Raw genomic sequence first — 144,179 nt, forward strand, 5'->3', positions numbered from 1 at the left:
AAGATGCATGCAAAATTTCAATTAGAAAAACTTATGTATACATGTAATACTAATATGTTGTCAAATCAACAAGGTATGGCAAAGTGCAGTAATCATACCGCATGCAATCCCATAATGCATACATTCCCCCCTCCAATTGGAAAATGGGTTCCACAACCATAAAGCATATGAAAGGGGTGGTGTTGACGGCAAGGCAATGGAATGAACAATATATCAATAAATGAAGCAGAGTACACTTATCAATGATAGGACGGTGAAAGTTATGGTTATATTGAGAGCAAAGTGGGTAAAGATAGTTATGAATAAGAGATAGGACGCTTTAGATTGATGATAGTTTATGCAAAACGAAAAAGGACAACAATATGCTAAAAAGATGCTTTGCTGACGGTATTCTAGCTGAAAATGATGTGATTGATCTGAAAACAATTTCTCATGCGTAAAGGTTCAAAACAGGGAAAAAGTTAAGGAAATAACTTCTCTGATAAAAATAAAAAATAAGAAAAGGGTATTATAGTAATAATTGACGATAAGATATAACTTCAATACCATAAGCAGAGCTGTTGCTGCCAGCAGGCGTCCATAGCCTCGGTAGGGTTGCTTTTTAACCCATATGAGCCAGGATCCTCAATTTATAAATGGAGAGTTACAGTGCTGTTCTACAGAAGAGATCAGGGTGCTGGCGTGGTAACCAGATAACCACACTGCCATTCACTGGGATGTAGCAAAAGTGATCAGGCCGGCTCGTGATGAGACCTCCTATTCCAAGGATAATTTAGCTATCCAATGGATCATAACCCTGGTGTGGTGGCCACAATGGGAATGTCACTTTGTTACAACCTTATGAACATGGTAGGCTGGCTCGTAATGAGACCCCCTATCCTCCATCTGCGAACAAAATTTTGTTATTATTACACATTTTTATGATAAAAAGAGGGAGGCTCAGTACTCCTTAAGAGTAGGGATGGTGGAAGAAGTTGAACATGTCAATAGAAAAAAAAATTATACCCATAATCTCATTTATTACAAACAGAGAAGATTATAACCAGGAAGGGTGGAACCAGCATGGTATTAAGATGATCAATCAATATCATGTTCAACAGAAAACAATGCAGTAAAGTGATATATAAATAATTATGTTCCTTTTGAAAAGAATCTATCATCAAGGAGCTGTCCTATTAAAGATCATAATGTGAATGATATTAACTCGCTTCAATAGAATCCATAATTCTTGTCCTTATAAAAGTAGTGTACTTCATGCTATGAAAGGGAGTCAGTAAAATGTGGTTGAGATGAACTAGGAATAATTCCACAAGAGGAAGGAAGGGTTGCTCTCGAAAATACTCCCAAAGTGTTGCTCTTTTGAATGAACAGCAAAAACTCTCAAAAAGTGGTGTTTCGTGTAGGGAACAGCAAAGAAAATGGACACCAAAAAAAGCAAAAAAATATACACACAAAAAAAGTGTGAAAATAGAAATGTCGTTCCTTTGGAAAAAGGAACAGCAAAAACTAAAAGTGTTGTTCTTTTGAAAAGGAACAGCAAAAACGCAAGTGTCATTCCTTTGAAAAAGGAACAGCAAAAATGAAAAGTGTCATTCCTTTGAAAAAGGAACAGCAAAAACACAAGTGTCGTTCCTTTGGAAAAGGAACAGCAAAAATGAAAAGTGTCGTTCCTTTAAAAAAGGAACAACAAAAATACAAGTGTCGTTCCTTTGGAAAAGGAACAGCAAAAATAAAAAATGTCGTTCCTTTGGAAAAGGAACAACAAAAACGCAAGTGTCGTTCCTTTGGAAAAGGAACAGCAAAAATGAACCGTGAAAAAGGAACAGCAAAATGAACCATGGAAAAGGAACGGCAAAATGAACCGTGGAAAAGGAACGGCAAAATGAACCGTGGAAAAGGAACAACAAAATGAACCGTGGAAAAGGAACAACAAAATGAACTGTGGAAAAGGAACGGCAAAATGAACCGTGGAAAAGGAACGGCAAAATGAACCGTGGAAAAGGAACAACAAAATGAACCATGGAAAAGGAACAGCAAAATGAACCGTGGAAAAGGAACGGCAAAATGAACCATGGACCCAAAAGGTGCTATTCCTTTGGAAAAGGAACAGCAAAACGAAAATGTTGTCCCTTTGGAAAAGGAACAACAGAAACAACAAAAGTGCACACAAATGTTGTCCCTTTAGAAAAGGAACAACAAAATGCACAAGCATAAAATGCAAGCATGCAAAGAAGGAATTCGCTGTTCACTATATTGATGCTGAGGATGAGTTATACTTTGAGTGAAGCAACACCTGAAACACAAAATATAAGAGAAATTAGAAAAGAAACAACAAAAAACAGTATGTAAATAAATAAATTAAGTTACAACAGCTATGATGTTATGTCAAAAAAATGATTTATTCGAAAAATGTTTTGGCAGCAAAGACATGACATGAATCTTCAAATGGAAATCAATTCTTCATTTCTTCTATTATGAATCCGTTGGGTAATGAGTTGGATGAAATTCCTTTGTTTCATTTAAAATTTCTTTCAAGAATCACTCGTCCATAAATTGACATTCTTTTTCTCCTAGGACCTGCAAAAAACGAGTGTCTACCTGCAATAAAACATTAAATCATGGAGAAAGAGAGGTGCACGGCTCCCCTAATCCAAGAATTATGCAAAAAAACTAACAATTAGTTACTCTGTAGAACAAATCCATGGAGAAAATAACAAAGTAAAATTTATTTGTCACTTGCGGGAGAGAAGTGGTCGACCATACTAACCAGCAGTGTTTTAATCACAACTTCTTTGTTTTTTGTCCAAATTGATTGATTCCAGAGCTAAATGAGAGATAATTCAAAGGTATATCTCCAATAGAAACAGGTTTTAAAAATTCAATGATATGATATGTCAATTTTAGTTAGAACAACCTGCATTACAGAGTCATTTTCGATTACCCCACTTAGACCAACGGTTGATATTTCAAGCATAATTTTTTTGTTTGACGTCGGATTCAAATGATTCAAATTGGAAATGAAAGTAGATTCATTTTTTTATCTCCAATAGAAACAGGTTTTGAAGAAAAGAAGAATTGATAGGTCAAATACTGTAAGGAACAGCCGGAAAGACATAGTTTTAAGGGTGCTGATTTACGATAGACAGTCAGTATTTTTATCATAACTTCCCCATGCGATATCAAAAATGAATGATTTCAATTGTATTATAAACTAGATTCATAGGGGAATCTACCATAGTAACAGGTTTTAAAAATTTAAACATTTAGGCCTCTGAAAACTGACTGTCCCAACTCTGTTCCTGAACTGCCCACTAAACACCCTGTCAATGTTTTATTTCTAGATTTTTCGTTTCAAATCCAAATTGAGTGATTCAAATTGAGTTAGAAAGTAGAAATCAAGGGATACCTAGGGTAGAAACAGGTTTTTAAAATATTCACTTTTGGTCCCTCAAAACATGACTGTCCCGACTATTTTTCCAGAAATTTCATCAAGCCCGAAAGCCAAAAAAATGATATTCAACCATTTTTTCATATTGATGATAAAAATGAATATAAGTGTTTGTAGAACTATTATTTCCATTATAAGTGATCTACATACACAAATGAATTTTAAAAAAATTATCACCGATGTTGATTTCCATAGCATGTTGCAACAAAAAAACAACTAGTTTTACAAACATAAAAAAATTTGTGTTTGTTTTATTTCTTTATTTATTTTATTTTCTCCACTATCCTACTCTTCTTTTGAGAATCGAATATGTTTAGGTATAAGAGTATTTCCAGTGGAACCATTTTAGAAATAAGGCTTCTAGTATGCACATACCCAAATTTGAAAAATACATGTTGATAAAAATTAAGGTATGAGAAGCCAACTTCCCTTGAAAAGATGGTATCAAAAATTGTTGAAGTATGGAGTGATGATGCAAACATGTGATGGAGTGAAACCAATCTTCAATATATCCGTTACTTTCTTGATTTCCCATCATACCATGAAGTTCTTGAGCTTTTAAAATGGTTTGTTGGTGCAACCTACAAGAAACCTCATTTTCTTCCATAGCTTCTACAATTTTTGAATTTAAAACATTCTGAATCTCATTGTAAATTTTCTTTGATGGAGCATGTGAGATAGAATGGGTGGGAAGGGTGGATAAATTTGGCAGTTCAACATTGTAAGCATGTTGTACTGGTTTATTATGGTGAGGGTGTGGAATTAGTTGAGCAGGAAATTCAAAAGTAGAAATGTTGGGCAATTTCTTACCATAACAGAAGATGTTCTTCATGTGTTCCTTCGAAGCTCCTCCTTCCAATGTTCCTGTCAATTAGTTAGTGAAATGGGTGGTGCTTACATCACCACTTGAGTGAAATCATGTGATTTATTTTTCAAAATTTCTATTTTTTCCTAGTCATTCACACGAAAATTCAAACATCTATCTCTACCCAACAAAGCAACAACAAATCTGTTAGGAAAGCGGACAGTGGAGCAGGGCTTTTACATGCTCCGCACGCAGGTTCTTACCTTCTGTTTTTAAGATCCAACTCTTCCCTAGCAGGCACTCATCAGATTCACATTACTCTTTAGAAATGGCTACACTCTCCCCGGCAACGGCGCCAAAATGTGGAGCGATAAAAAGGTGTCTTTTAAACTCCTAATTACCTTCACATTAATTATCAACCTAGGGACGACTTTTTATTTCAAGAGTGTACTCAGTCTGAGGCGGCTATTTACTCAAGAGTAATGTTTTGTAGTATAGTGCTTAAAAGCTACAAAAGTAAATGAATGCTTGAAGAAGAAATCTAACAATAACATAAACTCAAATGCTCTGAAATCCAACTATTCACTCAGCAAACATCAATTGAGGATACAGTAGCAATAACTCATTCCTCTAGAGATTGATGCAATTGAAATCAAACCGAAACAAGACAATCAATCTGGGAATGAGGAAGCAATAACCAATGTTCTCTACAGTTGACAGTCCTGCTCTAAAGCAATCAAAAGGAAATCGAACTTGAACTAAAGCTGCCATTGAAAGTAAACTAGGAAAACTCTTTAAAAGCAAACTAGTGCAATTAATCAATAGAAATGAACAACAAAGTAAATGGGTGCATGTCTACAACTTAACTACTTCAAAAGGCTAAATCACACCAAGAATTGCATCAGTCGAAGGTTCGGTAGCAATAACCCATCCTTTTCATAACTGATGAGAAAAAATCCGAGGTCTGGGAGCTAGGTAGCAGATGCTGGGGCTCAGTACAGCTTGAGATCGTCCTTGATGAATGTAAATGAAATGGCAAGTAAAGGAAATAACAATGAAATAGAACAACACATCAGCCAAGGGTTTGGTGGCAATAACCTATCCCTTTCATAACTGATGGGAGCAGATCAGAGGTCTGGGAGCCAAATAGCAGAAGCTGACACTCACTACAGCCTGAGTCTGTCCTTAAGAAATGGCAAGTAAATGAAACAACAAATCAACAATCTTGAAATAGACCAGCAATTGAAATGAAACAGCAATTCAGAAATGGAACAGCAACTAAATATGAATGTACAACAATCCAAATCAAGCACGCAACACACTTATCATTAAAAAGGGACAGTAATCTGAGCTTCGATACAATATGCATGAATCACAGTTATAAAGTAACAGCAATTGTAACGGAACAGCAATCCCGAATAAACAACAGTCACAATTTAAGAATACGTCATACAGTTGTATCGATTTAGGAACATACAGCGCGGTTAATCTGTAATCGAATGACAATCTGTAAGGAACATCAATGTTATATCAATTATCAAAAGGAACAGCAATGTGATACAAAGTTAAAATGATAACATAGCATTCCTGTTGCAGATAATGATAGTATCCAATCAAGTATATCTAATAGCACTGATATGTAAAATAGTAAAGTGCGTCAGATTACTGAACAGAGTAAAAGAAAGAAATCAAACCACACATGAAGCATAAAGATATAATACAGCAGCAGCGTACTCCACCAGAGGCTGGGCCCTTAGCCGCTAGCGGATGCTGCTGGGTTACTTCAGGATCAAAGATGAAATGGCAACTAGATTTATATTAAAATATCAAAGCAGAGTTACAGTGGATTACAACAAGAAATCTCTCAATCTCTCAGCCATTATCCATTCTCTCTGCCATCCTCAATTCTGAATCTCTAATTCATCCTCAATTCCATCATTCGAATCCCTCTGAAATCACCCCCCTCTCTGATCTCTGTTGTGATTTAAATAAAGAGAGATCAGAGAGCAGTTACAATCAAGATAAGTACAACATGATTTCTATTACAAAATTAGATTGTTTCCAACCAATTGATAAACAAGAAGATATATTTCCATCCAACTTTCAACAAGAGCAAGACGCATTTGGCTTTTGCAGCTGAGATTTGGAGGACGGCCGCAACAACAAATCTGAGAAAATCGTGCTCAAAGAACCCTATGTTTCTCTCAGTACAAGCCGAATTTGGGCAAACCGTTCTTCAACAATGTTAATTGGGTCCGTTCTGGACAAAACCCATGTTCCATATTTTCCAGATTCTGCTTCATTTGCTCAGAATCTCAACCGCAAAACCGTCACTTCTTATTCCAGCGAATTTCTGAGTTGGCACTTTTAATGATCAAGTCTTCAATCTGGAAATTATCTTGGAGGCTAAAAATGGTGAATAATGTTACAACTGATTTATTAAAACTATCATTGATAAAATCATGCATAATCATCAATTTATTATAAATAAAGGAGAAGAAATAATATTCATTCATAAGAGCATAAATCATTGTAAAATAGAATAATATGATAAATTATGACAAATGACGTGATGAAGAATGGTAGAAATGGGTGGAATAAGCATTCACAAGTGATAATAATAATGGCATATTAACGGCCCAACACTCTCCTCCTTGGGACCGACTCGTCCTAGACTGTCCATATCAAAGTTTGTTAATAAGATCGATGAAATTCCTAAAATAATCCTTCCTCCCTCCCTTCCTATCCACGCAGCTCTGTCCCTCTCTGAACGAGGTTTGGTGGGTCAGTTTACTAGCCTCTGGCCCTCCCCCCATTTAGTCCTTAAATGGGTAGAAAGAAACTGGGCCTCATCTATCATGGGGAAAATCTCCATCAGATTTTGTGGAAGAGGATATTTTACCTTCCACTTTGAATTGAAAGAGGACAAAGATTTAATCCCCATAAACAGGCCATATTTCATGGACTCAAGAGGTCTTTATCTCAACACATGGACTCCAAACTTTGATCCAAAGTTGGACGTGCCAAATGCAGTGCTAGTATGGGTGAGGCTTCCCCATATCCCTCTACATTGTTGGGGAGATGAATATGTGAAAGCATTAGGAAATGTTGTGGGGAAATATATCGATAGAAGTGAACCAAAGGAAAACATGCACGCCTGCGCGAGAATATGTGTAGAAGTAGATATTTGGAAAGGTCTTCCGGAAGCATTGAAGATCAAAGTGGATAGTTGGGTTCACATTCAATAGCTAGACTACAAACAATTTATTTTCAAATGCAAGGTATGTCATGAATATGGTCATTTTACAAATAGATGTACTAAAAATTAGGAAACAGAAGAAGTAGAAAACCAGGAACCAAAATGGGAGCATGTTAAGAAGGAAAAGACAAGAACCAAACCCAAACCCAAACCCTCTTCAGTTTATTTTCTTCCTCCCTCATCTTCCCCCCCCCCCCCCCCCATCTCCCCCTTATCATCTCCTTCCATGCATTTTTCATCTAATGACCCCCCCTCTCCCTCTGCACCCCTCCATTTTTCTTCTATAACCCCCCCCCCCGACCTTATCGGATCTTCTAGTTTCTAATCCCTTTAGTTCCCTTGCAGACCCTAATTTCCCCTCCCCTCCCCTTTCCTCCCCTCTTCTACCCTTCCCCTACATCACCCATCCCCTCCCATAACCCTCTCCCCTCCTCCTTCGACTGAATAATCTCTTGTACCCTCTCCAAAGAGCTCCTCTCCTCTCTTGGTCACCCTAAACGGGTTGGCAGAAAAACCAATAGAGAAATTAGAGATGAAACTGTGGCAAAGGAAATGGCTTTGGGCACCCAACAACCTCTGGAGACTTTCATGGAAAAAAATAAGGAGAAAATTTCCCACCCTAATAGAGGGAAATGTCCCTCTACCCATAACATCAAGTGAAAATGAATAGAGTCTCCTGGAATTGCATAGGAATGGGAAGTATGCCAAAAATTAAGGCAATGAAAGATTTAATAAATTCAGAGAAACTAGATATCTTTTTGTTACAGGAGACAAAGAAAAATGAAAAGGAAATGGAAAAAATGATACAAAAAAAAACAAAAAAGTATCAAGGAACCTCAATTCCAACGACTGGAGCCTCGTGAGGAATATGCACACTATTGAAAACCGAAAATTGGGAACTCATTCAGCAAAAACAAGAGTTGCACTGGATAAAAACAAACTTGGAAAAAACAAAAGAGAAATATGGTATTATAAATATATATGCCCCAAACCATTATAGGGATAAGGAAGTCTATTGGTCCATTTTAAAAAATTATCTTATGCAGGACCAAAATAGAGACATAGTCATAGAAGGATATCTCAATTTGGTTTTGAGCGTAGAGGATAAATTTGGGGGAATATACAATGTTGATCCATATAGGGAAATGTTAGAATCTATTATGGAAGCATGCAAATTAATGGACATGCCTCCTAGCAATGGAAAGTATACATGGAGCAACAAAAGAATTTGGAAAAATAACATAAAGGAAAGGCTGGATAGATTTCTAATTCAAGACAAAGTTTCCAATGCATTCAGCGAGATAAAATCCAAAATCATCCACAATACAACATCAGATCATAAACTAGTGGCTCTCACCCTTGGGAAGTTGGAAAATCTTGGCCCAGTTCCTTTGAGATTCAGCTCCACTTAGAACGACAGTGAAGAAGTTAAAAAAATCACTGCTGAAGTTTGGACAAAATCTATTATTGGCTCTCCTAGCTATGCTTGGGAAACCAAATTAAAATCCCTGAGGAGAGAGCTAAAACATTGGGTGAGGATTAACCAACTAGAAACACAAAAAAGAAATCTAGAAATAAAAAATAAATAAATAAATAAATTGATATAATCCAAGTTGAAAAAGAGCGCAAGAGGAATCACATGAGAGCATATGGTAGGAAAAGAAAGCATATTGGGAGATGTATAGGCAAAACAGAAAGGAAGAAGAAGAGTGGCAGCTAAAATCGCGAAGTATTTGGCTCAAAGCAGGAGACAAGAACACCGCGTTTTTCCATAATGCGGCCAAGATAAGAAGAAACCAAAACCAAATAGACAGCTTAAAAGATAATGAAGGCAAAGAAGTCAGAGGTCAAGAGAAAATAAAGAAGTTGGCTTAGAGATACTATAAAAATATATTATCATCCCCAGCTTCAAATAACAAGTATGAAGATTACATGCAACATATTCCCAGGAAAATCAGTGAAGAAGAAAACAATGAACTCACAAGAGAAGTTGAAGAAAAGGAAGTAGCAGTTGTTGTTTGGGATTTGCATCTGGATAAGGCCCTAGGCCCAGATGGGTTCCCTATCTCATTCTATAAAAACAACTAGATCATTATCAAAAAAGATTTGATCAGAATGATCAGAAATGTTTTTGGGAAATTCAAGGTTGGAGGATTCACAAACTCTTCCTTCCTTTCCCTTGTTCCAAAAGATTCAAATGCTAACTCCTTTAGTAGATTCAGGCCCATTTCTCTATGTAACTCCTCCTACAAAATCATAACAAAAATTCTGGAAAACAGAATAAAATTTTTGCTTCGAGGAATAATATCATAAAACCAAGAAAGATTTGTCCCAAAAAGACAAATCCTTGAAAACATTATAATAATGCAGGAAGCTTTGCACTCTAGCCTTATGAAAAAATAAAAAGGAGTGATTGTCAAGCTTGACATGGCTAATGCATTTGATAGGGTCAACTTGGGTTTTCTTGCTACTATTCTTTAGAGATTTGGTTTCTCAAAAAATGAAATAGATATAATAAAAGCCTGTATTGTGGGTCCCTGGATAAAACCTTTGGAAAATGGAAGACCAAGTGAATATTTTTAGAGCTCAAGGGGGCTTCGCAAAGGATGTCCTCTCTCTCCTTTCTTATATATAATAATGGCAGACTCTTTGAGCAGAAGTCTTGAGAAATGCAGACAAGATAGGACTATTACAGGACTATCAATCTCTCATGAAGTTAAAAGCATAAACCACTTCTTATTTTCAGATGACACCTTGGTCATGGGAGGGGCCTCTTGCATAATGGCAAGAAGAATAAAAAAGGTACTAAGCAGTTTTTTGGAAGCCTCTAGAGGACTACTAAATAATAAGAAATGTAGAATCTATGGATGGAACACACCCTCTCACACTCTTCAAAAAATATTAGAAATTTTGGAAATCCCATTTCAAGAAAAATGGAGCCATTTCCAATATCTTGGCCTCCCGATCTCAAAATAAAAATTGAATACCAAAATATGGAATAAGTACATTGAGAAAATGAAACAAAAAGTGCAAAATTGGGGTATGATCTAGCTCAATATGTTAGGTAGGGTGGTACTAATAAAGGCATTACTCACAGCTCTCCTAATTTACCAGTACACAGCAACTCTAGCCCCCACAAGTATACACAAACAAATTGAGCTAGTAATCAGGGGGTTCCTATGGAAAGGAGGTAACGTACAGAAAAAGAATAATAGCCTTGTAAAATGGGATGAAGTAACTCTGTCGTATGAGAAAGGTGGGTTGGCAATAAGACTTCTAGGGATAATGAACTTGGTTCTAGGAGAAAAAATAATATGGATATTTATAACGAGAGAGAGCAGCTAATGGAAGAAAATCCTGGAAGAAAAATACATGAACCACAATAGAACCCTCTTATTGAGAAAAGGTTATCCAATCAAGCCCTGCTCCCAGATCTGGAGTCTGATTAAAAAAATGGATTCGCTCATCAAAGAAAACTCTTCTAAGATCCCTAGAAATGGTAAACTCATAAAAATATGGAAGCATGGGATAATGGGAATTTAGCCTATAACCTGCCAATAAAGTCTTCAGGATCTCAGAAGATGGATGAAATCAAAGAGAATCATTACTTTGGATGACATATCCCTTTGGAGATAAGGAGAATGGGGAGATAGGCGGATTCTCAACCCCCCTCTCGGCCTTGTCTCTCAGCGGAAGTCCCTAATCACACATCTTAAGGGGGCCACTCCACTAAGTCTAGACTCAAAAGATTCTCTTCGATGGGATCCTAATGGTGGGGATTAGTTAGTAAAATTTGGATATGCTACTTTACATCAGCATGGAAATTGAGACTGGGATTACTAGAGGGAGGAATGGAAAATTGAAACATTGCCAAAAATCAAATCTTTCATGTGGACGTTGCTCAAAGGTAAAATACTGACCGCTGATAATCTTAAAAAGGAATGATATGAAGGCCCATCTCGTTGTGCAATGTGTCAAGGAAGTGAAGAAAATATTCAACATCTTTTTGTGGGATGCCCCTTTGCTAGTGCCTATTGGAAAGGGCTTGCTAGCCCCTTGGAGGTTGGTATCCTTCATTCACTGCCTTTACATGATCTTTTATCAACTTAGTGAAATAAATATCCATATTCCTTCAAAAATAAAGAAACAGTAAAAATATATTGGTTGAGTTTTCCCAAATTTATGTGTTGGCAAATCTGGTTAGCAAGAAACTAGAGGACTTTTAAAGATCGCACCCCAAATTCCAGAACAATCCTGGCAAAAATTTGGAGCATGTCATCAGAATTCATCAACTCTAAAGGATTTAAAGTAATAGATTTCAAACATATGTAGCATGAGGAAAGAGTCTGGGTTGAATTCGCGATGAGCAAGCAACAAAAAATTCACTTCAGCAAATCTCCTAATAGTATGCAGAATTGGAAATCAAAATTAAAAAAGAGGAGTTCAAAACATGGAAAAAAAATTAAATAGGCCCTGCTTACTGTTTGATGGTGCGTCTAAGTCCAACCCAAGCAACGCTGGATCGAGAGGTATACTTTTTGACCCAAGAGGGAAAAATCCTATCACTTATGAATGGGGATTGAGATAACTATCCAACAACAAGGCAGAAGCATATGACCTCCTCTTGGGAATGGAAATCATAAGGCAACGAAGTATGAAGAATCCGGTCATAATGGGGGACTCTTCAATAATAATCCAATCAATGGTGGAAAGCAGAAGCCCCAAGAACAAGGCCCTAAGACAAATAACAAAAAGGGTGGGAAAAAATTTGTAGTTTCTAGGTGAAGTCACCTTCAAGCATATTCTTAGAGAAAATAATCATACCATTGACATGCAGGTGAATTTGGTTGTCAACTGTCCTATGGGAGAATCTAGAATTGATAATGTGATTGCTCAGAAATCGATCCCCTAGGATCTCTCCCCTCAATGTGCAGAGAATTTCAACCAAAGAAAGAACTTCAAGATGGGCAACAATCACTTCAGCTTGAATGGTTAGATCTCAGAAGATCAGGAAATCCAAGGAAATCCCCAATAATAGATAGGATAGTTAGTCTATAGCTATCAAGCGAACTGCAGCTACTCAATCTTCCCATGAAAAGTTAATGTTCTCTTCCCTGATGTGGCAAGATGCACAACAATATATTCTTCCCCTCCACCCATCTTATTTTATCTATGTCATCTTTGCCCTCCCTCTCCTCCTCCTCTGTCTCAGAAGTTGTAATTCTTTTTCTTGTATTCGTCGCTGCGCCCCTTTGGGGATTGTGCCTATCTTCTCTGTTTTATCCTTTCCCTTCTCCTTCACACAGCTCTGGTGGTTGATATCCAAATCCTATTGCCTTCACGCAACTTTAGGGGCCCTTTGCCCTCGCGCATCTCTGGAGGAGGCTCCAAACCTTTTACCTTCGTGCAGCTCCTATTTCCCTCGCCACCGCATACCTCTAGTGGCCCTTGCCTCCCAAATTCTTTAGCTTTCATGCAGCTTGTGTGGTTTCTACTTTTGGAGCTTGGTTTCCCTCTCTCTAGCATTTATGGGTTTTTGCAGGTCTGTTTAAAGGTTTCTTCTATTTCTTCACTCTTTGTCTTATTTCCCCTTCTATGCTCTTCCCAATTGGTTGTCTTCTCCCTTTAGGATAAATGGATCAGAACACGTTGGCAGAAGTCCCAAAGTGCGAAAATTGCGTAGTTTGTCAAGCTAACAAATTCATAATTGAGTAGGTTAGAGAAACGATCAAAGACTACAAATTTGAAGCAAAATAGAAGAATTTCTTCCTAAAGAGAAATGGAAGAGAAGTGGAAAGAAATGTTTGCGCTAAAACAAAAGTGCAGGCATTTAGAGGAAACAATCAATTATCTAAAGAATTTACTTATTAATAAAACAAGAAAAAACTCTAACACTCAAAGCAGCAAGAATTGGACTCTGCCCCATTAGGATCCCTCAGTCAACAAACATTAATTGTAATCACCTCATTCTTCTCTTTTCTACAAAGTCTTACCACTATTAGTCTTTTATGTTATGTAGGTGTAAATTGTTGTTGAATCAGTATGTAAGTATTTTTAAGGATAGTGCAATTAGTAACCTCAGTAACAAAAGGGGAAGAGATTCGAAGATAGGGACTGTTTGCCCTCTGTTTCTCTTTCAGGATGCCTTCTCCCATTTTGTCTTGATGTAATGAGAGAATTTCTCCCTCTTTTTTCTTTTTTTGGAATAGTAATCCAGTAACCAACTTTGTTATAAAATAGAAATTAAAAATTAAAAACTGAGTCTCACGGGAAGGGGAAGATAAATAACATGAGGCAACATCCAAGCTTTTGCCTTAATGGAACTCATGAAAGAATTGGCAAGGATGAGCCTCTCTCCATCTATATATTGGAGGCTCAGTCATTGTAGAGGAGGTCGAATGGTTGTTGAAAAGTTGCAAGAGCTTTAGTATTGTTATGCTACTAAGAAGTTGAGAGAGAGAGAGAGTGGAGATGAAGGACTAGAGGAGGCTTGACCTAGCCAAGATGGTTGTAATCATTCATCTTCTATATAATAATATAGATTTGTTTTTGTGTTGTCTACTTGATCATGTCGATGTTGTGTTCCTTTACATGTTGATTTGTTTCCATGATTAATAAGTAGCTTAGATGTGTTAGGTTCCTATACCAATAGGTGTCATATTTCATGATTGACTATGGAAATGCAAAATATGATCATCCTTTCCATGCTGCAAAGGTTCCATATTTTCCAAAAAACAGAAAAATTTTAAAAATGTAAAGAGGGTATGCCCTAAAAGAAAAACCAAAGGGAAAGAAGAATGAATTGGTCAAGAAAGAAAGAAAATGAACCCCAAAGAAAAGACCAGGAAAGTGGCTAGTCAAAATGCCACTACTGTACTACTTTTTGCAAAGAAGTTTTGAATGTGCAATCACTGACTTCTGTCACACTTGATGGATGGCCCAACAGCTCAATCTTGGCTAGTCCATGTTTAAATTTCTTGTTTTAGCATTAGAGAATAAGGTGTGTTCAAACAGTTCAAGCTTGGCAAATCACTAGCTAGGTAGAGAAACAAGGGTGCTCAACAGTTGAATCTGAGCCCCTGGAAGAGATAAGGGCAGAATTAGATAGGAGGGCAGTCAAAAGAAAAAGAAATAAAGGGTTTGCTAGTTCAAATGCACCGAAACATGATGAAGAAAAAATGTTAGGTGTAGCAGAATGGGTAAGTAATTCTGGTGTTGCAGAAGCAGGTTGGTGATCAGTTTTGTCTTGTTAAATATGATCTATCTCATGAGTATCACAAACATCCTGGCATAGTGGCTACAGTTCAGTGGAGCATGACTGATTTCCCCACTCATTTCCCCAAGAACACTTACTAACATCCCCTCAAGGACATTGGGATCTGCTCAGTGGTCCTAACTCATTTCATTTTGTGAGAAATACTAAGTGAAACTTTGTTTTTACTTGGTCAAACAAGCCACATTTCTTGTGTAAAATAATCACTCCATTTCCCTTTCATTTCCCTATAAACCTAAGTTATTACTTTATAAACTTAGCGTTTTTTATCTAAAAAACCATACTAACACCCTAACTCTATTATATAGCTCCTATTAAAACTTTTCCCCTCCCATACTATGTAAAAATACACAAAATCCCTAAAAAACTAAATATCCCAACCCCCAGCTTAATATAGCCATACACCATAAAGTTTAGGGAGTTATAGGTTCATTTGGAACCTTATAACAACCCTCCCCACGAATGCATACACCATGGGATTTAATTAACTCTTGGTTAATTAAATAAGCGGCCCACAAAAACCGAAGCCGCCGCGTAAACCATATAAAACCCTGTTAACCAAGGTTTATACCCCACAAATATTTAAAAAAACATTAAAATAATGCGCAGGTTATAAATTATCAACCACCACCAACTTACCCTCCTGTCAACCATCGGATCGGGCCCTCCCCATCCAACAGCTCTCGTCCATATCGGAGCCGCTCCGATGTACGAAGATTAGCGCCCGATAAAAAGCGGTTTTCCCGTCGTACCCCGGGACGCATGTCATCACCCCATTGCATCACGTCCATTCTGCCAGAAACCACCATCGTATAAAGGGCGGTGCAATAGAAACCACAAACCGCTCCCACCTCTCGCTAACCATGTCATCCGCCCACATCAGCGCCCACGACACTATTTCGTCCGCCATGTCTGCCATGTCATCTGCCCACGTCATCCGCCACGTCACTTTTCGTACCCTGCTACAGGAAAAATTTACGTCATGATGACGTCATCACAAAAAGCAGCAAAAAGCCCGAAAAATCCCAAATTTTGTTCAAAAGTCGTGAAAGTGATGGTTTTTTGTTTATTTCTATTCGTTGGTTTGCGGAGACTATGCATGCAAATTACGACGAATTTGCCACCAAAGCTCTAGTCCGCCACCCAACGGAATTCACTCTGCAAACTCAGCCCCCTCAGCTCAGTCTTGTACCCACAGTTCATGCCAGATGCCTGTAAAACAGATATTTACCCGATATTCGCTCGTAAACCATGTTTTTCTGAAGTTTCTCTGTTAAAATCACCTGAAGAACTAAAATTCGAATTAAAATGCACTCCTACCTACAAATCTCTGCATTTTAATTCACTGTTTGACCCATTTTTCCAAAGAAAACTTGCAAAGTCTGTTCTCCTTTGCAAATTTCCCATTAAACTGCAATTCAAGCCCATTTCCGCTGGCAAAATCTCCAAAAATGCCCAAATATTGAGTTAAATTTGTCAAACTCACTTGCAAAAGAGCACCATTTCCTATGTTTTATCCAGCTTCCCAATTAAACTCTGCAGACTTTGTCTTTTCTTTGGATTTTACCCAGTGAGGCCATTTCTATATAAAACTCAGTTTGCAAAATTCCTGTGAAAAACCCCAGTGCCAGTACTATGTTTTCTGTTGTTACACAGACCCAAATTCCAACTATAAACACAGAGAGTGAAGCATGGAAGCTCCAGTGGCCTTGAATGTTTCCCCCTTGAATGCACCACATAAGGAATTGGAATGGATACCCCTTGCTGACAGGGATTTCCAGATTAAGGATATGATGGGTGAGAAACCTCACCTGCAAGCCTTTTGTGAAGTTAGAAATAGCTACAGAAGCAATACTGATGTCTTGGGAATTTGGGAACCTAACATGCCTATCTATTACCTCCCTTCAGTAAATGTGCTCCCTGATTTCATCCATTTATGTTATGCAAATTATGAACCCACACAAAGAGCAGTTATGGCTCCATATGGGACTGTACTTTTCTATATTACTCCTCAATCCATAAATGAGATGCTGAACTTTAAGCCCACTCAGCCTCTGGCTCCTCTCACCATGAAATCCTTGCTCCACCAAGCTGCCAAACTACCCAGTTCAGAGATTACCAGAACAGCTCAATTATTCATGAGACAGAAAGTCAACCCAGGCACCCACCTCCTTTTAATCAAGTCTGGTTCAATGAGGTTGGTATACTCATTACTGATATGATTTCCTACATTCTGGGTTTCAAAACCAGTGAGCATATTGACGAAACTGTTTTAGCATTGATGTCCATATTCACTCCAGGACAGCCCCCTACTGTCAAGTATAATTATGCCACCTTCATAGCAAATAAAATCCATGAGAAATTCATGAATTTGGAGAGAGAAAGAGTGTTCAAATACACATCCTACATATATCATTTGTTGTTGTACTATCAACCTGATAGTTTCCAACTTCCTCTTAAAAGATTGGACCTCAAAGGAGAAAGGAGGTCTGTGATTTTCTGGACCTCAGTATTCCATGAAGTCCACAACTCCCCATATGCATATTGCGAGTTCATTGACCTGTTCATATATCCAGCCACTTCTTTGTTGATAACAACTCCTCCTGCCAGGCTCTCTGCTGAAATGCAGAAAATTTTACATCTCTCAAAGGAATACAGTATTGGTGACTGGTATTTTTACCAAAACCACACAGTGATCAGGATTTATGGCTGTGAATTAACTCCCTACAAGCTGCCGAAATATGTCCCTATGAGACTCTTTGCCCTGGAATACTACCGGAAATTTAGTAGTTCAGACTTAACTCATTTCTATGGTGCTAGGAAAAAAGCACAGCTCAAGATAAGACATCAATTGGGCCCTTTTATCTTCAATAAAAGGGAAGAAGCCTAGGAAGAAGGAGATAAGATATTAAGAGATCAACTTATGCTGAAACAAAGTTTTCATTGGTCACCATATGACCCTGAACATTTCATAGGTTTTAGAAAAGTCAAAAACAAGCTTACAGGATATGTGCACCACAAAATCCCTGAAATTGAACAATATGCTAATCAACAGGATTGGGTAGAAGGCACACTAGTTGAAGATCTTACTGAAGAAGAGAAATTAGAAAAAGCAATGACAGAGCCTGAAAAAACACTTGACCTGGACTATTTTGGACAGGTCCCTTTCACATTGTCTCAACACATTGGAGTGGGCACATCATCTGCTACAACTTCTCAACAACCTGCCTAAGAGAGTACTCCACCTGCAAGGACATCCAAAGGCAAGGACGTACTGCATTCAGAGAAGGAAACAATGGCATATCAGCCAGATGCATCAAAGGGGCAAGGCCCTTCAACACAAACAAAGGTACCTGAAATCCCTATGTTACAAACTCCTCTCAATGAGGAAAGAGCCAAGAAAAGGGACAGGCAGGAAGACACACCTACAGGTGGATCGGCAGAATAGCTAGGGGAAAAGAGGCAAAGGTTAAATCCTTACTCTGAGGAAGAATTGGCAGAAGAGACAGCATGCAACTTAAGGAGTGAGGAAACAACTGAACAACAGGTGGTGGGCTCCAGTATTGTAGCAATAATGCTACAACTCCTGGAGCTTCCTTCTCTAATTTTATCAACCTGGTAGTTCGTAACAAACTTGGAAGTGACGGTGCTGTATGCACAAGTACTAGCTCTTGTCGCAGCTGTCACTTGGTCAGCTGGCACAAGTCCGCTAGGGCTCAAGCCAACTTCTATATGTTCTCAGAAGAAGCTTTTTAAGTGATGAACGAAAGCTATCTCAAAGGAAATTAACCTACTTTTCAAGAATGAACTGAAAGCCAACAAAACGTGGAAACCCTAGTAAACCCTAATTCTACCAGCTTAATCCTTATGATGCAATGGTGGGAATGCAACTTCTAAAAGTGATGCCATTACTTCTATTGAGATGAGATGCATGTGTCTAAACTACTTTCATCTGAAGAGAACATGTTTTTGTATTTTTTCTCAAGTTGTGGGAGTTATTATGACTGTGCAGGGGTAGATCAAGGGGAGGAAGGCTTGAAAAAGGGCAGGAGGACTCAGAGAGGGTCTAAGGGATCCCTTACATCATTCCACAGAAGTTCACAAAGTTCAGATGCCTGGCAACCGTGTTTGCAAGCTTCTACAGGATGTCTGCAGGGGATTCTACAGGAAGTTCAGGATTTCTACAGGAAGTCTGCTAACTTCTACAAGATGTTCTGCAATAGGATTTTTGGGTGATGGGTGAGTGAATGAGCTATATGGGTGGATAGAGAGGTAGGAGGGAAGCTTGTGATGGCTTATGGACAGAGAGATGAGATGGAGAGGGAGTGTGTACAGCTGGTTGGTCTAGAGGAGGGTAGAGGCAATGGAAGGCCGAAAAGATGAAACAACGTGGATGATAAAAGAGTTGGGAGGAAAATGATCTAGCTGGGAGATAAGTAGATGGCTTAGGCACGGCTCAGACAGATAAGGAAATGATAGAGTGGTGCTGCGCAGTGTAAATGAAACAAATCACCCGTGTCTTGCACAAAACCGAGAATTCATCAACCTATTCTAACTGTTTTTATAAAACCATAGAACAGCAATGTCGTTTTTAAGGGAAAATCGTGCAAGGTGCTGAAACAAAGAGTTATTCCACAAGATCTAAATGCATGGACATTTCTACAACTGAAAACATTACCTCAAGACTTGCATGAATATGTAAAACAGTGTTTTTGGTAGTTGGCACGGTCTGCACTTCCGGTCCCCAAACAGAGGTGAAAGTGAGTGTGCATTCAACCTTTTTTGGAACTCTGATTAACTCCAATCCTCTTACTCTAATCTAAACTACTGAAGCAATTCTGTTCATAACACTAACCTATGTAACCACACCAAGAAATCCGAATCAGCAAACTGTGCTTTCGAGTGCATATAAAGGACAAGAAATATAATGTTGCAAGAAAGAAAGGTAACAATACAAAGAAAGGAGGCCTATTGCTCTCAGGTTGGGCCCAACCCTGAGAGCTATAGCTCCTCTAAGAACTCAGAGCTGCCTCAAATCTGTCTGCTTATTAATTAAGAGATAATAGTCAAAAGTCAGATAACATGCCAAAAATGGCTTACAAAAAGCAAAACAGAGCTATCAGCTCGTAGTCTAGAATGAACAACAAAGTTTTCAAAAGTTCCCATCGAAGGCTACAGCCTCAATATTTATACATTATGAGGGCCAAGATGGCCTCCTAAATTAGTGGGGCTTGGCTGACCAACTAAAAGTAAACTGTTGTTCCCTTAGAATCCGTTGGCTGCCTTCTAGCTCGGTGGTGACAGCTGTTGGAGCTCGGAGTTGGGGTGGAGATCACGAGGAAGGTCATTCAAGGCTATGGACAACCTTCCTACAAAACCGCAATGCCACCTTGGCTGTCTCCTTGCCTTCATCTGCGTGGTTTTGCTCCATTTAATGTCAAAAAACCTGAAATAAACATGTATTAGCCACCTAGGCATAGTGACTGCCCTCCTTCCTACAAATAACATGAATATACTAAGAAATGATGCATAAGTGATGAAAAATGAAGGGTTGAGCAAGGTAAGTAGGCCAAATGAGCCCAAAATGTTACCAAAATTTGGGGCTCATCATCACCCCCAGCTAAAATATTTGCTCATCCTTGAGCAACTAGTCCAACTCCTCATCCTTCATTGCCTTTACTGCCACCCTTACATCCCAAGCCTCTGTAGTCGTGTCCTCCTTGCTGATATGAAACCCAGCCTTTCTGTTCACCTCTTCCCACTGTTCATTATCATCCTTCTCTGTGCTGCTTTCCATCAATCCTAGCAGCAGTGGTGGGCTTAGCTTGAGGCCAATCCAGCTGGCCTGGAGGTTTTGCATGGATTTCTTATAGAGGGCCACCCATACTAGATCTTCCCTCATCCGAGTTGGGGTATGATACTCTCTGATTTTCAGACTGTGGGCCAATGTATTCCATCGGTGGGTGCAAGCTTGGACAGCGTTGTCTCCTAACATTCTCTCCATGTCCTCAAAATGCGCTATGGCTTGGGCCTGCTGATCCATATATCTCAATGAAGCTTGAGGGTCGGTGGACAAGTGTTGGTGTGCCGAGATTAGTGCAACTGGATCCCCTGGTTCTGCTCGAATTAGCAATGGCTCATTCAGCTCCCGGTTCATGACCGCTTTGGCTTCTGCTGCTCTTTTGTCCTCATGGTTCAACCATGAGGCAAATTCCATTAATTGCATATCTCCTAAGGCCGTATTGGGATCCCATGAAATTACATTAGGCAGGGCAAAATTATGGAGGTAGAACTCCGCTAATTTGGCCTTATCCTCTGATGAACTAGTACTACATACTTCAGTGAATTGTTGTGGGTCTTGGAGCTGAGAGATACCTCTTTGCGCCAAGGTATTGATTTGAAATTGCAGCCATTGGTCTTTCAGGTACAGGCCATAGGATTTGGCCGACTATCTGCATTGTATAGCATCCATGGCCCAACTGGCCATGCAGGCCAATTGTGCCTCTTTCTGCTGCAGCTGTTGTCTGAGAGCTTGCACCTTAATTTCTGCTTGTTGTTCTGCTTCCTGTAGATGCAAGGTTGGCTCCCCAAGACCGGTGTTCAGTTCTTTTTTGCCTTCTGTTCTGCTGTGGTGTCCCCGGAGGATGTACCTGTTCCTGTCCTCAGCTCCTGTCGCTGCAATCTAAGCTTTTCGTTTTCTTCCTGTAGGAACACTCGTTGGCAATTTGCCACGTGTTTAGCCATGGCCAATTCACTTCTAGCCTCCTTGAGCTGCTCCTGCAAGGGACCTATGTCCGCCACACCCTTTGACTTGGCTATTTTCATCCACGTGTGCGTACGTACTCTCTCTTCCTCCAATGCAAAAAACAGTGGCACAGTGAATTTCTGAGGTATAATTTTGCCAGCCTCTAAGAAGTTGTAATATGAACTCAGACTTGGCTGAGGGCTAGGCTCTGGAATATGATATTTCTCCACTTCTTTTGGTGGCTCTACTTCGCCCTCCCTCGGTGGTGATGAGGGTGCTTCTCCTTCCATTCTCTCCGTTTCCTTAAGTCGGGCTAAGGTTTCCTGTAGAGCATCCTCAGCATCCTGTAGCCGAGCATTTGAAGCCAATTGGTCTAACCTTTCTTTCCAAGTAGTTTTCCTCGGGCTCCCCCTCTCATAGGTGACTGATATCTTCGAGGGGAACCTCTCCTTGGGCGAAGTAGGGGCATCTTCGATAATGATTGGGCTGTTGGACGGAGGCTGTGGCTTGCCCGTCTTTATTCTCACACTTCTTCTAGCTTTAAAATATAGAGGGGTCTCCCTCTTTCTCTTCTCCTTTGGCTTAGGAGGTGTACTGAGGGCGGCCAGCACGGCTGCTGCCTCCCTTGCAAGAATGTCAGCTTTCTTCTCCTTGGGTTTTCTTTTCTCAGGGCTTCCTGTAGAAGGCCCTTTTTCAGCTGATTTCAGGCTTCCTGTAGAAGCCGGTTTCGGTTTTCCTGTAGAAACAGGTGGCACCGCTTTAGTTTGTTTTGCTGAATGTGTTTTACTTTTTGACTTGGTTGCGGCTGCTGTCGAGGCACTTTTGCTGATGTGGACCTTCTTAGCCTTGTCCACTCTGCTTTGTAATCTTTTCTCTCTGGCCGTCAACATGGGTGTGTCATCCTTCTCTTTGGCACCCTTTTTCTCTTGTTTCTTCTTTTGCTCTTTCTTCTACTCCGTGGTCGTGGTCTTCTGGCCTTTTTCTTTCTTCCCTACGGGCACTGACTCCTTCTCCTCACTGCTAGATGAATCAAGCTCTTTGGTCAACATCTTTATATCACCATCCTTGGTCAAATTTCTGAAGGCTTCCCATGAGAGAGGAACCTTGTATGTGTGGAGTGCATCCTCCACGAGGAGTTTAATGAGTCCATGGTGGGCTACCTGGTCTGGTGTGCCTTCTTTCAACTTGGTGGCACATTCAATCATAGACTGTAGTAGAAAGTAGGGGATACTCAGTTTGTTTTCTACAGGTAGGTCCATCTGGTGCCTTAATTCCGTGAGTAACCAAAAATGGTACCCATATACAATGCTAAAACGACCTTCGCAGGTGATGTACTTCATAATCTGGAGGCTAACTTCACTCCACAGTGACAGTAAGCTGGTTCTACGAACCCCATTTTTATCTTCTGAGAATTCCTCCTCTGGTGGAAAGAATTCTTTCTTAGCCTTCTGGCCCAGTTTCCTTTCTTCTTTATCCCATGGTAATCCCATTGGGAGCTCAGTAACTCGGCTGATGAATTGTGGGGTGAGTCTGAGACTCAAACCCCTGAAGTTAACGGTGGCCAATGTTTTGGATTTCAGCTTCAGAGCTTGCAAAAACTCCTTGGCCACCTCATCGTCATAGCCCTGCAATTTGTCGCAGAATGACATCCATTGCGCTTGCGTGAACAGCTCCACCACCTCAGGATTTTCTCTTAGCTTTGTTGAGTCGGTTGGTTCCCTTCTGATGAACCCACCCGGCATGGTGAAAAACTGCTGCATTAGCTGGAGGTGGCGGGTGCGGAAGAAAATTGGCCTACTGGGACAGAGCGTAGAATTACGCCTCTGCCACGCATACAATTCCTGAAAACTTATCTCCCGACGACCTTAACATGGCTTAACTATAACTCACATCCTGTAGGATGACAATTCATGCAACGGCAGACAATACTTGCAAATTTTTTACGACCAGACTGTAGAACGTCGACTCTGCCACCCTCGAAACGAATTGCATGGAAGGTTCAGGCTTACCTTTATAATCCGCCACCTTTTGACGTGAGGAACCCAATTTCCTGTAGAAGCAGCTTTCCTGTAGAAGCAGCGCACGAATTCTGGAGGATACTACAGTGGGTCTGCGCTCTCTGTGCTGCTTAACAGGCGTTCGAATGGCCGAAGACTTGGAGTGTCGAGCTTCAGAGGAATCCGGATGCTCACTCGACTTTCAAACGACGAATGATAAATGCATGGGGTGGCAATCTAGCCGATTAGATTTGAATCCGGCGGAGTCCGTGGTGCGGGGGTGAGCTGTCCCTGCCGGACCGTTGGACGACGTCACTCCATCATTCGTCTGCAAGTTCCCTTACTGCCGCATCATTCCCCGCAGATCCGCCGCCGTCATTTCTGTTAACGCGCTTCTCCCCGACTGGATGGCTCTCACGTGTGCACAGCCCGTTCCTTTTGCCACGACCACCGCTCAAACATCCGACTAGACCACTGACTGGTCGACATGGCCAGTCGAATGGCCATACAACCGCTCAACCCATTCACTTCACACTTGCAAACATTTTCAAAGTAAAATTCGTGCAATTCGACGGAAGAAAGGGTGGAGGCACTTACATGTGCGGCCGCGACACGATTTTTCAGGCTCTTGGACGACGATGAGTAGATTTGTTTGTTGCTAGTGGATTGCACAGGCCCGAAGGTTCTTCTTCACAGGCCGCTGACGATTTTCTTATGATTCGACTGCATGTGCCTGCGTTATCCTTGCATGTTGCAGGCGATGGAATGGTGTACACTCTAGTTGGCTTAACTGCTACGGGACTCCTGCAGGATGTCATGTAGCAGTTTTTCCTCCTCGGGTGCATGCTGCACGACGAAGACAGTGGCCTCACGATCACCCTCACAGAGCTCATGGATAGCTGGGATGGGTATGGCATGGCATCTCAGCGTCTTTTTCATTTAAAAATTTCTTTCTCTTGATAAATCAATGATCTGCTCTGATGGTGCAGGTATCTTCATTGCATGTCGACAGGGGTGGTAGAAAGAGGTGACAGCAGTGTGTGAGGGAGAAAATGGTAGCTTGCATGCGTCCATACCGGACCTTGGTCGTTAGATCTCCTCATATAATCAGTTCTGGGCCGTCCCAAACTTCTACAGGAAGTTTCCTGTAGAAATACAGAACTTCCTGTAGAAAGTCTGCACCTTCCTGTAGAAAGTCTGCGCCTTCCTGTAGAAGACTTAAGCTGTGATGAAATCGTGCCCATACCTTGGAGAAGATGAGTATTCTTGGAGGAGGTGCTGGTGAGGTCTCCTGGCAGCATGATAAGGATCCTTGACTTTGAGTTGAGAGACCTCCTCTCCTTCATAGAACACCTGCAACCTGCATGCATTTCCACACTATAAACTTGTTGTCCCTGTCTTTTTGCTTATTGTTTTTTTCTCTTTTCTTCTTTTTTTTTTTTTTTTTTTGAAAGATAGCAGGGGCGCCTCAATGAGGTTTTCACCCTTGCCATCTGCCTTAAGCGCCTCAGAGAGGTTTTCACTCAAGGATCTTTTTCAAATTTCACTTTTTTTTTTTTTTTTGAAAGACAATAGGGGTGCCTCAATGAGGTTTTCACCCCTACCACCTGCCTTGGGAGCCTCAGAGAGGTTTTCACCCAAAGATCTTTATTATTATTATTATTATTTTTATTTTATTTTTTAGATCTTTCAGGGTATGCCTAAAGCAGAGGCAGAACCCTTCTCTATGACCAACACTGATTTCTCCACAGTTTTGATGAACTCCTGTCTTGAGAGAGGTTTCCTATAGATCTTCAGTCGATGCCCATTGACAAGCATGGGGATGGACTCCTCATCAATGGTCCGAATAAGAACAGATCCATTGTCATGACATTTTTCCACTGCATATGGTCCCAGCCATCTGGTTTTCAGCTTCCCCTTGAAATCTTTGTGCCTGGAGTCATACAACAGTGCCCAATCTCCTGGCTGGAATTGCTTGTCATTGAGGTGTTGGTCATGCCACACCTTTCTCTGAAGTTGAACCACTTCTGAGTGAAGGAGGGCCTGCATTCGGTGCTCGTCCAGTCCATTCAGCTGTAATAACCTTTCTTGTTGTGCATGGCTGAGATCTAGGTCCAGCTGAGCTGCCATCCTCAAAGTGTTGTATTCAAATTCATTGGACAGCAAAGCTTTCTTCCCATAGACCAGCTCATAAGGTGTGAAGCCGGTTGTGGTCTTCCAGGTGGTGTTGTAAGCCCAGATGGCCTCAACCAGGCGATCTGCCCAATCTTTCCTACTGCTGCTCACCACCTTAGTCAAAATCCCTTCCAATGCTCTGTTGGTGACTTCCACTTGCCCATTTGCCTGTGGATGACAGGAGGTGGAAGTCCTATGCTTGATTTTGTGATGAGATAGTAGGTCTTCAATTAAGTTGGATGTGAACTGGCTTCCTTGATCGGTGACTAGCTCTCTTGGGTAGCCAAATTTGTAGAAGATGTTTTCTCTTAAGAACTCAGCCACCTTTTCTTCTGTTGCTGCTTTGATTGCCTTAGTTTCTGCCCACTTTGTCAGGTAGTCAGTGCACAAAATGATGTAAGACCTTTGCCTCGAAGGAGGGTTTATTGGACCCACAAAGTCCATACCCCACTTCTCAAATGGCTCAAGAGTCACTTGAGGTTGGAGAGGCATCTCATCCCTTTGAGTCGGTTTCCCCATTCTTTGGCATCGGTCACATTGGCTGATATACCTTCTGACATCTTGATGAAGTGTGGGCCAATAGTAGCCTGCCTGCAGGATTTTGAAGGCAGTCCTCTTTGCTGCAAAATGTCCTCCACAAGGCCCATCATGACAGGTGAGGAGGATATCAAATACTTCCTCCTCCCTTACACAACGCCTTAAGATCTGATCAGGGCCAAGCTTGAACAGGTTGCCCCCGATCCAAGTAAATGAGGCACTTTTTCTGATGATTCTGCTCTTCTCTCTTGAGGATAGGTGCGGAGGGAACTGTGCTGAAACAAGGTAGTTTGCTATATCAGCAAACCATGGAGAGAGTACTGAGATAGCAAACAGATGTTCATCGGGCATCTGGTCATCCACTGTTCCATCCTCATCTGCAGATAGATCCAATCTATATAAAAAGTCAGCAACAACATTTTCTTTACCTGGTTTGTCAACAATGGTCAAATCAAACTGCTGCAACAAAAGTAACCATCTAATAATATGAGCATTCACATCTGGTTTATTCATTAAATATCTAATTACAGCATGATCAGTATGTAAAAATGTTTGATAGCCAGTGATATAATGCCGGAACTTGTTCAGTGCATGGACCACAGCCAAGAATTCTTTCTCGGTTACAGTGTAATTCAGTTCTACTTTGGACAAGTTTTTGCTGACAAAGTAAATGGCATACGGAAGTTTTTTTTCAACTTGTCCTAAGGCTGCCCCTATGGCTTTGTTCGAGGCATCAGTGTAGCTGTGGAAAGGTAGGGCCCAGTTGGGACCTCTCAAGATTGGGGCAGACACCAACTTGTCCTTTAATTCATTCAAAGCCCTCTGACAATCGTCAGTCCATTTAAACTCCACATCTTTTGCCAACAAACCAAACAATGGTGAGGCTAGCTTGCTGAAGTCTTTAATGAATCTCCTGTAATACCCCGCTAATCCTAAGAAACTCCGAACATCCCTTACCTTTTGGGGAGGTGGAACCTTCTTGATGAGAGCTATTTTGTTAGGATCCACCTGTAACCCTTGGCAAGAAATGGTGTGGCCTAGCATGGTCCCTTCAGTCATCAGGAATTCACATTTTTCAGGACTAAGGGACAGGTTCATCTCAATGCATTTGATTAGGACTTTTCCCAGATTGGACAATGCTTCCTTGAAGTTGGACCCATAAGGAGTGAAGTCATCCATATAGATTTCCACCGCATCATGGACCAGCTCAGAAAAGATGCTCAAGACGGCTCTCTGGAAGGTAGCAGGAGCATTGTATAGCCCAAAGGGAAGAACTCGATAGGCAAAGGTACCCCAAGGACAAGTGAAGGTGGTTTTATCTTGGTCTTCCGGGCTTATTTGGATTTGGTTGTACCCGCTAAACCCATCCAGGAAAGAGAAAAACTTCTTTCCTGCCAATCCATCCAACACTTGATCTATGAAAGGGAGAGGGAAGTGGTCTTTCTTGGTAGCTTTGTTCAGCTCTCGGTAGTCCACACAGATTCTCCACTTCCCATTTTTCTTGGGAACCAACACCAGAGGGGACACCCATTCGCTATCTGAGATAGGGTAAATGAGTCTGGCATCCAACAGTTTTTGCAATTCTTCCTTGACAATGTCCTTAAGGGCTGGATTCATTCTCCTCTGGGGTTGCCTAACCGGTTTACAATCCTCTTTGATGTAGATGTGATGGGTACAGACCGAAGGATGGACTCCTTTCATATCCTTATAGCTCCAAGCAAAAGCATCTAGATGACTGGCCAACAGGCTACACAGCTCCTTTTCCTGAGAAGGAGATAGGGAGGAGCTGATCTTTAACGTCCTCTCAGGGCCGAACTCCACATTTTTTATTCTGGGAGTGACAGGGTTAGTTGCACAAAGGTCCACTAAGGTGCTGGCTTGGGCATCCTCCACCAATTTCTCTAAGGATAGTGCACTGGGAGGTGGATTCTGGATCAAGGTCTCAATCAAGTCATCCTCGGTTGGGGGGTCTCTTCTAGTGGTGTCTAGGGTGCACACAGGTGCTGAGTACACCTCATCCTCTTCTCCTTCCTCCAACCAAAGTGGTAAGGCATGCTCTAAGGAGGGTTGGGCAGGAGGGTATAGGACTAGCTGCTTGGACATAGGACCATTTTTGATGGTCATGTTTCCTACACGGCAACTTATGTAAGCATCTGCAGTGGCTAACCAAGGCCTTCCCAAAATGAGAGGGTATCCAGTAAGCTTTGCCTTTGGTTGCAGAACCAAGAAATCTGCAGGGTACTCCCAAGAGTCGACAAAGACCAAGATATCCTCCACAATCCCTTCGGGAGTCACAGTGGAGCGATCTGCTAGTTGCAGGACTGTCGAGGTCTTCCTCAAGGAACCCTGAAGGTTGAGTTTGAGCATGGTATCCCTGGTCATCACATTAATGGCAGCCCCCAGATCAATCAAGGTGTGAGGTATGATGGTGCCATTGATGTGGACATCTACTACAGGAATCCCAGGATCTAGGTACTTTGGGCAGATGACTTGTCCTAACATAAGGTCAGACAGTTGTCCTAAGACATTGATGGTTGAAGCATCCCTCTTTCGCCTGCCTGGGTGTTTGAAACACTTTTCCTTAACCAGTTTGTTGTATATTGGCACATCCTTGATGGCTTGGAGAAGTGGTATTTTCACACACAACTGCTTGAGCTCTCCCAGAAGCTCATCCTCCTCTGGGTTGGGTTGTGTGGTGGCTGTTAGTCTCTCAGGAAAGGGTGGAATAGCCTTTGGTTCACTTTCCTGTTTGTCTTCCTCGTCCTCTGGGGGAGGAGGTTGGCGATCCGGAAGAGTCTTTCCAGATCGAAGATTGATCTCCTAGATCTCCACAGCATAGGTAGGGCATGATGTTTCCCCAGTGTATACCTGTTGGGCCTGTCTGTTGTTGGGGTTCGGGTTCGGTTGAGCAGGCATTTGAGGTTGCCTTGGAGGAGCAGGAGGTAATGGTTGAGGTTGAACTGGTGGTGGAGGCAAAATGGCGGGAGGAGTGTTGTACTGGGGCCTCCACCCCGATTGAGGTGCATTCCACTGAGGCTGTGGCTGGGCATGTGAGTGATATGAATGAGTAGTGGGTTTGCGGATGGTACTGGGTGGATAAGACCATGGAGGAGGCACAGACCAGGAAGGATGAGCAGGGGGACCCCAGGAAGGCATAGGAGTAGATTGGTTGGGGCTGTAATAAGCTTGGGGTGCCCCTTGCATCCCCTGCTGGTAAGGTCTAGGTCCCTGTGGCCTCCTTTGGTTGAGGAAATAGAGAGGTTCATTGGGGGCTTCTGTCCCTTGGTACATGGCTTTAAGCCCAGGTAAGGTTGGACATTGATTTGTGGGATGGTCCTCCTCACAAACGAAACATACCTCAACCGAATGTAATGGGCATTCGTTCTTAGGGTGTCTCCTTGTACATCTAGGGCAGAAGATAGCCAAGGCCCTCTCAGCTTCTTCCTTCTTCTGCTGGATCCTGAATGTATCAAGTTGCATGGCAATGGTCTGTCTCACCTCACTTTTGAGATCCTCTAATTGATTTGCAAACTCATGTTTGGAGAAAGGAATACCAGCTGAGAGGAGGTTTCCTTTACCTCGTTTCCGGGCTGCCCTAGAGTGGTTTCTAAACACAGTCTTTATGTCCTCATAAGGCAGTTGGTAAATATCTCCTCCAGCTAACATGTGTAGGGTATCTAAGAGGTCTTCAGGGACTCCTCGGAGCAGGACCAACTTGAAGGATTCAGGGTCAAGTGTGCACCTGGCCCGTTTATAGCTAAGTTGGAACCTTTCCTCATAATCCTCTAAGGACTCATCATTTCCCATGGTCATCCGGAAGATTTCTCCCTTGGTTTCCTTGGACCTACAGTAGTCCCGGTACTTGGTATTGAAAGCTTGCTGCATCTGAGCCCAAGTGGTGATATTGTTCCCAAGTAAGCCCATGAACCAGCGTAATGCTGCATCCTTAAGAGTTGAAGGGAAGAGTTTCAGCTTCTGCTCATCTTCAGTATAGTCATAGGTTCGACAAAGGACAGCAAACTCAAACAGGAAGGTATCAGGATCTTCAGTAGTCAGTCCATGGAAGTGAGGTAAAGCGGAGGGGCTAATGTTCTTCATTTTCATGTCTCCATTGGTCTCTCGGATGGGGAAGGCACCTTCTATTCTCTCATCTTCTCCTCTATTGTCAGCCATAGCTTCAGATGGGATGGTCTCTAATTCTTCTTTTGCTATAGGATCTTCGTATATCTCAGGAGGTTCACCTATAGGTTCTTCTGGATTACTGTCACCGAAGAAGAGAGAAGGGTGACTCAGTGATGTGGTGGGGGTGTTGGGTAAGAATTTGCCTGTTTTATCTCGATTCCTACGAGGCATGAAATGGAAAGACTTTTTTGATTGCTTTTGTTTTTCTGGTACCTGCAAAAACTGAAACAGATTGATCTACAACTAACTATCTTGCTGAAGTGAAAATGCAGAATTGAAATGAAAGCAGGAAAGAACTAATCTACTTTGCTCAAATGGAATTGCAGGAATGGAAATGCTAGTCTACGCTTGCAGAATTGAAATGCTAATCTATGCTTGCAAAATTGAAATTGCAGAATTGAAGTGTTAATCTATGAAAGCAGGAAATGTCTATGCTACTTTTGCAGAATGGAAATGAAATAAACTACTTGGCAGAAGGCGAGAGTAGGAAAATAGAAGAAAAGCAACAATTACTAATACTCTGACGCTTCCCGGCAACGGCGCCAAAAAGATGGTGGGCTCCAGTATTGTAGCAATAATGCTACAACTCCTGGAGCTTCCTTCTCTAATTTTATCAACCCGGTAGTTCGTAACAAACTTGGAAGCGACGGTGCTGTATGCACAAGTACTAGCTCTTGTCGCAACTGTCACTTGGTCAGCTGGCACAAGTCCGCTAGGGCTCAAGCCAACTTCTATATGTTCTCAGAAGAAGCTTTTTAAGTGATGAATGAAAGCTATCTCAAAGGAAATTAACCTACTTTGCAAGAATGAACTGAAAGCCAACAAAACGTGGAAACCCTAGTAAACCCTAATTCTACCAGCTTAATCCTTATGATGCAATGGTGGGAATGCAACTTCTAAAAGTGATGCCATTACTTCTATTGAGATGAGATGCATGTGTCTAAACTACTTTCATCTGAAGAGAACATGTTTTTGTATTTTTTCTCAAGTTGTGGGAGTTATTATGACTGTGCTTCTTACTGGTTCTTGACTGTGCAGGGGTAGATCAAGGGCAGGAAGGCTTGAAAAAGGGCAGGAGGACTCTGAGAGGGTCTAAGGGATCCCATACATCATTCCACAGAAGTTCACAAAGTTCAGATGCCTGGCAACCTTGTTTGCAAGCTTCTACAGGATGTCTGCAGGGGATTCTACAGGAAGTTCAGGATTTCTACAGGAAGTCTGCTAACTTCTACAGGATGTTCTGCAATAGGATTTTTGGGTGATGGGTGAGTGAATGAGCTTTATGGGTGGATAGAGAGGTAGGAGGGAAGCTTGTGATGGCTTATGGATAGAGAGATGAGATGGAGAGGGAGTGTGTACAGCTGGTTGGTCTAGAGGAGGGTAGAGGCAATGGAAGGCCGAAAAGATGAAACAACGTGGATGATAAAAGAGTTGGGAGGCAAATGATCTAGCTGGGAGATAAGTAGATGGCTTAGGCACGGCTCAGACGGATAAGGAAATGATAGAGTGGTGCTGCACAGTGTAAATGAAATAAATCACCCGTGTCTTGCACAAAACCGAGAATTCATCAACCTATTCTAACTGTTTTTATAAAACCATAGAACAGCAATGTCGTTTTTAAGGGAAAATCGTGCAAGGTGCTGAAACAAAGAGTTATTCCACAAGATCTAAATGCATGGACATTTCTACAACCGAAAACATTACCTCAAGACTTGCATGAATATGTAAAACAGTGTTTTTGGTAGTTGGCACGGTCTGCACTTCCGGTCCCCAAACAGAGGTGAAAGTGAGTGTGCATTCAACCTTTTTTGGAACTCTGATTAACTCCAATCCTCTTACTCTAATCTAAACTACTGAAGCAATTCTGTTCATAACACTAACCTATGTAACCACACCAAGAAATCCGAATCAGCAAACTGTGCTTCCGAGTGCATATAAAGGACAAGAAATATAATGCTGCAAGAAAGAAAGGTAACAATACAAAGAAAGGAGGCCTATTGCTCTCAGGTTGGGCCCAACCCTGAGAGCTATAGCTCCTCTAAGAACTCAGAGCTGCCTCAAATCTGTCTGCTTATTCATTAAGAGATAATAGTCAAAAGTCTGATAACATGCCAAAAATGGCTTACAAAAAGCAAAATAGAACTATCAGCTCGTAGTCTAGAATGAACAACAAAGTTTTCAAAAGTTCCCATCGAAGGCTATAGCCTCAATATTTATACATTATGAGGGCCAAACTGGCCTCCTAAATTAGTGGGGCTTGGCTGACCAACTAAAAGTAAACTGTTGTTCCCTTAGAATCCATTGGCTGCCTTCTAGCTCGGTGGTGACAGGTGTTGGAGCTCGGAGTTGGGGTGGAGATCACGAGGAAGGTCATTCAAGGCTGTGGACAACCTTCCTACAAAACCACAATGCCACCTTGGCTGTCTCCTTGCCTTCATCTGCGTGGTTTTGCTCCATTTAATGTCAAAAAACCTGAAATAAACATGTATTAGCCACCTAGGCATAGTGACTGCCCTCCTTCCTACAAATAACATGAATATACTAAGAAATGATGCATAAGTGATGAAAAATGAAGGGTTGAGCAAGGTAAGTAGGCCAAATGAGCCCAAAATGTTACCAAAATTTGGGGCTCATGAGCAGGCTCCTCCAATTTTGGAGACATCAACTAGTTCATATCAGCAAGAGCAAGAGAGGCAGCATGGTGTGGAGGTTACATCCACCAGGCAACAGAGCAAGCAAGGCTTGGATATCAAGAAATCATTCATTGAAATAAAGGCCAGAAACGAGCCAGTAAGGTTCCAACTTTATAATCAATTGCTGAGAATGGCTCCCACCAATCAACAAAGGCTAATGGCAGCCTATGATATCCAAGAAGGGAAAATGACCCTTAGTCACCTCAGGCCTACAATGCAGCAGCCACAATCAGCTGGTGATTATATCAGGACCAATCTGGAAGTTCTCTCTAAAGACATCCACCCAATGGACCAGATTGAGTTACATAAACAAACCGGAGAAATGGTGTACTCTACCTTGGCAGACAAAGCGTTATTGGCTCACAAACTGCAAAATTCACTACATAATACTTCTACCCAATTGGAATTGGAAAAGGCCTCCTCATTAGCCAAGGATAACAGAATTAAATCCTTGGAGGAAATTATCATTGAGCTAGGACATGATCCCAAGGATCCCAAGGGCATTCAGGCCTTAATAAAAAAGAAAGAAGAAGATATCGCAGCTCTCAGGAAGCAGCTCAAGCTGCCAATTACAATGCACCCTCAGACCACAGAAGTTGCACAGCAGAAAGAAGAGGAGGACGTGGTGAGTTTGCTAATGAGGATGAATGAAAGGCTAGCAGAAACAGAGAAGGCATTGGAGATAGCATTACAACGAAAACAAGGAGAATTGGCCTCCCAGCCACCAGAAACAGCTCCAATAAGCACAACAGCTCCTCCTACAACTACAGCAGCAGTCCCTCCCATTGTCCCAGAATCAACAGCAGGTACCTCAACTTCAGCAACAACTATAATAGCAACAATAGCAGAACCAGATGCCAGCCTGAGCATGGAAGAGATGATGAAGGAAATAAAGGCTTTAGAACTCCAAATGGCAGAGTTAAAGGAAGCCAAAGAAAAACTGGCCAAGATAGAGGTGAATTATGATAAATCAAAAATAACTGTGGCTGAGAAAACAAGAGAAGTAAAGTCCCTGGAAACTAAGGTAAAAACCTTGGAGAAGGACCTTACTCTTCACAAGACTCTGGCAGAAATCAAAACAATATTGTGGACTAAAATTGGCCAGTCCATCACTGATCAATGGACATCAATACAGACTATTCATGACCAGATTTAATTGATAGAGATAGCTCAATTTGAGACTCAAAAAGCGGGAGCATTATTGGCAAACAAGCCCGAACAGGCCAATAAGCTAATTCATTTTTTGAATACTCATACCAGAGAGCAGCTAGCAGCTCTAGATGTTCAGGACAGAAAAGGTACAATTTTGACAGTGAAAAAGGTGCTGACCATGAGGAATTTTGTACAAAATTTAGAAAGAAAGTGCCAAGAAATGCAGACAGAAATAAATGCCTTCAGAGAAAAGTTTGCAGTGTTGTAGAGCAAAGGGTTACCCAGCTTATTGACCATCGATCGGAGACTATTGACACATGAACAGTATGCTCACAGGGTAAATACCTATGTTACCAATCAAATTACAACATCATCAAGCATTTCAGAAGACAAAGTACCTCCCTCTGGACAGAGTTTACATGACAAATTAGAAAATTTGTTCTACATTGAACATGAGATGATAAATCTTTTTGAAGTCCAGCCCAATTACTACAGGTATACTGAAGTTGATGAAACATTAATAAAACTACAAAGACACCAGTTGCCAACAGACCAATGGTGGCAGGGCATGTTGGAGATTTTACCAAGGTAGTGTTGGCACTAATTCTTTTTTGTTTGTCTGCATTTAATCAAATTTAATGCGCGTGCCACATATCATAAATATGAAGACAGCAAGGAGATCGTTCACGCCAAAACGCATTAAAGAGAAATCAGGCACAAATGGAAGGGCTAGGACAGCAACGCAACAACGTGGGATAAAGAAACAGCTGCCTGCCGACTTGATAAGTCAAAAAGTCAAAGATATCAGACCACCTAAGGCAGCCAGCACAACGCAAGTTACTCCTGCATTCATTGCGCTTTATTTCCAATGCCATTTATTGCCTTTAAAGAAGTAGATGGATGAAGTTAATGCTTGATATTTTGTCTATGAGATATTTTGTAACTCTTTTTTTATAAATACATCCTCAAGAGATGTATTGTTGTTGGTTGGTGAATATCATTCTAGACCTACGCTATATTTTGAGAAACTTTCTGAATAAATATTGCTGGAATGTGTTGCTGGTGAATTTTCTGGTTGTGGAATTAATGGCAGAAGAATATGTTGCAGAATTCTCGTGTTACTTCATGGATCAATAAGTCTTTTTACCCTTGTTTTACTGTTCCTATGTTTATTTATCATCTATATATCATGTTATAATTGCAAGAAAAAGGAATAACCCATAATTTACTTGACTGTACTCTGTGTTCAATTCCTGTTAATTTTTATGTTTTCTACAGGACCAGCATAGGCAAGAATTCTTGACTGCTCTTGTCTCCCTGGTTATTTCACTCTAAATATAATCAAGGAATTCTTAACTGCTCCTTGGTAATGTTTATTCAATTTCCCTCTGTTAGCATAATGAAAGATTCTTGATTGCCTTTCATTCCCTGACTTCATTTCATCTTATTCTAGCTTGAAAATTGTTCTGTGTTTAATTATCTTGCTCTGTAGTCCTCCTTTTGCCTAAGAAACCATACCAGAGGTTCATTTTCAACTGACTCCATTAACCCAATGGTCTGAACTTCTCTTATCTTGCAGCCCTGTTCTACTGAATGTCACCTTCCAAACACCAAACAAATACTTGTGCTTCATAACTAGCCTAACATATAACAAAACAAATCTAAATCATAAAGAGAGAGCCCTCTCTGGTTGCATATTGGCTAGAATCTCCAGCTAAAAGACTGGTTAGTGGTTACCTCGACCGTATTCCCTTTTCTCAAGATGTTTCGGAAACAACCTGAGTGATAACATCATTGGCGACTCCACTGGGGAATGAATGATTATGTTTGTTATAGCTATCTATTTTCTAAAGCTACAGATGGAACCTGAAGTTAGCTAGGTAGCCTTTGAAACTATTTTTGTTGTGCATTTACAGGAGTAAATAAAAGCTGCTTCAGTCAAACTCCAGTCTAGCATTAGGATTTATACAGCTGTCTCAAAAATTTTATCAGTTTCCTTTTGTTTTCAAAAAAGATCTTTAGGAAAATTCAAAACTTTTGCAATTCATACTTTCTTAGAAAAATATTGTAAAAAGCAGTGTCCTTTAAACATTTCCAGAAAATCCCAAAAACAGATTTAGAAGCTGGCTCCAAGGAAGAAAGTCCAGTACACAAGATCAAACCCTGATCCAAATCTGCCAGCCATTTTGAAAATCCCAACTTGATATCTAAAAATCTTAGAAGACACGAGAATCCAGAAAATTCTGTTGATTTGAACTGTGATATACTTCAGCAAAACTTTACCAAATCTGAGCTTACTCTTAGAAATCCAGCAGTCCTTTCTACGGTTGGTACACCTTCTTCTAGTTCACCATCATCACTCCAAAACATATTTTCCACTCCTCCATCAACTCTGTTTATCTCAGTTGTTATCCCGGTGCTTCCAGTTGTCCCATTTATACCTGTAAATATGGCAAACCGTTATGCTCCTCTGCAGTTACCTGCAAATCCAGGGGCTATGCCTTAGGATTATCAGAGAAAAATTACATATTTTGATGGTATTGGATCCTATACAGCCCAGCAGCACACTAAGAAAATGATGGACTACTTTCAGAACTATGAAATTGATGATAACGATGTTAGAATGAAAATTTTTGTTCAAAGTTTAACCGGTGAAGTAAGAACCTGGTTTAGGGCACTTGGTGCAAACAAAATTGCTGATCTGGATGCCCTTTACCAAACCTTTCTAAACACATGGGAAAAGAAGAAAGACCCATTGCATATCCTATTAGAGTACGACAGTTTAAAAAGAGGCCCACAAGAAACTGTCCAAGACTATTGTGCTAGATTCAACAATGTGTACAATGCTATCCCTCAAAACCTTAGACCTCCACCCGACTTAGCCTTAATCAAATTCCCTGATGGATTTGACTCTGACATGGCATATCAGCTAAGGTAAAGAGCTCCTGCCAGCTTGGAAGACATGCAGAGCATAGCTGTTAGTGTAGAGGCAAATCTGATCTCTAAAAGAGCCCAAGCTAGAGATGAAAGAAGGACCACTTTCAAAGAAGAGCCTTCAACATTTGAAAAAAACTAGATGCAATCATCAAAGGCATGGATAGACTGGGTGATAGAGTGGAAACCATTGAAAGGAAATCCTCTTGGGAAGGTCAACCAAGTAACACCACTAGGAATCCAAACTTTAGAAAAAATCAAAATCCTAACATCGGGAAGGCTAACCCTGATCAGAATATCAGACCTCCATTTCAAGAGAACTATGTCGAAGCCTCAACCTCCAGTGAGCCAACAAAGGACACCCAAATCAACCTAATGGGTTTAAACAGTGAGCAACAAATCTTTCTAACACAAGATGACCAAGAGGCTCATAATTTCAATCAATTTCAAACCAAATTCGGAGAATCATTTGATTTCAGAGAAGGGTATGATGCAGCGGTCTATGAGGTCCATAAACAATACAAATTAAGAAGCAGAATGATAGATGTGCATGAACCTAACAAGCTGAAAGATACCAAGAAGCCTAAGAGAGCTAAGGATAAAGCTGCCCTGACAGAACTCCCTGTTAAAATAGACCTCAACCCAAAAGAACCCACGGTTGAGGATATATCAGACTTACAGCCATCAAATGATCAACCATCCACACCCTTTCCTCCAAAAAATAATGCAGACAGCTCTTCTAAAAACAATTTCAAAGCAGATTTAGGTCATAATAGCACTCATGATGAAGAAAAAACCACTGAGAACACAGCAAAAAGGAAAACCTTGTTGCTTGTGATACAAAGATTCAAGTGGAAAAACCTTTCAACCTAGAAACAGAAATAGGTAAACTAAAAATAGCCATTCCACTGTCCGAATTGGCTAAACATGAAGTTTACAGAGAAAAAATCAGTAGGTCACTTCAAATATCAGAGAATAGAGATGCAGTCAATGTTTTAGATGACCAACCAGAACTGATTTTTGGTCCTGAGGTAAATGGTAAGACTGTAGATGGAGGAGTTCCTCCATTCTATGTGAGCTTAAACATTCATGACAAAGTGCTGCATAATGCAATGTTCGATTCAGGAGCTTCCCATAATCTAATGCCTAAGTCTGTGATGGAAAGACTGGACCTAGATATCACAAGGCCCTTTCTTTCATTTGATTCCAGCCAGGTGAGGTGTCTAGGCCTAATCAAAGATTTGTGTGTATCTCTAGTGCAATACCCTGCCAAGACAATCTTGATGGATGTGGTGGTAGCTAACATCCCACCTAAATATGGCATGCTTTTGTCCAGATCTTGGGGTGCAAAACTCCAAGGGTCTTTGTAGTTAGACATGTCCTATGCCACCATTTCAGTGTTTGGTCAGCCAAAGAGATTGTATCGGGAAACATTGATGAAATATGTGGTCAGCAGTCAAGAGAAACCCCAAAACTTCCCCATTTATTCCATGCATTCAGATATGGATTCATTCATCTTATACAATGCTGAAAGGTGTCCCAAAACTGATGTCAAACTCCTAGAATCAGCACAAGCAAAGAACATAAATGAACAATCTAGTGCTCAAGATCAAAAAATTGTTGAAGTGATTGATGCAACAAATGAACAAGACATACCATATGAGCTACAAAATCCAAATCTGCCCACTAAGCAAGTTTCCAAAACTCCTAAGGCTAGTGGTAATCAAGAAATCTTATGGTACTTAGAGTTTGATGGGTCAGTGAACAAATTAGGAGCAGTGGTAGGGGTTTGCATATACAACATGCAAAATGACCATGCTCAAGGACACACATATAGGCTAAATTTTAGATGTACAAACAATATGGCCGAATATGAGGCCCTTTTGCCAGGACTCAAATTGATTAGAAGTCTAGGGGAAACCAAGATTTCAATTCTAGGGGACTCAGATTTGATTATCCAACAGATAAAGGGAAACTTTGTTACAAATGATCTTAGGCTAAGAGCTTACAGAGGGGCAGCCATTGAAATACTCAACACCTTCTTGGAATTCCAGCTCACCAAAATTCCAAGAAACCATAATTTGCATGCGCATAGTTTGGCAACTTTTGCCAGCACTTGCAAGTTGCCATTTGAGCCCAATCATCACTTTACTGCTGAGATTAAACACAGACCTGTTGTCCCGGATAATGTAAAATATTGACAAGTGTTTGAAAATGATACACAAATCAATAATTTCTTGACTTTGAAAGAGGAATTCTCAAGTACAAACATAGACACAAACACCACTAATGATCAACAACAAATAGACAAAATTGAGAAAAATCTATCAGCTGAAACAACAAATTAGACTTTGCATCCAACAATTTTTCCAACAAAAATTTACAAGAGCTGAAACAAATGGACTTTGATGAAATTGTTGAAGGAGAAGCTGAAGTAATTGATTTAAAAGATAACTTCTTGCCCACAGGCCTGACTCCTTTGGAGGATATATTTGATTCAAATGATATTCCAAGAAATCCAAAAATGTAGCCTCTAAATGAAGAAATTGAGGACTGTAACATCGGGACTGCACAAAATCCTAAAATGATAAAATTGTCCAAAGCCTTGCCCCCAAATCAAAAACTGAAATACATTGAGCTCTTTAAAGAATTTCAAGATGTCTTTGCATGGAGCTATGAGGACCTCAAGTTCTATGATACTTTGGTCATCCAACACACAATACCTTTAAAATAAAATCAAAAGCCTTTTAAACAAAAGCTGAGAAGGGTTAATCTAGTCCTCCTTCCTCTCATTGAAAAGGAAGTCAAAATAATGTACCAAGATGGAATAATTGCACCTATTAGATTTTCAGAGTGGATTTCAAATCTAGTGCCCACTAGGAAGAAAATGGGAGAAATAAGACTGTGTGTTGACTTAAGAAATCTGAATAAAGTTTCTCTCAAAGACCATTACCCCTTCTCCAAGATGGATCACATTTTACAAAGGGTAGTAGGTGTTATAGACATTTTTGTGCCTTACAGCTTTGAGCATGAAATGTCCATAATCCAAGGGATCCAAAGTCCCTAAAAGTGTTGTTCCTGCCCCTAAAGGAACAAGGTCAACCAATGACAGCTTCTCCCAGAAGTTCTCCACCAAAAACCACTCAGAACTAGTCAAATCAGGATCAATTCAGAAGCTCCACTAGCTGCCTGCGTTGCAAAGCACCCAAATACACTGGCTAGGTGTGTTGCAGCGCACTTGAATGCACTACCCAGGTGCATTGAGCGGGAAATGACAAGTGGCAGAGTCATTCAACGAGGTGGAAAGACCATGGAAGCTTCCAGAATCTTCTCCAATGACACTTGCCTCACTGAATTCGACCAAGTGATGAGTAAGAGGCTCTCAGTCTCCAAGTGGAAGCAAGAACTGACAGAGAGAAGCCACAAGTCAAAATATAAGCTGACTCATCCTCTCTACTTACATCTATATATGGATCCCTCATCCCAGAGATCCAGAGGCTGGAATTTTGTACTTTGCAGAGAATTGCTGTTGGTTTGAGATTGAGATTAGTACATTGGGTGATTTATGCTTTGTTGGAGGAGAGGAAGGGATTCCTTTGCTGGGAGGTAGATGCTGGATCGGGACTCACTTGGTTGTATCTCCTCTTGGACTTTCTTATCATATCAATAAAATTATTTGAGTTTCTCCTACATGCTTGTATATCAGTGATGTTTTGTTATATTTGCATGTTTAGCTTAATCTGATCCTGAGCTTTTTATGAATGTAAATCTATATCTTCGTGTAGTTTCTCTCTTCTGTGATCTTGCAGGAATTCGGTGAAGCTGGGCCGGTAAGGGAGCAGGGAGCTGGGAGCTATTGAAGAGAGGAGCGATTGGATCAACAAACTAGCGAAAGACACAGGTTAGTTACATCCTTCCTCTTCATTTACATTTCATAAAGAAGAATACTCAAGTAGTTTTCCTTGTTTGTTGCTAAGGCACTATCACACCTTAGAGTGGGATAGGGGCGTTCTGAATAGATACTTTTCCCAACAACAAATTGGTGACTCCACTGGGGATCGTATCTAGTTAGTTTATTTGTGTTTCTATTGTTGTTCTTCTCATAAACTTAGGAGTGGCGAATCGAACTGCATTTGCCATCTACAAATGCAAAGTAGAGACCTGCTACTCTAGTCCATTCACTGGGCCTGTTTATGATCTGAACAACTGATCCACAAATTCTCTAACTTCCCTTTGTGATAGCTCTTAGTCCTCCTTTAAATCATCCTTCTAATTGTACCTTGTTGATAGCTTTTATCTGGCCAAAAACCATAGATTAAACTGCAAACCGTGACCCAGAACCCAGAGAAAATTCTCGTTTCTGCTTCAGCACAGGCTCTGTGAAGAGGTTCTGCATTTCAACGCAGGTCCCGAGAGGGCTACCTGCGCTGCAATTCAGTTTCTCTGTGCAGCAGGTGCGCTGATCAGCCTTTGCCCTGCGCAGCTATGGTTCTTTGCTTCATTTTGTTCAGTTTTATCTCTGATTTTTGCAGCCTGTTATCAGTGTGTGTACCTATCTGAAAATCCCTTTTCTTTGCCTTAATTCCACCTCAGTTGTATAAAAGAAACTGTATTTGTTTTTGTGTATTTGTTACATCATTTGCAGTTTCCCATTACAAAAGTAAACTAGTCATACTGTCGCCCTTAGATCTAGACCTGTCGTAAGTGTCGTTTTGATCTTAGGAGTAAATTTGTTTGTTGTTGACAGTTGATTGCGCTTTTACTTTTGTCTTTTGGTTTGAATTTGTGAATTTCTAGTGTCGAAACAAGTGTTTACTTCAAAATCATAAAGTGTCGTAATCGTCTTTTTGATTTAAAAAAGAAACTTGTTTGTGTTTTCACTTGAAATCGAATTCAAATTTGTACAACAACTTTCTTTTTAGGCATCATTATTAAGAAAGTGAAAACAAATACATGCACATGTGCATTTGCATATTGATAGTTTGTATGGTTTGATTTAGGAAAAGTGCATTTACAGTGTTCTATGCTCTTTGAGAAAACATTGTGTCTTTCTTTTCCCCTTGTAGCTAGGATTTTCATTTTTGAAAAGAGATAAAAGCTTGCTTATCATCTTTAGACTGCATTTAGGAATTGTATCTACATCTCGTGGTGATCCAAAAAGGCAAACTTCTAAGAAAGATCAACCTAAAATAAATTGAATGAACTTAACAACGCTTTGTAACTTAACGCACAACATAGAGGTCTAGGCTAGAGACGTGTTCCGGCGTCGTAAAACCTGGTTGTTGTCGGCCTCACTGATGGTTGGGTGATTCCTCCTGAGAGACGATAAGTGCCAGTACGGATTGTGCTCCCACGTACCGTCGAGTATATATTGGGAGACCCCTATAGGCATAAAACCTTTATCCATAGGAAGTCGTGTCGGCCGCCCTACTGATTGCAATGCACTGAACACAACATTCGGGAAGATTGACTGCCCGTACCCTAAAAAGTATTCTGCGGTTTTGCGATTGGTTTGGCACACCCTCTACCCAGAACTCCAGAGCAGTCCCTTTTGTTCCTTTTCAGACTCCTTAACGGAAAAGGTCCATCTGAGCACTTGTCACTTCAGGCTCATTAAAAATCGAAAGAGACTAGAGTCATCTTTTGCTTTTTCTCGACTCTTTAAAATTGAAAAAGCAAGTTGTGTCCAAGCGTCGTTAAAATTTATTTTAAACGGAAAATTCATACCCTTTTTCCTACGTTGATCTTTAGGTTGAGAAAATGGAGCCTACCAACCAAGGAATTCCCCTTGGTGGAAATGCTAGTCCCTTCTCCTCTTGGGGAGATGTTGGTGTGCCCCATATGGCCACATTGTCGCTTCCAGGACTGACAATTGGCTTGCCATTCTGGCTCTTCTCAACCAATGTCGTTCAGAACACCACTATTCCTGAACAGTCGAATCAGCAGTTAGACCAGTCCAGAGTTAGCCACCAGCCTTCTACCTCCTCTAATTCTTCCTCTCCTCCTTCCTCTTCGCTTGATGGGGCTGGCAAAGCCAAAAGTCAAGTTCCTAAGGAGAAGAAGGAAAAGAAGAAGAAAGAGAAGAAGAAGAAGGAGCCAAAAGCGACTGGGGGAAAATGAGTGTCGTCTAACGAAAATCCACACACCGCATTGACCAGGCCTAAATCGCCATGTGTCATTTGCAAGGGAGACCACTTTCACAGAGATTGTCCCTGCATCTCTCGGATACTAAGGGACTGGTCTCCCCGTTTGCACAATCCGGTGGCGTCAACCTCTGATAGCCATGTTGAAAGCACACCGTCAACTAGCGAAAGTGAAGTCCCAGGAAAAAAAGGGAGAACTAGATCTCCTTGTAAACTGTGCGAAGGCAATCACGCCATCCACCGTTGTCCCTTCTTAGACGAAGCTAAAAGAGTTTTGGATGATCGTCCGGTATCACCGTTACGACTTCCTCCTGGATATAAAAAGCTCTTGCCGAGTCCTTCGTTAGTTGAGAATCCAACTAGCCCGCTCAAGTGGTCAGCTGAAGCGCCGGTCATTGAAGATGAACCAGCTGAATCCATACCCGACGAAAGTCAAAAGGTCGAGGCGGCAGTTGACCCGGTCTTGCCTTCAGAGGTTTTATCTTCGAATGACACAGTCACTGAAGAGGATAAAGATGACACCATCCAAATTCTCTTCATCAACACAGACTCTGACGAATACAGGGGCAACCTACCCATTCCTTTATCGCAGGAAGGAAGTTCGTCAGAGCCGTACCCGGCCGTCTACTCGGTCCCACCTCCAAGCAACCTAGTTGTCTCCTTCGACTGGAATCAACTAGGCAGACCCCGTTTGCCAGCAAACATACCATTCTGAATTATCGTCCAAATATATAGAATGGTCATGGCTGGTACCATCATAGATGAGGGGGCTTCTGTGAGTATCCTTTCCTCTACTGCTTGGAAAGCACTTGGTTTGCCATCGCTTTTGCCTGAGATGAGAAATCTGACAGGCTTTGATAAAGGAACCAGTCGACATTTAGGGATCCTCCCCAATGTGCCCATAACATTGAAAGGGAAGACCGTTCAAATGAACGTGATGGTCGTTCAAGGACCCTTGGATTATAACCTACTCCTTGGACGAGACTATATATATTGCATGGGAGCCATTGTCTCCTCACTCTTTAGAGTAATGTGTTTTCCGCACGAAGGAAGAGTGGTCAAGCTCGTGGACCAGCCTTCATTTCCCGGATCACGCATCGCAAATAGTCATATACCATCCCTAAATGGTCTCTTCACGCAAGAAATGTCTCAACCCACGGTCCGTCCTCCCGATGAGCGCGAGTAATTCGGAGGGATATGACTGGAACCCAGGGGCATGCGTCCTGGTCTGCTTCGGCAGGTGTTATAGACATTTTTGTGCCTTACAGCATGAAGCATGAAATGTCAATAATCCAAGGGATCCAAAGTCCCTAAACATGTTGTTCCTACCCCTAGAGGAACAAGGTCAGCAAACCACAGCACTAAAAATCAGTTCTCCACCTGAAAACACTCAAAAACAAGCTATTTCTGGATCATGTCAACTGCTCCACTGAGCATCTGCGCTGAATGTCAACTGCTCCACTCTGTACCTGCGCTGAATGTCAAATCTAATGAAGGCTACCTGCGCTGGGCGAGATTGGCCAAGTGGCACAGTCATTCTGCAAGGTGTCAATTTCCCAGGAAGCTTCCAAACTGACACTTGGGTCAAGGAATTCGCCTTGTGATGAGTAAGAGGGTCTTGATCTCCAAGTGGAAGCAAGAATCTCCAAGTGGACTCAAGAACTGAAGTATAACTGAAGTGGGAGAGGACACTAGTCAGCTTCATGCCAGCCTCAAGCTGACTCATCCTTTCTCCAAATCTCCTATATATAGAGCTCTCTCATGAGGTCTAAGGAGGCTGGAATTTGGTGAATGTAAGGAAGTGTTGTTGGTTTGTGCATAGAACTATTGGGTGATTGCTTTGAAGGAGGTGAAGAGGAGATTTCTTTTGCTGGGAGGTGTTGCTGGATTGGGCCTCTTATGGTTGTAACACTCTCAGAACTTTACTTCTTCCATTAATAAAGCATTTGAGGTTCTTCTATATGCATGTGTCTTAATGGTGTATTGATGCTTGTATATTTGATTTATTCTAATCCTTGAATCAATTATGGATGTATGCTTCTTGTAGTTTCCCTTTCTTGTGCTTTTGCAGGATCTTTGTGTAGCTGGGCCAGCGAAAGAGCAAGGAGCTGGGAGCAAGCAGCAAAGAGGGAAGATTGGATCAACCATTAGCGGAAGACAACGGTTAGTGGATCCCTTTCTCCTCTCTCTTACATCTCATAAAGAAGTAATCTTGAATAGCTTTGTATTCAGTTGTTGCTGAGGTACTATCACCCTTAGAGTGGGATAGGGTCATTCCGTATTGGATACTTTTCCCTACAACAAATTGGCGACTCCACTGGGGATCGTATCTTGTTGGTTGTTTGTGTTTTTTGCTATTCATTTCATAAACAAAGGGAGTACCGAATCGAACTATGTTTCAATCTCTCAAATACAAAGAGGGCAGCTACTCTAGCTCAGTTTCTGGGCAAGTTTATGATTTGAAGAGCTGATCCACAAGGACTCTAATAAGCTCTTAGTGATGGCTTTTCATCCTCCTTGTCATCCCTTAGTGTGTCCTTGACTGATAGCTTCTGATTTGAGCAAAAACTGTGAATTTTTGAGCAATCTGTGACCCGGAAACCACCAGAAACGAAAGTTTCGTTCTTCAGTGCAGGCTGTACAAAGGCTGTTTTCATTTCAGCACAGTTCCCGAAGGGGCTACCTGGGCTGAAGGTCAAACAGGCAGTGTTCCACCTGCGCTGGACCAGTCCTGCCTTGTGCTGTTGGGGTTTCCTGCTGTTTCTTGCCCTGTTTTCACTCTTGTTTTTGTTGTTTGTTACCAGTCAGTGGGCCTATCTGAAACCAACTTTCCTTGTCACTATTCCACCTTGGTTGTATAAAGAAACTGTGTTTGTTCTCTGTGTATTTCTTACTTCATTTGCAGTTTCCCATAACAAAGGTGAACTAGTCTTGCTGTGGCCTCTTAGATCTAGACCTGTGATAAAGTGTCGTTTTGATCTTAAGAGTTAGTTTGTTTGCTGTTCATAGCTGATTGAGCTTTTGCTTTCGTCATATGGTTTGAATTTATACATTTCTAGTGTCGAAACAAGTAAATCTTAAGGTGTCTTTTGATTTTGGACAAACTTGTTTGCTTTCACTTGAAATTGAATTCAAAGTTATACAACAGATTTCTTTTTGTATCGCACAAACATTAAGAAAGAGAAAAGAAATACCTACATTGTGCATGTGCATTATGACAGTTTGCATGTTGATTTAGGGAAAAGTGCATTAGTGTATGCTCTTTAATCTGTGTGAAAAGATGATGTCTTTCTTTTCCCTCAGTAGTTAAGATTTTCATAAGTTGAAAAGATTGAAAAAGCTTGCTTCTCATCTTTAGACTGCATTTAGGAGTTGTACCGTACATCTCGTGGTGATCCATAAAGGCAAACTGCTAAACAAGATCAACCTAAAATGAATTGAATTTACATAACAACGCTTTGAAACATAACGCAAACACAAAGAGGTCTAAGCTAGAGACGTGTTCCGGCGTCGTTAAACGTAGTGACTGTCGATCTCAAAGAAGGTGGGTGATTCCTCCTGAGAGTCGGTGGCACTAATACGGACTTGTGCTCCCACGTACCGTCACGTATATATTGGGAGACCCCTATAGGAACAAAGCCTTTATCCATAGGAAGCCGTGTCGGCCGCCCTACTGATCGCAATGCAGTGAACACAGCATTCACGAAGATCGACCACCCGTACCGTAAAATGTATTCTGTGGTTTTGCGAAAAGTTTGGCACACCCTCTGCCTAGATCTCCAGAACAGTTTCTTTTGGCCTTTTTTAGACTCTATAACAGAAAAAGTCCATCCGAGCATTTGTCACTTCGGGCTCGTTAAAACATCGAAGGAGACTAGAGTCATCTTTAGCTTTTTCTCGACTCTTTAAAACTGAAAAAGCAAGTTGTGTCTAAAGCGTCGTTAACAATTTATTTTAAACGGAACAATCACCCTTTATTCCTGCGTTGATCTTCGAAGTTAGTCTACCTTCATCACAAAGTTCTTGTAGAATCGCTAGGAAATCTTTTGGATAGACAAAATATGTCTGAACAACTGTCGACATCCAGGACTGTGTCATCCAACACAGCAGCGGCAGAGCCTCCTGCTGCTGCTCCAACGATGTTCGTTGGTATACCATCTGTCCCGGCAAATTGTCAACAACAAGCTGGAGTCCAATCAGAGACTATTTTGACGACATGGTTAGTTCCTATTTCTTCATCCGGATTATCATCTGGTATTTCTTATGTTGAAACTCAACAACTTGATCCAATGTGTCTTCAAAGGCCAATCTATCCTTTAAGCACTGGATTGCCACCATATGGAGGGCAGTATGCCTTTTCATTGTTCCCCCCCAGAGAACAACCATATGGGAGTTTACAACAAAGTTCAGGTCAAACTGGAATTACATCCAGCGGATGGGTACCAATACTGCCTCAGCAACCAAGGGTTGCATATTCAATCCAACCAGTCCACCCTGTGTCGAATGTCGCCACTATACCTGGTATGTTAATTGCGTCGCAAGTACAAGCGCTACCTGTTGTATGTCAACCCCAAGTTTCTCAGGTTGCCATACAACAGCCTCTTGTCTCGACAACTCAATCACAACCTCTGGTTAGTGCCTCCTTATCTGGAGCGACTCAGGCTCAAACAAGTACTAGGAATCCTCATCTTGGTCAATCATCTAGTATTGGACAACAGCAAATGGTCCAACAACCGGAGCTGGTTCAAACCCAACAACCACAATTCCAGCAATCATATCAAGGACCCGAGCAACAAGTCTTTGTAAGTAATGGGCAACCGCATAATAACGGTTGTGCCCATCAAACTTGTCAAAGCTGCCAGCATCAAATACATTATGCTGGTATGCAAAGACCTAATGCTCAGGCGATTCCATCTTATCCTGGGTATGCTCCGCCTAACCTGAGTCAACAGTTGCCCTTTGTAGCAACTCTAGAATTACCAGATCTAAACCGGCTGACGAATGATCCAATTGCTTATGCACCTTGGTGGCCAGCGATTCCGCATAAACTTCCATCGGACATTCCTAAATTCAATGGAAATCCGGTTGAAGACCCGTCGAATCATGTGATGACATTCCATCTATGGTGTTCATCGAACACCCTGAATGATGATTCGATAAGACTTCGCCTCTTTCAGAGGACGTTAACGGGTCCAGCGGCAAAATGGTACATTGAATTGCCTAGAGCTTCGTTCGACAACTTCAGTACCTTAGCCACAACCTTTTTAACCCATTTTCAATTACCAATAAGGTATGAAACGGGAACAGAACTCCTTACCAACTTCAAACAGACGACTGCCACCCACATATCTGATCATATACATGAGTGGCGACGTCGTCGTAGGATGGTAAAAACGTACGTTCCCGATCAGCTATTAGCTGAATGGTTTATCAAGTCCTTACTTCCGGCTATAACGGAAGATGTGGCCAAGGGGGGAGTCGTAACGGAGGAGCAAGTTATTGCTCGTGCTCAATATCTAGACTTAGTATATACTCAGTCTGGCACGCTCTACGACAAAATACCTGACGCCCCTAGACCGGAATTCTCAATTCCTCCTCCTCTTAAATCAAACAATGACTCTCACGCCGGCGAGGGCGTGATTGACAAGCACAAAATTTCTAGTCAAAATGCAAATGAAGAACTTTTTGCCTCGGAAGTAAATGCCATGTCGACCGACAAGGGCAAACAACTGAAGCAACCAGGGGGCAAGAAGAAAAAGACAGGGAGAAAAAGGAAACCCCCGGCAGGGTGTCATATATGCGATGAGGATCATTGGACGAAAGATTGTCCACATATAGCTGAAGTTAAGAAACTCTTCAAGAGTTCAAAAACCCCAGCAGTATTGACTGATCCGTTTCCTGATCCAGGTCAAAATCTGGTTGCTAATCAAAATGCTTCCCGATCCCAAGTGCTTATGTTGTCTACCTCAAAGCAGCAGGATAATGCTTTGACAAGGAATAAAGATTACGGGAATCCACGGCTGTCGAATAACAAGGCTAATGAACAACCTAGTAGTTCGACGACAACTTTGACCAAAGTTGTGCCACCCATCATTCCTGAACCAATGATAAAGTTGCCAAAAGGAGTAGTACACAAATCGACATTTAATCCTCGTGCCAAAATAGCACAGAATTATGATATAATAGAGGACCTGGCCCAATCGCCGTCCGCTATGTCGACACTTGAGGTACCGCAAAATTGCCCCTCCCAAGAGCAAACTTTATTATCAGCAATAGGTGGGATTGGCCCAATGGATTCCAATCTTGTGGCCTTTGATCATAAAGGATATGACCCTAAGTTACCAGCTCAACTAGCTTTCCTTGTTCAAGTGAAAGCCCTCAACAAAATTGTTCATCGAACAATTATTGATGAGGGGGCATCTACATGTCTTATGTTGATGAGTTGTTGGGAAAATTTAGGCTCACCACCCTTGTCGAAATCGTCAACGACCTTAAAAGCATTTGATGGACGATCATACACTCCATACGGGATTTTAAGTAACTTGCAAGTTGAACTGGGGGGCAAAACAGTAGAAGTCGATGTTGAAGTAATCGATGGAAACCTCGATTACAACATCCTACTAGGAAGGCCCTGGATATATGCCATGGCCGCAGTCGTGTCGACCTACTTCAGGAAGATTGCATTTCCCTTTCAAGGAGGAATTACAGTCGTCGACCAACAAACTTTCCTCCCCGACAGTTCACAAGTTACAGGAAGCATTCCAATGATCCATGGAAGCAATCATTCGCTTCAAAATATTGGAGTAGGTCTCCTAAAAGACCCTGCCTTAATGGGTACTTTTGCCCTACCGCCTGCAAGTAATCTGACGGAAGTGGCCACAATGGAAACCTACAATATGAAATCTTCTATATCTAATGGATTCGGAAGATTCCTAAACATTTTGTCAGCGTGGATCATCGCCCTAATAGAAATACTGTAAATACAGTGGGCTCCGAGGACGGTTCTTATCTTGTGTCAACCTCGTTAAAAAATGAAACAAGGAGTCGAGGATAGTTCCTATCTTGTGTCAACCTCATTAAAAAATGAAACAAAACCACCGAGTTGGATGCAATGAAGCTTGGGGGGCATGCACCTCGATTTGCATTATTATGCTGGGGGCATGCGAACTTATCATCGAGCAGTTTTACCGCGGAATTTATGCCCGTTAAAAAATAGAAAAGTGAGATCCGAGCAGTTTTAGCGTCATAGTTCATGCTCGTTAAAAAATAAACATAAGCTCTTGAGCAGTGTTTTGGCGCATTCAAGCTCTTTAAAAAATGAACCCAGTACCGGTAAATAACCATTGTGATCATAAATTTATTAGCCATAAAAGCCTTGGTCGTGTTTTTGCACTTGCCACCTCCATTTAATTTGGCCAATCGTTCACCTCCATATGATTGTTTACCCATTTTGAGGAACAGCTGCGAAGAGTGATTTCACTTAGCCATCCTTGTGACACTGCCGTGATTGGAAAATTCCAACCTGTACCTGGAATCTGCTGCTATCCCTGTTCATCACTCGTTCCTCAAAAGACGAGTCTTCTTTGAGCTCTTTTCTCCTGACTCGTAAAATATGAAAAGTTTGCCGAGTTTTGGCCTTCCAGCTCATTAAAGTGACCGGAAGAGCTATCCCTCCTCTAGATTTTAATCTTTTTGGACCTGAGGGATTATTGCACAAAAAGGTCGAGCGCTTGTCTTATTCGGCTCGTTAAAGTTATCGAAAATTCATCCCTTCTGTAGTGTTTTATAATTTTTCGGACTTAAGGGATTAGATGACGAAAAAGGAATTTTGGAGTTGACTTTCTGTACCTTTTCAGACTCTCTAAAAATGAAAAGGACCGAGTTTTCTTTGTCGTTAGACTCGTTAAAATGATTAAATAGCGACAAACTTGTCTTTAGACAAGAACGAGTTTCCCTATCGCTAAGCTCGTTAAAACATAGCGATGGGCTTGCCCGAAGGGCAGGTTATAGAACAAGCATATGTTATCCTCCTCAAGCTTGACAAAAATAAAGAGGTACTGGTCAGAAATGACTGGGGAAAATTGGGAGAACCTCAAAGCTTTAATGGTAGCAAGTCGCTCTTGAACATGACACTTTGTCCTCCGTATCACATCGGGTTGGGTTGTTTCATTCACCGGTCTCATCACCATGGTCCTCGCCAAACCATCCACATTTGGGGTAATGCTACCGATCCATCACATCAGTGTCGTTATATGTTCAAGAGATGTTGTTCAGAAAGAGTCAACCATGTCCCATCCACTGCCATACATTATCCTTCATCCACCCATGATCGCAACCCTGAATCATATTTCACAGATTGTTTTCACCTCCACTAAAATCATTAGCTCCGTTCCGTGTCACTGATGTGGGATTCATTAAGGCCCTCCTTTGACGGACCGCTTCTTGTCAACTTCAGCTCATTATCCAAGAAGTTGATCTAGGAACAACCCCTCAGTACTTTGAAGCTTGCATGCCTCAATGGCAAGTTTCTCACTTCCGGCGACAGGTATACATCAATGACCTTCGACCAGAAGATTTTGCGTGGTGTTCGACGCCAAGTCCTTTATTCACACCACGTGAATTGTACTGCAGTACCTTGAGGGTCATTGTCATTATTGGTGATTCCTCTCGCGCTTGTTAACGGTTTACATTATTGACCGGTAATCAAGCGATGTCTTTCCATGTTCGACTTCAGCGCAATTCTCACATGGATCGACTTGTACTTAGAGTGAAGATCGAACGAGTTTGAAGACCCCGGATCTAGTTTCATCCATCCGGGCTGCAATATATATTCAGGAAATATAAAGACATTTGTTATGTACATCATTGCAGCAGATGATCATCCTACTCAAAGGATGATAATTTCAGCAGATAATTATCAGTCTACCATCAGACGATCGTCTGTTCTATGTACCAAAATGAATTTATAAAGCTAAGCATGGGAATGCCTGCCTCAGCTAGATCATGAAAGCAGAATGAAAAATAATGTATTGTATTGTATCTTATTACAGGGCACCTCTCAGCGATTGAATGAACTTCGGATCCTCCTGATAAAGCATTTCACCCGATAAACGACCTCATACTTTAGGGGGCAACTGTTATAGACATTTTTGTGCCTTACAGCATGAAGCATGAAATGTCAATAATCCAAGGGATCCAAAGTCCCTAAACATGTTGTTCCTACCCCTAGAGGAACAAGGTCAGCAAACCACAGCACTAAAAATCAGTTCTCCACCTGAAAACACTCAAAAACAAGCTATTTCTGGATCATGTCAACTGTTCCACTGAGCATCTGCGCTGAATGTCAACTGCTCCACTCTGTACCTGCGCTGAATGTCAAATCTAATGAAGGCTACCTGCGCTGGGCAAGATTGGCCAAGTGGCACAGTCATTCTGCAAGGTGTCAATTGCCCAGGAAGCTTCCAAACTGACACTTGGGTCAAGGAATTCGCCTTGTGATGAGTAAGAGGGTCTTGATCTCCAAGTGGAAGCAAGAATCTCCAAGTGGACTCAAGAACTGAAGTATAACTGAAGTGGGAGAGGACACTAGTCAGCTTCATGCCAGCCTCAAGCTGACTCATCCTTTCTCCAAATCTCCTATATATAGAGCTCTCTCATGAGGTCTAAGGAGGCTGGAATTTGGTGAATGTAAGGAAGTGCTGTTGGTTTGTGCATAGAACTATTGGGTGATTGCTTTGAAGGAGGTGAAGAGGAGATTTCTTTCTGCTGGGAGGTGTTGCTGGATTGGGCCTCTTATGGTTGTAACACTCTCAGAACTTTACTTCTTCCATTAATAAAGCATTTGAGGTTCTTCTATATGCATGTGTCTTAATGGTGTATTGATGTTTGTATATTTGATTTATTCTAATCCTTGAATCAATTATGGATGTATGCTTCTTGTAGTTTCCCTTTCTTGTGCTTTTGCAGGATCTTTGTGTAGCTGGGCCAGCGAAAGAGCAAGGAGCTGGGAGCAAGCAGCAAAGAGGGAAGATTGGATCAACCATTAGCGGAAGACAACGGTTAGTGGATCCCTTTCTCCTCTCTCTTACATCTCATAAAGAAGTAATCTTGAATAGCTTTGTATTCAGTTGTTGCTGAGGTACTATCACCCTTAGAGTGGGATAGGGTCATTCCGTATTGGATACTTTTCCCTACAACAGCAGGAAAACTTCGGGTATAGGGTAGGTTTCCGCGGGAGAATATGACTAGTCCGTACCCCGTCCGTGATTGGAAGAGGGGTTGTTCTAGAATAAGATTCTTTTGTCAAAGTTATGTGTTTGGCGCTCGTTGTCACTCACCTTTGTCTATCTCGGTAGACATCGCCAAAGAATTTTTTTGTTTGCTGCGCAAATGAGACAATCTTTGGTAACCTGAAAGAGGTAAGCCTCTCCCGGTTAAACAAATGTTTTTCCTGCAAATTGAGGGGTAACCTTGAAACTCTATGTTATACCTGGAGGCATGCAAACCTTTTGGAGTGCAAGCAAGGGGCGGCTATTTATTTTTTTAAAATTTTTAGGACCTCTAACCCTTTAAACTCGTAGGATTAGTCGTTTCCGAACTTGCATAACGAAAGGATGCAGGGCATAGCTTTATAAGGTGCAAGCTCCATAAAAAATGGCATCTTATATGAGACATTCTTATCATATGACTGGATTATCGAGCAGTTTTAGCGCATAGTTCATGCTCGTTAAAAAATAAACATAAGATCGAGCAGTTTTAGAGCATAGTTCATGCTCGTTAAAAAATAAACATAAGATCGAGCAGTTTTAGCGCATAGTTCATGCTCGTTAAAAAATAAACATAAGATCGAGCAAGTGTTTCAACCCGCGTTTAAGCTCGTTAAAAAATGAACTATCCTCCGGTAAATAACCACCGTGAATGTAACATTATCAGCCATTAAAACCTTGGTCGTGTTTGCACCGTCACCTCCACTTTTCCATTGGCCGATCATTTACCTCCATTTGATTGTTTACCCATTTTGAGGAACAGCTGCGAAGAGTGATTTCACTAGCCATCCTTGTGACACTGCCGTGCTTGGAAAATTCCAACCCTTACATGGAATCAGCTGCTACCCAATTTATCACTCGTTCCTCAAAAGACGAGTCTTTTTTAAGCTCTTTTCATATGACTCGTAAAATATGAAAAGATTTCCGAGTCTTGGCCTTCCAGCTCGTTAAAGCAACCGGAAGTGCTATCCCTCCTCTAGATTTTAATATTTTTGGACCTAAGGGATTATTGCACAAAAAGATCGAGCGCTTGTTTTGTTCGGCTCGTTAAAACTATCGAAAATTCATCCCTTCTGTATTGTTTTATACTTTTTCGGACTTAAGGGATTAGATGACGAAAAAGGAACTCCGGAGTTAACTTTACGTACCTTTTCAGACTCTCTAAAAATGAAAAGGACCGAGTTATCTTTGTCGTTAGACTCGTTAAAAACATTAATAGCGACAAACTTGTCTTTAGACGAGAACGAGTTTCACTATCGCTAGGCTCATTAAAACATAGCGATGGGTTTGCCCGAAGGGAAAATTATAGAACAAGCATATGTTATCCTCCTCAAGCTTGACAAAAATAAAGAGGTACTGGTCAGCAATGACTGGGGAAAAATTGGGAAGAAACTCAAAGAACCTTTATTGGTAGCAAGTCGCTCTTGAACATGACACTTCCACTCCGTGCCTGAGTCGGGTTGGGTTGTTTCATTCACCGGTCACATCACCATGGTCTCGCCATACCATCCAACTTTGGGGTAAATGCTACCAATCCATCATATAAGTGTCGCCGATATGTTCAAGAGAAGTCATCTAGAGAAGTCAACCGTGTCCCATCCACTACCATACATTATACTTCATTCTTTCATGACCGCCACCCTGAACCATATATCATCAGATCGTTTTCACCTCCATCAAAATCATTTGCTCCGTTCCATGTCACTGATGTGGGATACATTAAGGCCCTCCTTTGACGGATCGCTTCTTGTCAACATCAGCTCATTATCCAAGAAGTTGATCTAGGAACACCCCATTCAGTACTTTGAAGCTTGCATGCCTCAATGGCAAGTTTCTCACTTCCGGCGACGGGTATACATCAATGACCTTCGACTGAAAGATTTTGCGTTGTGTTCGACGCCAAGTCCTTTATTCACACCACGTGAATTGTACTGCAGTACCTTGAGGGTCATCATCCTTATAGGTGATTCCTCTCGCGCTTGTTAACAGTTTACATCATTGACTGGTAATCAAGCGATGTCTTTCCATGTTCGACTTCAAAACATTTCTCACATGGATCAACTTGTACTTAGAGTGAAGATCGGACGAGATTGAAGACCCCGGATCTAGTTTCATCCATCCGGGCTGCGATATATATTCAGGAAAAATAAAGACATTGACATGTACAGCACTGCAGAATAGATGATCATCCTACCAAAAGGATGATGATTTCATCAGAATCATCAGTCTACCATCAGACGATTGTCTGTCCTATGTACAAAGAAAATGAATTTATAAAGCTGAGCATGGGAATGCCCGCCTCAGCTAGATCATGAAAACAGTATGAAAAATAATGTATTGTATTGTATCTTATTACAGGTCTCCTCCCAGCATTGAAAGAACTTCGACCCTCCTAATAAATCATTTCACTCGATAAACGGCCTCATACTTTAGGGGGCAACTGTTATAGACATTTTTGTGCCTTACAGCTTTGAGCATGAAATGTCCATAATCCAAGGGATCCAAAGTCCCTAAAAGTGTTGTTCCTGCCCCTAAAGGAACAAGGTCAACCAATGACATCTTCTCCCAGAAGTTCTCCACCAAAAACCACTCAGAACTAGTCAAATCAGGATCAATTCAGAAGCTCCACTAGCTGCCTGCGTTGCAAAGCACCCAAATACACTGGCTAGGTGCGTTGCAATGCACTTGAATGCACTACCCAGGTGTGTTGAGCGGGAAATGACAAGTGGCAGAGTCATTCAACGAGGTGGAAAGACCATGGAAGCTTCCAGAATCTTCTCCAATGACACTTGCCTCACTGAATTCGACCAAGTGATGAGTAAGAGGCTCTCAGTCTCCAAGTGGAAGCAAGAACTGACAGAGAGAAGCCACAAGTCAAAATATAAGCTGACTCATCCTCTCTGCTTACATCTATATATGGATCCCTCATCCCAGAGATCCAGAGGCTGGAATTTTGTACTTTGCAGAGAATTGATGTTGGTTTGAGATTGAGATTAGTACATTGGGTGATTTATGCTTTGTTGGAGGAGAGGAAGGGATTCCTTTTCTGGGAGGTAGATGCTGGATCGGGACTCACTTGGTTGTATCTCCTCTTGGACTTTCTTATCATATCAATAAAATTATTTGAGTTTCTCCTACATGCTTGTATATCAGTGATGTTTTGTTATATTTGCATGTTTAGCTTAATCTGATCCTAAGCTTTTTATGAATGTAAATCTATATCTTCGTGTAGTTTCTCTCTTTTGTGATCTTGCAGGAATTCGGTGAAGCTGGGCCGGTAAGGGAGCAGGGAGCTGGGAGCTATTGAAGAGAGGAGCGATTGGATCAACAAACTAGCGAAAGACACAGGTTAGTTACATCCTTCCTCTTCATTTACATTTCATAAAGAAGAATACTCAAGTAGTTTTCCTTGTTTGTTGCTAAGGCACTATCACACCTTAGAGTGGGATAGGGGCGTTCTGAATAGATACTTTTCCCAACAACAGTAGGGGCCTCTAGGATCTCACTGTTAGATGGATTCTTAGGATTCCATCAAATCTTAGTTCCCCCAGATGATCAAGATAAAATTTCCTTTACAACACCTTGGGGAACTTTCAAATATGTCAAAATGCCTTTTGGACTTAAAAATGCAGGGGCCACATTTCAACGAGCAATGGACATAGCCTTTGCTAAAGAGATCCATGACTTCCTAGTCATATATCTTGATGATCTCACTGGTTTTTCCAAATCAGATCAAGAACATTTAGAGCATTTAAGACAAGTGTTCCTAATTTGCAGAAAATATGGCATATCATTGAACCCAAAGAAATCATTGTTTGGCCTTGAAGAAGGAAAACTCTTAGGTCATATAATTTCAAAAGATGGCATCAGAATTGACCCAGACATAATACAAGCTATCCCCTAAGTGCCTCACCCAAGGAACATCAAAGAATTGCAAGCTTTCCTAGGAAAGATCAATTTTGTAAGAAGATTCATTCCCAACTTGGCCGAACTGATAAGACTGTTGAATAATATGCTGAAGAAAGATTCTAAAGTCAAATGGAAAATAGAAGCTAAATAAGCCTTCGAGGAAATCAAAATAGCTTTGACTAAAACACCTGTCCTCACAAGCCCCAAGTTTGATAGAGATTTTATAATCTTTTCCTTTGCATCTGAGCATACTATTGCTGCTGTCCTATTACAAAAAGATGACCAAGGATGTGAGAAGCCCATTGCCTTTTTCAGCAAAGCACTTAGAGATTCTCCACTCAAGTATCAAATCATGGAGAAACAAGCTTATGACCTTCTAAAGGCCATCAAGGATTTCAGAGTTTATATCCTGTACTCTCATGTGATAGCCTATGTCCCAAATGTTGTGGTCAAAGACATTCTAACTCAAGAAGGAATTGAAGGAAAAAGGGGCAAATGGATAGCCAACATTTTGGAATATGACATTGAAATCAAGCCAACAAAACTGATAAAAGGACAAGGTTTAGCTAAATTGATGACTGAAACCAATTTTCAAGCCCTTGACATCAATCAATTGGATAACGAGTAGGAGATGCGACTCCACAGATCAATCAAGCCTTTTTACAATCACCTTGGTATGCTGATATAATTTATGTATTGTTAAACCTGCAAGCTCCTCCAGGGTTATCCAGAACTAAAAAGAGATTCTTAAAAATGAAAGCTTCAAAGTTTTGTATTATAGAAAAGGTTTTATTTTGGAAAAATCATGAAGGTATTTTGCTCAATTGCCTAGCACGGGATGAAACTGACAAAGTGCTCAAGGAATTTCATGCAGGGGACTGTTGTGGACATTTATATTGGAAGTCAACAACTGATAAAATTCTAAGAGCTGGTTTCTATTGGCCCTCCCTATTTGCTGATGTGAAAAAATTCATAGTTTCTTGCCACAAATGTCAAATCTTTGAAGGCAAGAGAAAGTTGTTACCTTTACCCCTAAAGCCCATTTCCACCGAAAGACCATTTCAACAATGGGGTTTAGATTTCATTGGAGAAATTCACCCTTCCTCTTCTGGCCAACATAAGTGGATTTTAACTGCCACAGACTACTTCACCAAGTGGATAGAAGCCATCCCTTGCAGGCAAGCCAATGACTCAATCATCATGCAATTCTTAGAATCCAATATTCTTTCTAGATTTGGTTGTCCGGAGAAGATTATAACAGATAATGTTGCTGCCTTTAAATCCAAAAGAATGATCAACTTTTGTCACAAATACCACATTACCTTAGGCCACTCCACAGCCTATTACCCTCAAGGTAATGGTCTAGCTGAATCGTCCAATAAAAGCCTGATCAACATCATAAAGAAAGTATTGGAGGAAAATAAGAAGAATTGGCACAAAAAGCTTGTTAATACACTGTGGGCAGATAGGTTAACTACAAGAAGATCTATTGGAACAAGCCCATATGAAATGGTTTATGGCATGGAGGTTGTGTTCCCTTCATCCTTGGGAATCCCTATGATAAAATTGCTGCAAGAAATACAAGCATAACCCAATGATGTTCAAAGAAGAATCAATCAAACTATTCACTTGCAGCAGACTAGAGAGGAAGTGTATCAAAGAACTCAGGTTCTGCAAGATAGACTCAAGAAGATTTTTGACAAAAGGACAAAAGCAGAGGATTTCTTCATAGGAGACAAAGTGCTGAAGTGGGATTCTAGGAGGGAAGACAAAGGAAAACATGGAAAATTTGATTTCCTATGGAAACGCCCTTTTGTCATTCAAGTTGTACAAGGAAATAACACCTATTTTTTGAGAAGTCTGGATGGTACAGAAGCTGAGGAAGGGCCAGTCAATGTGTGAATGCTCAAGCATTATTTTGATCCTCTTTGTTAACATAACAGGACTATACTTTGTACATAAACAATGTCTATTTTAGCAGTTTATTACAACAATAAGGTAAGGAATAAGATGCAGCAGATTTTGAGGAAAAAAGCAAACAATTGTGCCACCTTTTTGTGTATATTTTGAGTTTATCAGAAGAAATCAAGAAGAAAACTTGGGAGCTATAAAGATGATGACAAATACTCAGACAAACCAGCAAAGACAGAGCTGTAATTCTGTTCAGATCAGCTCATGAGAAGTGTATACATACCACAAAGATTCAGTTTGTCTGTCTACAGCAAAAGGAAGTTTCACATTACAGCAAGAGTTGAAAGTAAGGCCATCTGACCTGTTGTTCTTGGCTTTTCACCTAGAAAAGCCATCCCCATGTGGAGCCACTATTAGATTCCTATACCAATAGGTGTCATATTTCATGATTGACTATGGAAATGCAAAATATGATCATCCTTTCCATGCTGCAAAGGTTCCATATTTTCCAAAAAACAGAAAAATTTTAAAAATGTAAAGAGGGTATGCCCTAAAAGAAAAATCAAAGGGCAAGAAGAATGAATTGGTCAAGAAAGAAAGAAAATGAACCCCAAAGAAAAGACCAGGAAAGTGGCTAGTCAAAATGCCACTATTGTACTACTTTTTGCAAAGAAGTTTTGAATGTGAAATCACTGACTTCTGTCACACTTGATGGATGGCCCAACAGCTCAATCCTGGCCAGTCCATGTTTAAATTTCTTGTTTTAGCATTTGTTGTGGGGAAAAATGCCTATGCAGGACAATCCTATCCACCTAAGGTGTGACAGTGCCTTAGCAACAAACAGAGACAGCTATTCTATTATTCTTCCTTTATGAATTAAGAATGAAGAGAGATGGATGGACTAACCAGTGTCTTCCGTTTGTCCCTCGATCCGGTTCCTCTTCTCTTTGGGAGTTCCCAGCTACTTGCCTTCTCGCTCGCCCAGCTTCAACAGGTCTCTGCAAGATCACAAGAAGAGAACACTACACAAAGACATAGATTCATATTCATAACTAGTTCAAGATTAGAAATAAACTAAACATACTAATGCAATCATACATCAAAGATACATCAGTATATAGGAGAAACCAAGATAGCTTTATTGATGAATAACAAGGTTCAGGAAGAGATACAACCCAGAGGGCTCCAATCCAGCATCTCCTTCCCAGCAAAATGGAATTCCTACCTTCACCCCCTTCAAAGCATTAAGCACCCAATGATTCCAATCTCAAACCAACAGCAATTCTTTGCAATAACAAAATTCCAGCCTCCAGATCTCATGGAGGAGAGATCCATATATAGATGTTTGGAGAGAGGATGAGTCAGCTTGAGATCTGACTAGTGCCCTCTCCCTCTGTCAGTTCTTGATTCCACTTGGAGGTTCTTGCTTCCACTTGGAGATTGGGAACCTCTTACTCATCACTAGTCGAATTCACTGAGGCAAGTGTCATTGAGGAAGATTCTGGAAGCTTCCTGGGTCTTGACACCTCTTGGAATGAACTTGCCATTTGTCAATTCCCGCTCAGCGCACCCTGGTAGTGCTTCTACCTACATTGCAGTGCAGGTAGCCAATGTTGACTTTGCATTTCAGCGCAGACAGCTAGTGGAGCCACTGAATTGATCCTAAATTGACTTGTTTTTGAGCAGTTTCTGGTGGAGAACTTCTGTGAATTGCTGTGGTTTGTTAGCCTTGTTCCTCTAGGGGTAGGAACAACATGTTTAGGGACTTTGGATCCCTTAGATTATGGACATTTCATGCTCAATGCTGTAAGGCACAAAAATGTCTATAACAGTTGCCCCCTAAAGTATGAGGCCGTTTATCGGGTGAAATGCTTTATCAGGAGGATCCGAAGTTCATCAAATGCTGGGAGGAGACCTGTAATAAGATACAATACAATACATTATTTTTCATACTGCTTTCATGATCTAGCTGAGGCGGGCATTACCATGCTCAGCTTTATAAATTCATTTTTCTGTACATAGAACAGACAATCGTCTGATGGTAGACTGATAATTTTGATGAAATTATCATCCTTTGGGTAGGATGATTATCTGCTGCAATGATGTACATGTCAATGTCTTTATCTTTCCTGAATATATATCGCAGCCCGGATGGATGAAACTAGATCCGGGGTCTTCAAACTCGTTCGATCTTCACTCTAAGTACAAGTCGATCCATGTGAGAAATGTTCTGAAGTCGAACATGGAAAGACATCGCTTGATTACCGGTCAATGAGGTAAACCGTTAACAAGCGCGAGAGGAATCACCGATAATGATAATGACCCTCAAGGTACTGCAGTACAATTCATGTGGTGTGAATAAAGGACTTGGTGTCGAACACCACGCAAAATCTTTCGGTCGAAGGTAATTGATGTATACCTGTCGTCGGAAGTGAGAAACTTGCCATTGAGGCATGCAAGCTTCAAAGTACTGAAGGGGTTGTTCCTAGATCCACTTCTTGGATAATGAGCTGATGTCGACAAGAAGTGATCCGTCAAAGGAGGGCCTTAATGTATCCCACATCAGTGACATGGAACGGAGCAAATGATTTTGATGGAGGTGAAAACGATCTGATGATATATGATTCAGGGTGGTGGTCATGAAAGGACGAAGGATAATGTACGGCAGTGGATGGGACACGGTTGACTTTTCTGAATGACTTCTCTTGAACATATGGCGACATTGATGCGATGGATCTGTAGCATTACCCCAAATATGGATGGTATGGCGAGACCATGGTGATGTGACCAGTGAATGAAACAACCCAACCCGATTGTGGTACGGAGGAAAAGTGTCATGTTCAAGAGCGACTTGCTACCATCAAAGTTTTCTTAAGTTTCTCCCAATTTTCCCCAGTCATTGCTGACCAGTACCTCTTTATTTTTGTCAAGCTTGAGGAGGATAACATATGCCTGTTCTATAACTTTCCCTTCGGGCAAGCCCATCGCTATGTTTTAACGAGCCTAGCGATAGTGAAACTCGTTCTCATCTAAAGACAAGTTTGTCGCTATTTAATGATTTTAACGAGTCTAACGACAAAGATAACTCGGTCCTTTTCATTTTTAGAGAGTCTGAAAAGGTACATAAAGTTAACTCCAAAAGTCCTTTTTCGTCATTTAATCGCTTAGGTCCGAAAAAGTATAAAACAATACAGAAGGGATGAGTTTTCGATAGTTTTAACGAGCCGAACAAAACAAGCGCTCGATCTTTTTGTGCAATAATCCCTCAGGTCCAAAAAGATTAAAATCTAGAGGAGGGATAGCACTTCCTGTCCCTTTAATGAGCTGGAAGGCCAAGGACTCGGCAATCTTTTCATATTTTATGAGTCAGATGAAAAGAGCTTAAAGAAGACTCGTCTTTTGAGGAACGAGTGATAAAACGGGTTAGCAGCTGATTCCAGGTACAGGTTGGAATTTTCCAATCACGGCAGTGTCACAAGGATGGCTAGTGAAATCACTCTTCGCAGTTGTTCCTCAAAATGGGTAAACAAACATATGGAGGTGAACGATCGGCCAATGGAAAAGTGGAGGTGACGGTGCAAACACGACCAAGGCTTTAATGGCTGATGATATTACATTCACTGTGGTTATTTACCGGGTAGTTCATTTTTTAACGAGCTTAAACGCGGATTGAAACACTTGCTCGATTTTATGTTTATTTTTTAACGAGCATGAACTATACGATAAAACTGCTCGGATCTTGCGTTTATTTTTTAGCAAGCATGAACTGTGTGCTAAAACTGCTCGATTTATATGGTCAAATTTTTTATTTTTTACCATAACTAGCTTTGCCTTTTTCAAAGATGGTACTGTATCCTCAATTGCTGCATCAAACTAGTTAGAAATGTATAACATTTGCTTGAAAACGAGATTAAAACCCTAATATTTCGCTTTGAACTATGTAAAAAGCAATCAAAAAGTGTTTTTACCTCTCATTTTACCATTTCATTTGAACTTGGTTTGTTGGAGCTTTGGAGGTGCCTCTTCCCCCTTGATTTTCATCAGCTGATTCTGGGAGATTCTGCGGACGATTTTCGGCGCCGTCTGGACCAGGTAGGAGCTAAACCCTAGCTCTTTCTTTTCATGGTTTCCTTTTTCCATTCTGTGCATGTTTTCCTATTTCCCTGAGCCCCTGGGGTTTTGTTGGGGCGCTCTGCCATCAGCGCACCTGGTTCACTCGAAACCTGCGCTGAATGTCAAGCTGCATGAAGGCAGTTTGACCTTCAACGCAGGTGGAACACTGGCTAGTTGCGCTGGGCACAGAAAAATAGTTTTGTTGCACAGTTTTTGATGAAAATTTTGCCAGTTTCTCATCAAATCCAAGATCTAACTCCTCTCATGTTTGTTTTTCAGATATTATTGGAGCAAAATGACCCTTACATGGCGAGAACGAGAACACGAAGAAGAGGACATGATTTCCCTCCATGATCCTGTCACGGTGAATGCGCTGCGGAACTGTGGTCTGCTGAAGTTCTTCCGTATCTCTAGTATGAGAGCACAGATCTCCCTACTGCAGTATATGCTTGATGCTTGGATCCTATCAACCAAGTATTTCAGATTAGGGGCAAATCTATCCCCTTGACCGTGGTAGAAATTTACTTCTTGACTGGCTTGTCGAGGCGGGGTGCCCCCATTTCTTTGTCAGGTTCGGCCCGAGGGAATGACTCTGTGAGAGATTATGTCCGCCAATATTGCAGGGAAGGATCTCAGCCGAGTAGAGATGGCAAGGTCGACATCCGTGAGATTACTGACAGGTCTCTCAGGTCCATTCTGTATACTATTGGTAGGATGGCCGGTAGTGCATCTCTTCATGTTGCCAACAGATCCTATGTGCAGCACGCCTTGGAGTGCCTCCAACCGAAAATATTCAACTGGTGTGATGCAGTACTTCTTCAGATGAAAAGTCAGTTGACCAAGGTAAAGGACGGGAAGCTGAAGAACTTTGGATTTGGTTCTATTTTGACTGCCTTTGCCTTGGAGAAGATACCACTGATGCAGCCTCAGTATTTCGCACTCGACTTGCCTTCTCCTACCGAGCCACGCATGCAGAGATGGGTTGATCACATGTCTAGGCATGCTGGTCAATCTCAGATTTATTTCACTGATACCTTCTTCAGGTGGTTCGAGCGTCAGGAGATGGTCTATTCCAAGTATCCATATGTTGGCATGGATTTCCGAGGTGATCCGGACTTGGTACTGCCGGATGGCGAATAGTGGGGCGCTATTGGTAAAATCTTTGACCATATCACTGTTTACTGTTTTTATTTATAATGTCCTTGTGCTTTATTCTATCAAGACTTTAATCAAACTCATGTGTGCATGCAGATGTTGGTCCTGTTCATCCAGCAGTTCGCCCAAGAGCGCCAGTTGCTGCCCCAGCAGGGGAGACTGCTGGGAGGGTTATTCTTCGTGACCTTGATGTGGCCGAGACCCTCACAGCTGTGCAGGAGCAGGTTGAGAGCCTTACTCTTGGCATTCCGGATGTGAGGATCGACGAGTTACCTCTACAGTTGCAGCGGCATACTACTGGTGTGCGTAGACGATGGACTCGTCTCTTACGCATGATTGCACAGGCCGTGACGTGCTATCATGAGCATCACCAGGCTAGGGTGCCCCTTAGCATTTTTGAGCTTTTGGGTCATGCGACCGATTTTTGTCTTGGTTACAGAACATCATGTATAAACGATAAACAGCTTATATATATATATATTTTGATTTTCGGGGTTTATTCTAGTTGAGTTATATGATCCATATGTACAACATTGATGATGTGTCTCTTTTTATAAATGTCGCAAATGTCTATCTAACACATAGTTTGCTAATGAGTAGGTTAATGTGTTTAAGTTTCTGGAAATATGTTGGTATTGAATTAAATCAAATTGTCTTTCCAAAATCTTAACCCTTAGGAACATGCGATAAATAGCTGGTTTGCGGACGGAATATATACCATTGAGTTGTAGTAGTACGAGTTGTGAGTCTAGCCTGACGACTAGTCGGCGTATACCATGGGTGATGGCATCAGAGAGTAGTTCTATCAACGCGCTATACTCAGCGATGTTATTCGTTGATTGCCCGATACATACACCTCTGAAACTTACTAACTCGCCGCTTGGATCAAAAATGGCCCAGGCTGCGGAGGACAGGTTCCGCGAACTACGACTCGCTCCGTCGGCATATCCAACACATGTCTCCAGAAGGTTTGACATCTGCAATAAATGTAAAAAGGTGGATTACTCGACCAAAACAAACACTTTAGCGAAAACAAAATACAACAAAAGCATACAGGTTACTATTTAAGCATAGTAACGCTTGAGGTACAACCCATTACGGGGTTGCGCCAGTGGAATTCCGTCATAATCCATCAACTCGTAGGCTCCTTTTGCTAACACTCGTTTAACAATATAGGGGCCCATCCATAAAGAATTAAATTTACCTGCTCCCAATTTATCGGATTCTTGGTCATAAAGCAAGACCAAGTCACCTTCTGAGAAGACACGGGGTTTGACATTTTTGTCGAACTGCGCCTTGACTCGTTTCTTATGGGCTTCGTTAGCCAAAGCGGCATCACGATGGGTTTCATCCAATTGGATTAATTCTAAGAAACAGGCCTCTTCTTCTGAAGTTCCGGGGAGGAGATCAATTGCGAGTTTAAGAGATGAGATTTCACACTGGATTGGCAAAACTGCTTCCAGGCCATACACCAGTTGGAAAGGTGTGAACCCGGTCGCATTCCTTACCGATGTTCGGTAAGCCCACAAGGCTGAGTACAGGATTAGGTGCCACCTTCTTTTGTGAACTCCGATCATCCTTTGCAACATACGCTTCAGGACCTTGTTGATCGCTTCAACTTGTCCGTTGGCTTGTGGATAATACGGGGTAGAGTTGTCGTGAGATAGCCCTAGCTTGGCAGCTAATTCAACCATCATGTGATTGTGAAAATGCGATCCATGATCTGTAACTATAGCCTGTGGTACTACATGATTGAAAAAGAAAAGGGCAGTTGTTTCACCAGTGTTATCTAATGTAGGCATCGCCTCGGCCCATTTGGTAAAATAGTCAACGACGACTATGATATACCTATGCCCCCCGGTCGAGGTGGGGTTACATGTCATGAAATCGATGCCCCATTTGGCGAAAGGCCCAATAGCAACTATTGGCTGTAAAGGTGCGGGTGGTCTTCTGGTTTTGCTATCAAAAATTTGACAAGCATGGCAACTTCTGACTGCGGTTATGCAATCTTTGAACATGGTTGGCCAGAAGTATCCTGCTCGTAAGATTTTTTGTGCTGTAGCATATCCAGATTGATGCCCCCCACACGCGCCTGAATGACACTCATTCAGGGCTTTTTCGGCCTCCTCATGGGTGAGGCACCTTCTCAGAACTGTATCGATACCACGACGGTAAAGCGTATCACCGACGATCATGTAGTCTTTCGCTTGGTATCGTATACATTTCTGTTCTGAGTGAGAGGTGTTAGGCCTGAATTTTTGGGTTTGGAGATAAATTATTATATCTCCATACCACTCATTGCTTGCAGATATCAGAAACAAATTCTCGTCCACGATTGATTCTTCGGATGTTTCATCGTTGGACGACGATGGGAGATCGCACAATAATTCTGCGAAAACTAGAGCTTTCTTTGATTTGGATTTTACAAATTCCAGATCAAACTCTTGAAGGATCGCTATCCATTTTGAATATTTGCCCCCCAGCAACTGTCGCGACAATATATAAGTCATGGGGTTGCAATCTGATAAAATGGTAGTTTTCCGAAAGAGGACATAATGTCGAAATCTTTGAATCACTTGAACAGCTGCAAGTGCTAGTTTTTCAACATAAGAATATTTGCTTTCTGTATCATTCAAGTTTTTACTTAAATAATATATAGGATGTTCAATTCCATCGACTTCTTGAACTAAAACCATCGCAATGGTTGTATCCGCTGCAGCCAGATACAGGTTAAAATCTCTTTGATAGTCCGGGGCATACATTAATGATGCTTTTACTAGAGAATCTTTCAGAGCATCAAAGGAGGCTTGCGCCACCTGATCCCAGACAAAAGGTACATCCTTTTTCAAAAGACGAGTATAACCTTTAGCAAGTTCTGCGTAATTTGGAATGAACCTCCTCAGAAAGTTTGCTTTCCCTTGGAGTTTCTGAATTTGAAGCAAATTTGAAGGTGGAGGCAAATTAATGATTGCCTGAACCTTGCAAGGGTCGAGGCGAATCCCATCCTTAGAGACTACAAAGCCTAGTAAACGACCAGAACTGACGCAGAATACACATTTGTGCGGATTGAGTCTAATCTTGTAGTGTCGGCAACGTAGAAATATCGCTCTTAAATGCTACGGGTGATCAGTCCGCTTTCGCGAATGAGCTAGAAGGTCGTCGAGGTATGGTTGAACGATGTTCTTGATGTCATGGAAGGCATAATTCATTGCCCTCTGAAACGTCGCCCCTGCATTCTTTAAACCAAAGGGTAACTTTCGATAAGCGAATGTGCCCCACGGACAAATGAATGTAGTCTTTGACTGGTCCTGTGGGCGGATATTTATTTGATTATACCCGGAAAATCCATCCATGAATGAAAAGATTTCACATCCGGCGCATTCATCAATTATCTGGTCGATGAAGGGTGTAGGGTAGTTGTCTTTCGGACAAGCTTGGTTTATATCCCTATAATCGACACACACTCTAATTGTCCCTTGTTTCTTCATAACAGGGACAATATTCGATACCCAATCAGTTAGAGGAACCGGGTAGATGAAACCAGCATGGAGAAGCTTTTCAACTTCTGCCTTAATAGCAACGGCTTTCTTGGGGTGTACCTGCCTGAGCCGTTGTCTTACTGGTTTGACATCAGGATACATCTTAATTTCGTGTTCAACGATACTCGAGTCAATGCCTGGCATTTCATCATATGACCAAGCAAAGACATCTCTGAACTCGCGAAAAAGAGTGTTATATATTTCCAGTTCTGAAGGAGAACAACTTTTGCCGACATAAATATTCTCTACAACATTTGTTTTAGTCGAGATATTTATGGCTATAGTCTCTTCAATATTGGGTAGGTTTCGCTCGGAATCCACCGTATTTACAGTGTTTGATAGGAATTCAAAAACTGAAGGGTGGTAAAGGTCATGTTGAGTATCTTCTTCATATTTCGGAAGAAGGGAACGATGGTGGCAATCATTCCATGGTGCCCCCTCAATCAACATTGATTGTAGGATTCCTTCATCGGTTCCATGCACTCTCGACCAAGGATCTAATGGGGTACCATATTCTCTAGACCTATCTACCCAAACGCTTGATGAGCGTTGATTTGGGTTCGCCTCCCATGCCCGAAACATTGATTGCTACAATATTTCTATAGGGCTTGGGGGCAAAACCATTTCATGATCCATGTTGATATCGTCTTCTGAGATCTTCGTGGAAGATATCATATTGCAGGCTCTTACCAACGCTACTTCTCCTATATAGATTGGAGGTGGAAGTGCGAAAGTTCCCATTAATGTGGGGTCTTTTAGTAGGCCTACTCCAATATCTTGAAGCGAATGGTTGCTCCCATGGATCATTGGAATGCTTCCCGTAACTTGAGAACCATTAGGGAGGAAGTTTTGTTGGTCGACGATCGTAATCCCTCCTTGAAAGGGGAATGCGATCTTTCTAAAATAGGTCGACACAACAGCTGCCATGGCATAGATCCACGGTCTTCCTAGTAGGATGTTGTAATCAAGATTCCCATTGATGACTTCAACATCTATTTCTATTGTTTTTCCCTCTAGTTCAACCTTCAAGTTATTTAGGATACCATACGGGGTATATGTCCTTCCGTCGAATGCTTTTAATGTTGTCGGAGATCGCGACAAGGTTGGAGATCCTAAGGTTTTCCAGCAACTCATCGACATAATACATGTAGATGCCCCCTCATCAATAATTGTTCGGTGAACAGTTTTGTTGAGGGCTTTCACTTGAATAAGGAAAGCTAGTTGAGCTGGTAACTGAGGATCGTATCCTTTGTGGTCGAAGGATACAAGATTGGAATCCTTAGGATCAATCCCACCAATAGCCGATAACAAAGCCTGCCTTTGGGATGGGCAATTTTGTAGTACTTCAAGAGTCGACATAGCGGATGGCGATTGGGCCAAATCTTCCACTATGTTATAATGTTGCGCTGCTCTGGCGCGAGGATTAAATGTCGACTTGTGTACTACTCCCTTTGGCGGTTTTATTATTAATTCAGGAATGATGGGTGGTACAACTTCTGTCAAAGTTGTCGTCGAACTGCTTGGTTGATCTTTTCCCTTGCCGTTCGACAGCTGCAGATTCCCATAATCTTTGTTCCTTGTCGAAATCAAAGCATCATTCTGCTGTTTTGAAACCGACAACATAAGCACTTGCGACGGGGAAGCATTTCCACTATCAACCAGATTTTGTCCTGGATTTGGAAACGGATCAGTTAAGACAACTGAGGTTTGTGAACTCTTAAAGAATCTTTTAAGCTCAGCTCCGTATGGACAATCGGCTGTCCAATGATCCTCATCACATATAAAACATGGATTTTTTGGTTTCCCTTTCCCAGGAGGGTTTGAAGAAGTTTTCTCAGGGGATGAATCACCCTGTTTCTTCTTCTTCCCTTTGTTTTGCTTCTTCTTGCTTCCTGGTTGATTGGTTTCTTTGCCTTTATCTACTGATACGGCATTTACTTCCGAAGCAAGAATTTCTTCTTTTGCATTTTGATCTGAAGTCTTACGGGCCTTCTTAGACGAAGCCCTTGTCGATTTCGCGTTTGCCGTGCCAATCACACCATCGCCGGCATGAGAGTCACTATTTGATTTAGGAGGAGGAGGAACTGAGAATTCCGGTCTAGGGGCGTCAGGTATTTTGTCGTAGAGCGTGCCAGACTGAGTGTAGACTAAGTCTAGATATTGCGCACGAGCAATAACTTGCTCCTCCATTACGACTCCCCCCTTGGCCACATCTTCCGTTATGGCAAGAAGTAACGACTTGATAAACCATTCAACTAATAGCTGATCGGGAACGTACGTTTTCACCATCCTACGACGACGACGCCACTCATGTATATGATCGGATATATGAGTGGCCGTTGTCTGCTTGAAGTTGGTTAAGATTTCCATTCCCGTTTCATACCTTATCGGTAATTGAAAATGGGTTAAGAAAGTCGTGGCTAGGGAGCTGAAATTGTCGAACGAAGCTCTAGGTAATTCAATATACCATTTAGCCGCTGGACCCGTTAACGTCCTCTGAAAGAGGCGAAGCCTTATCGAATCATCGTTTAAGGTGTTTGATGAACACCATAGATGAAAGGTCATCACGTGATTCGATGGATCTTCACCCGGATTTCCATTAAATTTAGGAATGTCTGAAGGAAGTTTGTGAGGAATCGCTGGCCACCATGGGGCGTAAGCAATTGGATCGTTTGTCAACCGGTGTAAATCGGGTAACTCTAAAGTTGCCACGAATGGTAACTGTTGATTCAGGTTAGGTGAAGCATACCCAGGGTACGATGGAATTTCCTGAGCAGTTGGCCTTTGCATACCAGCATAATGCAATTGATGTTGGTATGACTGATACGGTTGGTGGACTTGACCACTGTAAAGTGGTTGATTTTGACCGTTTTGAATGTACGGTTGTCCACTGTTCGCAAAGATCTGCTGCTCAGAACCTTGGTATACTTGTTGGAATTGTGGTTGTTGATATTGCACCAGCCACGGTTGCGAAGCCATGTTCTGTTGTGCTATACTAACCGTTGGACCAAGGTGTGGGGTAATTGTACCCGTTTGGACCTGTGTCGCCCCACCAGTAGGCGATTGTGGTTGAGTCACAGGGTCAAGGGGCTGTTGCATTACAACCTGAGAAATCTGAGGTTGAAATACAACAGGCAACGTTTGAACTTGCGACACTGTCACAATAGCCGGTGTGGTCGAGATATTCGACATAGGTACACATTGTTGCATAGAATACACAACCCTTGGTTGTTGAGGTAGCATAGGTACCCAACCACTTGATGTAACTCCAGTATAACCTGAATACTGTTGTGAACTCCCGTATGGATACCCTCCCGGAGGGGGTAATGAAAGGGCATACTGCCCCCCATACGGTGGCAATCCGGAACTCAAGGGGATTGTTTGTCCTTGGGGACTGGATTGCCCAAATTGACCTCCAAATGGATCAATCTGGCGAGTCTCAACATAAGAGTTGCCGGATATTATTCCGGAGGAACAAATTGGAACGGACCACACTGTCGAAATAGTCCCTGGGTGGACACCTTCTAGCGGTTGTGAGCTAGTCGGGACAGATGGTGTGCCGGCAAACATTGTCGGAGTGACGGCAGGGAGTTTTGCTGTCGCTGTGTCATTCGACACAGTCCTAGATGTTGACGGTTGTTCAGACATTTTGAGTCTATCCAAGAGATTACCTAGCGATTCTACAGGAACTTCCACTGGTGGTAGACTAACTTCTGATGTTGAAGGAAATAGAGTGACCCCGACTCCAAAATGTGTTGGAGTACTTGCTTGCGGATCTTCTACAATTTCCTCTATCACAATCAAACCAGGTGGAAGGGGAAGACCGTCAGGTCCGTAAAATATTTCTGGTGCCGAAGAAGGGGTTGAATCGACAGCGACAGTTGTTTGAGGAGCAAGACTCTCTGAACCGGTCACAGATGGAACTGGTTCAGTAACGCAAGTATTTGCTCCCAGACTAGGATCAGTGTTACTGTCCCTCTGTGGCTGTTGAACTTCTTCTATAGAGGCAGGGTTTCCAGAAATGTTTGGAGTAACCAGAATCTCAGATGTCGTTGGAACACTTGTTCTAACTTTGATAGGAGATTTTGAACCGGTTAAACGAGTTCGCTTTGTCCGTACTGTTTTCGATTCCGGAGACAAAGACGGTTGACTCGTAAGCCTCCGCGAACGACGGGGTTTCAATTGACTTTCTTCCACGATTGCGGATTACTCGATCAACCAAAATACGAAAGGGGAAAGTGTGTTTCCGAATTAAATGAATTTTTTAGACGCTTTTAGACACAACTTGCTTTTTCACTTTTAAAGAGTCAAGAAAAAGCTAAATATGACTCTAGTCTCCTTCGATGTTTTAACGAGCCCGAAGTGACAAATGCTCGGATGGACTTTTTCTGTTATAGAGTCTGAAAAAGGCCAAAAGGAACTGCTCTGGAGTTCTAGGTAGAGGGTGTGCCAAACTTTTCGCAAAACCGCAGAATACTTTTTAAGGTACGGGCAGTCGATCTTCCTGAATGTTGTGTTCAGTGCATTGTGATCAGTAGGGCGGCCGACACGGCTTCCTAAGGATAAAGATTTTATGCCTATAGGGGTCTCCCAATATATACGCGACGGTACGTGGGAGCACAATCCGTACTGGCGCTATCGTCCCTCAGGAGGAATCACCCACCATCAATGAGATCGACAGTCACCAGGCTTTACGACGCCGGAACACGTCTCTAGCCTAGACCTCTATGTTGTGCGTTATGTTGCAAAGCGTTGTTAAGTTCATTCAATTTATTTTAGGTTGATCTTTTTAGAAGTTTGTCTTTTGAGGTTCACCACGAGATGTATGATACAATTCCTAAATGCAGTCTAAAGATGATAAGCAAGCTTTATATCTTTTCAACTTATGAAAATCCTAGCTACAAAGGGAAAAGAAAGACACCATCTTTTCTCAAAGAGAAATCAGCACACTCTAATGCACTTTCCCTAAATCAAGCATGCAAACTATCAAGATGCAAATGCACAATGCAGGTGTTTGTTTTCTGCTTTCTTAGTATTGATGCCTACAAAGAAAGCTTTTTGTACAACTTTGAATTTGCTTTTAAATGAGAAGTACAAACAAGTTTACTTTTTCGAAATCAGAAAGGGTAGAAGAGATTACAACACTTTACGACTTTTGAAATGAACACTTGTTTCGACACTTAAAAGAGACAAACTCAAACCAAAAGCAAAAGTAAATGTATAATCAACTGTAAACAGCCAATGAACTCTCTCCTAAGATCACAATCAACAGATCTGAATCAAGGGCTACAGGATGACTATTTCACTCTTGCAAAGGAAAACTGTAAATGACGCCACAAACACATAAAAACACTCACAGTCTTTTTGTACAAAAGGAGGCGGAATTTAAGCAGAGAAAAGGAGTTATCAGACTGGTACCTATGCTGGTTACAGGCTACAAAAATCAGAGATCAAAACAAGGCAACACAGAGCAGAGAACCCCAGCTGCACAAGGCCTAACTGGATCAGCGCAACCTTAACACAGGGGTTTTGACATTCAGCGCAGGTAGCCTTCACGGGACCTGCGTTGAAATGCAGAACCTCTTCACAGGGTCTGCGCTGAAGGAGAAACGAGAGTTTCTCACTGGGTTTTGGGTCACAGATTGCTGATTAATCTACGGTTTCAGGCCAAATAAAAGCAACAAGCAAGGTACAATCAAAGGGATGCTTTGAGGGAGTACTAAGATCTATCACAAAGGATCATCAAATCATTTGTGAGTCCATTGTTCAGATCATAGACAAATCCAGTGATTGGATCAAAGCAGCAACTGTCTACTTTGCATCTGAGAAAAGATGCAGTTCTGATTGTTGCTGTTGAGTCTATGAAACAAACAATGATAGAGACACAAATAAAATGACTAAACAGATCTCCCCAGCGGAGTCGCCAATTTGTTGTGGGGAAAAATGCCTATGCAGGACGATCCTATCCACCTAAGGTGTGACAGTGCCTTAGCAACAAACAGAGACAACTATTCTAGTATTCTTCCTTTATGAATTAAGAATGAAGAGAGATGGATGGACTAACCGGTGTCTTCCGTTTCTCCCTCGATCCGGTTCCTCTTCTCTTTGGGAGTTCCCAGCTACTTTCCTTCTCGCTCGCCTAGCTTCAACAGGTCTCTGCAAGATCACAAGAAGAGAACACTAGACAAAGACATAGATTCATATTCATAACTAGTTCAAGATTAGAAATAAACTAAACATACTAATGCAATCATACATCAAAGATACATCAGTATATAGGAGAAACCAAGATAGCTTTATTGATGAATAACAAGGTTCAGGAAGAGATACAACCCAGAGGGCTCCAATCCAGCATCTCCTTCCCAGCAAAATGGAATTCCTATCTTCACCCCCTTCAAAGCATTAAGCACCCAATGATTCCAATCTCAAACCAACAGCAATTCTTTGCAATAACAAAATTCCAGCCTCCAAATCTCATGGAGGAGAGATCCATATATAGATGTTTGGAGAGAGGATGAGTCAGCTTGAGATCTGACTAGTGTCCTCTCCCTCTGTCAGTTCTTGATTCCACTTGGAGGTTCTTGCTTCCACTTGGAGATTGGGAACTTCTTACTCATCACTAGTCGAATTCACTGAGGCAAGTGTCATTGAGGAAGATTCTGGAAGCTTCCTAGGTCTTGACACCTCTTGGAATGAACTTTCCATTTGTCAATTCCCGCTCAGCGCACCCTGGTAGTGCTTCTACCTGTGTTGCAGTGCAGGTAGCCAGTGTTGACTTTGCATTTCAGTGCAGACAGCTAGTGGAGCCACTGAATTGATCCTGAATTGACTTGTTTTTGAGCAGTTTCTGGTGGAGAACTTTTGTGAATTGTTGTGGTTTGTTAGCCTTGTTCCTCTAGGGTTAGGAACAACATGTTTAGGGACTTTGGATCCCTTAGATTATGGACATTTCATGCTCAATGTTGTAAGGCACAAAAATGTCTATAACAGCATTAGAGAATAAGGTGTGTTCAAACAGTTCAAGCTTGGCAGATCACTAGCTAGGTAGAGAAACAAGGGTGCTCAACAGTTGAATATGAGCCCCTGGAAGAGATAAGGGAAAACTTAGGTAGGAGGGCAGTCAAAAGAAAAAGAAAGAAAGGGTTTGCTAGTTCAACGGCACCCAAACAAGATGAAGAAAAAATGTTAGGTGTATCAGAATGGGTAAATAATTCTGGTGTTGCAGAAGCAAGTTGGTGATCAGTTTTGTCCTGTTAAATATGATCTATCTCATGAGTATCACAAACATCCTGGCATAGTGGCTACAGTTCAGTGGAGCATGACTTATTTCCCCTCTCATTTCCCCAAGAACACTTACTAACATCCCCTCAAGGACATTGGGATCTGCTCAGTGGTCCTAACTCATTTCACTTTGTGAGAAATACTAAGTGAAACTTTGTTTTTACTTGGTCAAACAAGCCACATTTCTTGTGTAAAATAATCACTCCATTTCCCTTTCATTTCCCTATAAACCTAAGTTATTACTTTATAAACTTAGCTTTTTTTATCTACAAAACCATACTAACACCCTAACTCTATTATATAGCTCCTATTTAAACTTTTCCCCTACCATACTATGTAAAAATACACAAAATCCCTAAAAAACTAAATATCCCAACCCCCAGCTTAATATAGCCATACACCATAAAGTTTAGGGAGTTATAGGTTCATTTGGAACCTTATAACAACCCTCCCCACGCATGCATACACCATGGGATTTAATTAACTCTTCGTTAATTAAATAACCGGCCCACAAAAACCGAAGCCGCCCGCATAAACCATATAAAACCCTGTTAACCAAGGTTTATACCCCGCAAATATTTTAAAAACATTAAAATAATGCGCAGGTTATAAATTATAAACCACCGCCAACTTACCCTCCTGTCAACCATCGGATCGGACCCTCCACATCCAACGGCTCTTGTCCATATCGGAGTCGCTCCGATGTACGAAGATTAGCGCCCGATAAAAAGCGGTTTTCCCGCCGTACCCCGGGACGCGTGTCGTCACCCCATTGCATCGTGTCCATTCTGCCAGAAACCACCATCGTACAAAGGGCGGTGCGATAGAAACCACAAACTGCTCCTGCCTCCCGCTGACCATGTCATCCGCCCACGTCAGTGCCCACGTCACTATTTCGTCCGCTGTGTCTACCATGTCATCCGCCCACATAATCTGCCACGTCACCTTCCGTACCCCGCTACAGGACAAATTTACGTCATGATGACGTCATCACAAAAAGCCCGAAAAAGCCCAAATTTTGTTAAAAAGTCGTGAAAGTGATAGTTTTTTGTTTATTTCTATTCGTTGGTTTGCAGAGACTGTGCATGCAAATTATGACGAATTTGCCACCAAAGCTCCAGTCCGCCACCCAGGGGAATTCACTCTACAAACTGTTAGGATATTCCGACACATAGGAAATAGTTAAGTATAACTTGGACTAGTATAGAGTTAGGTAAAGTGTGTTTCTTTACTATGTACATTTTATAACTTACAATCCGACGGTCACGATATGTAGTGATCTGACGGTTCATTCTCTCCTCGGTATTACCGACACTTGATCCGTGGCTTAACACCCAATTGGTCCATGATCTCTATTTAAAGAGCATGGAGGGTCATTTGTAGGTTAACCGTCCATGAGAGAAGCTTATGTAAATTTTCATTCTTTTATTAATAAATTGCCTAAAGTGGTCGCGTTGGCTTAGGCCGTGGACAGTTTCCCTCTTTGAGGGTTTTAACCACGTCAAAATACTGGTGTATTGATCTGTGATCTGTGTGTGAGCGGTGTCCTTTGGTGTTCTGTCTGAGGAACTTACCCTGTAAATTCCTACATGGTATTAGAGCTATTTGAGGGTCGCGTCCGTTGTTGACCCAAATCTGAAGCCGGTAGAACTGCATCCAACTGTCGTTTCCTAGATCTACTGTTTCTGACTACTTTCAGGCCGAGAGGACTGCTCTATTGTGTTGGGAGCATATGTTCTAGTGAGGAACCCCTTTCGTTTCACGCGAAAAGGTTTCTGGTAGCCTTAGCTACGTCATTTTTAAGATCTGGAGGTATACAGTGTTTATTTGCAGTTTACAGTTATTTTCTCTCTGTTTATTTCGATTTCGGTTTATTTAGCCTTTTTTATTACCGAATCTATACCTTTCATTTCTACGTATGCTCTTTGCCCCGCAACTCTGTGCGATCTGGGCAAATCAGAAACAGAAAGGAAGGATTTTTCTTATGCATATGCTCTTTTCCGCTGCGCCTTAGTGTGATCTCGGAAAATCAGAAACATTGAGGAAAATATTTAGTTTCCGGCTAAAGCTAACTTTGAGTCGTAAGGTTCGTTTTTTTTTTATATCCGTGTTGGATTTTGTTTTTTTTGTTTTGTAGGGAAAAATAGCTTTCTCAAAACAAGCACGCAACCCAAAGCTTCAACCCCCCTCTCTCTCTCTCTCTCTCAAACTTTTTGTTTAGCTCACTCTCTCTCTCTCTCTCTCAAACTTTTTGTTTAGCTCACTTGGTCCAAAGCTAATTTATGAGAGTAGAGGTCTTGAGTTCAAGTCTCCTTTTTGTGGGGGCGGATTTTTCATTTCCGCACATTCCCGCACTTCGTCGGCATCTTCATCAAATTTTCTTCAAAAAGCCATAACTTCTTCATCCAGAAGCCGTTTTCAGAGCCATTTTTTTTAACCAGCCTAATTTTTCGAGATCTTTCCATTGGAACACTTAGTTTCAGCATCTATAGCTTTAGTTTCTGTTAAAATGGAAATTCCATGCCAAGTTATTCTTGATAGCACCAACTACTTCCAATGGTGGTCCTACATTGTGGATTTACTTAGAAGTAAAGGTCTCTACAGAATAGCCTCAGGCCAAGAAACCAAACCGAAAGATGAAGATAAGGTAGCTAAATGGGAAAATAGGCAAGATCAAACACGAGGGTTGATAGGAATGTCTATTTCTCCTGATCTTAGATTCCATATTGCAGAACTTGATACTCTTGAGGAAGCAATGAAACAGATCACTAAAGTTTTTGGAATTAAAAATGAACTTAAAGCCCATCAACTCGAAAATGAGTTGCTTACATTAGACCCCAATAATTTTTCTTACATTGAAGATTTTTTGTCCAAATTCAAGACCCTTAGACTTCTCCTGGAAGGTGTTAAGGTTAAGAAAGAAGATAGTAGCCTTATCTACTCCATTCTTACTAAGTTGGGACCAGCCTATTCTGTGTTTGTTTCCACCTTCCATTCTACAAGAGAAGCCTTCATTTCTCAAGGAAAAGCCTACAAGTCCCCTTCCTTTGATTCCTTTTGTGATTCTTTAATAAGAGAACAAGAAAAACTCTTACACCTTGGTCTTCTTCATCTTGGAAACTCTTCTAAGAAAGCGTTAGCCGACCAGCAGCAACCAAATTTAAAGAATCCTAAGAAGTTGTATCCTAAAAGGAATGGTCCTAAACCAAACAAGGGTCCTAAGCAATTTCAGCCTCAAAATGAAAAATCATTTCAACAAAATGATAAGAAAAATAAAAACAAAGGGAAGAAAACTGATAGACATTGCAACTTTTGTAATCGATATGGCCACTTAGAATCCAAATGCTTTAAGAAGATGGAAGCCTTGGAAGCAGCAATGAAGAAGCATAATATTCATTTGGAGCACTCTTCAACTTCAACTTCATCTTCAGGAATGGCACTTTCTGCATGTGGTTGTCAAGCATCTCGGTCTGGCTATGCACTAAATGTATCTTCTTCTTCTCATTCTCATGAGTGGCTCACTGATTCTGGAGCTTCTTATCACATGGCCAAAAACAAAGCCATGTTTTCTTCTTTAAATGATTGTAACACCAAAAATATATATGTTGGTGATGATAGATCTCTTAGTGTTGTAGGGACTGGAACTGATCATATAGACAATGGTCAATTTAATGATGTATTATGTGTTCCAACCTTATCCTACAACCTTCTATCTGTATATCAGATAACTCATTCAGGTGAAGGTAAAATCGTTGAATTTTCACCTCACGATGTTGTAATTAAGGACCTAAGAGATCCTAGACAGATTTTAGCTACTGGCATTGCTGATGATCTACAAGGTTGTATAACTTTCACAACTTTGGGTCATCAAATCTTCCCTCGGTATTTGTTGCTCATAATGATGAAGTGAGCAAACTTTGGCATGAGTGATTTGGTCACTTAAACTATCGGTCTCTTCAGAATCTATGTAAAGAAAATATGGTGACAGGTCTTCCAATGGTATCTTGCAGAGATGGTGTTTGTTTTGGATGTGTACTCGGAAAACATCATCGGGATAGTTTTGAAAAACGTGCCTCTTGGCACACCTCAGCCCCTTTATAGCTCGTGCATAGTGATTTATGTGGTCCACTTCCAGTTGTTTCATTCTCTGGCTACAAGTATTTCTTAACTTTCATTGATGATTTCTCTAGACGCACTTGGGTATACTTCTTAAAACTCAAGAGTGAAGTATTTAACATGTTCTTGGCCTTTAAGGCCTTTGTTGAAAACAATCTGGACATCAAATTCTTAAGCTAAGATCTGATAATGGTGGAGAATATGTTAACAACAAATTCATCAACTTTTGCACTGAGAATGGAATTCAAATGCAACATACTGTTCCATATACTCCACAACAAAATGGTGTAGCTAAAAGGAAGAATCGCACCTTAAAGGAAATGGCTAATTGTATGCTTCAATCTAAAGGACTTAGTCTTAATTATTGGGCAAAAGCAATTAACTGTGCAAAGTACATAATAAATTGCACTCCTACTAAGGTTTTAAAGAATATCACTCCAGAAGAATAATGGAGCTCAATTAAACCAGATGTAAGTCACTTTCGTGTTTTTGGAAGTGAAGCATGGGCCCATATTCCAGATGAGAAACATAAAGCTTTAGAACCTAAGAGTGAAAATTGTATTTTTGTTGGATATTCTGAAGATGTCAAAGGATATAGACTTATTCCACTTAAGTCCAAGAATGTTATCATTAGAAGAGATGTAAAGTTTGTTGAAAATATATCGGCCTACGAGCCTAGTTCGGCGGATGTGCCACCTCTCCCTATCTCTTCTACTTTTGAAAATATTTCTTCTTCAGATGATGAAAGCGAGGATGAAAATCCTCCCCCACCTTTTCAGGATCCTCCTTCAGCTCCTCAGCTTCCAAAATGGGTCCGTGCTACTCGGGATGCAGCAGGTGATCTTGCCAGTGATCCTACAGATCAACGACGTACACGTTCTCAATTTGATAGAGCCTCTTCTTTACTGGCTCAAGCTTCAGTGAATTATGATCCTGACACCTTTGCAAAAGCTTCAGGCCATCCAGATTGGGAAGCAGCTATGAATGAAGAATATCATTCATTATTGGCAAATGATACATGGGATCTTGTTCCTCTACCAAAGGGACGAAAACTTGTTAGATGCAAATGGGTTTACAGAACCAAGTATGGACCAAATGGGAAAGTTGATAAACATAAAGCTCGTCTTGTTGCTAGGGGTTTTTCACAAGTTGAAGGCATTGACTACATTGAAACCTTCTCCCCTGTTGCCAAAATGAACTCTATCCGCCTTGTTCTTTCCCTTGCTGCCTCTTTCAAATGGGAAGTCTATCAGATGGATGTTAAATCTGCCTTCTTGCATGGGGACTTGCATGAAGAAATCTATATGGAACAACCTATTGGCTTTATACAAACAGACTCCAGCCTTGTATGTCAGCTTAAGAAATCCCTTTATGGTCTCAAGCAATCTCCTCGAGCTTGGTATGCCAAAATGGATAGCTTTCTTTTAGAAAATGGCTTTTCTAGGTGTCATTCTAACAATACTATCTACACCAAGAAAATGGGCAAGTCTCTTATCATTCTTGTTCTTTATGTTGATGTTCTTATCTTGACTGGTAGTGATCCCAACCTTATAAACCATGTAAATTCTAGCCTTAAAAGGAAGTTTGAAATGACAGACTTAGGACACTTACATTATTTTCTTGGTCTTCAAGTCTTGCAATCCAAGGAAGGTATTTCCCTTCCCAGTTCAAGTATGCCTGTGATATTCTACGCCATTTTCACATGGAAGACTGTAATCCAGCCCCTTCTCCCTTTCAGTCTGGAGTCAAACTTTCAATCACTTGTACTTCTCCTGAAGTTGATGCTACCTTATACCGTCAACTTGTAGGAAAACTTTTGTATCTAACCCATACTCGTCCTGACCTTTCCTTCGCTGTTGGCCTTGTTGCTCAGTTTATGAAAAACCCACGTGAAAGTCATTGGAAAGAAACTAAAAGAATACTTCATTATGTTCGAGGTATAGTTTAGTTTGGGATTCATTACAGTGCCGAAGCATCTCCTCTATTGGTTGGTTTCACTGATTTCGATTGGGCTGGTGACCCTGATGATCGGAAGTCTACTGCAGGTTATGTGTTCACTCTTGGTTCAGGACCTATTACATGGGCTTGCAAGAAACAAGGTGCCATTTCTCTTTCTTCAGCAGAAGCAGAGTATCGTGGTGCCGTAGAAGCTAGTAAGGAAGCCTTGTGGCTTCGTCAGATCCTGTCAGAGTTTGGCTTTCAACAGCAACATCCAACTACACTTTGGTGTGATAATCAAAGTGCCATTCAACTATGCAAATATCCAGTCCAACATTAGTGCAGAAAACACATTGAACTGCACATGCACTTCATCAGAAAGCTCATCCACGGCAATGTTCTTGAAGTGCAATATTGTTCAACAGATGATCATGTTGCAGACATCTTTACAAAGGCTCTCACGGAGGCGAAGTTCACTAAACTTCGATTTATGGTTGGAGTTCAGGAAGTTGTCACTAAGGGGGGATAAGCTCTAGTGCCTCCTTCCTTCTCCTATTGTGTCATATTTGTAAATCCTTCAATCCTATCCCAAGTTTTTCTTAAGGGGGGATGTTAGGATATTCCAACACATAGGAAATAGTTAAGTATAACTTGGTCTAGTATAGAGTTAGGTAAAGTGTGTTTCTTTAATATGTACATTTTGTAACTTACAATCCGACAGTCACGATATGTAATGATCCAACGGTTCATTCTCTCCTCGGTATTACCGACACTTGATCTATGGCTTAACACCTGATTGGTCCATGATCTCTATTTAAAGAGCATGGAGGGTCATTTGTAGGTTAACCGTCCATGAGAGAAGCTTATGTAAATTTTCATTCTTTTATTAATAAATTGACTGAAGTGGCCGCGTTGGCTCAGGCCGTGGACTATTTCCCTCTTTGAGGGTTTTAACCACGTCAAAATACTGGTGTATTGATCTGTGATCTGTGTGTGAGCGTTGTCCTTTGGTGTTCTATCTGAGGAACTTACCCTGTAAATTCCTACACAAACTCAGCCCCCTCAGCTCAGTGTTGTACCCACAGTTTGTGCCAGTCGCCTGTAAAAACAGGTATTTACCTGATATTCGCTCGTAAACCCTGTTTTTCCGAAGTTTCTCTATTAAAATCACCTGAAGAACTAAAATTCGAATTAAAATGCGCTCCTACCTACAAATCTCTGCATTTTAATTCACTGTTTGACCCATTTTTCCAAAGAAAACTTGCAAATTCTGTTCTCCTTTGCAAATTTCCCATTAAACTGCAATTCAAGCCCATTTCCGCCAGCAAAATCTCCAAAAATGCCCAAATATTGAGTTAAATTTGTCAAACTCACTTGCAAAAGAGCACCATTTCCTCTGTTTTATCCAGCTTCCAATTAAACTCTGCAGACTTTGTCTTTTCTTTGGATTTTACCCAGTGAGGCCATTTCTATATAAAACTCAGTTTGCAAAATTCCTGTGAAAAACCCCAGTGTCAGTACTCTGTTTTCTATTGTTACACAAAATCAAATTCCAATTATAAACACAGATAGTGAAGCATGGAAGCTCCAGTGGCCTTGAATGTTGCCCCCTTGAATGCACCACATAAGTAATTGGAATGGATACCCCTTTCTGACAGGGATTTCCAGATTAAGGATATGATGGGTGAGAAACCTCACCTGCAAGCCTTTTGTGAAGTTAGAAATAGCTACAGAAGCAATACTGATGTCTTGGGAATTTGGGAATCCAACATGCCTATCTATTACCTCCCTTTAGTAAATGTGCTCCCTGATTTCATCCATTTATGCCATGAAAATTATGAACCCACACAAAGAGCAGTTATGGCTCCATCTGGGACTGTACTTTTCTATATTACTCCTCAATCCATAAATGAGATGCTAAACTTTAAGCCAACTCAGCCTGTGGCTCCTCTCACCATGAAATCCTTGCTTGACCAAGCTACCAAACTGCCCAGTTCAGAGATTACCAGAATAGCTCAATTATTCATGAGACCAGAAAGTCAGCCCAGGCACCCACCTCCTTTTAATCAATTCTAGTTCAATGAGGATGGTATACTCATTACTGATATGATTTCCTACATTCTGGGTTTCAAAACCAGTGAGCATATTGATGAAACTGTTTTAGCATTGATGTCCATATTCACTCCAGGACAGCCCCCTGTTGTCAAGTATGATTATGCCACCTTCATAGCAAATAAAATCCATGAGCAATTCATGAATTTGGAGAGAGAAAGAGAGTTCAAATATACATCCTACATATATCATTTGCTGCTGTACTATCAACCTGATGGTTTCCAACTTCCTCTTAAAAGATTGGACCTCAAAGGAGAAAGGAGGTCTGTGATTTTCTGGACCTCAGTATTCCATGAAGTCCACAACTCCCCATATACATATTTTGAGTTCATTGACCTGTTCATATATCCAGCCACTTCTTTGTTGATAACAACTCCTCCTGCCAGGCTCTCTGCTGAAATGCAGAAAATTTTACATCTCTCAAAGGAATACAGTATTGGTGACTGCTATTTTTACCAAAACCACACAGTGATCAGGATTTATGGCTATGAATTAACTCCCTACAAGCTGCCGAAATATGTCCCTATGAGACTCTTTGCCCTGGAATACTACCGGCAATTTAGTAGTTTAGACTTAACTCATTTCTATGGTGCTAGGAAAAAAACACAGCTCAAGATAAGACATCAATTGGGCCCTTTTATCTTCAATAAAAAGGAAGAAGCCTGGGAAGAAGAAGATAAGATATTAAGAGATCAACTTATGCTAAAACAAAGTTTTCATTGGTCACCATATGACCCTGAACATTTCATAGGTTTTAGAAGAGTCAAAAACAAGCTTACAGGATATGTGCACCACAAAGTCCCTGAAATTGAACAATATGCTAATCAATAGGATTGGGTAGAAGGCACACTAGTTGAAGAGCTTACTGAAGAAGAGAAATTAGAAAAAGCAATGAAAGATCTTGAAAAAACACTTGACCTGGACTCTTTTGGACAGGTCCCTTTCACATTTCCTCAACACATTGGAGCGGGCACATCATCTGCTACAACTTCTCAACAACCTGCCCAAGAGAGTACTCCACCTGTAGGGACATCCAAAGGCAAGGAGGTTCTACATTCAGAGCAGGAAACAATGGCAGATTAGCCAGATGCATCAAAGGGGAAAGGCCCTTCAACACAAACAAAGGTACCTGAAATCCTTGTGTTACAAACTCCTCTCAATGAGGAAAGAGCCAAGAAAAGGGACAGGCAGGAAGACACACCTACAGGTGGATCGGCAGAACAGCAAGGGGAAAAGAGGCAAAGGTTAAATCCTTACTCTGAGGAAGAATTGGTAGAAGAGACAGTAGGCAACTTAAGGGGTGAGGAAACAACTGAACAGCAGGCTCCTCCAATTTTGGAGACATCAACTAGTTCATATCAGCAAGAGCAAGAGAGGCAACATGGTTTTGAGGTTACATAGCAACAGGCTTGGATATCAAGAGCATTCACTGATAAAGGCCAGAGAAAGGCTTGATATCATAAAGCTATAATCTGAAATAAAGGCGCTTAGTAGCTTTTAGCTTTATAATCAATTGCTAAGAATGGCTCCCACCAATCAACAAAGGCTAATGGCAGCCTATGATATCCAAGAAGGGAAAATGACCCTTAGTCACTTCAGGCCTACAATGCAGCAGCCACAATCAGATGCTAATTATATCAGGACCAATCTGGAAGTTCTCTCTGAAGAAATCCACCCAATGGACCAGATTGAGTTACATAAACAAACCAGAGAAATGGTGTACTCTACCTTGGCAGACAAAGTGTTATTGGCTCACAAACTGTAAAATTCACTACATAATACTTCTGCCCAATTGGAATTGGAAAAGGCCTCCTCATTAGCCAAGGATAACAGAATTAAATCCTTGGAGGAAATTATCATTGAGCTGGGACATGATCCCAAGGATCCCAAGGGCATTCAGGCCTTAATAAAAAGAAAGAAGAAGATATCGCAGCTCTCAGGAAGCAGCTCAAGCTGCCAATTACAATGCACCCTCAGACCACAGAAGTTGCACAGCAGAAAGAAGAGGAGGACGTGGTGTGTTTGCTAATGAGGATGAATGAAAGGCTAGCAGAAACAGAGAAGGCATTGGAGATAGCATTACAACGAAAACAAGGAGAACTGGCCTCCCAGCCACCAGAAACAGCTCCAATAAGCACAACAACCCCTCCTACAACTATAGCAGCAGTCCCTCCCATTGTCCCAGAATCAACAGCAGGTACCTCAACTTCAGCAACAACTACAACAGCAACAACAGCAGGACCAGATGCTAGCCTGAGCATGGAAGAGATGATGAAGGAAATAAAGGCTTTAGAACTCCAAATGGCAGAGTTAAAGGAAGCCAAAGAAAAATTGGCCAAGATAGAGGTGAATTATGATAAATCAAAAATAATTGTGGCTGAGAAAACAAGAGAAGTAAAGGCCCTGGAAAATAAGTTAAAATCCTTAGAGAAGGACCTTACTCTTCACAAGACTCTGGAAAAAGTCAAAACAATATTGTGGACTAAAATTGGCCAGTCCATCACTGATCAATGGACATCAATACAAACTATTCATGACCAGATTGAATTGATAGAGATAGCTCAATTTGAGACTCAAAAAGTCGGAGCATTATTGGCAAACAAGCCCGAACAAGCCAATAAACTAATTCATTTTTTGAATACTCATACCAGAGAGCAGCTGGCAGCTCTAGATATTCAGGACAGAACAGGTACAATTTTGACAGTGAAAAAGGTGCTGACCATGAGGAATTTTGTACAAACTTTAGAAAGAAAGTGCCAAGAAATGCAAACAGAAATAAATGCCTCCAAAGAAAAGTTTGCAGTGTTGCAGAGCAAAGGGTTACCCAGCTTATTGACTAGCAATCGGAGACTATTGACACATGAACAGTATGCTCACAGGGTAAATACCTATGTTACCAATCAAATTACAGCATCATCAAGCATTTCAGAAGACATAGTATCTCCCTTTGGGCAGAGTGTATATGAAAAATTAGAAAATTTGTTCTACATTGAACATGAGATGACAAATCTTTTTGAAGTCCAGCCCAATTACTACAGATATACTGAAGCTGATGAAACATTAATAAAACTACAAAGACACCAGTTGCCAACAGACCAATGGTGGCAGGGCATGTTGGAGATTTTACCAAGGTAGTGTTGGCACTAATTCTTTTTTGTTTGTCTGCATTTAATCAAATTTAATGTGCGTGCCACATATCATAAATATGAAGACAGCAAGGAAAGCGTTCACGCCAAAATGCATTAAAGAGAAATCCTTGCACAAATGGAAGGGCTAGGACAGCAACGCAGAAACGCGGGATAAAGAAAAAGCTGCCAGCCGACTTGATAAGTCAAAAAGTCAAAGATATCAGACCACCTAAGGCAGCCAACACAACGCAAGTTATCCTGCATTCATTGCACTCTATTTCCAATGCCATTTACTGCCTTTAAAGAAGTAGATGGATGAAGTGAATGCTTGATATTTTGTCTATGATATATTTTGTAACTCTTTTTTTATAAATACCTCCTCAAGAGATGTATTGTTGTTGGTTGGTGAATATCATTCTAGACCTGCACTGTAATTTTGAGAAACTTTCTGAATAAAGATTGTTGGAATGCGTTGCTGGTGAATTTTCTAGTTGTGGAATTAATGGCAGAAGAATATGTTGCAGAATTCCCGTGTTACTTCATGGATCAATAAGTCTTTTCACCCTTGTTTTACTGTTCCTATGTTTATTTATCATCTATATATCATGTTCTAATTGCAGGAAAAAGGAATAACCCAGAATTTACTTGACTGTACTCTGTGTTCAATTCTTGTTAATTTTTATGTTTTCTACAGGCCAGCATAAGCAAGAATTCTTGACTGCTCTTGTCTCCCTGTTTCTTTCACTCTAAATATCATCAAGGAATTCTTGACTGCTCTTTGGTAATGTTTATTCAATTTCCCTCTGTTAGCATAATGAAAGATTCTTGATTGCCTTTCATTCCCTGACTTCATTTCATCTTATTCGAGCTTGAAAATTGTTCTGTGTTTAATTATCTTGCTCTGTAGTCCTCCTTTTGCCTAAGAAACCATACCAGAGGTTCATTTTCAACTAACTCCATTAACCCAATGGTCTGAACTTCTCTTATCTTGCAGCCCTGATTCTATTGAATGTCACCTTCCAAACACCAAACAAATACTTGTGCTTCATAACTAGCCTAACATATAACAAAACAAATCTAAATCATAAAGAGAGAACCCTCTTTGGTTGCAGATTGGCTAGAATATGTAGCTAAAAGACTGGTTAGTGGTTACCGCGGTCGTATTCCCTTTTCTCAAAATCTTTTGGGGAACAACCTGAGTGATAACAAGATGCATGCTAGTGATATTCTCATATATGGATGTTTTGATTATCAAGGTTTATATGTTGTAGGATTACACTTTGTCTTGTCTATGTGCAAGTTCTGATCTAGGATATGGTGGAGAGGTCTTCCACTTTGCCACATTGAGTTCTCCAATAGGGCGATACCAAGGACTGAGGTAATCCTTCTCCTTTTTCTTTGTCAATCATGGATTAATATGAATATATGTGTGTTTCTTTGTGACAGTTGCAACTAATCTTAAATAGTTTGCCTTGTGTCCCGAGAAGATTCGAGATCGTATTTCATCCACAACCACGTGCGCATTAATCCCTATAGCACATGTTAATAATTTGTGTTCTTGATCACGATTTTCTTTCTGCAAATGAGTAGAGTAGCTTTAAGTGTTGTGATCTAGTAAATTTCATGAGCTGTTTTGAATCAGCACACTAAATTTCTACAATTTTCACCTGTAATAGGGATCTCAATCTAGTCTAGTTTTTGGATTTTTACAAGAACATCATCAGTTTGTGATGTATGAAGTGGAATGTTCTCAACTAGAAAGTAGATGATAGATGATCCTATATTGTACTTAATGAAAGTTTTGCCCATGTGTTGTGAAAAATGAGCAAATTTTAACTTTATTTTTCTCCTCACAATACAAAAGTTAACAATTATTTATTTAGTAAAAAAAGAAAACAATAACAAGCCACTTGCTACCCCTTTTTGTTATCAAATAGCCTTGTACCTCTCGTACTCTTTTATGAAACTAATAAAAGTGATTTTTAACGAGAACACAAAATGGCTCATCAAAAAAATAACAGCAAGCCAATTGCCACCCACATTTTAATTATTAAATATCCCTACAACTATCATATCTTTGTTTTGTGAAACAAATGAAACTAATTTCCAACGAGGAAAGAAAAAAGAAAAGTTCATCAAAACTCTTCGCACTAAAGCACAAACTAAAATTCTTGACAGGAATATGACAGTTTTAGTACCCTCTCTAGGGGAATGTTGGTGTTGCAATTTTTTTAAAGGATTGATTAATACCAATGTTCTCAATTTAAATGGTCTTCCAAAATGGGAATAAATTTGCAATAAAGTGATTTAGCTACATCCATTTAAAAAGACACTGCAAAATTTATCATGAGCTTTCCAAAAAATCCACAACAAAGTTTCTAGATACATTCTAGATTCTTGGAAATGCATTTCATTATTAATGCTTTGTCATAGTTTATCATACTATATGGTGCATACAGAAATAGCTGAAATAAAAATAACAAAATGCACTTCATAATGTTGATAGGCCAATATAATGTGCCATAAGTCTACAATGCACATAGAAATGCAAGAGACATATCTAAGTCTAAATTCTCAGAGTTTCATGGGGTTTTGGTAATAGAATTTCACTAGTGCATTATTTAACTCAATCATTAAACATTCGTAACAAAGCGGTCTCTGAAAATAGATGCAGGCCTGTCAAGATATGCAAAAACAACTTCATATCGCACAACCTCTTTTTTGATGATGTGCTCATATTTGCAATGCTTTGCAGGGTTTCGTGGATATGTTTAAATGACATTCTTGATAGATTCCAAAGAGCCACTGGCCTTCTAATTAAAAAGGCGAAATCCACCCTCTTTCACAATGATATCAACATGGAATTGGTGAAATGGATCTCTGAGTTGTTTGGCATAGAGACAAGATCGCTCAAGGATGGCCTTAAATATCTAGGTTTTCAGCTCAAAGCTAAGGGATACTCCAAGACTGATTGGCAATGGTTAATAGAGAGATATTATAAAAAGATTTCGGCATGGGAATATAGGAGTCTTTCTTTGGCAGGCAGAATTATATTATCTCAAGCAGTATTATCGCAGTTGGTTGTTTATTGGGCTCATTTATTCTACCTTCCTGCAAGCATCATTCACAAGATGAACAAGGTTTCGGCTAATTTTATCTGGGGTGGTAAGTCAAAACAGTGTAAATTCCATCTCGCCAAAATGGAAAGAATCTCTTTACCCAAGCACCTTGGTGGCTGGGGATTAATGGATTTAAGGGCTTTCGGCAAAGTCCTTCTATGTAAATCGTTGTGGAGAGGTATCTTCGGGGAAGGGCGATGGAGTATCATTATTAAATTGAAATACATGAAAGGTAAAAACCTGGAATACTGGTACAGAACAGGGTCGATTGGAACCAAGCATGGATCTGCTATTTGGCTTAGTCTTCGGAAGATTGAGCAATACTTTTTAAAGAATCTGAAGTGGAGGATCCATTCTGGTAGCAGAATATTAATTGATATCGATCCCATTTTATGTGGTCATGAAGACATCCATTCCCAAGATTCTTTAGCCTTCTTTCATAGGAATGGTATCTTTACATGGGACAAGCTCATATCCGCCTGGCACGGCCCTGCCCCTTTATGGAAGGATGCAAACGATCTTTGTTTGCCGGAGAGTCTGGTTTTGTCATGGAATTCTGTCAAAGATGCTCTCGGTGGTCGTGGGTTTCAATGTTTTGGGTCGGCTGATCACTTAATCTGGACTGTGCCAAATGCTCAACTGCCGGTCCGGGTAAAAGATATTTACTCTAATATGATCAATTCAAAGGTCTCTCACTCAAGCTCAAAATTTCCTGTGGCCCTCTGGAAGTCGGGATGCCCCCTCAAAATAATTTGCTTCACGTGGTTGGTGTTCAACAACAAGAATTTGACGTGGGATAATTTAAGAAAAAGAAGCTGGCACGGTCCAAGCAGTTGTTCGATGTGCGAATCAGCTGAGGAGTCCAATTACCACATGTTCTTCCAATGCAAATCCTCTCTGCAAATCTGGTATGATCTGGCTATCCTTTATGGTTTTCCTCACGTTGCTTTTGTTTCTACCCATGCAGCTTTCGTATGGTGGAGCGGGCAAAGAAAACCATGGCGATTTCTCATTATTATTGTGCTATGGTGCACATGGAAGTGGAGGAATTGTAAAATCTTCAAAGACTCAAAGGAACCCCTTAATTCTATTCTGCAACACATCATTGCCATCTATGATTCAGTTCCAAAAAGGCAGCCCAAAATGAAGAATTCAATCACGAAAGAAAAAGAATGTCTCCTCAACAGGTTCCCTTGTGCATTCTTTGCCGGAGCTGAACATTAAAATATATGTGGCTGCGGAGTTCTCATTTGCATGGACGAGAAGCTTCAATTTCTTATCTCTTGGAACAGAGGAACAGGCTCTAATAGGATGGCTGAGGCTAGAGCTCTAGCGGGCTTTCTTGCCTTCTGTGTTTTCTTTGATGTTCAGGTTATTTCAATCTATGGTGATTCCAGGCAGGTGATTGATCATGTAAATGGTGTTTGCCACATAAGGAGCCCTCACATGGCAGGCTGGATGGACAAGATAATGTTCTTAAGGGGACTCACAAGAGATTGCTCCATTCAACTCATTGGTCTGTTGGCATTATGATTCAAGTGTTGTCCTTGATGGCAACTCACTCAGAGGTCGGTACAGTTGCTCAGAGGTTGGTACAGGTGATGGCACTTAATCAGAAGACAGATCTTAGTACAACAGGCCAAGAAAGTTCATACACGCAGGTTCATTAAGCCCAAGTCACGTGTACACGCAGGTTGGCTTCAGTAAAAGCGTGTGTATGTGAAAACGTACCTTTGGTCCATGGCGGTTAGTCCTTGGAAGTTGTGCCTATGGTTTTGGACCATGGCGTCTCGACGGACGTGTTGATCCCTAGTTTTGAAGTTGATGGTATTGTGTTACTATGGTTTTGGACCGTGGTATTGTAAGGAGAAGATCATTAGGCAAATAGAGTAAGCAAGGTGCAAGAGTGTGTGAGTGATGAAGATTTGAGGAAGTGTGAGATCCAAGTGTTGGTTATGGGTTGGTGATCTGAACCAAGGTTTCACTCATGTGGAGGATGATGAATGATGGAATGAGATCTCAAGGCTTGGAATGATTATCTTCATATGGTTTGACTGTGGATAGATCAGATCTACTGACGCATGTTTATTATTATGATCTGGGTATGTTTTATATAGCTGCAGAGTTATAAGTTAGAATTTGCAGATCTGTACGCGGGTTGGCTTTGGTAAAAGAGTGTATACACGCAGGTTGGGTTCATCCAAGTAGCGTATACAATGTGAAGTATGATATTTGAAGATGAAGTTGGATCTGGTTGTTGTTATGTTGTCTGGTTGTTGTTGACAGGGTTACAGATATTCCGAATTGGGTGTTTCAGTGATTGATGATGCAGGTTGTTCTACAATGGTGATTGTTTCATGGATCCAGTATGAAAATGTATGAAACGTGGTCCCGGGAAGATCGTAGGCCGGCACCTATGTACTGGTAAACATATCAGCCAGTACAAGAGCCAAGGGGGTTGTTGCTCCCTTCCAGGAGCAGCTGGAAAACGAGTGAAGGTTGTAGCCTTCTGTAGGGTTGGCATCTACGTACTAGTAAATGGATCGGCTAGTACAAGAGCTATGAGGGTTGTAGCCCTCTGCAGGTTGCAGCCTGCGTGCTGGTAAATGACTGCACCAGTGCATTGTAAAAGAAGTTTCTTATTAAAGAAGAAAGAGACGAATTGCAGCAGGTGGTTTTCACCCACATTGGGTTTCCACCTTATATCATGGTGTTCATGTGTGTGGCTCTTGTGTGATGTTCTGTTCTGTTATTCTGCACCTGTTTACTATTAATATGCTTAATAATGATCTGATGCATTTACTGAAGATTAAGATAACTGAATTATAAGATCTCTGGATATACGCGAGTTTCATTAGACACAGTAGCGTGTACACGCGGGTTCACTTAATTGAAGTAGCGTATATGTTTCTGAGTATGAAATTGAAAAAGTTTGATTGATCTGATAATACTGATTCACCCCCCCTCTCAGTATTATTTCCAACAATTGGTATCAGAGCAGGTCCTTCAGAGAAGCTTGATCGCTTGAAGGAGATTCGTAGAACAATGGGGAAGAAAGCACGTCAGAAGAAGAAGACAGCTCAAAGGAACAATGACAACCTGCCGTTGAATTCAGATCCTGAATCACCTCAGAATGAAGATGGACAAACAAATGAAGCATCAGATCAAACCATAGATCAGCAAGATCTACCTAGCAAAAAGGAGAATGCCCTCAAAGAAGAAATCATCAAATTAGAAGATCTGTTGGAATGTGCCTCCAGAACTCGACAAATGCTGCTAGCACTGAATAAAGAGCAAGAAAACGAGATCCTCAAACTAAGGCATCAGTTGGATGAAGGAAGGAAAGCTGAAGAGACCTTGAAGAAGCAATGTCTAGACAAAGAAGAGCAACATCAAGTTGAGGTAAATATCTTGAAAAGTAAATTAGAAGAAAAGGATAAACTATTACGATTTCAAGATAGTACTAAGATCTTGGATGATATTCTTAGTAATCAAAGGTCCCCTGCTATCAAAACTGGTCTTGGTTTTCATGAGTCTATTGAAGGTGAATCTGGTTCACAAAGTAAGACAAGAATCTCTCATGCAAAATCTGAAAGGCTCTACAAGGAGATGAAAGGTCAACCTCATCAACAATCAAGGAAAGAGACTCCTCAAAGAAAATCTTTTACTCCTCCCATGAATAATGTTGAATGTTATGTATGTCATAATCTTGGACATGTTGCAGCCATATGTAGAAGAAGAAGGTTTCAAGACCATCATGCAGAAAGATCATCACATTCAAGGTACTTTAATGGATATTGCTTTTCTTGCAATATGTTTGGCCACAAAGCTGCTGATTGCTATAGGAAGAATATGAAACATGTAAGATGCTATGCATGTAACAAGTTTGGACATAGAGCAAAGGATTGCAGGAACAAAGCTCATGATAAGAAGAAATCATCAACATGCTTGAAGATATGGAAGAAGAAGGAAGTTCAGCCAGAAAGATGTGGCACAGCACAGGGTACTCAGCACAGCACAAACATAACAGACTCAGGGGGAGCTGAAGGCATAGAACTTCAGTGTTCTAATTCTCATACGCAAGTTTCATGAAGCAAATCGGCGTATAGACGCGAGTTTCACACTGCAAAGTCGCGTATATGTCAGTTTGTGAAAAAGCAGTGGGGACAGACTCAGAAAAGGGGTCTGATATGATCCAGTCCAGTATATGTTCTATTGGTTAACAGTTACAATCTGCTGAGGATGTCTGAAAATGTCTTGATACTTATGGCACAGGCTCAGGGGGAGCATATACTTCAAATAATGCATTGTTGGCATTATGGTTAGAAGCAGTTGATAAAGTCTATGATACATCTTGTTGTTTGATCAAAGGAATGGTATTGCAGGCTGATGCTTATGGTACAGATCATGATGCTGCTGGTGGCCTTCATAAGTCCTGGTCTAGATATTTCATCTCTATGTCATGTATCTCTTTTATGATGTCAAGGTCATGTAACGGCCTATGTTGGTTTCCCCACTATGCCTGGGATGAATGATGTAATGTTCATGTCTTATCATGAGTAAACTCTTAATGTATCTCCACATGGTTAGGTAGATGAGTCAATATTGGTATATCCCCTCTTGGTAGGGAGTATGAATGTATGTATTGAGTCTTTTGGTGATAGGAAGGTCTTCTATGATGTATAAGTCCTTGTTCTTCTTGAAGAACATCTTTTGCAGATCTTGCCTACAGTCAAGGGGAGCATGAACAGCACAATTCAGCAAGAGCAGGATGGATAGATTGGTACACTTTGGCATACACAAAGGGGGAGCATATTTGGAGATTTCAGCAAGTACTCAGGGGGAGTATGGATAGCAGAAGGTATACCAAAGAAGAGAATATCTTGGTCCGCCCTTTGCCCTTGATGTCAAAGGGGGAGAGTGACTTGGTGTGGTGGTTGCCATCAAGTCCAAAGGGGGAGATTGTTGGCATTATGATTCAAGTGTTGTCTTGATGGCAACTCACTCAGAGGTCGGTACAGTTGCTCAGAGGTTGGTACAGGTGATGGCACTTAATCAGAAGACAGATCTTAGTACAACAGGCCAAGAAAGTTCATACACGCAGGTTCATTAAGCCCAAGTCGCGTGTACACGCAGGTTGGCTTCAGTAAAAGCGCATGTATGTGAAAACGTACCTTTGGTCCATGGCGGTTAGTCCTTGGAAGTTGTGCCTATGGTTTTGGACCATGGCGTCTCGACGGACGTGTTGATCCCTAGTTTTGAAGTTGATGGTATTGTGTTACTATGGTTTTGGACCGTGGTATTGTAAGGAGAAGATCATTAGGCAAATAGAGTAAGCAAGGTGCAAGAGTGTGTGAGTGATGAAGATTTGAGGAAGTGTGAGATCCAAGTGCTGGTTATGGGTTGGTGATCTGAACCAAGATTTCACTCATGTGGAGGATGATGAATGATGGAATGAGATCTCAAGGCTTGGAATGATTATCTTCATATGGTTTGACTGTGGATAGATCAGATCTACTGACGCATGTTTATTATTATGATCTGGGTATGTTTTATATAGCTGCAGAGTTATAAGTTAGAATTTGCAGATCTGTACGCGGGTTGGCTTTGGTAAAAGAGCGTATACACGTAGGTTGGGTTCATCCAAGTAGCGTATACAATGTGAAGTATGATATTTGAAGATGAAGTTGGATCTGGTTGTTGTTATGTTGTCTAGTTGTTGTTGACAGGGTTACAGTGATTCCGAATTGGGTGTTTCAGTGATTGATGATGCAGGTTGTTCTACAATGGTGATTGTTTCATGGATCCAGTATGAAAATGTATGAAACGTGGTCCCGGGAAGATCGTAGGCCGGCACCTACGTACTGGTAAACATATCAGCCAGTACAAGAGCCAAGGGGGTTGTTGCTCCCTTCCAGGAGCAGCTGGAAAACGAGTGAAGGTTGTAGCCTTCTGTAGGGTTGGCATCTACGTACTAGTAAATGGATCGGCTAGTACAAGAGCTATGAGGGTTGTAGCCCTCTGCAGGTTGCAGCCTGCGTGCTGGTAAATGACTGCACCAGTGCATTGTAAAAGAAGTTTCTTATTAAAGAAGAAAGAGACGAATTGCAGCAGGTGGTTTTCACCCACATTGGGTTTCCACCTTATATCATGGTGTTCATGTGTGTGGCTCTTGTGTGGTGTTCTGTTCTGTTATTCTGCACCTGTTTACTGTTAATATGCTTAATAATGATCTGATGCATTTACTGAAGATTAAGATAACTGAATTATAAGATCTCTGGATATACGCGAGTTTCATTAGACATAGTAGCGTGTACACGCGGGTTCACTTAATTGAAGTAGCGTATATGTTTCTGAGTATGAAATTGAAAAAGTTTGATTGATCTGATAATACTGATTCACCCCCCTCTCAGTATTATTTCCAACAATTGGTATCAGAGCAGGTCCTTCAGAGAAGCTTGATCGCTTGAAGGAGATTCGTAGAACAATGGGGAAGAAAGCACGTCAGAAGAAGAAGACAGCTCAAAGGAACAATGACAACCTGCCGTTGAATTCAGATCCTGAATCACCTCAGAATGAAGATGGACAAACAAATGAAGCATCAGATCAAACCATAGATCAGCAAGATCTACCTAGCAAAAAGGAGAATGCCCTCAAAGAAGAAATCATCAAATTAGAAGATCTGTTGGAATGTGCCTCCAGAACTCGACAAATGCTGCTAGCACTGAATAAAGAGCAAGAAAACGAGATCCTCAAACTAAGGCATCAGTTGGATGAAGGAAGGAAAGCTAAAGAGACCTTGAAGAAGCAATGTCTAGACAAAGAAGAGCAACATCAAGTTGAGGTAAATATCTTGAAAAGTAAATTAGAAGAAAAGGATAAACTATTACGATTTCAAGATAGTACTAAGATCTTGGATGATATTCTTAGTAATCAAAGGTCCCCTGCTATCAAAACTGGTCTTGGTTTTCATGAGTCTATTGAAGGTGAATCTGGTTCACAAAGTAAGACAAGAATCTCTCATGCAAAATCTGAAAGGCTCTACAAGGAGATGAAAGGTCAACCTCATCAACAATCAAGGAAAGAGACTCCTCAAAGAAAATCTTTTACTCCTCCCATGAATAATGTTGAATGTTATGTATGTCATAATCTTGGACATGTTGCAACCATATGTAGAAGAAGAAGGTTTCAAGACCATCATGCAGAAAGATCATCACATTCAAGGTACTTTAATGGATATTGCTTTTCTTGCAATATGTTTGGCCACAAAGCTGCTGATTGCTATAGGAAGAATATGAAACATGTAAGATGCTATGCATGTAACAAGTTTGGACATAGAACAAAGGATTGCAGGAACAAAGCTCATGATAAGAAGAAATCATCAACATGCTTGAAGATATGGAAGAAGAAGGAAGTTCAGCCAGAAAGATGTGGCACAGCACAGGGTACTCAGCACAGCACAGACATAACAGACTCAGGGGGAGCTGAAGGCATAGAACTTCAGTGTTCTAATTCTCATACGCAAGTTTCATGAAGCAAATCGGCGTATAGACGCGAGTTTCACACTGCAAAGTCGCGTATATGTCAATTTGTGAAAAAGCAGTGGGGACAGACTCAGAAAAGGGGTCTGATATGATCCAGTCCAGTATATGTTCTATTGGTTAACAGTTACAGTCTGCTGAGGATGTCTGAAAATGTCTTGATACTTATGGCACAGGCTCAGGGGGAGCATATACTTCAAATAATGCATTGTTGGCATTATGGTTAGAAGTAGTTGATAAAGTCTATGATACATCTTGTTGTTTGATCAAAGGAATGGTATTGCAGGCTGATGCTTATGGTACAGATCATGATGCTGCTGGTGGCCTTCATAAGTCCTGGTCTAGATATTTCATCTCTATGCCATGTATCTCTTTTATGATGTCAAGGTCATGTAACGGCCTATGTTGGTTTCCCCACTATGCCTGGGATGAATGATGTAATGTTCATGTCTTATCATGAGTAAACTCTTAATGTATCTCCACATGGTTAGGTAGATGAGTCAATATTGGTATATCCCCTCTTGGTAGGGAGTATGAATGTATGTATTGAGTCTTTTGGTGATAGGAAGGTCTTCTATGATGTATAAGTCCTTGTTCTTCTTAAAGAACATCTTTTGCAGATCTTGCCTACAGTCAAGGGGAGCATGAACAGCACAATTCAGCAAGAGCAGGATGGATAGATTGGTACACTTTGGCATACACAAAGGGGGAGCATATTTGGAGATTTCAGCAAGTACTCAGGGGGAGTATGGATAGCAGAAGGTATACCAAAGAAGAGAATATCTTGGTCCGCCCTTTGCCCTTGATGTCAAAGGGGGAGAGTGACTTGGTGTGGTGGTTGCCATCAAGTCCAAAGGGGGAGATTGTTGGCATTATGATTCAAGTGTTGTCCTTGATGGCAACTCACTCAGAGGTCGGTACAGTTGCTCAGAGGTTGGTACAGGTGATGGCACTTAATCAGAAGACAGATCTTAGTACAACAGGCCAAGAAAGTTCATACACGCAGGTTCATTAAGCCCAAGTCGCGTGTACACGCAGGTTGGCTTCAGTAAAAGCGCGTGTATGTGAAAACGTACCTTTGGTCCATGGCGGTTAGTCCTTGGAAGTTGTGCCTATGGTTTTGGACCATGGCGTCTCGACGGACGTGTTGATCCCTAGTTTTGAAGTTGATGGTATTGTGTTACTATGGTTTTGGACCGTGGTATTGTAAGGAGAAGATCATTAGGCAAATAGAGTAAGCAAGGTGCAAGAGTGTGTGAGTGATGAAGATTTGAGGAAGTGTGAGATCCAAGTGCTGGTTATGGGTTGGTGATCTGAACCAAGGTTTCACTCATGTGGAGGATGATGAATGATGGAATGAGATCTCAAGGCTTGGAATGATTATCTTCATATGGTTTGACTGTGGATAGATCAGATCTACTGACGCATGTTTATTATTATGATCTGGGTATGTTTTATATAGCTGCAGAGTTATAAGTTAGAATTTGCAGATCTGTACGCGGGTTGGCTTTGGTAAAAGAGCGTATACACGCAGGTTGGGTTCATCCAAGTAGCGTATACAATGTGAAGTATGATATTTGAAGATGAAGTTGGATCTGGTTGTTGTTATGTTGTCTGGTTGTTGTTGACAGTGTTACAGCGATTCCGAATTGGGTGTTTCAGTGATTGATGATGCAGGTTGTTCTACAATGGTGATTGTTTCATGGATCCAGTATGAAAATGTATGAAACGTGGTCCCGGGAAGATCGTAGGCCGGCACCTACGTACTGGTAAACATATCAGCCAGTACAAGAGCCAAGGGGGTTGTTGCTCCCTTCCAGGAGCAGCTGGAAAACGAGTGAAGGTTGTAGCCTTCTGTAGGGTTGGCATCTACGTACTAGTAAATGGATCGGCTAGTACAAGAGCTATGAGGGTTGTAGCCCTCTGCAGGTTGCAGCCTGCGTGCTGGTAAATGACTGCACCAGTGCATTGTAAAAGAAGTTTCTTATTAAAGAAGAAAGAGACGAATTGCAGCAGGTGGTTTTCACCCACATTGGGTTTCCACCTTATATCATGGTGTTCATGTGTGTGGCTCTTGTGTGATGTTCTGTTCTGTTATTCTGCACCTGTTTACTGTTAATATGCTTAATAATGATCTGATGCATTTACTGAAGATTAAGATAACTGAATTATAAGATCTCTGGATATACGCGAGTTTCATTAGACACAGTAGCGTGTACACGCGGGTTCACTTAATTGAAGTAGCGTATATGTTTCTGAGTATGAAATTGAAAAAGTTTGATTGATCTGATAATACTGATTCACCCCCCCTCTCAGTATTATTTCCAACATGGTCATGAACAGAATCTCCAAGTTGATTGCCTAGCCAAGGAGGGTTTGCTCTTAGACTCTGGGTCATGGTCTATGGAAGTAAAAGAGGAAGAGAATTCATGTTTTGTCCAGGATTTCTTTGTCCTTGGTTATTAAATTTTGATGCCTCTCTGTTTTTCTTCTGATATGGTTTTTGGTTTAAACCTTTGCTGATGCATTTGACATGCCTTTTGGCTAACGTGTAAAGTCTCTCATTTCAATATGTCATGATTTGGCTTGTGATGTTCAGAGATCTGTCTCTTTATGGACCTATGATGTTGTATCTGTCCTCGATGCTTCTATCGTGGTTGCTCCATGAGCCACCCTTTTGTATCTTCTGAAATTTTTATATTGTCTCAATATAATACAATGGTGCTTTTTCTCTTGAAAAACAAAATCAATGAAAGAAATTATTTAGCCAGAAGGAAAGGAAAAACATCTGAATGTTGATAAAAATGGCATTTTTAAATTAGCACATTTACTTTTAACATTAAGTGTAAAATAAAATAAACCAAATGTTAATGGATTCGTTGCGTGGGACTAAAATATTTAGAGTTTAGTGCACCATTCATAATAGATTCGTTCCCTGGGACTAAAATATTTAGAGTTTAGTGCACCATTCATAGCACATTGGCAGAGAGACTACTCCGTATGTTCTATTTTTATTAGTTTCGAGACTATTTCAAAATCTCCTGCTAAACCAGGTTGACCCACAAAGAAGGTTGTGCCAGGCTTTATTAGTTCATTCATAAGTAGGGCATTTTAGTTGCTCTTTGCGAGAACTGATTTAACCTTGTGAAATGAGATTCGAAATATAGGATATCTATATGCAGATATAAGTGACGTTAATAAATTGTTGTACACAAAGAACAAATACATAAACTATTTGTAAGAAGAAATAATCATACCTTATCTACTATCTTGTGTTGTACATACTCTTTGGTTTCTCAGAAAGCAAGAACAAGATATTCAATATGCCATTATCCACATAGTTTTTCAGTTCATCTTCATATATGTAGTCTTGCACAAAAAATTATATGAATGTATATATTCCCTGGAGTCTCAACTTGATTTAATCATATTACAAAGAATAATAAAGACTTGTGGTATACAATGATAATTAGTTCTCAAATACTTTATTACAATCGCATATTTTTCGAACCACTATAATGATCTGCTCATGATTGCATTCCACTTGTCTTTGACATGTCCTTTCCTAGCACTCTCACTCAAATAGTAGAATAACAGAGAATAAGATAATTTCTGCAGTTAAAATAGAGGCCAAGTAACTCATAAATAGGCATAGCTAACACAAGTACGAGTGAGTTATAGCACATGCGAGTAAGTTATAGCACATCTTGACGAGGAAAACTAAACATAAAATCTGAAAGCAAAAGGAAACTCATTTGGAAGGTTGCCTAATCGATGGATGTGAGAATCAGAGCTCACAGTAACCACAGGTCAAATGGATTTTCCTCTGGGTAGACAAGATGAAGATGAAGTAGTTGGGTCTTGTCAAGAAACAAAAATAATGAGATTATTCTTCTTCCTCATGGGGCAAACCTTTCTTCAACCAGAGAAATAAGACAAAAGAGGTTTCTCATAAAAAAGATGAAAATAATTTACTTATTCCCTCTCACCTCACTTCTACAAATGTCATCCCAATACATGTAAAAGCAAAATGGACATGAAAACCAATTCATGTATCAGTCTAGAAATTTAATAGGCATGCGTATTCACACTCAAGCTCAGTACAACCTTCTCCATAGTTTTTCCTCTTAAGGCATCGCCTACAACCTAGAGCAAATCTCCCTCTAAAATTGTAAACATTCTTGGCTGAGTGATTAAGCAAATCCACTCTAAATTTTACAACGAGAATTGAAATCAATAACTAGTTGTAGAGCACTTGTATTAGACAGAAGAGAGAAACTATTCTATATAATACATTTACATTAGTACCATTTTCATACAAGAATTTTACTTATTCCTCCATTTGAACACAGACTAAAAAAGATAGGAAGATAGGTAGATAAAAAATCCACCAAAACCAGTTTCCAAATTTCTGATATCCTATAATTTTGTATTGTTGCAGGTTCAAAACACTTACCATTTGGAGATTCCTGCACCCAAAGAAAAGAATAGTTGGCCCGATCTTCTCTCCAGATTCTTGATACATCCCTTTCCTATAGAAGCAAATCAAACAAGTTCTTGAAAATATTTTTTTTCTAGATAATTTATTAATGTCCATGAATGACCCAAGAATAGGTCAATGACGTGAAATACAACCAACTTAGGAAGTGGGAATTCGAAGATCACTCTTAAATGTTAAATAGAAATAATGGGGCACAAAAGTCATTTACCTGCAAAACCCCTCTAAAATGTTCTAAACCAGTTCCTTGGCCCACCATAACAATAGGTACTGAATTATCTGCTGGAAATTTGAAATTTATCTATCTAACGCATACTAGTGCCTATCTACAATTAAGGCTTTTCTCATGAGGCACTGAATTCTGTTAATATTTTCCAATTCCTTTAGTCTGAATAGCCTCCAATATCTCAAGCAGGAACCTATTTTCAACTGGTATATATAAAAAGCAGTTACACATAAGAATGACTATAGATACCTTCATCCAATTAGAACAAACACCTTTGTGGATTCTGTTAGTTGGACTATGCCCATAAGCCAGAGCACATGTAACATGTATTCTATTTTGTGCAAACCTACATATTTAGAAGATACAAACTATATTGGATGAGAATTTAAACATAAAAAACAGGATTAAATCTAGACACCAAGTGCAGTTTTTAAATGCTCAAAACCAAGATTTAAGCTCAAGAAATAGGCTTCAGAAATTTCCTTACTTTGGAGAAGAGGAAATATAATAATATCGAGGTTGCAGACGTGGGCCATTTGTTGCGAAGAAGACACCGAGAGGTAGTTTTGCATATGGAAATTATTCCATTACTTCTAAAAAGACTCCTTTGATTCACAATAATCCATTGGGAGTAGTCATCTTGGAATGGCAGAGATAAACAAAATGAAATGAATAGAATTAAGGCTTGAAAATAAGCAAATATATTTTCAGAGATACAAATTACCTCCACATATCTGAATTTAAACAATGAAAAAGGGTGACAGAGCTTTCTAGCTGGTGATGAAATAAACTTCAACTTCTTTGCTTCAGCTGGGTCAGATGCATGACTAGCTGCAATGAAACCAAGGTAGCCTAAACAATACAAATTTATAAACTTAATATATTTCACTAGCTAAACCATTAGTGAAAGCTAAGTGTAAATCAATGTTTTTCATATATGTCACCTTTCGAGGAGGATTGAACAAATCTTCATATTGAGCAAGAGCAGTATGTAGAGTGCATGGACTAGGGAAGGGTGATGGAAAGGAGCTTCCAGCAAGAGACGTACCATCTTCATTGTCACTGTGGACTGAAATTATTGTGTTTAGTGGGTAGCCTAGCAACTTTGCACTTCCTCCACAATTTCATTAAAGTTTTATGCAAAGACACTAAGACGATCTCTGGTCTCATACATAGAAACTAGAAATCATACAAGGAATGAATAAAAAAATCACAGAAAAAGACAAATAGTTACTTGAAAGAATAGAATAATACTCCCAAAACGAGCACGACATCACTGAAGGGAAAAAGGAGATTGTATCTCTGATTGTTGTCATACTATATGACATGTGCAAGCATTTTACATTTCACTCCACTCTGATATGAACAATAACTTTAAACTAACAACAAAACATCAATTGAATGAGAGAATGCGAAAATATTTAATTATTACAATGGTAGATATATATGACTAGCTATACACATCATCCACTGTTAGAAAAAAGGAATGGTTAGAAATTTTATAACATCCATAGGAAAAAAATTACATGTGTATAATAATGCTTTCAAACATTTAGTTTGACATACAAAATTCCACTCGTAATTTAAATATCTTCCAATTAATTCTCAGGACATTCAGTTTCCATGCAAACAATTAAACTTGACATTTAGTATAATATAGAATCACCATAATGAAATGATTATGAATTCTAGATATAGCTAAATGTCCCATATTTTGGGAGTAAATTGTGGTAAGCAAGAATTTTAAGCATGCAATTTCATAACAAGTTTTCTATGTTTGTATTACCAAATCTGAAGAAAAACATCATATACATTTCACATAATGCTAGTCAAGCTGTTAACTAATTTTTTTCTTCTCTTTTTAAGTAGTCCAAATGGAGTTAACAGATGACACATTTTAACTTGATGAACAAATTTCACAATGTGGTGCTTCCTGCAGAGGCCAATTACTTTGTTAGTTAGGTTCAATGTAAATAAGTATGAGAATTAACACTTGTAAGATACTTTTAATTTGCAACACATTAAGATACCACCATATGAAATTATGTTATAGGGAACTAAAATGCAAGGTAAGGTTGTGGGTAGTTAGGATGCCACAAGGTTCAGTTTCAAACCTTAGATTATAAAGATTGTGGCAGAGAAGAGCAAATCACACACATGAAATTTGGAATGTACAGAAAGAAAAACAACTGAAATTGGATTAAAAGTAACAGAAAGCCCACACATAGAATTTAGAAAGCTATACACATGAAATTTGGAATGTATACAAAGAAAAACAACTAAAATTGGATTAAAAGTAACAGAAAGCCCACACATAGAATTTAGAAAGCTATAAAATTTTGTAGATGTGTAATTATTATATTTTTTTTTTGAACTCTCAAATTCAACATGTAAGAGCTAAAGATGTATTGTCTAGATGCAATTAATAAAATAATGATACAGTTAATAAAATAATAAATATTAAAGATACCGCTGCTCTCTTGCTTTTACACTGAATACTTGAATGATTATGACATAATTTTCAGATTGTACGTTCTCTATTCAATTGGCCTTTTTATTAAACAGATGTTAGCAATTAGAAGTCCAATCCCATGCTAAATCTCCACAACATTCTAGTGCAATCTGGATATGAATCACAAACAATTGAGGTTGTGAGTGCAGTAATAGTGTATTCGCAACAACAATGGAACTTAGACTTTTTATCTTTGATCCTTTTGAGACTCTTCATGTATGATAAATGAATACAAAATCAAGAGATGTTAAGTTTAACTCAACTTTCCTGATTTTTAACCACATTTACCATATAGAATTCAAATTCAGATGTGTATTTATTAAGAAAAATATTGGAAAAATCGAATTTGAAAAAAACAGACATGAACATCACACTAATAGGCAACCAAAAAAAAGTAAAATTATTCAGAAGTTTCAGAAACAAAAAGATACAAAATATAAATAATCATAGTTATATAGTAATTGTTATTCGTTAAAACTTGAAAGATGAAAGTAATATCATTGAGTGATTTGCAATAGTTGAAGAACTATATAGAGAAAAAAATAAATTAAAAAAAAAACAAAATCGAATAACAGATAGGAAAATTTGATTAATAGATCAATGACATAGCTATGCACATAGCTCCGCCCAGTTTTATAATTTATTTTCTCAATGGATCTTTTTGTTTCTTAAGTAATATTTTAATTTATAAACAAAAGGCATGTGAACTCATAAAAAAAGAATGATGTAACAAGAATGACAAATCTGAAATGGGTTGCAAGTCTGTATGTGATAGTTGTGTGGCATTAAAATTTAAAATGGAAAATTGCATTGGAATAGCTGTAGGAATTAAACCTTGAATATAATAGACCATAAGGAAATGGAGAGGACCATATAACAGATAAAATATGGATCTAGAAACAGATAAAAGAATCTGAGTAGGCAAATATTAGAAATATATACAATAGACCTTTTTTAATTTAAACCTTTGCACCCATTACCAAGCAAAATTTCTCTTCCAATAGAATCAATTATGCTCATGTACAACACACTCAAATGGGATAGGAATTAATTCAATCAACATTTATAAAATGGGATAGCACAATAATTGTTGGAAGTTTGACAAAGAATTATGTAAATTTGGGTAAAAATATAACTAGTTAGTTTTATATCAAAATAGCAGTTATGTAATAGAGGAGGCTTGTATAAAACTAGTGAATACCCGAGAAATATAATCGTGGAGAATCATTTTTGAATTAACAGAGATTCCAATCCCCTGGACCTTGCCCCGTGGATGTTTCCTTGACACCTTATCAAAGTTTTACCAAGTAAATCCTCTGTGTTTATTTATGTGTTTGGTTTCATTTTTTCAATTAGTTATGAATCTTTCTTGATCAATGTATAACTGAATGTTTATTATCTTTCTTCATTTGCCCTATTCAAACTACAAATAGTATCAAAGCCAGTGAATCGAGTCTGGAGTCAATGAGTGTTGTCGATAGGCTGCATGAAAGGGAGGAAGTTGAGAAAACTGTGCCAAACCCTGTACTTTTAGCGTGAAGGCTGCGTGTCTCTAAGTTCAGCATGAAGGTTGCATTCTCAGCGTGAAGGCTGTGTGTCTATGCGTTCAGCGTGAAGGCTGCATTCTCAGCGTGAAGGTGTCTCTGCGTGAAGGCAAGCAGATCTCTGTGCCCAGCCAGTTCTACGCTGCCAGACCTGCGTGAGGGAGAGAACTCATTATCTGAGCGTGAGTCTGCTTGTGTAAAAGAAAATTATAACTTGACAGAGTGAGACAGCACGCAGAGGTCAGAGCGTGAGAGGCTTGAGGCTTGTCTTCTATGCGTTTGAGGAGGAGGCCATCTGCATCCTTCTGTGTTTGAAGATGAGTACGCTTCTGTGTGAGGAGGCTATCTGTTCTGCGTGAAGTGTTGCATGAGCAGAGCGTAAAGAGGAAGCAACACTGCATATGCCCTCTTCCCTCTGCGTATGTCTTGAAAAATCGCGAAAAATCGCATTGACTGGCGAGGAACCTGCGTATGAATTGGTGCAACTGCAAACCCATTTTCTGTCCGTGAAGGGACCTGCGTGGAATCCCATTGCTGGTTGAGCAGAACGTGAAGGGAGCCATCGCACAGTCTTCGCAGCAGAGAAAGAAAGAGCTGCTGGACCAAGCTGCATACCTGTTGCTGGCCACCTGCGTGTGATCATCTTGGACCACCTGCGTGTGATCATCTTGGAAGGTTCGCTGCAGAGAAAGAAAGAGTCGGTGGACCAGCTGCATACCTGTCGCTAACCTGCGTGTGATCATCTTGGAAGGCGGAGCATTTTTTTATAAAAAAAATAAAAAATAAAAAAATCTTTGAGGTTTTTTTTTTTACAGGAATTCATTTAAATGGAAGAAAAATAAATCCAAGGGTTTTTTCCATTAAATTGATGAAAAAGAAAACAAAAGATTTGAAATAAAAATTTGTTGAATTGGGGAATTATTTTTTTTCATCAAAAGTTTTTTTAAGAAAGGGAAACAAAAAATTATAAACCTTAGTTGAAAGATTAGTTAGAAATAATTAATTCCTACTTGTCTATGGTTGTAATTCTCCATTTGAGGAGTTTGTTCCTACATAATAGGAATTTAGTTTCTCCTAGTTTAGTGTGTGGTTGAGAGAATATCTCAACCATACTACTGTACGTCTAAAATATAATTCCTATCTTGAGACTATTGCTTGTATAAATATGTGTGTAAATTTCTTCATAATAATAAAATATATTGTTGTGTGCCATTTTATTTGGGTATCAGAGCCTGTGAGGGCCCCCCTCCTGGGCGAGATAATAAAGAGATTGGTTTGCCAATCAATTTTAATTTTTTAGTTTGTCCATCGAGCAGCGAACAGGGTTCTGGTGAGCTGGGCGGTGTTCTGGTGTGTTGAGTTTGGAGAGGTCTATAGAGTTTCTCTATTCGTTCTTGGGCATTGAGCGTTGATATTTTCTGAGATCAGTGTTTTCAATTTTGTGTGAGCGACTGCCTAATAGCTTGAGAGACGCCATAGTGTCTTACCTGAGCGTTGAGAGACGCCATAGTGTCTTACCTGAGCGTCGAGGCCGTTTCTGGCGAGGTATTATACATTGGCTGTGCTTAATCGATTGTTGTCTAGAGAGATGGTGGACGATGCCACTTAGAAGGGCCGAGTCTTCAAATGATGGCTATGATTTGCTGTCAGCGAAGGTGTTGGAGCACTGGTAGTCGTGGTGCGTGTGATAGGCCACCATGCCATCATTTTGTCAGCAACCCCAAAACTACGCAAAGGTAGAAAATCCAATTTGGTGGACCGATCGTGGTGTGGCCAAGCGCCTAGAATTTTCTACTAGCTGGTGAGGGAGAAGACGAGTTCCATTAAAGACCAGGCAGTAGGCTGTGGAACTGTCATGTGATTTAGCTGTGTTGGAGACTCATGACTCAAATTCCAAATGGATGGATGGATGGATAGCTATCACCGTAAGATGAACGATGGAATGGTTGTATCGTGCAGATCAAAGTTCAGCTTTCTACTTCATGAACATAGAATCTGAATGCGCGAGTAGACCATCAATGTAGCGTAGCCCAAACCAACGTCCAAGTGTCAATTCTATTTGCAGTAAATGTCGTAAAAGAAGGGGTCAGTTACAATAAATTAAAGCAATTTTGTTCAGATCATAGTTATCCAATAGTTCTCTGACATTCATTCATCGTAAACGTGTCTGTCTCACCCAAATTTTTCGCTATTGTCACCCCTAAAACATCGTCTGTTGGAAGGCGACATAATCTGGTGCGGTAAGACGGGCATAAGGTTCTGGCTTTGAAGGAGATAGGTGTTCCGGACGCCGTGGGATTCGATCTGGTGGCCTCTCTTCCTCTTGTTATGGGGGGCGATATGCAGAGACAACCTTTTGAAGATAATACTTTCGACTTTGAGTTCTCTGGTGCTTTTGACCCTTCTGCAAATTTTGCTTCAGAGATCTAACGGACGCTGAAACCGGGTGGCGTGGCTATAATTCATTTCGAATCTTCTGGTGCGGTGAGCCACTGTTATTTGACATGGTGCAGTCTAAGAGATCAGATCGTGGTTGGAGCATGGTTGTTATGGTTCGTTGATGTGAGCTCACTGTGTGGTTGGTCAAGGAGCCTATGTGTGTGGTCAAGGAGATCTGAGTGTTGCATGCTTTGTTCACTGCGTGTAGGGGAAGCATGGTGCGATGGCCTAGCTGAAAAACCGATTTGGTGAGGTGCGTCATCACAGTGCATGAACCTGGAAAGTGCCAAGCAAGTCTTACAAGAGGATATCATCCTACCCATCTGTCAAGTTTCTCCAGTTCTTAAAAGGGAAACGAAAGCCCTAGAGATCTTTTCTTTTGTATGGGAATGATCTGAGTATGCTCGATCTATGCATTGAGGGCGAGATCTGATTCACTCTGGAAATGATCATGCTCCCTACGACAAGTTCAAGGTGGTTTTTCAGGCTGTGGAGCTTTGGACAGCCTACGGGGCAGTTCTTCCTGTGGATAATTCGTTGGGCAGAAAAAGAAATTAAATTTGAAGAGTTTATGTTGTATTTTCTTGGAATCATGTTTAAATATTATTGAGCCTAGCTAACTCAATGTAGGCAAAGTTATTTTGTTAGACTTTGCAACTCTAACGAATGACATGTTAAGCATGGAGTTCCAAGAAGTTATTTGAACAGACAAGGATGCCCAAGATGTGAACAATGAACAGATGAGGTAAAGCAGCAGCGACAATGTTTATGGTGGACAACAAAGTAGATGTTTGTTTGAATTAGTGTGGTTTGTGGAATAGACTCCCTAGCATGTTATAAGCATTTCCAGTTGTTGTAATGGTCATTGTATGTACCCAGAAACTCCAAAATGTGGAATGAAATGTAAGTTTTAAAGACATCTGAAAGTTTGTGGTGATCTTAAAACCACTTTGTAATGGTTTATGGTCAGCCTGAAACCATTTTTTGTCATTGTAAAGTGAGGGTTGGTGGTGAGCCAGAAACCATCTATAGAGTCTTTGTGGCTGAAGTGCTTGCCTTTGTGGCAGAATCGCCTCTGTGGCTTGAGGTGCCTTTGTGGCTGGAATCATGGATGTCAATGCGTTGTTTGAAAATTTGAGCGAATATTTCTCTGCTTGCCTTTGTGGCTGCATGTACATGAGAGCTTTGTGCTCAATTGAGCAGGTGGACTGCAGAACACCTGGCTCGGACTCAGATGATTTTTAATTTTCTGAGTAGAAGGGGATTGGCGCGCTTTTCGCACTGACAGTCGCGCCAGGATGCGCAACTGGCGCGTCTGTTAGGCCATTAATAGCGCCACCGCGCCAAAATACCAGACTGGTGCGGAATTTTACGGAAAGATCGTGCCAATTCACCTTCAAGGGGATCCGCGGGAATCCTCATCTTCGTTTGACGATTTGCGAGAGGAGGCAGATCGGAGAAGTTGTGGATCTGTCTGAGGGAGGCAGATTGTGTTTTGGAGGTTCTGTACATGCAATTCGCCTGATGGTGGTGGATTTGACTATCATGACAAGTAGTCATTAAGGGGGGGAGTTAGAAATAATTAATTCCTACTTGTCTATGGTTGTAATTCTCCATTTGAGGAGTTTGTTCCTACATAATAGGAATTTAGTTTTCTCCTAGTTTAGTGTGTGGTTAAGAGAATCTCTCAACCACACTACTGTACGTCTAAGATAGAATTCCTATGTTGAGACTATTGCTTGTATAAATATGTGTAAATTTCTTCATAATAATAGAATATATTGTTGTGTGCCATTTTATCTAGATTGAAACCCTAGGAAGAAAAAATGGCCAAGATGTCGAATGCAAAATTCGAGGTGGAGAAATTCACCAGCAAGACAATTTTGCTCTTTGGAAACTGAAGGTTAGGGATCTACTTGTGCAACAAGGGTTGCACAAGGCATTGGATGGGGCAACTAAGGAACCTGCAACCATGACTACTTCAAACTGGGAGGACTTGGATGCCCGAACTCTCAGTACCATCCAATTATGCCTGGTGGATGAAGTTCTCTTCAATATTGTTGAAGAGACTACAACTTTAGGATTGTGGGAAAAACTCTATATGACAAAGTCATTAACCAATAGAATTTATCTAGAAAGGTAGTTGTACAGTGTTCGAATGAAAGAAGGTTCAAAATCTATATGACAAAGTCATTAACCAATAGAATTTATCTGAAAAGGCAGTTGTACAGTGTTTGAATGAAAGAAGTTTCAAAAATTGTAGAACATTTGAATGTTTTTAATACACTTACATGCCAATTAACAGATATGGAAGCGAAAATTCAAGAAGAAGATAAAGCCATAACCTTGTTGTGTTCTCTGCCCGAATCATGGGATCACTTCGTAACTTCAATCAGCGTGAGCACTGCTGATTCTTTGAAGTTTGAATTAGTCATGGGAGCTCTCTTGTCTCAAGAAGTATGAAGGAAATCCAATACTGAAACAGCTGCATCAGAAGCTATGGTAGCAAGAAGACGCTCAAAGGAAAGAGGAGAAAAACCAAGGCGGTCTTCCAGATCTAAATCGAAGGGAAAGAAGTGTAAGGAAAAATGTTGGCACTGCAATAAAGTCAGACTCTTGAAGAAAAACTGTTGGAAACGAAAAGAATCCGATAACCCAAAGAAGGAAGCGAATCAGGTTGATTCAGGTATGATAGATGAAGTTTTATCTGCTGAAGAATTATGTATGATAGATGAAACTTCACCTGAATGTAATGTCTCTCGGGGTTTATAAAGTTGGCTGTTAGACTCTGGTGCTTCTCATCACATGTGCCCACATAGAAATTGGTTTACTTCGTATGAAAATGTAAACGGTAGTTCTGTGTTTATGGGTAATAATGTGTCATGTCAGACTGTTGGGATGAGAAATATCAGGATTAAGATGTATGATAACACAGTTAGAACATTAACTAGTGTTAGACATGTACCTGATTTGAAGAAATTTTGATTTCTTTGGGAGTGTTGGATTCAAATGGTTATAAGTTTACAGGTTAGGATGGCATCTTGAAAGTCTTTAAAGGAGCCCTAGTGGTTATGAAAGCAGAAAAGGTCGGAAACCTTTACAGGTTGAAAGGAAGTACTCAGTCAGTGAAGCAGCGGTTGCGTCAGAAAAGGAAGAAGCAGGTACTCGTCTATGGCATCAGCGATTAGGTCATATGAGCGAGAAAGGTCTTCAGATACTGATGAAACGTAAATCTCTTCCCGATCTGAAATCCTTGAAGTTAGATTTCTGTAAACATTGTGTGTATGGAAAATAGTGTAAACAGAGATTTAAAGTTGGAAATCATAATAGTGAAGGTATTTCAGACTATATTCATTCTGATCTATGGGGACCATCCCCTGTTGTGTCATATGGAGGTGCTCTATATTTTTTAACTTTTATTGATGATTTCTCCCGTAAAATTTGGGTCTTTATGCTAAAAACTAAAGCTGATGTATTCAATGCCTTTAAACAATTTAAAGCATTGGTAGAGAAAAGAACAAGAAAATATATTAAATGGTTGAGAAAAGAACAAGAAAATATATTAAATGTTTAAGAACTGACAATGGTGGTGAGTTCACTTCAATTGAATTTGAACATACTGTAAGGATGGGGAATTATTAGACACAAAATTGCTGTTTATACTCCTCAGCAAAATGGCGTTTCTGAGCATATGAATTGGACTCTTATGGAAAGAGCCAGAAGCATGATAAGCAATGCTAACTTGCAAAAGGAGTTGTGGGTGTTAGTGCCTAAATCTACCTCAGGCTAAGAAAGGCAAGATCTAGGGTAACATCAAACCATGCTTAACCTGGTAGCTAGCCCTACCAGGTCGAGAGAGGGCTCTCTCCTTGTCAATCTCAGGAAAAGATGGCCAATAAATCTTGAGATGACTAATGTATGACTGATTTTAGGCTAGGTATATGTACAGAGGTGTTTGATTGAATTTGATGATGTTTTGTTGGATCATATGTGAAAGGCAGATTTGGATCCGGGGAATGAGGTTCAATTTTGCAAAGATCTCTATGGGGCAAGGTAGGCAAGTGATTTAGTACTTCAAATTGAGTGAGATGGAGAGCTTTTAGTCAAGTGAGGAGTTGGAAAGGGCATGAAAAACTCAGGGATCCTCTTCAAACAGCTGAAAACATAGATAACTAAACAAACCCTAGGTAGAGCACTACACTTTCAATGTATTCTACCTGTATCCTTTTTTGATTTAGTTAAGATGAAGCAAAGAGAGATAATGGCATACATAAAACACATGTAAACTTACAATTACATAAGGAAACACAATACCAAAGCAAGATGCCACAAGAATCCCATAAAGTGTTGCAAACCATGGTCTATTCTTTTGCCAAACTGCTGAAATGAGTATACAATGAAGCTCCAAGCTTTCCCAAAAGTCCAACCATGCTAATGACTGAAAAATTACAAGATATAGGCAACAAAAAACTCATCCTATCCTATAGGGGTCAAGCTCATAATATTAGGAGTTGTTCCAACAAAATCTAAACTGAGAACTAAAAAGTAGGCAGTGGAACAACGTGCCTCTAAAAACTAGGAAACTGATTCATTCAGTTGCAAACTACTTTTTGATGGATGAATCTACCTCTATGAGTGAAAATTTGCCATAATTACATAAAAATCCATCATTTCATATTAAATTACATCATGAGTTTTACAATTAGAAGTAGAAAATTCAAACTGTGAAAAAACTAGTCGAAAAACAGAGTTTTTGGCCAAAAATGAGCAAAATTCCTCCAATGCACTTCGCTGATTTCCCTATGCATAGTGCATTTTTGTAGCTGATTTTGGAGGCCTTCTTGATGTCCAAATTTTCTCCAAGTAGGCTTGTTGGAAAGTTCTACCTGTCTACTTTCTAGCACAAGTGGAATTTTTGAATTTAGTCTCCATTTTCTCCTCCAAAACAGAGTTCTCCCAACACTGCTTCCTGTGTGTCCAAAAAGGGGCAGAAAGGTCATTTTTGAGGTGTTTTTGACCTTTCTGGAAGCTCAAAACCTGTCAAAATTTTTTGGCCATTTGTGGGCATGCATATTTTTTCATGAAAAATACAAAAATGCTAAGTTTTCCTCAAAATGAGGTCCCTAGAAAAAGCGAGCGCAAGGTGGCACGGCACATTGGGCAGAAAACCCTGTTTTTTAAGCCAAAATTTTCAAAATTGCAAAAAGTGTCCCAAATTTCTTGAAATTTGGGCTGAGTGTCCTTCATCAAGTGCTGTGTTGGGCCAAGGAAGCCTCAGCCAAGATCTAAAGTCTATCTTTCTCTTTCTGCCTCCTTGATGCCTCTGATAACCAGCCTTGATGTAGGGCTCATAATGCTCTCTATCAATCCACTGCCTTTTATTCCACTGCTCACCAATATTTGCAATGCTAGTTGCTTGAGAAATAGTCTCGAGTGTCAAGGTGAATGTCACACCTGCCAAAGTGACTTGACCATTATGAAGATGGAGCACAAACAATCTGGCCAACTCATGATGGTACTAGACTCTCTCTGCCATTTCACAGAACTGATAACAAGATTGGTGTTGAAAGCATGTGACAACAAGAGGATAGGCCAGCAGCTTAACAAGTGAAGTAGGCTCTTCTCATACATGTTTACCACCCTTGTGAGGTCTCCTTGGTGCATGCATTTCTCTAGAAGAATCATTGAGTGTCTCCTCATCTTGATCATAGGAAAGATCTAACTCCATGTTTGTCAATGTTTGAGTTTTCTTTGATGAGTATGAAGAGATTTATGGTGTCTTTAGGTTTTTTCTGTCGAGGATGAGAATGTATGAGGGACTATGGAGGGAAAGTTTATGAGGGGTTTTAGGGAATAGAAGGTTTTAGGGATAGTAATTAGGGTTTGGGAATTTTTAACTAGGGTTTGGGATAGTGGGATTTAGCGATTTGGAGTTAATAATTTAGGGATATCGGGTTTAGGGAGTGGGTAAATGAAAATGTAATGAGAGGGAGGGAATGTAAGAGGGGGAGTGAAATGGCTAGGAGTGAATTGGTAGCAAAAAATACAATTTGTAAACCATAAGCAATTGTTTTTGACCAAAATTGCGAGGAGGTAGGGTTTCAAGTTTTCACCATAAACACCAAGATAACTCATTCATTGGTCATGGGAGAAATGTTTGACTTACTTGAAAACTTGAGGATTGAGAAAATTTTGCAATTTGGGAAAGTTTTTGGGTGAAATAGGCTTTCCAAACCCAATGCGCCGCGCCACTTCAATGCATAGCGCCAATTATAAAATTATACTGCAGAATGCTTCCCAATGCGTAGCGCCTTTTTGCAGACAAGGTTTGGAGACCTTACCGGTGTCCAAAATTTGTGCGGGATAGCTTGTTGGAAATATTATTGAGTCTACTTTCCAACCCAACTTTAATTTTTCAATTTGGAGTTCATTTTCCCTGTCAAAAGTCAAATCTCCCAAGACTGGTCAAAATGTGCAAAATGAGGCTGCCTCAAGGCAGAGTGCTATTGCGGTCAACTTTTGAAAGTCTTCCTCAATCCAAAATTGAGCTCATGATAGCTCATGGGAAATATCTTTGTGTCTAGTTATCATTTTACTCATCAAACAAGTCATTTGGCCAACCAAGCTAGGAGAAAACTAAATTTTCCCAATGTCACATCAGAGGTGCATCAATTCTCGTGAGGCAACTGTATTTTTGAATTTTATCTAAAACCATGACACCTGTGTAAAAATTGAAGGAGGCTTTTCTTCCTTGGCCTATTTTGGACAAAAACCTCTCTCAGGATTCCCAAATTCATCTTGTCTTGCTCAGAAACATCATTGGAGTAAAACCTATCCCGATGCGTGGAATAGGGGATTTGTCGAAGTGAAGTGAAATGAAGGGGATAAGGGGCTTCTAAATTCTTGAGAAAATTTTTGGAAGTAGGGAGGGATGTTAGAAAGTAGGGGAAAGTGGAATTTCAAATATTGAGTGAGAGGGAGGGGTCAAAAAGGGCAAAACACAAGCCTAGCCTAGAAAATTGTCAAATTGTAGCAAGAAATTAGGGTTTGTGCGAAAATGAGGAATTTGAGGGAAATCAATGATGGGAAGTGTTTAATAAGGTACATTAAGGATAGGGGAAGGTGTACGAACGTCAGGATACAATTTTTTCTAATGATTTGACTATCCAAGAAAAATTACCTTCACAACCCTAGGAGAGGGAAATGAACCTTACCTAGGCACAACTGAAGCATGAACAAGGTGTAAAATGACCCATTGGAACCTAACATGATGATGACAACACTATGAATGATGGTACACTCAACTGAATAGTGACATGGACCAACATTTGGACAACTTTGACAGGAGTAAAAGCAAACCCTAGACCTAATACCTAGTGACCAAATTTTGCTTGAAGACTCACTGAAATGACAAAATTTGACCTCGACACCTTAAAATCACTTTGTAAGAGAATGTTTGATCACTGGAGGAAGGCTAAAAAGACTGACAGTAACAGTGGGCAGAAGCAGTATCTACTGCTTGTTATTTAGTTAACAAATCACCTTCAGTAGCAATTAATTGTAAAATTCCTGAAGAAGTTTGGACAGGCTAGTCTTGTGATTATTCACATTTGAGGATATTTGGTTGTGATGCTTATTATCTTATTCCTAAAAATCAACGTTCAAAATTAGATCCAAAATCGAAATGTTATGTCTTTGTTGGGTATGACTATGCAGTGAAAGGATACAGGTTGTGGGATCCTACATTGCGGAAGATAGTCATTAGTAGAGATGTAACATTTGATGAATCTTCTCTTTTAAAATCAAATGTTGAAAGAATTGTACAGGAACAGGTATCACCAAATCAACGAGTTCAGTTGGAGACTAGACCTTTCAGTGACAGTTAAAAGGAAGGAGAGACTTCTGGAGAAAAAGGTGTTGAAGACACAAAGGAAGCCGTTGAAGCTTTTGAACCAGTTCAACAACCTGTTGCTCTAAGAAGGTCTACAAGGGAAAGAAAAACTCCCAAAAGGTATGAAGATTCTGCTTCATATTTTGCTTTTATTACTAAAGATGGGGAACCTTCTTGTTATCAGGAAGCAGTAGATGATACAGATAGAGAAAAATGGAAAACAGCTATGGAAGAAGAAATGGATTCCTTGGCCAAGAACAATACCTGGGATCTTGTAGAGCTTCCTGAAGGGAGAAGTGTTGTTGGATGCAAGTGGGTCTTCAAACTGAAATTGAAAGTTGATGGAAGTATCGAAAGGTATAAGGTGAGACTGGTAGCAAAAGGGTATTCTCAGGTTGAAGGTATAGACTTTCGTGAGATTTTTTCTCCAGTTGTAAAACTTGTTTCTATTTGTACTGTATTGGCACTAACTGTGTTACTTAATCTTGAGTTAGAACAATTAGATGTTAAAGAAACATTTCTACATGGTGATTTGAATGAAGAGATATATATGGAATAACCAGAAGGTTTTGTACAAGGTTGCAGCAGAAGATTAGTTTTCAAGCTCAGGAAATCATTGTATGGTCTGAGGAAGTCTCCCAAACAATGGTACAAGAAGTTTGATTCCTTCATGGTGAGCCAGAACTTTATAAGAAGTGAGTATGGTCATTGTGTATACTTCAAAAGTTTCAATGCCATATTCATTATCTTAGCTTTGTATGTTGACGATATGCTTATTGCAAGAAAAATCATGGAAGAGATCAACATGTTAAAGGCTCAACTCTCTAGGATGTTTGATATGAAGGATCTTGGAGCAACAAAACATATCTTGGGCATGGAGATACACAAAGACAGGAACAATGGTAAGATTTGGTTATCACAGCAGAAGTATGTGGAGAAAGTACTTGAAAAGTTCTCTATGAACAATGTGAAACTTGTTAATGTTCCACTAGCTTCCCATTTTAAGCTTTCTTCAGTTTTGAGTCCTAGAACTGATGAAGAAAAGTAGTATATGTCTCATGTACCATATGCAAATGCTGTAGGCAACTTAATGTATGTGATGGTATCTACAAGACCTGATATTTCACATGCAGTTGGAGTTGTCAGCAAGTTCATGGCAAATCCAGGTAAAGAACATTGGCAAGCAATGAAATGGGTGCCTTGATATCTAAGAGGCACAAGTGACCATTACATCATCTTTAATGGTAGTGAAGGATCAGTCTGCGGATATGTAGATGCTGACTATGCAGGTGATTTGGACAAAAGAAGATCTACTCCAGGTTATGTCTTTACTCTTGCAGGTGGAGCAATTAGTTGGATGTCAAAGCTTCAAGAAATAGTTGCATTGTCCACTACCGAAGCTGAATATATAGCTACTTCAGATGCCAGTAAAGAAGCAATCTGGTTAAAGGGTCTGCTCGATGAGATTGGAAGGGCGCAGGAGAAAGTGGATGTACTTTGTGACAGTCAAAGTGCTATTCACTTGGCTACAAATCCTGCTTATCACAGTAGAACCAAGCACATTGATGTAAGGTATCATTTTATGAGACATGTGATCGATGGCGGAAAAGTAGCTCTTCAAAAGGTCCATATGCAAGAGAATTGTGCAGACATATTCACAAAGCCAATTACAGTAGAGAAGCTGCGATGGTGTTTAGCTTCTCTTGGTTTTCAAAAAATATGATGAATGGGCATGGGCAAGGGATTAGGAAAATTGTTGTCAAGGTGGAGTTTGTTGGAAGTTTGACAACAAATTATGTAAATTTGGGTAAAAATGTAACTAGTTAGTTTTATATCAAAATAGAAGTTATGTAATGGAGGAGGCTTGTATAAAACTAGTGAATGCCTGAGAAATGTAATCGTGGAGAATAATTGTTGAATTAATATAGATTCCAATACCTTGCCCCGTGGATGTTTCCTTGACACCCTGTCAAGGTTTTACCATGTAAACCCTGTGTGTTTATTTGTGTGTTTGGTTTGAGTTTTCCAGTTAGTTATGAATCTTTCTTGGTAAATGTATAACTGAATGTTTATTATCTTTCTTCATTTGCCCTATTCGAACTACAATAATTTTGTAAGGGATGATGATTCTTTTGATGCATTAGGTTTTTCTACAAAATCAAACTTCAAATATAATTGTAAGGTGAATTTCTGCTGATTTGTATTCAACATCAAGTTTAAAAAGTAAACAAGAAGTTTACCAAATAAAATCCAAATTTGAGTGCAAATTTAGTTGAATTGAATTCCTAACCACCTCCATTACCTTCTCCAAACTATAGTTCAATGGTGTATCGATACAACCAACTGAAAACTCCACTACCAGTTTAATGAAGTTGACCAATTTTAATGGAAGTTTAAGCCAAGGCTTATTTGAATTTCCAGTGCCTTGACTAGTGAAACAAATACAAGAATATTGACAAAAGTGGCAATAATGTGTAGCAACCTGAGCCTTGCTCTAGTGTCACAAGAAAATAAATGTTACACAATAAATAATGTATGCTAATTTCTTAATTGATTTTGGATATGAAAATGATTATCCTACGTAATTAAGGGAGAAGATAGATATAACGACAAAGAAAGATCAATTTTGTGAAATAAAATGTCGAAAATCAAATCACTTGAGGGAGTAAACAACCACAGATTTTCCAACAACTGAATTATCAATCATCTGCCCCTGAAAAAAATTGTTTCCCTAAAAAATATCAATGGAGATAAGTCAGAGGACTATAGAGACACTGGAAAGGAACTCAAATATCATTACCAACAACTGCTCAGGTGACAAGAAGTAGGCCAAAAGTTTCATCCTAAATGGCATTCCTGAGATGGTAACTCCAAAGCAAAATACAGGCCTCATGAGAGAAGTCACCCTGGAAGAGGTTGAGAATGGTGATGGATATTGGAAATTGCAACAAGAAAATTTCAATTATATGATGGAATCATTATATACTTCTTCCATAATTGTTGGGCATTGGTCGGACAAGATTTCTAGAGAGTGGTGGACTCACAAGCCTTACAAGAAATCCTTCAAGGTTTCAATTCCTCTTTTCTAGCTCTTCGGACAAAATCAAACCAATCTCACTCCGTAAAATAAATTTATAAGGTCATATCCAAAGTCACATAGACATGTTAAAATTGATCATATCTTGAAGAACTTCTCATAAGTGAAAGGCAACAAATTTTTGATGGCATCATAATAACCCATGAAACCATTCACTTGCTCAAATAAAAAATAAAAAAACAAACAAACAAAAAAACATGCTTGTTAAAATTGATATGTCCAAGGACTTTGGTCACTTAAATTGGCGCATCTAGTTTGAATATGACAACTTTCAACTTCAATCAAGTTAGGGTCACTTCAATCAAAAATCTTTTCACATCAACATTCTTTTCCACCCCATGCTCATTAAAATTTATATGCCCAAAGATTTTTATCACTTAATTGGGACTTTTATAAGTTCGAACCTAACAAATTTATCTTAGGAGGGTCCAAAAAAGAAAGAATAAAACCTAGTAGCAGGAGATAAAGTTTGTCTTCCCACATATTTAGGAGGGTTAGGTGTTTATGACCTATAAATCCTCAACAAAGTTATAAGAGTGAATCCCTAATGGTCATGGCTTGACAGTAAGGATGAGTTGTGAGGTAAAATTTTGTACAAAGTGTGTTGATCTCATAATTAATGGAGTTGAATTTCCCAAGCTCTGTGGTATGGAACAATGATTGGCAAAGTAAAATTATAGTATAACAACAATCCTTCTTGGATATCAAGGATGGGAACTTGGCCCTCTTTTGGGACAACTCTTAGCATCAACAAGCACCTTTAAATATACAAAATAATGTCTTAGAGGTTTGAAATCTATTCAACACCTCAAACCGGTATTTAGAAGGTGAATATTGGGAGGCAAGGACCATCATAGTGGACATGTGATCTAAATTTTGTAAATGAAGAGATACCTGGCTAGCTCCAATAGCTCAAGTGAGATCAAGGTTAGTAGGTGTAGAAATGAAGGGAAGAAAGATCATAATAAAAGTTAGTGAGGATAAGTTCGAATGGGGGTAGAAAGGAGGGGTGTTTTTCTCAACCAAAGAAGTTTATAGAATAGAAGTAGATCATACTAAACTATGAGATATGGAGATATGTCTATAACTTAAGAACATGACCAAAGTCTCCACCTTCCTCTAGTTATTGGTATGATGGAAAGTTTAAACTTGGGATCAACTACAAAGAAGGGGTTTAGAATTTCCATATATCGGATTTACGCATAAGAATGAGGTAGAAACAACAAAACACTATTCAACCATTGTTGCCAATATATTTCACATAAGATAGATGTGTTGAGGCATTTAGAAAAATCAATAAGAGAAGACATGAAATTTTGGAAACCTTGAAAGAGTGGCACACAACTCATTGTTGAAAAACTCAACAATAAATTCTCAATTTGATTTTTCCTTGATTAAATTAAGAAAATTTGAATTTCCACATCAACAAACAACTTGGATGTAGTTAACTTGTGTGACATGGCTTGTGTCACCCAGTTTACCAGTAAATTCAAGTTGTAGGAGTTAGAGTTCAATTAAGAATGTGTGATTTCTAATTTGTAGCAATCGAAGTCATTTATCTCAAGTTATTTTCAGTTAACTTAGTTCCAACTATTGGAGGAACTAATGGAAGGTTAGTTATGCAGTGGAACTTCAGTCAAACTTAGGGATCATCCAATTAACTGGTCAATCAACCCAAATAGCTAGTGCATGTAGAGAATTCGAGTTCCCCAATTGTGGTGGAGACTCCAAGGTAATGTAATATCAATTGTAGACTAGTCCTTACTTTACAGGTGTTGCATGCATTCAAATTATCAACCATTGGAATTGCACAATTCATTATGGAGAAATTCCTAAATAATAGGGGCCTAATTTCTCAAGGAATTGCACAAGGAAATAGGCGCTCAAACAGAGATATAAATTTACTAAGTCTAGGTCAAAGCTTCTCAGTGAGAAGAGAGATAGGTTATGCACTTGCAGTTTGTGCTCAGTTGAGCAAAGAAATTGTAATACATCTCTATTCATCATATTAATGCAAGAAGGCATTGGGGACATATTGCTTTCCTTGGGAAAAATACTATTTGCATGTGTGATTTCTTATTGCATGTCTGAGATTTCTTTTCTAAATTGTCAATTAATGTACGCAAAGAAGTAGAGTAGGTTTGTGTCTTGTGATTTTATTTTATTTTAACTTCATAAGCATATTCAAATCTCCATCATAACTTCTACATGGTATCAGAGAAAATTTCACATTAGAACAATAATTTTGAAGTTCATTCTCAAAAGGTTTGAATTTGGAGTTTAGTGCAACATGATTTCTTCAGAGTTGAGAAGATGGCCTTCAATGGAATAAGGCTAGAGTGTGCCTTGGAAGGCACCTCTAATTTTGTAGCATGGATGGATCACATGGAGGCGATATTGTATGACAATGGATTGCTAGAATACAACAAGACAGACTTGCAAAATCACCCGATTATGATGCCCAGAACCTTGCTTAGTGGAAGAAAGATGTATCCAAGGTGAGGAGAAAAATATTGGAGGGAGTACATGATCACATTGTCTCAAATCTCTATGGAAAAGAAACTTTGTTCATAATGTGGAAAGCACTTACATAATTGTTCGAGAATAATAGTGACCATAGGAAGCTAAAGTTCAAGGATAAACTTCAAAGTATCAAGATGCAAAAGAATGACACTATTCTGCAATATCTGAGCAAGTTCACACAATGTCGTGATGAACTTGGCAGGGTTGGTGTTAATGTCCCTGAAGAAGACTTGGTAATCCTTGCCCTTCTACGCCTTCCCAAGAGTTGACATAGCTATGAAGATTCGGTTAATGGGGGGGATAAACTATCAAATTGGGAGCGCTAATGGTCTGATTTGGTACATGAGGAAATAAGGAAAAATTATAGAGATGGGACTTCATCCAAGGGTGAGGATGAAGAAAAATTTGCATTAGTTGGAAAGAAAAAGAAGTGAAATTGGAAGAAATCTCAATCCAAACCAAATTCCATCCAAAGGGGAAAGAAGAAATATTTTTTAAAAATTAAATGCTTCCAGTGTCATGAATTCAGACACTATGCCATGAAGTGTCTACACAAGAAGGAAATAAAGAATACCCCGGGAGGAGCAGTAGGTGAAGCCTTTGCGTCACAGTTCGAGCTTGAATTTACTCTCATTACATGCATGGCCAACACAGTGATGGGGGCATGTGGTACTTGGGCTTAGGGGCATCATTCCACATGGTAGGGTGTAGAGACTTTTTCAGTGATTTGGAGGAGAAATATTTGCAAATGTACGTTGATATGGGGGGTGACGGAAAGTATAGCATGATTGAGATTGGTATAGTCACCTTTTGGAGGGAGTCAGGCTCCCCCCTCAAGCTCAAGGATGTCATGTTCATTCCGAGCCTAAAGAAAAATCTCGTCTTTGTTTCATTTTTGGAAGAATGTGGTTATGATGTGATCTTCAGCAAAGGAAAGGCATTCCTAACACACATAGCCACGGGATCGGTGAAGAAGATCCAAGTTTGTATGAATAACCTGTATAAGCTAGATGCAGAAGATTTTTTTGCATTAAGCACAAAGGAGGAGAAGGTGGATAGTCATGATGTCAGTGAACTTTGGTATAAAATACATGGCCATTTACATCATGGCGCCCTGAATATCATGCAACAAATAACCACATGTCTCCCCAAAGGAGCACTTGAGCAGCAGGATGTATGCAAAGGATGTACTTTGGGGAAGTACACAAAATCCACATTCCATGATCGTTACAACAAAGCACATTCATTCCTTGAAAGGTTCCACTCTGATGTCTGTGGTTCTCTCTTGACACCCTCCACTGTCAGGCACAAATATTTTGTCATTTTTATTGATGAATTCTCATAGAAGTGTTGGATCTTCTTCATGCGAAATAAGGGTGATACATTCTCCAAGTTCATATAATTCAAGACACTGGTTGACAAATAAATCGGCAAGAAGGTGAAGGCTCTCAGGAGTGATAATGGAGGCCTTGAGCATGTGTCGAATGAATTTAACAATTTATGTGCAAAATAAGGAATTCAAAGAGAGTTGACATCACCCCACTACCCACAACAAAATGGGGTGGCTGAGAGAAATGACTGTAGAATTGTGGGAGAAGCAAGGGAAATGTTGCATGACCAAGGCCTACCTCTACATTTATAGGCCAAGGAATGCAACACGACAGTCTATTTGCATAATCGGAGTCCTCATCGAATTCTTAGCATGATTACACAAGAGGAGGATTTCTTGGGGAGGAAGTCGGATGTGTCCACTTTAGGATTTTTGGATCCTTTGTTTACTTCCATGTCTCCAAAGAATCAAGGAAGAAGCTAGATTCGATAATGGAATTTGGGGTATTTGTGGGTTACATAGAAACTCCACACAACTACTGTGTGTACTTTCCATTGCTCGGAATTGTATTTGTGTGAAGGGATGTAAAATTTGATGAGGAGAAATCCATACAATACTCTCTTGAGAGGGATATTTAGATCCCACCAGAAGAGGAGCTTTTAGCTCCAAAGGAGGAACCTCAACAAGTTGCGGAGTAGCCACAAATTGAGGAGCAGTGAGTGGAGAGTACCACTCAAGAAGAACCATCCAGAGAAGGAAGAAAAAAGAACCAAGGAAGCTAAGAGACTTGTGCAGGATGTGAGGGAGAATGTGGGTGCTCCTTCAAATTAGCGTAGGCATAGAAGGTCACCTAATCAGTACAATGGCTACATGGCTCTAATGACTAAGCTTGTAGATACTAAAACATCCTCTTTCGAGGAAGAAGTAGAGCAACTTGTATGGGTGTATGCAATAGTGGAGGAATATGAATCCATTGTAAAGAACAATGTTTTGGAAGTGGTCCCAAGACTAGCAGATAAATCAGTTATGGGTTCGAGATGGATCTTCAAGGTGAAGCAGGCAACAAACGGAAGCATAGAGAAGTATAAGGCCAGATTTTTGACCACGGGGTACTCTCAAGTTGAGGGGATTGACTGTGAGGAGAAATTTTCTCTTGTAGCAAGGTACTCATCCATTAGATCAATTCTTTCTTTGGTTGCACAGTTGGGGTGGAAGATCCACCAGATGGGTGTAAAAATAACATTCCTCAATGGAGTTATTGAGGAGGAGGTGCATATTGAGCAACCATAAGGGTTTGAGACTTTTTATTGAGAGTATCATGTGTGAAGACTCAAGTGAGCGTTGTACGCTCTCAAATAAGCATTGTGTGCTTGGTACACCAGGAGTGATAGCTATCTCACCGGTTTGGGCTTCACCAAAAGTGAGGCAGATACAAACCTCTATCATATCTTGGTAAAAGGTAAATTTCTCACTATTATCTTACATGTTGATGATTTGATTTAACTGGTGATGAGCAGTCATGGGCCTCATGCACTACTTCCTTGGGTTGGAAGTATGGCAAAGTGATGGGGAATTGTTTGTCTCTCAAGGAATGTATGAAAATGAGAGACTATAGAGGTTCTGCATGGATAGTTTCAAACTCATGGAGACACCTCTAGTGACCAACTAGAGGAAGGAGGATGTCACTTCAGGTGAAGAAGTGGATGCTAACATTTATCAGGAGCTAGTGGGTTCACTGATGTACCTTGTAAACACACGACCACGTATGTGCTATGAGGTCAACCAGCTGAACCAAGCTGTGGTTAGGCCATCAAATTATTTTGGAAGGCAACCAAGCATGTTTTATAGTACCTCAGAGGCACTACCTAGTTTGGACTATGGTACATATGGACAGACGGAGTGAACTTTTGTGGCTTCACATATGCAGATTGGGCAGGGATTCCATCACTTTGAAAGAGTACATTAGGTGGAATTTTCAATGTTAGGTCCGCAGTTGTTTACTGGTACAGTAGGAAGAAAATATTTGTGCCACTCAGCTCGGTAGAAGAAAAATACATGGTTACAAGTCAAGCATCATGTGAGGAGATCTGGATGAGAAAGATACTTGTTGGATTGTTTGGTTAGATGATGGATCCAACTGTGATCTACTGTGATAATCATAGTTGCATCAAGCTCTCTAAGAATCCTATTTTTCACAATCGGTCCAAGCATATAGATATTTTTTGTCACCATTTATGAGACTATGTGCAAAGGTGAATAATGTTGTTGCAGTACATTCCGACAAAGGAACAAGATGCTGACATTTTAACAAAGGCCTTGTCAAGAGGGAAGTTTGAGTTTCACAGGTGAAGGATAGGGGTGGTTGATAATCCCTTTCTTGCTGAGTGGGAGTGATGAAAAATGTAGCAAGAAATTCGCAATTGGATTTTGTGAAGATAGATGTCTTTCGAATTAATCACATAATCAGGATTTGGTCAACGTTTCGAACCAACTAATGTGGTCCATCCTCAAGAAAAGGTGAAGAATCAATCGATCTTAAGGAATAAATAGTATGGATGCATCATTTCCCAGAACTATCTGTTGAAAACTAGTTGTTGGTAAATTAGTTAAAAAGGTAAGTAAAATAACAAAATAATAAAATATATTTGGTTAAAAACTAGCTGTTAGGACTAAATAAATTTTATATTAATTTTAATAATATATATTTATTAAAAACTAACTATTTTAAAAATATTTTATTCACTATATCAAAGTCTTTAAATCTATTTTTGAGTCAATATTCTATTTTAATGTTTTAATAATTAATTGGATATTATCATCAGAATATTAAATATCTACGCCCCCTGCCTCAATCAGGTTGAATTTTGGTCTCATCTGCTTAATTTATCCCTTATCAATTATAACAATTTTATCATAGGAGGGGATTTGAATTACTCTATTGGATATGGGAAATCCTAGGGTAGTAATGCTCAGATTGATCCACTTTCGAACACCATGGCTCATCTAATGGAGTAGCACCATTTGATCGATGTTCCCATGCACAAATTGATGCCTACTTGGCGTAACCGAAGGATTGGAGATGCTGCATTAGCCAGGCGATTGGATTGCCTTCTCATAAAGGAACATTTGATTCGGGCTCTTCCTAATTACCATCAGTGGGTTGGTATGGGTGGAATCTCTGACCACTCTCCTATCTTCCAGGAGCTCTCTGGGCCCTTCCCTAAACCTAGGGATCCTTTCAAATTCAATTCCTCTTGGTTATTGAACCCTAACTACATCAAGTTGATCACGGATTTCTAGCATTCCCACCCTCCATCCAGGGGGATATCTATAGCTGAGGGCTTCTGTCAGAATTTACTCGAGATCAAGAGCCTTACTATCAAATGGGCCAAGGAAAAAAGAGACAGGGATGAAGCAGCCCTCACTACCATTGAACAACAGATGGCAGATCTACTAGATGAGCATGGCAAAGGGTTTATATCAGATGCTGCAAAAACTCACCTTGATGATTTAGAATCACATAGAGCTAAGATTCTAAAAGACCGTGAGGAAACCTGGCGCCTCAGGAGTAGGTCCATTTGGTTAAAGGTTGGAGACAATAATACCAAATTTTTCCACAATTTTTCCAAAGGACAGAGGGCCAGCAATACTATTTGGAAAATTCCCACTGAAGACGAACAGTTTGCCACCTCATTTTACCAATTGGCCCACTTAGGGAATTCACACTTTTGGAAGTGGTTCAAGGCCCCCCCAGGGCATCCTTAGCTAAAATTATCTGCATAGCATGGTTACTCCCTCGTTATGTGGATCAAGAAGACTCAGAGGATATTGTCAAACCTGTTTCCATGGGTGAATTAGAGGGCACTATTAAATGGTTTAAAAAAGATAAGAGCTCTGGGCCGGATGGGTGGACAATTTAATTCTATACTGCCTTTTTTGATATCATTGAACAGGATCTGCTCAATCTAATGGAGGAATGTAGACTTACTGGTTGTATGTTTGAGTCTATCAACTCCACCTTTATCGCCCTTATTCCCAAGGTGGATTCGCCCAGCTCTTTTGATGACTTCAGGCCCATCTCTCTCTACAACTGCCTATACAAAATCATTGATAAGATTGTTGCCAACTGTCTTAAGCCTATTCTATCTAGTCATATTCTTCCTAAGTAATTTTCTTTCCTACACAATCATCAAATTCAAGTAGTTCACACTGCACAAGAGGCCCTCCACTCTGTTGGGCCTCGAATATGCCCATTTTTCCATCATACAAAACTCCCATTTATAACCTAAAATTTCGGCACCAGTATACTCATTTCATGTCATAATTCCATCATTTATCACCAAATCACATCCTATGCCTCGTGGTTGATTATCATTAGTTTTATTAGATTTTTGATGATTAGAGATGATTTATTCATGATTTACTAATTATGGTTTCGCCAAGTTCATTTGTTGAAGCATTCTATTGCCAGAAGTCTCCACAAGTCAATTTTAACTAGTTACAGGGTAGTTGAGTACGAAATTGTTGTAGGTGAAAAAATGAATTTTCTGATCAAATCGGGTATAATATTGAAATTTCGAGACGTGGGTTTTGTTCAGAGCACCATGTTTCATATTACCAAGAAATTTTTTTGCAAAATTCGTCTTCGTGAAGGATTTATGGCCGGGGGAATATTCCAATGCAAATTTAACCATGTTGAACATGAACGTGTTGGGTCAATTCGGGTCTGTTTCTAAATAGTTTTTGCTGAACGGTTTTGGTTGATTCTTATGATGAAAACTTCCGAATTATTGCACAGTTATGCCAGAGATAGGAATAGTTAGAGTTGGTTATCTTATGTAAAGCAAAATGCTAATTGTGAATAGATCGTAGGATCTCAATATTAGTTTGGTTTCAACGATTGCCATGAACAGAACTCTTTTGCTATTTTATGTATGTAACTATGCCTATAAAGGCTTATGTAATGTAATGAGTTTTGGGGGGGAGGATGATTTCCATTTCATTTTTCTATCAAACTTGAAGATTGTAAACTCTGTTATTCAGTAATTAAGCTTAGTTATGTGATTCAACATGGCAAGTCACTAATTCGATTTCGGATCAATTATGAACTCATTAAGTCTCTGAATTGAATGCGTTGAAGTTTATTTCTTTCCTATAAGCTTCCAAGCTAACTCCGAGTGTGGAAAGGGCCCACCACAATCTGGATCCAGCTTCTGTAATCATATGCGTAGGTAATCTTTGTGTGCATTTTAGTTAATTCCTGCATTTTGATTTACATTCGTTCTTAAACAATTGATTTAAGTTTGATTTTGATCAGCTGTCACGAAGCAATTTGATATTGTGTGTGTTAATGTTGGATTCGTTTCAGTTAAAGGGACAATCTCGTGTGCCAAATTTTGATTAGACAAGCTAAGCGTATAATGTTGAGGATTTCATATTGAATGGTCTCAAGGAATTGTTTATAGTTTGTTGTGGGTGTGTATTTGACATAAACAGAGCATCTCTCCATTTCTTTGTATTCAATCTTGTAAACATTCATTCATATATACACAAAGAACTAGATTGATGTTCTTGCCCATCTTCCAATTTGAATGAACACTTGCTATGTGTGCTCAAACTAGAAGATCGAATTGAAAGCACGAATCTCTGCACTGATCCATACAAATAAAAACATAGTATGGTTGAAACTAATGGTGCCTTGAGGTTTCATTATAGAGTCCATAAGGGTTGTGTCATTTTAATTGTAGAATCGGGCTTCATGTTCCCAGCATAAATATTTAATATGAATTTTAACTTGCATAGTGTAATTTTGAGTGTGATTAATCGATTTTGAACATTGTGTTTTTAATTCTTTTGTCATCATCTTTCGAATTATCAAGAACAATGTGAAGCATTGTAGGTAGTTTAGTTTGATTAGGTGCTTATGGGATCTTAGTTATTTCCATTCACGGTCTCTGCAATTTTAGTTTGAAGTGTATTTTCCTCATTAGACTCTGTAGCATTAGATTGATCAACTACTTGTGATTTGATTGAACAGTTAACTGTGAATTTCATTAGCATTGTGGGTTGAAATCTTAGTTTCCAGCTTGAGGTAATTTCTATTAGCAGTGCCTTAATACAATGTGTTCATGTTAGATTTCTAAGTAGTTAAGGTTGCAATTAGCAGTGTGATTTACCTCTTTCATTAAGAAGATAAAGTGTTGGTTTGTTGAAGTCTTAAGTAGGTTTGCTTGAGCTTAGTTTGATATTTGATTCATGTTAAATGAAACTGTAGCATAGCCTCTCAAGTACAGTTTTGTGTGTCTTATAGAAATTCATGGTTGTCTTATTTTTCTTTTCATTCTTGAAATTAAAATTAGGGTTTGATATTTGATCATTATAAAGGAAACATTTAAGCTCTGACCTACAAACTGAATCAAGAAGTGCAGTGCAGCTCGTGTTTACGAGCCCGGATTGACATATAAGTATTGGAGGATTAATTCACCAATTAAAACACTCAAAACACTCTATTAAGATGAAGAAGCTCAAAGGGACCATTTTCAAGATTGACTTATCTAAGGCATTCGACAGGGTTAGCTGGCTATACATCAGAATTCTCCTTACTCACTTGGGTTTACCATTATCATTTATCACCTAGACCATGAGATGCATTACAACTGCATCTTTCAGTGTTCTCATAAATGGATTTGCCTCCTATTTCTTTCATGAAAAACATGGGCTGAGGTAGGGATGCCCTCTGTCCCCTCTCCTATTTCTCTTTGTTATGGAGGGGCTCAGTCAACTCATGCACCAAGCTAGAAGGGAGGGGCAGATACTTGGTTTAAATATCATTGATCACTATACCATTACCCACCTCCTTTTTGTGGATGATGTGATTATTTTTCTAAATGGAGGTATCCAATACTCCACTGCTTTCCATGATATCATGCTTCTTTTTTTAGCTGCTACAAGTATGGAGCCCAACAAGATGAAATCCACTATTACTTTCTCTGCTTTCTCAATTCAGGAAATGCAGATAGCCTCTCAGAAGTTTCCATATCGTCGACTTCAAATGGAGGTTGGACTTAAATATCTTGGCTTCCGGATTAAACCTCATGGGTACAATATTGCTGATTGATCATGGCCGGTAGCCAAGATAGAAAGGAGGCTGCACAATTGGAACCATATATTTATATCAAGGATAGGGAGACTGGTACTCATCAAATTAATACTGGAGGCAATGCCGGTATATTGGATGTCATTAGCATGGATCCATAAGGGCATCCTAGCTCGGATTCAAAAATTATGATGCAGATTCCTTTGGAATGGACATAAGGAAGGGAAACCATTTTCTTGGTTGGGATGGACCCAAATCGCTATACCAAAGAAGTGGGGGGGATGGGGATTAAAATATCTATCAGCTTTCACCCATGCACTTTCTGCTAAAATGGGTTGGCTTATACTCACATCCAACAATCTATGGAAAAAGGTAGTTCATTACAAATACATCTAGCCATTACAGATCATGGACTGGATTTGGCTTCCTACTTGGCATAAAACGAGAATTTCTTCAATTTGGAGAGTTGTTCTCCACGCTCTACCTATTGTTAGAAATGGTTTAGTCTAGCGGATCTCTCATGGTCAATCGATGCAGATTGGCATTGATCTGTGGACTGGCAATGGAAATTTTCATCGGCTCCCCCATGATCTCATTCAACACCTCAAACAAAATGAGATACACAGGCTTGCTTCCATTGTAGACATGGAGAACTCCACCATTTTTGCACAAGCATGGAAATCGGCTGGGGATTTAGGCATCCCAGCTCAATGGCACCAGGCATGGGATGAATACTTAAAGGCTCTATTAGAATCCCATGTTCGCATCAAAGAGGGGGAAAATGAACTTATTTGGGCTCATGATGGGCATGGAATATATACACCCAAAGAAGGTTACCCTGTCATTCAAGCCACACTTACACCACCTGTACTCACTGATTGGTGGCAACACATATGGAAGCTTAAAGCCCCACCTCGCACCAAATTACTCATGTGGAACATCTTGAAGAACCAAACACTTACAGGTAACAATCTCATGCACAAGTCATATCACGGTCCCTCCAGATGTGTATTATGCAAACAGGAGGAAGAATCAAACGACCATTTATTCCTCCACTACGGCTCAGTTATTGAATTATGGACTCAGGTCCTCTCATCCCTATCTATAAGTGCTCGATGGTCTGGGAACAAAATTATGGTTGCTTGGAACCATTGGAGATCAGGGACCTCAAACAAAAAGCATCATTGTATTGCTTTGATTTTATGTTGGTCCATATGGCTAAACGGAACGGATATATCTTCAGAGACAAAGCTATAAACTAGCCTATTTCTATCGCTCACATATTATCCGCATACCATGAATTTCTGGATGATGATAATACATCCCCTGTTCAAACAGTGACTACCGAAGTCATCAATCGTAGTATATCATGGGCCTATTTTGATGGTGCTGCTCAAGAATAGGGATGTGGAGGGGGTATATTGTTGCACCAATATGAAAATCATACCTTTTGCATACAATTGGGTTTGGGGTCAGGCAAAAATAATTTCACTAAGTTTATCACTCTTCGTCACTTGCTCCACTTTGCACTTGCTCATGACTGCAAACATCTTCAAATCTTTGGGGATTCAAAAATCATCATAAGCTGGTTTGACAATGCATCCACTTGTCATATGCATTCACTCAAAAATATATTGGATGAAGCATTGCTTTTTAAATCCCAATTTAAATATATTTCTTGTCAACATATTTATAGGGATCACAACCAGGCTATCGACCAATTATCCAAGGAGGCCACGTTCCATCCCAGGGGCACCTGACTCATAAAGGAACTGCAGGGTGATTAACACTTCCAGTACTACCATCAATCGTACATAGATCAACACTACCTGAGGGCCAACAGGTCCTAATTGTGTAGTATAATTTGTCTCAGTTTTTGATATAGACCTATCTTGTATATATTATTACAACACTGATTACAATCCACCCTATAAGGGTTTTTTGTACAGAACTATTTTTTGATGGCCACGGGCCCAAAATATACATATGCCACTCAGGCATATACAACATGTAATTTTCTTTACTAATAGAAAATTATGATTTTTCCCCAAGGAAAAAAATTAATTAGATATTATCAGTTAAAAACAAATTGAGCTGCCTTAATCAAATATATACCTAAGATCAAGGAAGAGAACCTAAGCTTAAAGAGATCAAAATATAAAAATGAAAAGGGGGTTACTAATTAAAATTAAATATAAAAAATTATATACATTTATTAGATAAATTAAGAGATCTAATAATAATAATGTGCAAAATAAAAGAGAAAGACTCAAAATTTATAAAATTCAGAAAATTGAAGGTTAAGAGGGAAAACCAGGTAGAAACATAAAATGAATGAAAAGGAAGAAACATGAAAAAAGATTCATGAAAACAATAGAATGAATATAATGAAAAGATAGAAATAAAAATAACCAGGGAGAGGAGTGGGAGGAATCAAGAAGTGAGAGCTGGAGTCCAACTCGTACTTAAATTCCAACCATCATTCTTATTAAGATTTTTGGCATGCCTTTCAAATCTCAATCACTTACCTATGCTTCCTATGATGGAAGTGAACAACCCTAGCAATGACTTTGGACTCTTCAATGAAAACATGGTGTTTTTTTTTCTCTGCATGCTCGGATAGGGCTGATGAGCGTGATCAATTGTGTCTATTATCTCCAACATGCTCATGGATTCTCTGCTTAATATACTTACTTGTTTTGCCAATATAGGGAATACCATAGGAGCGGGGAACAAGGTAGACGCCCTTCATTGAGAAAAGTTAAATTTCCACATCAGAAAACAACTTGGATGCAGTTAACTTGTGTGACACGGCTTTTGTCACCCAGTTTACTCTGTAAATACAAGTTGTAAGAGTTAGATTTTAGTTAAGCATGTGTGGTTTCTAATTTGTAACAATCAAACTCGGTTATCTCAAGTTGTTTTCGATTAAACTAGTTCCAACTGTTGAAGGAACTAGTGGAAGGACAGTTGCGCAGTGGGACTTTAGTCAAACTCAATGATCATCAAGTAAAATTTTCAATTAGCCCAAGATAGCTAGTGCATGCAAAGAATTCGAGTTCCCTAAATGTGGTGGATTTTCTAAGGCAGTGTCACATCAGTTGTAGACTAGTCTTGAGTGTACAAGTGTTTCATGTAGTTAGATGATCAACCTTGGGAATTGCACAATCCATTATGGAGAAATTAGTAAATAAATAATAGGGGCCTAATTTCTCGTAGAATTGCACAAGGAAATAGGGGCTCAAGCATAGGCATAAATTGACTAAGTCTGGGTTAGAGCTTCTTAATGAGCAGAGAGATAGGTTATGCACTTTGCTGGTTGTGCTCAGTTGAGAAAATCAATTTTAATACATCTATGTTCATTAGATTAATGCAAGTAGGCATTGGGGTTTTTAGAATATTGCTTTCCCTAGGATAAATACTATTTGTGTGTGTGTGATTTCATATTGCATGTCTAAGATTTTTTTTTCTAAATTGTGAATTAATATTCGTAGAGTAGTAGAGTAGGTTTGTGTCTTGTAATTTTGATTAAAACTTCATAAGAAGTTGCAAATATACATCATAATTTCTACATTCATTTCTCAAACCCAATCTTAAACAAGGTATGGTAGTTAGCTCAAACCAATAAGTAGATGTTCAATGGGGTTCAAAGAAGTATAGAGGTTCTGTAGACTGAGATCTCCCAAAACTTAAAAGAAACTATATGCTCAATGTCATGGGCACCTGAAAGCATGAAATTTGGGAAATTATTTTCTTTGGGGCACTAGATCAAGGAAGCTAAAAAATAAAATTATCATATCCCTCCCTTAAGATAAACCTCTAAAAACATGGTCTCCTCCACCATTGGGATTTATACAACTCAACATTGATAAGGCTTCCAAGGGAAATATTGGTCACTCAACATGAGTTGTTTCTAGAGAATATCCTCATAATCTTTCAAGGAATCCTAGAAACAAAAGCCAAAAATTCATCATAAATTACAACTCTTAAAAAAGGCCTTCTTGGCCTTCTTTTATAAGTCACCCAAGTATATGACAAACTTATAACTCCCTAGTTCTACTAAATTCCCTACAATGATTACTAAATAGAAAAACAATGCATGGGTTGGCCCATCACTAGAGACTTTCCTAAACTATGGAAGAAATACCCAAGTGGATGGCTTTCATACCTGGGATCATCCCCTTGCATGTCAAACATAAATCAAATAAATTGGTATATAGGATGGCCAATGAGAGGGTTCTAATGAGAAATCAAGATCTTGACATTTTTAATCAATGGGGATGGCATGGAGGAAGACTTCCTAAAGAAAGATTGTTGCACCATGAACACTTTGGATAGACATACCCTGCATCAGGTGTAGGGGAAGAGAAGTGATGGAAGGATTAACACTTGTCCTCTTAGTAGATAGCTAGAGCTCTTGGACATGTATGTTGGAGCATGGGAGGGATGATGTACCCCATCAATCCTTCGCACATATTTCATCAACTCGATCTCCTGAACAAATGATAGCTCTGTTCGATTACATTTATTAATATTATTTCACCATGAACTCAGAGGGAACTCATTAAATGGAGTGGTAAGGAAATTTGGGTTATCATTTGCATGACTTAGTTTTTATGCGTGTGCTTCCACCTACTTCACCCAATCCTATGAATGAGGTTAGTTTTTGTTCTAGATTTTGTGCAATTCTTCCTGTTACCTCACCCATATACAGTTGGATAGGGTCTCTAAGGGTGAGGAGGGCTAGGCTACGCACTGGCTCCTAATGTTTGACTATCTAGGTAGAAAAATTCATAGATTCCATAGGAGGTATAGAAAGCAGAAGGAAGCAAGGTTCTTGGATGCAAAGGAAATCATTTATCCTCTAGATTAGTTTCCAGGCATGGGGGACATGATGGAGTCGAGATGAAGGGTAAGGCACTTATACCAACCAGAATAGGAGTTGATTTTCAAAGATTGGAGCATAAATTTTTGGAGAAAAGGGGCAACACCTCAGGCTAAGGATATCGTCTTAGAAACTATCCATTGGATATTTGATACTAGATTTTCTAGAAGCCAAGACACAGCATTTCTAGAAAATAGATGGGTGTTGACAAACTGAATTCATTGTGATCAAATCATTGAGGAACTAGGTACCTTCCAAAGGTACATTCTTGAGAAGTTGGACTTCCTGGACAAAAATATCAAGAGGATTTATAGTCACTAAATTATTCAACATTTTTAGCCTAAATATTTATTTGAGTACGAGGGGTCTTACACTAGTATTTGAATAATGACATATTGATAACAATAATTTTTTCATGTTTTTCTTTCTCTGTAGCTTTTCCTATTTTTTCTGGATTTTAACACATATGTACACACACATATCCATACACATATGTTAGCCTATTTTGAGAATCATGAAACTAATATAAACACATAGGAATTTCCACCATATCCATGTTTTCTACAAAATATAGAAGATAAGTAAATGCCATGTTGATAAATAGAGTGGGATAAATCAAGTAAATGTCACATTGATAAGTACAGAAATATAAATCAAGTAAATTGCCTTTTGATGAGTAGAATGGGATAAATAAAGTAAATGTCATGTTGATGAGTAAAGTGGTATTTTCTCATAGATGCATCTCATTTGAAATAGGTGGTAAGAAGAAAGAATGGATCAAAAAGTGCAAGTGGAATGACGCATCAATGAAAAATAATAACTAAAATCCTGAAGAATTGGCATAAGATAAAGATGTAATAGGTTACAAATGGGTCTATAGCACCAAGTATAATATGGAAGTATTGACAAGCACAAGCCCATATTGATTACAAATGGTTTTCTATTGAGGGAAGAAATATATTATAAATAATATTTTGATCATTACAACAAAGAAAATTATTATTTGAATGGTATGGTCTTGTCTATCGTCATTCAGTTTGGACCGAAGGTATATCATACGGATGTTAAAAGAAGTGTTGAAAAACATGACATGAACAGAAAAATCAGGAAAGACATTAGCTTGAGAAATTAGCAAAATTGGGACAAAATCAGAAAATTTTGGCACAAGTGGAAATGTATAAATACAAATGTGAAAAACATGGCAAACTAGAAAACTCCGCTAACAAAAAAAAATCCAAAAGAAAATGAAAACCAATATTTTTTCAAAACTAATCAGAATTACATCTCTCAATCGAGTTATACCCAAATAGGAAACTACTTTTTTGATAAAGAGAGAACAACAAATGTTTTTTGGAGTTGATAAAATCATTCTACGACTTGAAGGAGGCTTCTATAGCATGACATAAGGTTGACGAGCATCTATTAACTTTACAATTTTCAATAAAATAATAAAATTTTATCAATGGGAAATAAATGACCATAAATATAGGCCAATGAGACTAGAAAGTAAAGTTAGTGCTACTAGTACGTAAGGGTGGCCTAGGCTAACCTAAAATTAGAGTTATAATAAGTAGAAAATGTGATTCCCTCTCCCACATTTACCCACTTTTATAAGATCTCCAAGGTAAACATGAGTTGAGTGCTACTATGACATGACATGACCTCCATGCTCTAGTGATGGAAATGGGGCTTACAAAATGTCAACTTACTGACATCCCTCAGGGACTACAAATCACTCAAGGGTATAACAACCACCCCAGATGATCAATCCCTGAGTTGGAACTCTTTTTCATTGACTTAACCACCCAACCACACCCTTGGCACAATGTGCATGTGGTTATGAGGCTCCAACCGCACCCATAAACCTACCTGCATGCGATTATGACCAAAAATCCCTTGTTTTGTGCATGTGGTCACAAGATCTATGCCCTTTTTTCAAAAAAGCCTCCAGACCACTACCCAGAACTTCCTGTAAGTTTCTAGAAACATAAATAAGGTGATAAAAAGGCTAAGAATTCAAAAATTGAATAAGATCTTGACCAGAACATGCTAGTACATGATAGACATTTTCTCAAACATAGTGTAAAACATGAAAGATACAGGTCATGAATGCATATCTTATCATAAAATTTTGAACTTCATTTGAGAAACACTTAGAAGGATCAATGTCCTCTCAAGCTAGTTGCAACAACACTTGTTAGACCATGAATTCATCAACCATTCAATAAACTACCAAATCATGAACAAGAGCCATAGTTAGAGTGCATCATAGAACCTTGCTTATAACTAACATATAACTAGAATAGAAAACATGAAAACTAGGCATAAAATCCACATAATTACATGTAATCCTTAATTACATTAAAAGATTGGGCTAAGCCAAGTCAAGGAATTCCACGTACCACCCAATCATAGATTGGCATGAACCAAAACTTTCTTTCATCTAATCACCCACGTGCCATATTCCATGCATGAATGTCAGATCTCATGGGATAAACCAATACATAATCAACCAGGGAATCAATAGGTTCAACCACCTCCACACTCAAGCTACAATGATCTCTCCTAAACTAGTGTAAAAAAAAAAAAACTAAACCAACTCAAGGAATTCCACGTACCCCCCAATCATAGATTGGCATGAACCAAAACTTTCTTTCATCCAATCACCCACATGCCATATTCCATGCATGAATGTCAGATCTCATGGGATAAATCGATACATAATCAACCAGGGAATCAATAGGTTCAACCACCTCCACACTCAAGCTACAATGATCTCACCTAAACTAGTGCCGAAAAAAAAAAGAAAAAAAAAAAACAAAAAAACAAAACAAAAAAAAAAAAAAAAAAAAACAAAAAACAAAAAAAAACAAAACCAAGCTTGGATGCCTCTGAATTCATTCACGATACCTTGAGGAATTTTCCTGTCTTCACCCACTTTTCGAGGGCTTCCCGGAGAAAACCATCTCCACCCCCAACCATTGGGATTTTCGTGAGACCATATCACCTAGTTCCAAAACCTTTTGGAAATCTAAAGCTCAACCAAGAATGAATCCCATCACACCATGGATACCGTGGAAATGGAAAGAAAAGGCTAAAAACACTATTAAACCAGGAAAAACCCATGCCAATGACAACAAATGAACCAAATAAATAAATGTGTGTACCATGCATTCACATCCCAACAAGGAAATCACACATGCAACTTGTTACCTAGAAAATCTTCCTACTAAAGTTGTTGATCCAACCTTCCCCTGCTCTCCTTTGCTTTCCTTTACTTGTCCTTTTCCTCCCTTATCCCAATCCAACTAAATTCTAGAGTGTTCCAAGAATAATCTAAGTGTGCAAGAATAAATGAGAGCCAAAACTAAACTGACAAAAGCTGTGAATTGTTTCTCTAATGCCTTTTTATCATTGATGTATTTCTTTTCTTCATTTTACTTCATTTTTCCTCTAGTTTTCCTTAGATGTAAATTTATGTCCCTCCACCTTCCTTTTCTCTTATTTTCCTTTATTTTCATAATTAAATGCCAATTATTACCTCTTTTACTTTGCCAATTTCCATAGCCATTAATAAACCACAAGTGATGCCCATTATAATATTTTCCCAACATTCAACTTGGAATATGTGTCCCATGACTGCCCATGACCTTAGTCTTATTTTGCCTTTATTATCCTTTATTACATGAAAATTTAACCCAGGGTTGTTACAAACCCCCCCACCCTTGGGGGAACACCATCCTTGGTGTTCTATGACACCTATGACTAACAAATTGCTGAAAGAAAAACATACTCACTGTGGAGCTTTATAACATAGCTCGATGCAGTATTTAAAATGACATCCTAATGAAAATCAACATAAACATGTTGCGTATTGAAGAATTATAATACAACTCATTGTGATATTTACAACAATACACACACACACACACACAGATATATATATATATATAGATACCAAAAAATCATTTGATTCAACCAGCAAATAATGAAGGATATAAAGCCCGCATTTGATCAGTAATCTCCCATGTAGCTTCATCGGGCTCAAAATAATTCCGCTGCACTTTAAATTGATCTATTGCTCGATACCGAGCTGCTTCCTATGTATTATGCACTATGGCTTTGGATGGAACTCTCCCTCTGGTTCCACCTACAATACAAACCAATCAATCACATGATCAAGATACTGCACATATCTCTTAAGAACTAAAACATGGAAAAAATCATGGACTTTCATTGTTGGCAGAAGTGCAAGTCAATAGGCCACTGGTCCAATCTACTCAAGGATCTCAAAGGCTCGCAATACCGAGGTGTTAGATTGACACATATCCGATCCTCAAGGAGCTTTTCTTGGGCTTGATGCATAAGTGCACATGCACCCAACCTAAAACTCGTTGAATTCTCTATGTGTATCCTCATAACTCTTCTTCTTGTCCTTTGTATCCTTCACATTCCTTTTGATAACTTGCATCTCCTACTCCAACTCAGCCAGCATATCTAGTTCAATCAACAACCTATTTACTGGATCACTCTAGTTGATGGGAGTATTACAAACCCACTCGTAAGGAGCCTCAAATGGACTCATCCTCAAGGTTTCCTGATACCCATTATTATATGAAAACTCTAATAGTGGAATATACTCCTCCCACTTCCTTTTTTGATCAATGACATAAATCCTCAATATGTCCTCAAGAATCCTATTAACCCTCTTTATCATTCCATATGTTTGAAGATGATAAGTTGTACTAAAATCCAATTCTATCCCCAAGCATGTAAACAAATCCTTCCAAAACCTGGAAGTGAACTTGCCATCTTTCTCTGATATGATATTATTGGGAACACCATGCAACCTCACTATCTCCCTGATGAAAATCTGAGCTACCTCAATAGTTGAATTAATTGACTTTCAAGTGAGCTACCTTACTTAACCTATCAACCACAACCATGATGGAATCATGTTGCTTCGATGTCCTCAGAAAACTTGTAATAAATTCTATGGAAATGACCTCCCATTTCCATTTTGGAATCATAATAGGCCACACCAAACCAATCGGGTGCTTACACTCATCTTTCACCTGCTGACAATCCAAACATCTAGCAACAAACATAGCCACTTCTTTTCTTCAAGTTTGGCCAATGGCAGAACCTCTTAATAGTTGTCAAAGTCTTTTGATATTCTGGTTGACCTAAATATGGCTTGACATAAAACTCCCTCAAGATAATCTTGAGTCAACTCATTACTATCTAGTACATAAATATTGTTCTTTAATCTCACTAAGACATATTATGTGAGGTGATAATCATTACATCTATCACCCTCACCCTATTTTTGCAACCTCTACTTCAGCTACTAGTACCTACCACCATGTTTCCATTCCCACAATATCCGCTCTTGCAAATCTGTCCCATAAGATCTCATAGCTTAAATATGATTCACTTGCAATCTCCTGCTGAGAACATTTGCAACCCTACTCTCATTTCCCTTGATGTACTTGATCTCAAAATCAAACTCATTGAGAGTAGCCAACCATCTAGCTTTCCTGGAATTCAGATTAGGTTGGTCAAACAAGTACCTTAGTCCACTATGATCACTCATCAGAATAAACCTCTTGCCAAGGAGATAATGCCTCCACATATTCAAGGCATGAATGGTAGCTTCCAATCAATATCATGAGTCACATAGTTATGTTCATACTCATTCAAATTCCTTGACTCATACCATACCACCTCTCCTTCTGACATTAGGAATCCACCAAGTCCTTTCTTGCAAGCATTTATAAAAACCACAAACTCCTTATCAGGATCTACAATCTTCAACACTAGCGCATTTGTAACCAAATGCTTCAACTACCCAAAACTAGTTCACACTTCTCGGTCCATTCAAACTTCTTTCCCTTTCTCTACAAAGATGTAATAGGATGGCCAATCCTTGAGAAGTTCCTGATGTACCACCTGTAATAACATGCTAGTCCCATGAATGATTTGGCCTCATCCACATTCCTATAAGTTGAACACTCCATGATAACCTTAATATTTTTAGGGTCCATTGTTATATTTTCCTTGGAAACAACATGCCCCAAGTAATGAACGTGAGACTAAAAGAAATCGCACTTGCTAAACTTGGCATACAATTTATGCTCTCTTAACAATGTCAACACTACTATCAGTTCCTTTGTATGCTCCTCCCCATTCTTGTAGTATATCCATAAATAATCAATAAACACTATCACAAACTTGTTCAAGTAAGGACACACCACATTATTCATCAAAAACGTAAAGGTGGTTGGAGCATTAATAAGACCAAAAGGAACCACCACAAACTCATAATGCCCATACCTAGTACGAAATGCAACCTTGTAGATATCTTCTTCTTTTATGCGCACTTGATGATATCTTGATCTCAGATCAATCTTTGAAAACATTTTTGCTCCCTTAAGTTGGTCAAAAAAGTCATCAATATGAGGCAAAGGATACCTTTTCTTGATAGTCACATTGTTTACTTTCATGTAATCAATACACAATCTGAGAGTACCATCCTTTTTTTTTACAAACAACATTGGTGCACCCTAAGGCAATACACTTGGCCTATGTATCCTTTATCAAGTATTTCCTTGAGTTGCAACTTTAATTCCACCAAATCTAGAGTACTCATCCTATAAGGTGCCTTTCATGTCGGTGCTGCTCCCAATACCAATTCAATAGAGAAATCAACTTCCCTATGAGGCAGTAACTCTAAAATATCTATAGGAAACACATCCTAAAACTACTACAAAACATGGTACCTCTTCAGTTCTTCCTCATCCTCGACATACTTCCCTTTGTCACTAGAAATATGCACTGCAAACAATACACATCCCTTCTTGACACCGCATTTCTCTTGCATAGTTGTAACCATTCTCACTGGTGTAGGCTTCTTCTTTCCCTGCAAGATTCTCCTTTCTCTATCATCATTTAGGCACTCAATAGATTTCTCATAACAATCTACCTTGGTCCTGTGAGTAAACAACCAATCCATACCCAAAATCATGCTATATGAACCCAAAGGAAGCACATCTAGATATGTTAATGTAGGCATACCATTCATCTCAAATGCACAAGCTCTCACCCAATGATAAACTCTTCCCTTGGCCCCTATAGCCAACTACACCAACCAAGGTTCTACATGCACTTATTTACTCAAATGACACTAATCCACTAGGCCAATACTAACATAACTGTAATTAGATTCAGGATCAATCAAAATGGAAACAACTTGATCACAAAGCTTACCTTCCATCTCAATAATGGATGCCTAGTGATCTTCCTACTTGTTATCAAGTGTTGCATAGATCCGAGGAATTCTCTTACCAACATCCCCACCTATCTATGCCTCCTAGGCACTGTAGATCTGAGGCCTTCCACCCAAATACAATGGAAAATCCTTCTTTCAATGACCCTTGCCATAAATCCAAAACTACAATGGTTCTATGGAACTACCTTTATTTTGTTACTCTCAAGGCTCGGACCCATGTCCTCTCTCAGTTGCATTGAACTTCTTGTAAGGAGACACATTTTCTTTCTCACCTACATCATGAGGTCTTTCCCGCTTTTAAGGTCATTTTCCCTTAGTCCTCTCATTCCCTTTCCAATCACGCTTATTCTTAGGCTTACACTTTAACTAATCATAAAAATGCTTCAATTTCTTGATGGCTTCCTCCAATGACTGAGGCTCAACAAACCTAATCCAGTCACTGAATGCTACTAGAAACCCAATTATGAACCTTTAAATCTTCGCCTTCTCATCCTTGAGGTAAGGCACATGCCTTAAAAACTCTAGTAATATGTTAGTATACTCATCATATTTCATAGAACCCATCTTTACCTCATAGAACTCCTTAGCCTTGTCATCATAGTATCTCTTGGACAAGTATTTCTCCTTGAAAAGTTGCTCAAATTCATCCCAAATCAGCTCCTCTTCTCTAATGCTTCTAACATTCTACATTTCATCCCACCATATATCATCTTTCCCCTTGACACTGAAGGTGGTTATCTTGGATTTCATGTTATTTGAATATTCATGCAATTCTAAGAATTTCTTCCTCCCAAGCAGTCATGCTTCTGCATCCTCTGAGTTCTTCATCTCTCCATCAAATGTAGAAGGCTTGACTTTCTTAAACTCCTCTGGAAAGTACTCACTCATGCTATGGTGCTAGCAATGATGATGATGATGTCTCCTAGAAGAAGAACTAGAATTAAACCCATACATACTAGTCCTCCTATTAGGTGTATCCAAGAATTTTCCACTCCTCATTGTATCCTCCCTATCCAACCTATGTATCCTCTAAGACATACTACCATCTACCCCATTAGCATTCCCCTCCTGTCTATATCCATGATTGTTCCCCATTTGTCCTTACTTATGCAACTCTGAAAGACTCTGTAGAATCACTACATTAACCTCTACCTTATTTTCCTGAGCTCTGGCAAGCCTTTCTTGTGCCTCAATCAACCTATTATTATTTGCCATGCAACTTCTGATTTTTGTCTTCAAACTTCTCAGTGTATCTACTGTATCATGAGAGTACTCTTCTCCTTATTGCCCAACTGATCTTTCCCATTCCATAGAATTCACGTCAACATAATCAAAATCATACCTCAGTGCATTTCAGGGGAGGTTATCCCATCTACA

Source organism: Pinus tabuliformis, chromosome X (assembly GCF_031772625.1).
Source record: "Pinus tabuliformis cultivar Carrire ecotype Pingquan chromosome X, CPIR1, whole genome shotgun sequence".
Lineage (NCBI taxonomy): Eukaryota > Viridiplantae > Streptophyta > Pinopsida > Pinales > Pinaceae > Pinus > Pinus tabuliformis.